The sequence below is a fragment of the Heterodontus francisci genome, chromosome 1 (assembly GCF_036365525.1).
Source record: "Heterodontus francisci isolate sHetFra1 chromosome 1, sHetFra1.hap1, whole genome shotgun sequence".
Taxonomy (NCBI): Eukaryota; Metazoa; Chordata; class Chondrichthyes; order Heterodontiformes; family Heterodontidae; genus Heterodontus; species Heterodontus francisci.
The window spans coordinates 256895512-257039690 of record NC_090371.1 but is presented as its reverse complement, the minus strand read 5'-3'; the positions used below and the strand labels follow the sequence as shown (position 1 = coordinate 257039690).

General features: G+C 43.3%; 2 protein-coding genes across 7 annotated transcripts in view; one reads left to right on the top strand and one right to left on the bottom strand.

Moving 5' to 3' along the window:
• The window catches only part of LOC137358529 (short coiled-coil protein), a 17017-nt gene extending 10048 nt beyond the window's left edge, over nucleotides 1-6969 (top strand). For all 5 annotated transcript variants that reach the window (XM_068024495.1, XM_068024760.1, XM_068024576.1 and 2 more), the window contains 2 exons: nucleotides 5245-5328; nucleotides 6219-6969. In XM_068024495.1, coding sequence (XP_067880596.1) covers nucleotides 5245-5328; nucleotides 6219-6361 — 227 coding nt within the window. In that variant the 3' untranslated portion in view covers nucleotides 6362-6969. The remainder of the gene's footprint in view (nucleotides 1-5244; nucleotides 5329-6218) is intronic.
• A 31847-nt stretch (nucleotides 6970-38816) lies between these two features.
• On the bottom strand, nucleotides 38817-127388 carry LOC137375877 (calnexin-like). Of its 2 annotated transcripts, none has more exons than XM_068043498.1 (15): nucleotides 127005-127388; nucleotides 97893-98049; nucleotides 96835-96908; nucleotides 96633-96691; nucleotides 88180-88321; nucleotides 84436-84517; nucleotides 69550-69742; nucleotides 65313-65502; nucleotides 65011-65124; nucleotides 63966-64122; nucleotides 59231-59446; nucleotides 56611-56730; nucleotides 55278-55407; nucleotides 50420-50529; nucleotides 38817-39996 (listed from the first exon to the last, which is right to left on the bottom strand). In XM_068043498.1, the coding sequence occupies exons 2-15, from the start codon at nucleotides 98034-98036 to the stop codon at nucleotides 39916-39918; spliced, it is 1812 nt and encodes a 603-aa protein (XP_067899599.1). In that variant the 5' UTR covers nucleotides 98037-98049; nucleotides 127005-127388; the 3' UTR covers nucleotides 38817-39915. The 2 variants fall into 2 exon arrangements, with proteins under 2 accessions (XP_067899599.1, XP_067899609.1); XM_068043508.1 differs by having other exon boundaries at nucleotides 127108-127388.
• Between the last annotated feature and the right edge of the window lie 16791 nt (nucleotides 127389-144179).

Genomic DNA, 144179 nt, shown 5'->3' with positions numbered 1-144179 from the left:
TGCCTCCAATTTTGTGTGTGCTCATTTTTGTTCTGTCTGTTGCCTGGCATGTCTTCTGGAAGTCCAAATAAATCCACAGACACTTTTATCTACCACATTAGTTACTTGCTTCTTAAAATTCAGCTAGGTTCATTAGACATGACTTACCCCTTTACAAATCCATACTGACTGTTTCCAGTCAGTTTATGTTTTCCCAAGTGCTCAGTCACTTTAATCCGAATAACAGATTCTAGTAACTTCCTCAAAACAGATGTTAACTAATGGGCCTGTAATTTCCTAGCTCACCTCTCCTGCCCTCCTTAAATTTAATGGAGTGACACTGGCAATTTTCCAATCCAAGGGGGCAATTCCTGAATCAAGTGGGTTTTGGCAAATCATGACTACTACAATGCCTTCACTGACTTTTAATACTCTGGGCTTGAACCATCAGGTGCTGGAGTTTTGTCTATCTTTTAATCTCATTTTCTCCATTACCATTTTAACTTGTATTAAATCTAGTAAGAGGGGGACAGTGATGTTGCTGGACGAGTAATCCAGAGGCTCTGATTAACACCATCCAAGACAAGCAGCCCGCTTGATTAGCACCCCACCTACCACCTTTAAATATTCACTCCCTCCACCACTAAAGCTCATTGACAGCAGTGTGTACCATCTCCAAGATACACTGCAGCAACTCGCCAAGACTCCTTCGAGAGCATCTTCCAAACCCATGACCTCTACCAGCAGCAGATGCATGGAAACCCCACTGCCTGCAACTTTCCCTCTAAGCCATGCACAATTCTGACTTGGAACAATATTGATGTTCCTTCACTATCACTGAGTCGAAATACTGAAATCCCTTCCTAACAGCACAGGTCAGAGGCTGGGAATTCTGCAGCGAGTAACTCAGCTCCTGACTCCCCAAAGCCTTTCCGCCAACTACAAGGCATAACTCAGGAGTGTGATGGAATACTCTCCATTTGCTCACCCTAACTGTGGATGTACCTACACTTCAAGGACTGCAGCAGTTCATGAAGGTGGCTCATCACAACCTTCTCTAGGGCAATTGGGGATGGGCAATAAATGCTGGCTTTGTCAGTGATGCTCACATCCCAAGAACAAACTTAAAAAAAAAAAGTTCCTCCCCTTGATTGATTTTTATTTTTTCTCCTATGTCTAGTATTGTATACTCATCTTCTACCGTGAAAACTGATACCAAGTATTGGCAGTCTGCGATTTCTCTTTTTCCCCCAAGTAGAATATTGGACCTTCTCCTGACATGTACAGTTATTTGTAAATGCTGAATTTTCTGGCAATATTAATGGGACACAGATGATGGCAAGGGTACCAGCATACATTGCAGATCTACTTCCAGTGGAAGCAATCTTGTAATATAAGTGGACTACAAGACTTAGGATCAAGTGAGATTGGAAAGATCCAATGTAGGTTTTTGGCTTTTTTTGTTTGCTGTCTTATTTCTTTTTGGATAGTTATGTAATGTAGATAGAGTCCATAGAACACAATCAGATTGGAAGTAGGAGCATCTAATTCAACAACTTTACGTGGAAACACTAAGAATAGGATATCTGAATTCAGAATCAAACATGTAGAGTACCTATGGAAGAATAATTCCGAATATATATGAATGAGATGTTAAAAGGCATTTAAATGAAAAGTACCTATTCTTTTACTACATCCAGCTGAGCAGGCCAACAACCAATCTGCTATGAGCCCTCTGCTATTGCTGTTTGTGTTACTGTTAAGATGTACATGAGAGAGAGCAGCGCAGAATAATTTGCTGTACTTGTGCTTTTTGTGGGAAAATCTTTCCTCCTCCAACTCTTGGCATTATTGAGAATGGAAGCTTATAGTTGACATGAACATATGTGCTGAGTCCTAATTGCAAACTTTTCACTTGTAGCTTTATAAATTCCTTCATCAGCAAATTAAATACTTAGATATAACGCAGATGTGCTGCAGGCATTGAGCCTTGTGTCAAATAAACGAGGTCAGAGATTGTGGTACACGGCTATAACACTTTTTGGGGGGTTTGAATGATTCCTCCAGCAGTTTAGACAAGCATCTAAACTTTGAGTGTTGCAACCTTCCAATATGCTTCCGAATTTTTATATTAACATTTTTTCATGTTATGACCAGGGCGAAAGGAGGGCACTGTCCCTCCAGTTCCACTGGTCACGACATACATTCAAATTTTTCCCAGTTGCTGATACAGTCAATCATAGACTCTATCTTTATCCCAGAATAAAATACATCAACCAGGTTTCTTAAATAAACAACAAAACTCAGTTTATTATTTTAAAAAAAGTCTTAACCAGTAACGAAGCAAAGCATAAACGCAGATTGAAATATAAAAGTTTCCTTTTTACCTTAACCCCTCTCAAACGCATGCGCGCACACACACACACACACACACACTAACCTAAAAAATAGCGATTTTCTCTATTACAAAAAAAGACAAAAAGAACAGTTTATTCAAATACTTGTTAATTCCTGAAGAAAGAAGTCAGATGTCCTTTGTTTTGGTTTGGTGTCCCAAATACGTGTAAACAGCTGTCGCTGGGATCTTCCCAGAACAGTTCTTGTCTGATAACATTGAAGATCAGTTTGGGCAGGCTTTTCAGGAAAAATGCAACAGTAGGGGTTTCAGGCAGTTTCTTGCACTTGCTTCTCAGAGATGGAGAGCTGGCAGGCTTTTCAAAGAGCTGGAACAGGCTGTGTTGGGGCTTGTCTTTGGCAGTTTGATTCTGTAACTCCTTTTCAAACCATTGTCCATATCCCAACTGTCTGTCTATAGCGAAACCAAAAACATCTCTGGAGTCAAGCCTTTTGGCCCCTATAAATCTTGACCTGTCACTTCTTTGTAAACATCTTTTCCCCAAGTCAAAAAAATTCCTACTGGGTAATTATCTGAAAACAGGTGCCTTCCAGTAACTGTTGTTTACAAGCTCAGTCAAGAAAAACTTGTGTTTTTTTTTAAACCTGAAGTTCTAGCATCTATGGAATCTTTTTTCAGTTTTAAAACACAAATCCTCATAATCAAAAAAAAAAATGGAAGCACTCGTAACAAATATAAAAAGTCATAACGTGACCACTAAAGTTTAGTGTGGGTTCTGTGTGTTGGAGTATATGTAGGAGCTATTGTTGCATTGTGATCTTTTAATGGGGTTCATTGACTCATACAAACTTAGTTATTCATTTTGACTTTAAATGTGGTGAGGAAGTGTTGTGACTTTTAAAGTCATAGCCGGTTGCAGTTTTCTATAAAGGTCAGTGCTTCGGTCTTCCTATTAATAGGACTAATTGATGTCTGAGCTCCTCTTAGTGAATTAGGCTAGGTTTTACCAGCCCCTCAATGCCCTGGGTCGTGGCGGGGTGGCCTGTGAAATACTTGCAGGAGAGGCCCACCTACAACGCTGAGAAGGCGCCGCCGCATATTAATGGCGGCGAGGCCTCAGTGCGGACCCCCCCCCCCTCCACCGCCAAGTGGTAGGGGCCTTCCTTTAAAGGTTATCCACTTTGGTAGGAGGAACAGATATGCAGATTATTTCTTAAAAGGTAAGTGTAGATGTACAAATGGACCTGGGTGTCCTTGTCAATAAGTCAAGTACAGCAAGCAATTAGAAAGGCTAATGTATGTTGGCCTTTATCAGAGGAGCAGTGAAGTTTTGCTTCAATTGTAAAGAACCGTGGTTAGACTGCACTTGGAGTACTGTGCGCAGTTTTGGTCCCCTCATCTTAGGAAGGATATTATTGCCATAGAAGGAGTGTAACGAAGGTTCACCAGACTTAGTCCCACCATCCCGGGAACGTCATATGAAGAGAGATTGGGGAAATTGGGCCTGTATTCTCTAGAGTTGCGAAGAATGAGAGGTGATCTCATTCAAAGCTACAAAATACTTAAAGGGATAGACTGAGTAGATGCAGGTAAGACGTTTCCCATGGTTGAGGAGGCTAGAACCAGGGGACACCATTTCAAAATAAGGGGGAATCCACTTAGGACAGAGATGAGAAATTTCTTTACTCAGAGGGTTGTGAATCTTTGGAATTTTCTACCCCAGAGGGCTGTGGAAGCTCAGTCATTGAGTATGTTTAAAGCAGAGATTGACAGATTTCTAAATAAAAATGACATGGGGGATATGAGGATAGTGTGGGGACAAAGGCATTGAAGTGGGTGATCAGCCATGATCCCATTGAATGGCGGGGCAGGCTCGAAATGCTGAATGGCCTACTCCTATGTTCCTAAAATATTAAAATGCATTAAAATAAATGGTAATGAACTTACCTGGACCGGGTGGCCGTCCCACGGCAATATTCCTGGCGCCGGCCGCAACTCGCGCGCCTTCGGAACTCTGGACAGGGGGAAGGTCGGGATCTGTACAAATGTTTTTTTTGTGGAGGGGGGGGTGGGGGGAATATCCAATTAATCCATAGATTCTTCCTTGGGGATGTGTGTGAGGGGAGTGTGAATGTCATCTGTTTTACTTAAATTTGCGTCATCCTTTCTCTTTAAAAATTTAAATAACCTGTCAGGGCTTGAAGCCCTTTACAAATGGCACCCGCGCTTGCATGTGGTGCTGGGCACCATTGCTGGGGACTCAGCGGCTGCCCCTCTACTTCATAGGGGGCGACTGCTCCACCCCCTCCATTTTTAAATGAGCCCCGCGTGAAATATCGGGGGACTCGGGGACGGCGAATCCGTATGAGGTGCACGCCGCCATCAGATCTACGGCGCACTCGTAAAATTCACCCCAATGTATTAAAATGTCTTGTTTGCAGTGATTGTTGCAATGTGGTGAAGAGAGGCAGAGATAATGTCAATTTTTTTTCAAGCAATGCAGCCCAGTAATTAATGCTCAGTCTCATCCACTTCAGAGCAATGTCATCTATGCCAAGGAATGTATGATACACAAGCCCAAATAAGTAACAATTGTTCGTGTAGTATAATTGAAGTTTTTTTCTCCAAATCTGCCACTGTAGTATTATCTATATTAAGGAATGTAGCTAACAGCTACCATTTACACTTAACTGCCTCTGGGCTTAGCCATTTATAAGACTTGGGACCCTTTCAAAATGAAAGCCTAAATGATGGCTATAGGAAGTAATTAAAAAGGGGAGGGAAAAATGAAGGTAATATTTAATTTTAAACTGGCTTTTACAGTGTTGGACAGTGGTTGTCTTGAGTCCTGTCCTACTTCATGTTTCCAGTCATGTTTTTGATTTATAAAGTCTTTCCATCAATTCTAGTAATTGACCCCGAAAACCAAGTAGAATTGGAAGAGAAGACACGGCTGATTAAACAAGTGTTGGAACTTCAACACACTTTAGAAGGTAAATGAATGTGTTTTAAATGTTGACGTACATACTTTTTATCCCTATAGATAGGTCTACCAACATGCTGTCCTTGGTAGGAATCTTGAGTGTAAAGTTGTGTTCTCTCACCTTGCCGTCTCAGGACTGTGATTTGGCCTCCGTGAGTCTTGGCATTTCTATTGCTCTCTCTTCCTCTAACAATACTTGGAAAAACAACAATAAAGTTGTCTGAAGAGAAGTTGTGGGGTGGGTGGGGTAACAAATGAGATGAATATTTTAACGTCACTTGGCTATCACCAGCTTGTGCGATGAATTCAATGTTTTTAAACAAATATTTTTAACCCTTTGTTTTTACTGCAAAGGAATATCTCCAACACACAGCTTGAGATCTTTAGTCACTTCTGAGGATTTATCAAATGTTGTGTTTATGGGGAAAAAAATTGGCATTCCAAAATAAAGGTAGAAATATTTCTACTTGTACGTCTTGTGATAAAACAGAAGGAACTGTATTTGACATAGCTCCAATGAATGGGCAATTGATATTGCATGTACCCAACTGTTTTACTAAGTTCTTTCAGAGAAAAATGCACCAGATAACCATTGCCATCACCTCAGACCAGGGGAAATTGAAGGCCAAACGAAGAAGAAACTTGCAGGTTTCTGTCTTTGGAAAAAGAACCTTTTGATATTGCTGCTTTCATTTTCTCATTCTTGCCTTTCTCTTCCTTCCCTTCCTAGCTAAAGTGTAAATAATACTGCTATCATTTATAACTAGCATAGTTTAGCTAGGTAGAATTGGCAAAGTTTAAAAATATTGGTTGGTACAATTGAAATGAGGTTCCTTAATTTACTGTATTTTATATTCTGGTGATCAAGTAAGCCTTGGTATTTTTCTTTTGCTTACTCAGAGCTGTCTGCACGTGTGGATGCTGTAAAAGAAGAGAATCTGAAACTAAAGTCTGAAAATCAAGTTCTTGGACAGTACATAGAAAATCTCATGTCCGCCTCTAGTGTTTTCCAGACGACAGACACAAAAAGCAAACGAAAATAAGGGCCAGTTAGATTTGCTTATCAGATTTGGGCTGTACATGCATGCTGTCTTTCTAGGATGTCATGATCTGCTTCTCTCTCTTAGATGTACGACTAATTATACTTGACTGGCCTGGAATAATGGATTTTTAAAAGCTTTTTTTCTTATTACCTCCATGGCCTGACTTCATCTTATACATTTTAGAAAGCATTATTGAACAGAGCTTGTTGCCCCTTGTTAACAGGTTACACTTGGTAATATGTTGTAGCATAATCCTTCAAAGCCAGTAATATAAAAATGGCTTCATGATTATTACAGCACACTTGAGTTTCTTTTTTGAAGTGGGTCATCAAAAAGGGATGCTACGGCTTAAATACTGGTTCTGGGGCTTCAGAACTTTTCGTATGTTGCTGTTACCTCTAGTTTTAACTTGACCTAGGTCCAAGACATAACATTATATTGCACTTTTTTTCTTAATCTAAATTAACACTAGAAAAGTGAATTGTCTTAACTTTGTATATGCTGATCAGTAAATGCCACCCTGTGGCCGCCTTTGTGTATAGTGATATGCTTATAATTCTACATTTTGCTATATGTATTTGCCATAATAAAATGTTAGCTTTTTTTAAGCTACAATGTTAGTGTCTTTTTGAATTCAAACTAAATACTTGACTTTGTTCCCAAGAGGTGGCGTTTAACTAATTTCTTCTGCCCCCCCTGCCACTTTGTCCAACCTCCCTTTCCACCTAGTCACCCCACAACCAAAGAAAAGCACTGAACTATTAAATTTCAGTTGTTTCTGACTGAATTTGAAGTAGATATGTTACACAGCATCATTAAGTTCAAGGAACGCAATAGTTTATTTAAAACTAATCTAGTAGTGTAATTCCACCGCCATGTCAGTGAGTCAGAAGTTGCTCTGTTACGCAGAGTGTGAGAGTCAGTAACAGCATGCACCTCCTCTGAAGGAGTTTGGAAAGATGTTTGTACCAGTTTGCTCCTGATTGGTTTCTGGAAAATCAAATAAAGGGAGATTTTCCACATTGGCACATGCCAGGAACACATGGTGGATGGAAATTGCACATCCCAACTAATATATTTTTTTTTAAATCTATCTGCAGTAAATATATTTGTTCCCTTGTATAAACAAATGTCCCTGTAGTATGGGGAAGCAGTCTTTACTGCCTATCTGATTAGGGTGTAACTTTCATAGCAATGGTCAAGAAATTTGAGTCCCACTTAGAAATTTTATTTGTAGCCAAATTCCATTCACCATGTGTAATATGCTGTAAGCAACCATTTGAGTATAATCTAAAAGTTATCCCTCAAAATTAAAATAAGTAATTTGTTTTTGGTATGCAAAAAACTCATTGCAGTTACTTTCACTGCCTTAAAATGTTTTCCCTGAAGTCTTATTCACAGTAATTTTCCATCTATCTAGCAGGAAGATTGGAGCTAACAAAATAAAAAGTCCTGGTACACACTATCAATAGTGACTTACTGCAAATCTTGAGTTTCTGGAACTTTGTATGCAGGGTTGTACACTGGCAGTTGTAACCTGCTAACCTTAGCGAAAAAGACACTAACAGCAATGCATGAACTAAAGGAAAGTCAGGATAGGAATAGGGGGCCACTAAAGGACACAAGCAGTGATTAGCAAAATGGCAGAAATATTCATATTTTGCTTCTGGATTTACCAGGGAGATGGTTCAAGTGAACATGACATGGGATGATATATCATTTCTAATCTAACTGCTCTTAGTTTATTTAATATTTCTCAATATATTAATTGAACTCTGGCTAAAACCCCTCAACTGGACAGATTGCATTCACCCACCTAAGGAATAGATAGCAGAAGCACTATTGCACATATAATAATTCATTAGAAAAGGTGTAATGCCAGAGGATTGTCATATCTAGTATTGTACTTATATTTAGGAAGGGTGGTCGAACATGTCCAGGGAACTATAGTCAGTTTAACATCAGTGGTAGGAAAGAAAATGGAATTCCAACTAATATTGAAAATAGAAAAACATCTAGAATTTAATAATGAATAGTCAGCACATTTCAAAAGGGAAAGTCTTGCTTGACTAACCTCATTGAGTTCTTTGAGGTAACAGAGTAGATGAGGGTAAAGCGGTAGATGTGTATATCTCTATTTCCAAAAGGCCGCCAATAAGGTACATGTAATAGACTAGTGAATAAAGTCAGAACATGCAGAGTCAGCGGACACTAGCAGAATAGATAGTAGCTGGTTGCAAGACAAAGCAGAGAGTAGGGTAAAGGGTAGCTATTCAGAGTGGCAGAAGGTGGCAAGTGGGGTCCTGCAAGGATCTGTGCGAGGAGCAATATTGTTTGCAATTTATATTAATGATTTAGACTTTGGAATCAAAATAATTTCTAAATTTGCAGATGACATCAAATTTGAGGGATAGTCAATAGCCAGAAGGGCTGCAGCAAATTACAAGAACAATTAATTAAATTGCAGAATGGACATAAACTTGGCAAATTAATTTCAACATAGTTAAGTGCGAGGTAAGAGAAATGTGGTCACGTTACTGGGGCCGGGGGAAGGAATCTAAAGAGGAAGAAAGGGATTGGGAATACAAATACACAATTTTAAAAGTAGTGACACAAGTTAATGAGATCATTAAATAAAGCAAACCAAGCACTAGGATTTATTTCTAGAGAGATAGGATTGAAAAGTAGAAATGATGGTCTGGCCTTTGTTCCCAGTCCAATGTCGGGGGAAGCTGGAGAATCAGAGTGGGAGCAGCTGCCACGGAATCAAATGCTGGGATTGCCAGACCCAATCTTCCTGGGGGCCTATTGATGACCAATTAAGGGCCTCTTCCCACTGCTGGTGGGATTTTACCAGAGGGGGGTGGGGGTGGTCCTTTGCTGTGTGGGGAGGATGCCTTAGATAACGAGGTGCCCTCCCTGTGGGCTTGGTGGCAGGGGGGAAGGTCCCTCTTTCGTGGGCAATTTGTGCCCTCTGAGGACCCCCTGGCAACCTCCCCCCGGGACCTCCGTTCCCACTGGACTGAATGCCAACCCCACCTCACCAGGGTCTTCTGGACCAACCCCGGTGACCGCACCTCGCCCACCTCTGGTCCAGTGTTCCAGTGCTGGGCCTGAGGTCTCTGCAGTACCAGGGGTCACCGCTCCTCTGTGATTGGCTGGCAGCTCTTGGGGGGGCTAGGAACTTGTCACTATTAAGCTTAAAGGGATGGGGATCCTGCTGCCTTAAACTTTGACCCCAAAAATACCGGAGGATCGGTCCAGGGGTCAGAAAAAATGCAGAGGCGGGGGTTCCCCTCACCTTTCCGCCTGCTGCCAGGACTCCCGCCTCCTGCATAAAATTCAGCCCATATATCTTGGTTAGACTACGTTTGGAATACAGTGTACATTTCTGATCACCATACAATGAAATGGATATAGAGGCACTGGCGAGAGTGGGAAAAAAAATTACAAGGATGATGGGCAGAACTTCGCAAGAAAGGATGAACAGGTTGGATCTTTTCTCTCTTGAAAAGAGAAGGCTGAGGAGGTGACACAATTACAGGGCTTTAAAATTATGAAAGGTTTTGATAGTGCTTGTACTGTGAGGAATTGCAAAACTAGAGGTCATCAACATAAGATAGTCACCAAGAAATCAAATGGGAAATTCAGAAGAAACTTCTTTACTGAGAGTGGTGAGAATGTAGAAAACTCTACCACAGGGAGTAATTGAGGCAAATAGTATAGATGCATTTAAGGGAAGCTAGATAAGGGAGAAGGGAATAGAATGTTACACTGTTGATGAGGAAGGATGGGAGAAGGCTTGAGAGGAGAATAAACGCAGACATAGGCTGGAATTTTACAGTGGATGAACGGGAGCCGGACTCCGACGTAAATGTCGGTGACAACCCCGCTTCCGCCCAGCCTGGGGATCCGTCCTGTATTTTATGGATCCCAGGCTTTAATTGGCACGAGGCGGGACTTCGACCCACTTGAGGGAGCTGGCAGCTCTTAATCTCAGCAGCGCCACTGGGAACGGTGGCCACTGCTAGGACTGCAGCCCAGCCAGGCCAAGGATCTGAGAGAGTGGGTAAGTTTGGGTTGCCTCACCAGGGGGATTGGTTGTGCCCTGGTGAGACTAGGGTGGTCGTTTGCGGGGAGGGGGGCGTCTTGGATCCCAGGGGTGGATTGGGAGGTGGGGGCGGCCCTCAATCAGGCACCCTGTACCCGACTGCCATGCCACCAACCCTGGGGCGCGAAAGGCCGGCAGCTATCGCTGGGCAGCCTTTCACATTCCCGGCACACTTGCTTGCCACGGGTAAAATACATGTGGAGGCAGGCAAGGGCCCTTAAGTGGCCACTTAAGGGTCTTGATTGTCCTCGGGCAGGCGGGCCGTTTCCCACCCCCCCTGCACCCCAACCAGACCTTCGTAAACCTGTTCGGAGGCGGAATCGGGGCGGGTAGGCCTCCCGGAGCCTGCCGCTCAATTTTACGCCGCTCCCACACTACCATCCGACCCGCTGGGGCGGCATTAAATTCCAGCTACAGACTAGGCCAAATGGCCTGTTTCTATGCTGTGTACGTTCATGAGACTACAGCTTCTCACATGGGCCTCCAACAGAAAATGTTTGTTACAGGCAGTTCAAAAACCAAATTAGAATTATATGGATAAGTTTAATAATTTTCTTGCACATTTGTACCTTTCAATCTAACTGTAACAAATCAGATTTCCAATATTACGTGCTCAGTGGAGAAACCAAGATGGTGGCCAGAAAGATTTTCGCAAAGTTTGGAAGAAGTTGATCATGGGGGAGGCGGTGGCATAGTGGTATTGTCACTTGACTAGTAACCCAGAGACCTGGGGTATTTCTCAGGGGACATGGGTTTGAATCCCACCACAGCAGTAGGTGGAATTTGAATTCAATTAATAAATCTAGAATTAAAAGTTTGTCTGATGATGAAACCATTGTCGATTGTTGTAAAAACCCATCTGGTTCACCAATGTTCTTTAGGAAAGGAAATCTGCAGTCTTTACCTGGTCTGGCCTACATGTAACTCCAGACCCACAACAATGTGGTTGACTCTTATATGCCCTCTGAAATGGGCTTGCTAGGCCTCAAATGGCCCAACAAGCCACTCAGTTGTTTCTAACCACTAAAAAGTCAATTTAAAAAAATGAAACCGAACGGACCACCCGGCATCGACCTAGGCACCGGAAACGACAATGGCAAGCCCAGCCCTGTCGACCCTGCAAAGTCCTCCTTACTAACATTTGGGGGCTTGTGCCAAAGTTGGGAGAGCTGTCCCAGAGACTAGTCAAGCAACAGCCTGACATAGTCAGACTCACAGAATCATACCTTACAGACAATGTCCCAGACACTACCATCACCATCCCTGGGTAGGTCCTGTCCCACCAACAGGACAGACACAGCAGAGGTGGCACAGTGGTATACAGTCGGGAGGGAGTTGCCTGGTTGTCCTCAACATCGATTCCGGACCCCATGAAGTCTCATGGCATCAGGTCAAACATGGGCAAGGAAACCTCCTGCTGATTACCACCTACCGCCCTCCCTCAGCTAATGAGTCAGTACTCCTCCATGTTGAACACCACTTGGAGGAAGCACTGAGGGTGGCAAGGGTGCAGAATGTACTCTGGGTGGGAGATTTCAATGTCCATCACCAACATTGGCTTCGTAGCACCGCTACTGTCTGAGTTGGCCGAGTCCTAAAGTCCTATCTGCTAGACTGGGTATGTGGCAGGTGGTGAGGGAACCAGCAAGAGGGAAACATACTTGGCCTCGTCCTCACCAATCTACCTGCCGCAGATGCATCTGTCTATGACAGTATTGGTAGGAGTGACCACCGCGCAGTCCTTGTGGAGACGAAGTCCTGCCTTCACATTGAGGATATCCTCCATTGTGTTGTGTGGCACTACCACCGTGCTAAATGGGATCGATTTTGAACAGATCTAGCAATGCAAAACTGGGCATCCATGAGGTGCTGTGGGCCATCAGCAGCTGCAGAATTGTACGCAACCACAATCTGTAACCTCATGGCCCGGCATATTCCCCACTCTACCATTACCATTAAGCCAGGAGAACAACCCTGGTTCAATGAAGAGTGCAGGAAGGCATGCCAGGAGCAGCACCAGGCATACCTCAAAAGGAGGTGTCAACCTGATGAAGCTACAACACAGGACTACTTGCATGCCAAACTGCGTAAGCAGCATGCGATAGACAGAGCTAAGTGTTCCCAAAACCAACAGATCAGATCTAAGCTCTGCAGGCTTGCCACATCCAGCCATGAATGGTGGTGGACAATTAAACAACTAACTGGAGGAGGTGGCTCCACACATATCCCGATCCTCAATGATGGGGGAGTCCAGCACATCAGTGCGAAAGATAACGCTAAAGCATTTGCAACAATCTGCAGCCAGAAGTGCCAAGTTGATGATCTATCTCGGCCTCCTCCTGAAGTCCCCAGCATCACAGATGCCAGACTTCAACCAATTCGATTCACTCCGCGTGATATCAAGAAACGACTGAAGGCACTGGATACTGCAAAGGCTATGGACCCCGACAACATTCTGGCAATAGTACTGAAGACCTGTGCTCCAGAACTTGCCGCACCCCTAGCCAAGCTGTTCCAGTACAGCTACAACACTGGCATCTACCCGGCAATGTGGAAAATCGCCCACATATGTCCTGCACACAAAAAGCAGGAGAAGTCCAAACCGGCCAATTACTGCCCCATGAGTCTACTCTCAATCATCAGTAAAGTGATCGAAGGTATCATCAACAGTGCCATCAAGTGGCACTTGCTTAGCAATACCCTGCTCAGTGACACTCAGTTTGGGTTCCGCCAGGGCCACTCCGCTCCTGACCTCATTATAGCCTTGGTTCAAACATGGACAAAAGAGCTGAACTCAAGAGGTGAGGTGAGAGTGACTGCCCTTGACATCAAGGCAGCATTTGACCGAGTATGGCATCAAAGAGCCCTAGCAAAACTGGAGTCAATGGGAATCAAGGGGAAAACTCTCCGCTGGTTGGAGTCATACCTAGCGCAAAGGAAAATGTTTGTGGTTGTTGGAGGTCAATCATCTGATCTCCAGGACATCACTGCAGGAGTTCCCCAAGGTAGTGTCCTAGGCCCAACCATCTTCAGCTGCTTCATCAATGACCTTACTTCAATCATAAGGTCAGAAGTGGGGATGTTTGCTGATGATTGCACAATGTTCAGCACCATTCGTGACTCCTCAGATACTGAAGCAGTCCGTGTAGAAATGCAACAAGACCTGGACAATATCCAGGCTTGGGCTGATAAGTGGCAAGTAACATTCACACCACACAAGTGCCAGGCAATGACCATCTCCAACAAGAGAGAATCTAACCGTTTCCCCTTGACATTCAATGGCATTACCATCGCTGAATCCCCCACTATCAACATCCTAGGGGCTACCATTGACCAGAAACTGAACTGGAGTAGGCCTATAAATACCGTAGCTACAAGAGCAGGTCAGAGGCTAGGAATCCTGCGGTGAGTAACTCACCTCCTGACTCCCCAAAGTCTGTCCACCATCTACAAGGCACAAGTCAGGAGTGTGATGGAGTACTCTCCACTTGCCTGGATGGGTGCAGCTCCATACTCAAGAAGCTCGACACCATCCAGGACAAAGCAGCCTGCTTGATTGGCACCCCATCCACAACATTCACTCCCTCCACCACCAACGCACAGTGGCAGCAGTGTGTACCATCTACAAGATGCACTGCAGCAATGCATCAAGGCTCCTTCGACAGCACCTTCCAAACCCGCAACCTCTACCAACAAGAAGGACAAGGGCAGCAAATGCATGGGAGGGAACACCACCACCTGCAAGTTCCCCTCCAAGTCACACACCATCTAGACTTGGAACTATATCGCGTTCCTTCTCTGTCGCTGGGTCAAATCCCGGAATTCCCTTCCTAACAGCACTGTGGGTGTACCTACCTCGCATGGACTGCAGCGGTTCAAGAAGGCAGCCCACCACCACTTTCTCAAGGGTAATTAGGGATGGGCAACAAATGCTGGTCCAGTCTGCGATGTCCACCTCCCATGAATGAATACAAAAAAAAGTTTGTCTTCTTTTTGATGTATTAGCAGCTATAGCTGACTACCCATTTTTTGATTATGTAGTTTTTCATTTTCAGAATTTTGTTGTTTTCATTCCTGTTTGCCGTTTTTTGATAGATTTCCGACTTGTTCAATTGTGATTTGTTGCTATTTTATGATTGATGCAATGTGGCAAATTTTCATAGAGACAAGTGTGATATGTGATGTATACTGTTCTTTTACATCTGGGACTTCAGTTCTTTCTTTGGTTTGTAGTCCTGTCTGAGCTGCCGACCTTAAATGAACTGCGATTGAGACATCTAAATTTGACTATTATCAGCTGTTGTCTAAAAGCTCAAAGCTGCACTAAATTGGCAAACTCAATGAATGGCAAGAATTAAGAAATTGAAGATTTAAGCCTTAAATTTCTGCATTGGGTGCAATTAGGAAATTGCGTCCAAAATGCGTTTGATATGCTGCTGCTTTTCCAATTTGAAGTTATGCTTCAAGTTTCTGCCTAAACTCATTTGGGTACTGACAAATGTAAAATTTCCCATGAATTAGCGCGATGCAACACTGCAAGCAGGCGTGATCAATTAGTGACTGGGAGCAGAGCCAATGAAGCCTCAAGATTCTGGGGAGGGGCCATTAAAAGTCACTCAATTTTTCCTTCAGAATGATGCAGAAGATTAAAAGGTAAGAGGGCATTGCTCTCTTTCAACAAAAAATGCCATGTTTTCTGATTTATCTGCTTTTAATATATAAATTTGCAGACCAGTGGTGAGTGATTTAAATCTGTGCATTGCGCACATTGATTTTAATTAACTACATTGATCTGATTGATTTGAAAAAAATTAAATTTATTAATACATCAGTTTTAAGAGCAATGCAAATTGATTTTAAAATACTGCATTCATTTATCTGATTTAGATTAATTTCTAATTAATAATGCATAATTTTTTAAGAGCAGTGAGTGAATAATTTCAATCTGGGTAGTGTGTAAATCGATTTAACGATTTCTGCATTGACTATTAAGTAATTGTAATCACTCCTGAGCAATATGTCAAGCAGTCTGAAAATATTGTGTAATTTTCCCGCCTTGAAGATGACTGACGAAAGATGGCCAAGAGGGCTAATAACTTTGTGCAGGGGGACCTTCAGGCCCTCCTCTGTGATGTTGAGGCAAGGTGAGGGAACCTTTTTGCCTTGTCTGGGGTCCAGCCTTTGGGCACTGGCATGCCTGGAGGGAGGTGGCAGAGACATTGAGTGGATCCACACCATCCTGGGGATCATCCGATCAATGCTGGAGGAAACATAATGACCTGTCAAGGCCAGGGAAGGTAAAGCAACTGGACCAGCAACCTATCGGAGAGGAACTCTCCAATGCTGATATGTGCACAGCAGTAGTTTGCTTGGAATTGCTGGCGCGCGTTGTGATGTTTTGCTTTTGTCTTTGCAAGCTGCTTGTGCGGTGCACCATCGTGGCCATAGTGGATGACAAGGTGGGTTGGGAGAGTCCAACAATCAGTGTGTACGTACCCATTTACCACTCAAAGCTTCTGTACAGGAGAATGGAGAAGTGTTGCCATCCACATCCACACCCATTCACCTCCCTTCCGGCAACATAAACTGTCTAATCATCTGGTTTTCTTCTCACAGCAAGAAGACTGACGGCAGTTCTGCCAGAGGAATCGGAGGGGGATGACTCGAAGGTGGGGGTTGGGGTGCAGGCATTGGAAAGTGAGATGGAGCACCCTGGCGGGAGATGGATGGAGGGAGAGGACCCTGACCTCAGAAGGCAGCTTGTGTCCTATGATGACGGAAAGCGAGGGCTCCTCACCGATGTTCCTTCCTAGGAGTGAACTGTTAACTCCACCCTCAGGCTACCTCCAAGTAGAGACAGAATCAACCAACTGTCCTAACCCTGACACCAGCAGGGACATACATGACCGTGCTCAGAGAGTATTTCTGTGCTGCGATAGCTCCCATTCATAATCAGATTAAATATGTATTTATCAGGCTACAAGCACATTTATGCATTTTTCAAAAGAAACTGGCCTTGATGATTGGTAGGTTAATTACAAATACCAGTGCATGGTATATAAATTAAATATTATTAGTTGAAAACTGTAATTTTAATTCTTAAAATAGTTCTAAATGTTGGTGTACGTTGGATGACCTCAGACATGACACCGGTGAAGTACAACATTTGAGCTCTTGACCTCCGGATAGGGAAGGAGAAATTTGGCCAGGTTTCTGGTTCTGATCACTCTTTTGATCTTTGCAGGCAAGTGTGTTGGTTTGTTTAGTTTAGTTTAGAGATACAGCACTGAAACAGGCCCTTCGGCCCACCGAGTCTGTGCCGACCATCAACCACCCATTTATACTAATCCTACACTAATCCCATATTCCTACCACATCCCCACCTGTCCCTATATTTCCCTACCACCTACCTATACTAGGGGCAATTTATAATGGCCAATTAGCCTATCAACCTGCAAGTCTTTGGCATGTGGGAGGAAACCGGAGCACCCGGAGGAAACCCACGCAGACACAGGGAGAACTTGCAAACTCCACACAGGCAGTACCCAGAATTGAACCCGGGTCGCTGGAGCTGTGAGGCTGCGGTGCTAACCACTGCGCCAGTTAATAAATGGCAAAGCATAGCTATAATTGCCTGGTGTCCTGCATTGTCATGGCTGTCGGGTGCAGTGGCAGAGCTGGGGGATTTCTTCCTTGAAAGGTTAGTTTGTGGAATGCAATTAACGGCCAGAAGATGGCAGTGGAGAAGCTATTCAATTTTGGAGCAGCAGCAGCAACATGCCACACTGAAATTTCTCCCCCTTCTCCCTCTTTTTTACTTCCCCCACCCCAACATTAGCAGGCAGAAATGTCATGGATAACTATCCTTTGTATTTACACATTCCAGACTCGGAATTTCAGAGTCACCGGCAATGGGCAAGCAGAAGTCCTGCTCAGCCCAAGATCGCCACCCCATTTCAAGGATTTTATGGGTATGTCTATCTGTGTCTCTCTCAGCATGACATATTTTGAGTTTAAAAAATGAATTGCTCTATTTTAAAAGTTTAGATAGAAGTTTCTATTGCAATCATTTTCAAAATCACACAAACTTTAAAAAAAATGGACAGATAACTTTTCCACTGAGGAATTTTTTAAAATTTATTTTCTATTTATTCATTGATGGGATGCTGGTGTCAGTGGCATAGCTAGCATTTATTGCACATCCCTAGATACTCTTGAGAATCTAGTTGGTGAGCTGCTGCCTTGAACTGCTGGAGTCCGTGTGGTGAAGGTACTCCCACGGGAGTTCTAGGATTTTGATCCAGTGACAGCGAAGGAATGGCGATATATTTCCAAGTCAAGATGATGTGTGACTTGGAGAGGAACTTGGAGGTGGTGGTTTTCCTATGCACCTGTTGCCCTTGTCCTTCTAGGTGGTAGAGAGCATGAGTTTGGGAAGTGCTGCCAAAGAAGCCTTATCAAATTGCTGCAATGCATTTTTTATAGATGGTACACAGTGCAACCATGGTGTGCTGGTGATTGTGGGCGTGAATTTTTAAGGTGGTGGATGGAGCGCTGATGTAGCTGATTGCTTTGTCTTGGATAACATTGAGCTTCCTGAGTGTTGTTAGAGCTGCACCCATCCAGGCATGTGAAGAGTATTCCATCACATCTTGACTCATGTCTCGAGGGAAATGGTGAGGCTTTGGGGGGTCATGAAGTAAGCCACACGCCATAGATTACCCAGCCTCTGACCTTCTCTTGTAGCTGCAGTATTTATATGGCTAGTACAGTTAAGTTTCTGGTCAATGGTTATCCCCAGATGTTGATGATAGGGGATTAGACAATGGTAATGCCATTGAATGTCAAGAGGAAGTAGTTAGACTCTTCCTTGTTGGAGATGGTCATTGCCTTGTGTGTGGAAAATTTTATTTACCAATTATCAGCCCAAACCTGGATGTTGCCCAGGTCTTGTGGCATGCAGGCACACTGCTTCATTATCTAAGGAAATGCAGATGGAACTGGCCACTGTACGATCATCTGCCAACATCTCCACTTATGATGGTGTTACGACTGACTGCTCTAGTCAAAGCCCCCAATCAAAATATACGATTCTGATTGTGGTGGGAGAAATGCACTGTTAATTCAATCCCGTCACTCCACAGATCGCCTAACATATCGTTCAAAACTTTCCAAATTCAAGAAAGACCCAGGCAAATTGTATCATCTATTAACTCCCAAATGAGGCTAACCAATCCAGGTGTCTTTATATCAACAAATTAACTCTTTAATTAGAAGAACTAAATTCTTAAACACTATGAAGATGTAGCCAACATTTAAAATAGAAAAAATTAGAGTCCTTGCAAATTTACAGTCTAATGTTTTTTTTTAGAGATACAGCACTGAAACGGCCCTTCGGCCCACCGAGTCTGTGCCGACCAACAACCACCCATTTATACCTAACCCTGCAGTAATCCCATATCATCTACCTACACTAGGGGCAATTTACAATGGCCAATTTACTTATCAGCCTGCAAGTCGTTTGCTGTGGGAGGAAACCGGAGCACACAGCGAAAACCCACACGGTCACAGGGAGAACTTGCAAACTCTGCACAGGCAGTACCCAGAATCGAACCTGGGTTCCTGGAACTGTGAGGCTGCAGTGCTAACCACTGCGTCACTGTGCCGCCCTGTGCTATTGAAGCAGTCCATGCAGCAAGCATGGGAACAGGACTTGGCGCAAGTTAAGACACAGGCAGCAGAGTTTTGGATGACCTCAAGTTTATGGAGTGTAGAATTTGGGACACCAGCCAGGAATGCGGTGGAATAGTCAAGTCTAGAGGCAATGAAGGCAATGAGGTTGGAAGCTCATCTTGGGGTCAAATGTGACACTAAGGTTGTGAACAGACTGGCTTAATCTGAGACTGTTGCCAGGGAGAGGGATGGAGTCAGTAGCTAGGAAACGGAATTTGGAGCAGGGCTGAAAACATTGGCTTCTGTCTTCCCAATATTTAACTGGAGGAAATTTCTGCTTATCTAGTACTACCCTGAGGAATTCTTGCAGTGATGTCCTCAGGCTGAGTTGATTGGCCTCCAACAATTTGACAATAGCTGCACCTTTATGCGTAATTAGCATAGTTTATCATATTTGAAGTGAACCTTTATTCTCTCCTTTCACTTTCTTTTTACCCCTCTCTCTTTGCTCATCTCCATTTGTTAAACAAACATTCAATATGGGCTTTAACCTAATGAAACTTTGGAAGAAAAGCTAGAGAGCAAATTTTAAATAAATTGGAAAAGCAGCCAAGAAATTTTTTTTAAAAAAAGATCATAGAATGGTTACAGCACAAAAGGAGGCCATTTGGCCCATTGTGTCTGTGCCAGCTCTCTGCAAGAGCAACTCACCTAGTTCCATTACCTCGTCTTTTCCCTGGAGCCCTGCAAATTTGTTCTCTTCAGGTAATTATACAATTCTTTTTTGAAGGCCTCAATAAAGGTGCTGGATGAGGAAACTGGAAAATGGAACTGAGAACCAGAACAGCTCAGAAGCAACAAATGATGGATAAAGTGTCTCATGAAGCTGTGGAAACAGTGGTTAGAGTAACTCAAAATATCACAGAGATATGCGAACATGGGTGAATCAGAAACTGGAAGGGTGGAATTTAAGCTGTAATCTATGTGGAATGAGTCGGAGCTGGAGACAGTTACTGAGAAGAAGTGTGGCTGTGAAAGCAAGTTTTAGCAAACATATAATCAAATATAAGGGGGGAGACAATTGCAATGAAGGTGAACAGAGTAAAAGACAAAAAAACCCCGTTGAAGAAAACAGCAGTACTTCTTCAAGTGGACATTCCTTGAAGAGAAGTGGCGCTGAATTAACAAAACAAAAAGCAAAATACTGCAGGTGCTGAAAATCTGAAATCAGAACAGAAATTGCTGGAAACACTCAGCAGGTCAGGGAGCATCTATGAAGGGAGAAGGGGAAAGTTGACATTTCAACTCATTGACCTTGTAACCACTTGTAATCTGGACTGGATCTCCATGTCTCATCCACATGTACTCCTTTCTCTGAAGGTAGATGAGGTGAAAATTGATTTGAATTGTAAGCTGCTTTATTCCAAAATAAAGTTAAATGTGTAGAGCAATGGGTACAATTCATATTCATGTAATTATATGATTAGCAGTGGTATATCCACTCTGGTAGGTTACTTTACGTAACTTAAACAGAATAATCTCTTTGCAGCCAGGGCAGAACCTCTAATCCGGCAGCCTCATGTTTTTTTTCAACCTCCTCACAGCTTTAATGAAATTAATTTTTCTTGGTTGCTTTTCCAAATTTATTTGAAGAAAAGCTAGAGGGCAAATTTTAATGTTTCATTTGCTAAGGTTCATTATGAGTGCTTATTTAACAAACAAATATGGACAAAGGGAGAAAGAGAGGAAGGGGCAAAGAGAAAGTGAGAAAAAAGGTTCACTTCAAATATGAGAAATGGTGCTACCTTCACATCAAGTATAAGTGCAGCTACTGTTAGAATTATTTTAACAGTAAAAATTATTTTTTGGAAGCCAATCATCTCAGCCCTAGGATATCGCTGCAGGAGTCTTTTCACTATCTTTTATTGTCTGTGTCACTTTTTAAATGCCTTCTCCTTGTTCAGAGTCCAACTGCCTAAATTAGCAATGTGCGAATGCTTGCTGGAATGTCGAATTATCCATATTATCTCCAGGATGTTGGTTTCAGGTGCTCTATTTGAAACCTAATACACACCCATAATCTCAGCTGTCCTCTGAATTTAAGCCCTTTAAAGCAAGATTCCAATGACAACACCTTTTAAATTAATTCATATCTGGGCCTTTTCAGCATTTAAAAATAAAATGACCAAAAGAATCCTAAAACATATTGAGCCAATCAATGAAGTGTGAAGGTAAAAGAGATGGCAGTAAGTTTGACACTTACAGGAAGTGCCATGGAATGCTTTGCGACATTGATGCTACTCCATAAATACAAATCTTTGCAAGACATGTAATGAGTTATAGATGTGTCATGCAAACCCCCCACCTGCCAAGAATGAGACACATTAATTTTGTCATATGAACATTGATTTGAAAACTGTTGCTGAAGTGAAGAAAGGACTTATTTAAAAAAGAAATCACCAGGCCCTTGGTTGGAAAAATATTTGCATATTAACAGACGATGCTTGTGGAGACAAAGGGGTTACATCTCTTATCCAAGTTAACCCGCAATGGATTTTGAGCACCAGAATTGAAGGCAAGGGAGCTCAAATTTCAGGATGACTGCTGGGATGGCCGAATCCACAAACAGACGTGGTCAGACCAGCTGATCATGTGACTAGCCTGCTTGGCAACCTGTTTTTTCTGAATTATATAAACAGTTTGACCTCAGAGACTGTAGTATGCTCCTGGAAGGCCTCTTCTGTCTGGCTCTCCCTCACTTTCTCGCGGAACTCCAAATCCACTGAAGCCACATGAACCCCAAGGGAGAAAGGTCTCCTACTGCGAACAACGTTTAAGAAGCACACTGGGCACCAACCAAGAGCAAGATCTACCTACAGTCAAGGACTCTATAGTGAGCTCGAAGAGCCGTAACAAAAACCCTCTTCAGAGATTGCCTCAACCTTTTCCACTTCATTTTCTTCTGCTCTTTTCTGTCTCTACCTGCATGTATATATCGCGTATTTAAGCTAGCGTGGGCATGTCATGTATCCGTAGACTTTAACCGAATTAGAGTTTAAGTTTAATTTAAATAAAGTTCAACCTTTTTTCTTTAACCCGAAGAAAACCTGTTTGGCTAGTTTCTTTGCCTTATAATTGGAAGTTAGTGAACAAGGAATTATTAAGGGAGAGCTAAAAGGTGTGTGAAAAAATAAAACCCTGTTATGGTAAGATCAGGTGAAGGCTGAGAGGGAACCCTAGATCCCTTTCTTACCTGGTCATAAAAGATGCGTTAATAACTGTTACATTTTGACCGCTTTCCACAACAGTTATATCATTTATACTAGTTTTGGTAAGCTGTGCTAACATTAACTAATGCTTTCACTTGTGCACTAAGTCTGTGTTGGAGAGTGCATTCACAAACTCAGTTGTGACCAATCAGATCCGTTAACTGCTTAGCAAATAAATCGTTAACATGTTACAGTTTCAAATATCTTTGTACACAGTGCCCTACATAAACAGTTTCTATAGCATGGTTAGTGAAGGTTGATGTGTTTGTACTTAAAATAAATGAAGACTGACATTTTGTAGGTGTAATTTTATACTGGACTTTTGGGAATATTGACTCTTTTTGTGAATACTGCAAGAGAATATCTAACTTTATGATACAACCAGTCCTCAGTGACAAAAAGGGGCAGAAATAAGGAAATATTTTATTTTCCAGCCTAATACAGCTTTATCTATTTACACCTCAAATACTTAATTACAAAATCAACCTTGGTCTTGCCCAGAGTACAATTCATTAAAAAATTCTTGTGCGATTTCCCTGGCTGGATCAGTCTCATTGCAACATTTGCTTGCCGTGGTATTGTTGAATAAATACCTCAAGATAGCCTATGTACTTGATTAAAAGTCTTTTTTATTTAACTAGGAAGCCATCGCACAGATGAGGTTCAGAGGGTTTTACATTTTGTCTTGACCTGGAACAGGAAAAGCAACATTTGCGATATGTTTGGGTCAGAGATGCGGTTATATCATAATGAAAAAGACACTAAAAGTGTTGGAAAGACTTTTGAATGCTGGCAGAAAGCCTAGAGATCCAGGAAACTGAGTCTTAGCTACAAGGAACTCAACGTAAACTAGTGGGATTAGACCTATCATACTGACTCCATCAGGAGCTGACAGAACTACTGCAACTCTTAAGGTTCCATTCCCAAAAGTAGCTGTGTAACCAGCGCAATTGTGAATTTTCCAATGCTAAGTACTACATTCCAGCAATGCAGTCAAGTGGTCTGCAGCCTGGCTGTTGGAAGTAGGTGACAGTATACTGAAGGGACTTACCCTTCATTCTTAGCGTAAGTAGGTGGATGGGACCGTGCGTTAGCTCTGTGTAATACAGCATGGACAAATGAAGATTTATGAATCCCACTCTGCTAGTTTTCATGGTCTGAATTGCGTCAGTTATAGCCCAGGAATAGATAATTAATTTATTCTCGAGTGCAAGAAGATGAGCAATAAGATGCAAAAACTATTGTGGGAAACCTACCTAAGTACCATCATAAACAATTTAACAAATTGTGTCCCTTGTTCACCGGTGTTGAAGTCTTAAATGAGTGCTTTCTCTTGCCTCCTTCAGTAAGATTGGAACATTTGAGTGTCTTTCCTGTCCTCAGGATGTCTCAAAGCAATTTAAAACAAATGAATTAATTTTGAAGTATGGTCACTTCCGCACCACCACCACCCCCCCCCCCCCCCCCACCCCACCCCCACCACCAAAAGGGAAATGTGGCAGCCAATTTGCATAAAGAGAAGTCCCACAAAAAACAATGAAATAATTGTCTGTTTAGTCTGTTCTTTTTTTAAATAGTGATGAAGGTTAGTTGTCGGCCAGGACATCAGAGAACTCCCCAGCTCTTTAAAAAAAACTTAGCGTTATTTAAACATCCACCTGAGCAAGCAGATGGAGCCTTAGTTGAATGCCTTGTCCAAAAGAAGGTACCTCTGATGATGCAACAACAACTTGTGTTTATATTGCACCTTTAACATAGTAAAATGGCCTGAGGCGCTTCACAAGAACATTATTAAACAAACACAGCCATTTAATAAGATATTAGGACAGATGACCAAAAGCTTGGTCAAAAAGGCAGGTTTTAAGGAGCTACTTAAAGGAGGAGAGGTTTAGGGAGGGATTACCTAAGTTTAGGGCTTAGGCAGCTGAAGACATGGCTGCCAATGGTGGAGCGATTAAAGTCGGTGGATGGGCAAGAGGCCAGAATTTAAGGAGCATGGAGATCTTGGAGGATTATACGGCTGGAGGAGATTACAGATTTAGGGAGGGGCAAGACCTTGGAGGGATTTGAAAACCAGGTACAGAATTTTAAAATTAAGGTGTTACTGCCGAGAGCCAATGCAGATCGGTGAGCACAGGGCATATGGGAACTTGGTGCGAGTTAAGATACTGAAAACAGAGTTTTGATTGAGCTTAAGTTTACGAACGGTGGAAGACAGGAGGTTGGTATTATGGACAGGTAGGAAATGGCGTGGCCGGCTTCCACTGGTCACCTCCCAATTGACCACAGGTAATGTTTTGTTTAAATTAATGTTTCAGCCCCTGTGTTTTGGTCAAATTAACAGACAGTGACAGGTATTCTCATGAGTTTAAAACAGAAGATTAAATATTTATTAAACAATAAATCACCCAAAATGTTTGCAACACCACTCATGCATGCATTCACTTTCTCATGCACATTCAAGAAAAGATAGATGAAGGTAAAGGGTAAAAGGTGTTAAGAATTCAAGTTGTAAAGTCTGCTGTTTTCAGGAAAAACCTGTGGGATCCTCTTCGAAGCTAAGTTTTAAAGTTGCAGGCCCATTTGCTGGTCGTCTGCCCCTTGTTGGGTTGCTGAAGTCTCCTGGCAGACAACACTTCAATTTGAAGATGGTGCTGGTGGTATCTTTTAGTTCAAATTTCACAGGTGGTGGAGTGGTTCAAAAGGCACTCTTACTTCTCTGCTGCAGTTGGTTGCCAACTCGTCTCAGCAGGAATTGATCGATCTCTCTCTGCCTTGTGCTGGAATTAAAGATGGCTTTTGATGTTCTCTCTGTGGCTAGAGATCCCAGACTGATGGTCTTGATGATTGATGACCTGACTCCCTTTGTTCCCAAAAAAAGGTTACCTTGAAAGGTAAATTCATAAAGTGTTAGTTTCACCCATGTGACCTTAGGCTTTTGGTTCCCAAGGGGCTATACAATGGCTACTGATCCCTGCCCATTTTGATAAGATGAGGGAACCTCACACCTTATTGTAGTGTCCGTATACTCTCAGCACTACATGAACTGCTATGCCTGTGCTGGGACGAGGGAGCAGTACCCCAGGACATGCGCGATGCCAACATCATCACCCTCTATAAAAACAAAGGTGACCGCGGTGACTGCAACAACTACCGTGGAATCTCCCTGCTCAGCATAGTGGGGAAAGTCTTTGTTCGAGTCGCTCTGAACAGGCTCCAGAAGCTGGCCGAGCGCGTCTACCCTGAGGCACAGTGTGGCTTTCGTGCAGAGAGATCGACAATTGACATGCTGTTCTCCCTCCGTCAGATACAGGAGAAATGCCGTGAACAACAGATGCCCCTCTACATTGCTTTCATTGATCTCACCAAAGCCTTTGACCTCGTCAGCAGACGTGGTCTCTTCAGACTACTAGAAAAGATCGGATGTCCACCAAAGCTACTAAGTATCATCACCTCATTCCATGACAATATGAAAGGCACAATTCAACATGGTGGCTCCTCATCAGAGCCCTTTCCTATCCTGAGTGGTGTGAAACAGGGCTGTGTTCTCGCACCCACACTTTTTGGGATTTTCTTCTCCCTGCTGCTTTCACATGTGTTCAAATCCTCTGAAGAAGGAATTTTCCTCCACACAAGATCAGGGGGCAGGTTGTTCAACCTTGCCCGTCTAAGAGCGAAGTCCAAAGTACGGAAAGTCCTCATCAGAGAACTCCTCTTTGCTGACGATGCTGCTTTAACATCTCACACTGAAGAATGCCTGCAGAGTCTCATCGACAGGTTTGCGTCTGCCTGCAATGAATTTGGCCTAACCATCAGCCTCAAGAAAACGAACATCATGGGGCAGGATGTCAGAAATGCTCCATCCATCAATATTGGCGACCACGCTCTGGAAGTGGTTCAAGAGTTCACCTACCTAGGCTCAACTATCACCAGTAACCTGTCTCTAGATGCAGAAATCAACAAGCGCATGGGTAAGGCTTCCACTGCTATGTCCAGACTGGCCAAGAGAGTGTGGGAAAATGGCGCACTGACACGGAACACAAAAGTCCGAGTGTATCAGGCCTGTGTCCTCAGTACCTTGCTCTACGGCAGCGAGGCCTGGACAACGTATGCCAGCCAAGAGCGACGTCTCAATTCATTCCATCTTCGCTGCCTTCGGAGAATACTTGGCATCAGGTGGCAGGACTATATCTCCAACACAGAAGTCCTTGAAGCGGCCAACACCCCCAGCTTATACACACTACTGAGTCAGCGGCGCTTGAGATGGCTTGGCCATGTGAGCCGCATGGAAGATGGCAGGATCCCCAAAGACACATTGTACAGCGAGCTCGCCACTGGTATCAGACCCACCGGCCGTCCATGTCTCTGCTTTAAAGACGTCTGCAAACGCGACATGAAATCGTGTGACATTGATCACAAGTCGTGGGAGTCAGTTGCCAGCATTCGCCAGAGCTGGCGGGCAGCCATAAAGACAGGGCTAAATTGTGGCGAGTCGAAGAGACTTAGTAGTTGGCAGGAAAAAAGACAGAGGCGCAAGGGGAGAGCCAACTGTGCAACAGCCCCAACAAACAAATTTCTCTGCAGCACCTGTGGAAGAGCCTGTCACTCCAGAATTGGCCTTTATAGCCACTCCAGGCGCTGCTTCACAAACCACTGACCACCTCCAGGCGCGTATCCATTGTCTCTCGAGATAAGGAGGCCCAAAAGAAGAAGCTGGGAGATGGAGCATCTGCTAATGGCTTTGTTGTAGCTCACTTATGGATAGTTCACCTTCATGTATGATGAGCTGTTCGATTTCAATGAGGACAGGATTAATGAGTTTCAGTCCAAACAGACATGGATGTATATTTCAATGCAAGAGAAAGTATGTGTCCTGTGACTTTGTCCTCCATCTTGTTGAAGGCTAGTGTGCCAGCCTTTTTAAATTGTTCTTTTTTTTTAGTATATATAACTCTTTGGTTTATTTTGTATTTCCATTGCTGCACTTCCCAGGAGTGTGACACTGGCCAGAAGAACATTGGAATAATCATGTCTAGAGGTAACAAAGGCATGGATGAGAGTTTCAGCAGCAGGTGAGCTGTGGCAGAGCAGAAACATGCAATGTTACGGAGGTGAAAATATTTAGTTGGAGGAAATTTCTGCTCATCCAGTACTAGAAAAAAAAAATTCAGGACAAAATTAACAGTCACATGGACAAATGCAAGTTAATTAAGGAAAGCCAGCATGGACTTCGTAAGGGAAAATCATGTATAACTAATTTGCTGGAGTTTTTTAAGGAGGTAACAGAGGGTTGATGTAGTGTACACAGACTTTCAAAAGGCGTTTGATACAGTGCCACACAATAGACTTGTGAGCAAACTTGTAGCCCATGGAATAAAAGGGACGGTAGCAACATGGATACGAAATTGGCTGAGTGACAGGAAACAAAGATGGATGTTTTTCAGGCTGGAGGAAGGTTTGTAGTGGAGTTCCCCGGGGATCAGTGTTAGGACCCTTGCTTTTCCTGATATATATTAATGACCTAGACTTTGGTGGAGAGGGGACAATTTCAAAGTTAGCATATGATACGAAACTTGGAAGTGTGGTGAACTGTGAGGAGGATAATGTAGAACTTCAAAAAGGACATAGACAGGTTGGTAGAATGGACAGACAGGTGGCAGATGAACTTCAATGCAGAGAAATGTGAAGTGATTCATTTTGGTAGGAAGAATATTCAGAAACAATATAAAATAAAAGGGTACAATTCTAAACGGGGTGCAGGAGCAGAGGGACATAGGTGTATTTGTGCATAAGTCATTGAAGGTGGCAGGACAGGTTGAGAGAGCGGTTAATAAAGCATACAGTATCCTAGGCTTTATTAATAGGGGCTCAGAGTACAAGAGTAAGGAAGTTATGTTGAACTTGTATAAGACACGAATTCGGCCTCAGCTGGAGTATTGCATCCAGTTCTGGGCGTTGCACTTTAGAAAAGACGTGAGGGCATTGGAGAGAGTACAAAAGAGATTCACGAAGAGTGGTTCCAGGGATGAGGAATTTCAGTTATGAAGATAGATTGGAGAAGTTAGGATTGTTTTCCTTGGAGAAGAGAAGGCGGAGAAGTGATTTGATAGAGGTATTCAAAATCATGAGGGGTCTGGAATGAGTAGTTAGAGAGATTGTTCCCACTCGTGAGAGGATCGAGAATGAGAGGGCACAGATTTAAAGTATTTGGTAAGAGAAGCAAAAGTGACATTAAGAAAAACATTTTCATGCAGCGAGTAGTTAAGGTCTGGAATGCGCTGCCTCAGAAAGCGGCGGAGGTAGGTTAAACTGAAGCATTCAAAAGGGATTTAGACTGTTATATGAAAAGAACGTGCAGGGTTACGGGGAGAAGGCAGGGGAATGGAACAGAGGGAGTTGCTTTTTCCAGAGAGCTAGTGTGGACACGATGGGCCGAGTGGCCTCCTTCTGTGCTGTGGCGATTGTGATTCTAGATGTCTGTCAAACAGCATGACAAAGCAGAGGCAGTGGATGGGTCAAAAGAAATGGCAGTGAAGTAGAGATAGGTGTCATTAGCATACGCGTGGAACCTGATGTCATGTTTTTGGATGTTGTTATCGAAGGGCAGAATGAAGATGAGAAATAGAGAGAGCCAAGGGGACTCCAGAGGTAACTGCAGGAGTGGGAAGTGAAGCAATTGCAGGCAATTATCTGATTAGAACTGCATAGATAGGAATGAAACCAGTGAGGGTAGTCCCACCAATCTGGACAACGAAAGAGGCATTGGTGTGGTCAACTGTGTCAAAGGCTGCAGACAGGTCGAGAAAGATGAGAAGTGATCAGTTTACCGTGGTAAACTGTCGCATTTGTAAATTTGCTGAAGACCTTTACAGGATTGTGGCAGGAGTGGATCAAACATGGTGTTGTGGGAAAGATGGGCAGGGATTTGGGAGGCAACATGTTGAAGGACTTAAGAGGAAAGTGAGGAGATAGGGCAGTATGTGTTGCACTAAAGGGTCAGCCTAGATTATATGCTCACATGCTAGAGTGGGACTTAAAACCATGATCTGTTACTAGACGAGTGCTACCAGTCAGTCAAGGCAGACAGAGCCCAGCACAGAGAATTATGGGTGTAGAATGCCCCATCATTTCATAATGTGAAACATCATTAACCTCCAGCTGAGAAGAATTAATACAATGACCATCTGTAAGACATTCTCTACAGGCTTCATCCACTCTGGGTCTCAACTCATACTGGAGAAATTAATCAGTTTGCTAACTATTAAGTGATAGCTCACAAATTAAACTCATTTTTATATTCACTAGTGTGAATCAGCTCCTGCTCTGTGCAATTATGTTACTATCCATTAGAATAAAAATATATAATTGATTAACTAATACAGAAAGCCTTATAAAATCACATCACTGCACACAGTGAAATTGTGTAATCTTAGCAATTTGTTGCTCTGTTGCACTAAAGGTCTTACAAAAATACCTAATTGGAATGATTTTGTATTACAACACTATACACGATTTAATTATGCAGTTCCCCCACAGCCTTCAGTCATCGCTCTGGAATTCTCTTCCTAAACCCCTCCATCTTGCTCAAAACTGTCCTCTTCAGCAAAACTATCCTCTTCAGCCAGGAGTAACCTTGACTAAGCAGTATTCTGGCCTCCATTGGGAAGCAGTTGAAGTGATGATTTTGTAATACATGAATCCACTTGAATATAGCACCCAATTAAATCTAGTATATTGTAAAGTTATTTTGACCTATATTGTTTAGCAAAATAGTTCTCTTCCTGTGTTATAATACATCTGCTTTTCTAATTAGAAAAAATGGTTCCTAATCTGTTGATATTTTTCCACTTTCAGGACTACTAAAGGTTCCAAGTAAGGAAATGAGTAATATCAGTTATTAAGTAGGGTATTTCTATGTTAATAAAACATGGAGTTTATACCCTTCAGTAATTGTGTAAATATTGCAACAGACTGATCCCTCACAGCATTATTTAGGATTTCCAGTCATTTCCTTTGCTAATAATCTGGTAACCACAAACATTATTGAATATCTCATTTAAATATACTGAGCTGGACTTTTATTATGGAGGTGGGAAACCAGAACTGGGGCAGGGGGTGATGAATTTAAATTTATGAAGGCGGGAAACAAGAAGTGGGTCTGGTTTTGGGTCTGAAACCTGCCTCCTGTGAGAAGTCAATTCAGGTTGCAATTTTCAAATGGGTAAACCCTTAATTGGTGTGGAGATGGGTTTCCTGTCCTTAGAGCAGAGAATCAAAAATGGCAGTGGGTCAGATCAAGTGTGGGACTATGTAGACTTCCACATCAGCAATCACCAAACCTGCTGGCTGTCCTGGGAGATCAGCCTTTTACAGCAGCAGAGGGAAAGTGAGATGTCACAGGGGTGCTGCAGGGCAGGCACTAGGGGCAGAACAGACCCTCATTTCATTGATGCCGACTTGGATCTAATGCTGTGAGTGAGAGGAGGGAGGTCCACTTCCCAGAGGGGGCAGGAGGCCATCTCATCGTGCAGCAGGGACACCTCTCTGTTCAGTGTTATCGCCCTCTTCCTCCCCCTATCCTGCTGAGCTATCTCCTTCCAGGGCCTCACTGACCTAAAGGTCCACACCTCTCTGGAGGGCCATATTATGGAGAGGTCAGCAGACCGCCAGTGACGGAGACTCTTGCAGGAGGGTATTGGAGGATGCCACCCAACCAGTCCTGACATCGGAATTGCATCTGCAGAAGCTTGATGGCCTGCTCAACGGTTGGCCTGCTGAGCAGGTGGCATTGGTTTTATTGTCTCTGTGCCTCTGTCTGGGGCTCCTACAGAGGTGTGAGTAGCCATCTCAAGGGATTTCCCTTGTCCCCTTGGAGACAGACGTGCACTTTGGGGGATGGAGTGAAGATCTGAGGCAGCCTGGAATGGCAGAGGATGAAGGAGTCATGGCAGCTGGCAAGAAAGCAAGCAGAGATGGAGGAAGTTCTTGTTGTCATCGCAGACCAGTTGGACACTGAGGGAGTGGAAGCCCTCCCTGTTGATGAATCTCACTGGCCAGTCACTAGGTGCCTTGATGGCCACACTGGCACATTGAAGTCCAGCACCTGGGAGAATCCAGCAATGGAGGTGAAACCCACTTCCCTCTATCCCTGCACAGGCCCATCTGTGTTAAAGTGGATGTACTCCACCACCCTCCTGAATATGGTATCTGTGACTTGCCTGACAGCATAAGCTGCCAACTGCAAGATGCCACCTCAGGCTGCAGCTAATCCCTGGAAAGACCCAGTTGCATAGAAATTCAGGGCACTGGAGACCTTGACAGCTGCAGGTAGAGGACTGCCATGGGGGCTGAGAGGGCCCAGGCCATTGTGGATCTGACCACAAATGTCTGAGACCATCTGCCCGGATAGCCATAGCCTCCTATGGCACTGGCGCTCTGTCATTTGCAGGTAGCTGACTCTTGGGTAGTTCGCCCTACGTGTAAGGTAGCACCTACTTCCCCTTGTAGCGCCCCCCCCCCCCCACACACCATGCTCCGCTGGCTTCCTGCTATCCAGGGGGTTGCATCTGCTGAAGCTTATCCTGGCTGCTCTGTCAAGTGTCAAAGTAACATGTTCCCATGTGAACTCCCTCAGCTGGGCTTTGTGCATGCATCAGGCCTTACCCTGCCAAAATCAGCTGCCCCAGTGATGCCAGCAGGCTCAAATCCCTCTCCAGGTGCCTACTGCTCATCACTGAGAAAAGCAAGTCATACAGCTCCAGCTACAGCTACTCTGTAGCACTTCTGGAGCAGCTGGGCTTCATTTTGGACCTCTATCATGTTAATCAGTCAGTTATACAGCACAGAAACAGGCCCTTTGGGCCATCGTGTCTGTGCCGGTCATCAAGCACCTATCTATTCTCATCTCATTTTCGAGCGCTTGACCCGTAACCTTGTATGCTATGGCGTTTCAAGTGCTCATCTAAATACTTAAATGTTGTGAGGGTTCCTGCCTCTACCACCCCTTCAGGCAGTGTGTTCCAGATTCCAAGCACCCTCTGGGTGAAAAAAATGTTGTTTTCTCAAATCCCCTCTAAACCTCCTGCCCCTTACTTTAAGTTATTGGTTATTGACAGGTCCGCTAAGGGAAAAAGTTTCTTCCCATCTATGCCCCTCAAATTTGTATACCTCAATCAGGTCCCCCTTCAGCCTTCTCTGCTTTAAGGAAAACAACCCTAACCTATCCAGTCTCTTCATAGCTAAAATGCTCCAGCCCAGGCAACATTCTGGTGAATCTCCTATGCACCCTCTCCAGTGCAATCACATTCCTCCTATCGTATGGCGACCAGAACTGTACACAATACTCCAGCTGTGGCCTAACTAGCGTTTAGTGAAAAGCTCCGTTATAACTTCCCTGCTTATATTGAATGCCTCAGCTAATAAAAGGCAGGTATCTCAAATGCCTTCCTAACCACCTTATCTACCTGCACTGCTGTCTTCAGTGATCTATGGACAAGTACACCAAGGTCCCCTGACCCTCTATTTCCTAGGGTCCTACCATCCATTGTATATTCCCATGCCTTGTTAGTCCTCCTATAATGCATCACCTCTCAGGATTATATTCCATTTGCCACTGCTCTGCCCATCTCACCAGCCCATCTATATTATCCTGTAATCTAAGGCTTTCCCCCTCACTATGTACGACACCAATTTTCATCTGCGAACTTCCTGATCATACCTCCTACATTCACGTCTAAATCATTAATGTACACTGCAAACAGCAAGGGCCCCAGCACCGATCCCTGCAGTACACCACTGGGCAGAGGCTTCCAATCGCAAAAACAGCACTCGATCATCACCCTCTGCCTCCTGCCACTGAGACAATTTTGGATCAAATTTGCCAAATTGCCCTGGCGCCCAGGGGCTCTTACCTTCTTGACCAATCTCCCATGTGGGACCTGATCAAAAGCCTTACTGAGGTCCTTGTAGAATTCGTCAACTGCTTGACATTCATCTACACACCTAGTCACCTCCTCGAAAAATTCAAGTCAAATTGGTTAGACGTGATCTCCCCTGACAAAGCCATGCTGACTATCCTTGATTAATCCCTGCCTCTCCAAGTGGAGATTAATCTTGTCCCTCAGAATTTTTTCCAAAATTTCCCTACCACTGATGTTAGACTCACTGGCCTGTAATTACCTGGATTATCCCTACTACCCTTCTTGAATAATGGTACCACATTCGCTGTCCTCCAGTCCTCTGGCACCTCTCCTGTGGCCAGAGAGGATTTGAAAATTTGTGTCAAAGCCCCTGCAATCTGCTGCCTTGCCTCACAAAGCAACCTGCGATACAACTCAACTGGGCCTGGGATTTATCCACTTTTAAACCCACTAAAACCACTAATACCTGCTCCCTTTCAATGCTAATTTGTTCAAATGTATCACAACCCCCCTCCCTGATCTCTACACCTATGTCATCCTTCTCTACAGTGAACACAGGTGAAAAGTCATCATTTAAAACCTCACCCATGTCCTCCAGCTCCACACACTCATTGCCACTTTGGTCCCTACTCTTTCCCTGGTTAACCTCTTGCCCTTAATATACTTATAAAACACCTTGTGAATTTCCTTTATCTTGCCCGCCAGTGTTTTTTCATGCCCCCTCTTCAATGTCCTAATTACTTCAAGTACTCCTGAGGCCTTCGCTGTTTTCTGCCTTCTGAAATCGGCCATAAGCCTCCTTTTTTCCCCCCCTCATCTAATCTTCTATATCCCTGGACATCCAGGGTACCCTGGAATAAAAACAAGAAATGCTGGAACCACTCAGCAGGTCTGGCAGCATCTGTGGAAAGAGAAGCAGAGTTAACGTTTCGGGTCAGTGACCCTGGACTTGTTGGTCCTACCCTTCACCTTTACGGGAACATGTTGGCCCTGAATTGTCACTATTTCCTTTTTGATTGACTCCCATTGGTCTGACGTAAACCTTCCTACGAGTAGCTGCTCCCAGTCCACTTTGGCCAGATCCAGTTTTATCATATTGAAATTGGCCTTCCCCCAATTCAGTACCTTTACTTCCAGTCCATCTTTGTCCTTTTCCATAACTACCTTAAATCTTAGAGTTATTGTCACTGTCCCCAAAATGCTGCCCCACTGACTTCTACCACTTGTCCAGCTTCATTCCCTAGGATTAGGTCCAGTAACGCCCCTTCTCGTAGGACTTTCTACGTACTGGCTCAAAAAGCTCTCTTGTATGCACTTTGAGAAATTAGTCCTCGAAGCCTTTTGCACTAAGACTATTCCAGTTAATATTGGGGAAGTTGAAATCCCCTATTAATACCCTATTATTTTTCCTTCCAGGGGCCCTCATGTCTCAGTCTTATTCAGGTCTTCTAAACCTGCCGTGGTTCAGACATGGCACTCCCCCTGTGCCCTCCCTTTGAAAATCCTAAACTACTGCGGACAAGCCTGTTAATGAGTTCCACAAAGAGCTCAACAGGCAATTAATTGGAGGCGTGCAGGGTTGCCATTCCCTCTCTTCCGGTGTCCCTTTAAAAATGGCTTAGCATTCCGGAGGTGGCAGGACTCAGTGCCGACCTCAGAGGATGCGATCTTCAAATGGCACTTGCTCCCACACCCAGTGGACTTTAAATATCTGGCCCACTGTTTCTAAACAGGAAGAAAAAAAATCTGACCTTTATTATGAAAACATTTACATTTATTTTTGTTTTAGGAACCTTTTGCTTAAGAGAAAAATATATTTATTTATTAAAAACATTAGTTAAAGCAAACAGAATTATGCTTTTTTTCCCAAAAAAGTTTTAAATGTTTAGAGTCTAGCAAAGTGACCTGGGTCTTCCTCTTAACAACTTTGATAGCCACCTGGGAGCAAGATTGTAACCCACCTCCAGCCACAGATGGTACGTGGTTTGGGAACATGAATGAAGAAATTGGGAATCATACTTCATAAATGCTTTTAAATAAAATTTGGTTGCGATAACTGGCTGAAAGTTACTGCTTTTTCCTCCATCTGTTAGCCAGCAATTCAGTCAGCTGATGTGCATTAATCAACATTGGTTACAGCAGACCAAGATTTTCCTTCCATGTTAGTAACTTAATGGATAAATTTAATCACATTGTGAAATATGTAATCTTTGAATAGTAACCTTTTCCTTTCTTTTATTGGTACATTGTCCTGACTATCCATTCAGGCTTTGTTATTTTCGTAAGTTCTTAAGTTTCTTATAGGTAGGTTTCCCAGCTACTTTCCCTACCTTTCTACTTCAAAAGTAAAACAGCAGCAAATCAAAAGAGAGTGAATTATAGTAAGTGTTAAAATAGGAAGTGTACACAGACAAGACTTATATAATAGAGATTCCTCCAACGATAATGGTTTATGGACAACATTTTTTTTTATTCGCAATGATCGGTAGAAGGGCTATGCTTTACAAAGTTCGGATTCTTTGAATTTCTTAATCTCCTTTTGTGGTATGTGGAAATTAACAATATATGAGAGAATTACGAGATTTGAATATATTTTCTAGTGTGAACCAATGTAAATCACCCTTCCTTCTTCCAAAGCCCTCTATAAAATTCAATTCATTCAAAGAAATTAAACAAGGAGATTTTAAAAAGATGCAGCAAGAATACAAAACACAATTTAGTAATGCACATCAAGGCCAAACATAAAAAGGGACTAGGACACTAGTTTGTAAAGGATATTATTCTAAAAAGAGTTCTATTGATAAGGCAAGGACTCGAGCTTTCTTCTGAACTCAGTTATCTCTCACCTAACAGAATACTTAAACCGTACCACTAGAATTTAGTGTAGTGCATGCTTGCAAACAGAACTGTCTTCTGATTTTTGCACCATCCATGACTTATTAATCTAAATAGTATCATGTGTTTTTTTTTTAAAAGCATCACTCCAGGTAACTACATTACAAATGTTTTACAAGATAAACCTTCCATCAATCTACACAAGGAATTACATATAATGCTGGATGTCAGGTAAGCAAATCAGAGATAAAAAGAATTCCAATATTCATGTAGGAACGTGTGGTGAACCAAAAAACATGCTATGCTTACATCAGTTAAAATTGATCTAGTCCTCTAATTTGCTCACGCAACCAAGACTATTGAAAATTTAAAAAAAAACTTGTCACGAGAAATTATGGTTTCAAACTACAGCTACATCAGCATTTGTTCAAAACGTTCTGAACTTGTGTACAGCAACACCATGTAAATATCCTAGAGACGGACATCAAGTTAAAGGAAAGGCCTTACAGGTGATAGCTCTTTCCCACGACTGTGACCTATGATACAAATACATGCAAACTTGAGGGATACCATTGCCAGTCTCGCAAATACTATGTCGATTATTCAGGCCAGTGTTAATATCTTGAACATCTCCCTGTGTCACAATGTGCTTAGGTATCTTATAACTCATTTACTTCAGTAGTAGTCGTCTCAAGGAGCAACTCATGAAAGCATGCCAGTGTCAGCAGAGACAAAGACTCGTTTGCTGGGGGGGAGGGGGAAAGAGAAAGGGAGTGAAGGAGGGAGTATTTGTTTTTAATACACCTGAACACTATACAGTCAACTGTAAGTCTCAACCTCACCCACCGACTAATTGTAAGCTACTTCCATTTTGAATCTGACTGAATAGACTGAGCTTCCAGTCCAATATGGTTTTTGCCTTGTACATTCACTTATCAGAAACAAGAATCATGGGTAACTAGAAGTTCTGTAATATAGTGTAATTTCATATCCAAGTACAACTTGAAACCTTCTGCCCTCGTAAGAAACCAACAGGAATAGAAAACATCTTCACCTCTAAAGTTGGATTACCTTCACAAGCACCTCCTTCAGTTATGATATTCAGTTGAGACAGTTAAAGGGTGCAGCAGCACCAACACAGAGCACCATAGTAGTTGATGTAGTTTTGATTATGCAACTTAGATATTGAGGTGTTGTCTATAATAGTTTTCCCCATACAGGAAACAGGATGTGCTGATGGTACTTTATTGGATACTCTCCAATGGATGACCCATTTTTCAGTTTAGGTAGAAAAAGGTTCATAACAAGTGGTTTATCTTCTATATTATTAGACATGGAGACATGCCCATTTTAAAGATTATATGGAATCAAAAATGTTGCTGTTTGGTCTACAAAACTATATGGCTTGTGTGGATCAGTCAGATCCTCATTGATCCAAGCTAGTCACCTGACATTACACAGCAAACCAGGTTAAACAAAAATTATCTCCCTCCCTCCACCACCCCAAGATGTCAGTAATGATTCCAAACAGGCCAGCATCACAAAGGTTTTCCTCGCAAAACTTTTCTTCCACCTTTGGCCTTCAGTTCCCACACAACCACCTCCCCCTTTCCAGCTTCAGGCATCATCCTGAAACCTCCTACCCAATATAACTGTGGGAGTACCGTCACCACTTGGCAAGCCTTCATCTTGAACCATGACAGTCCAATATATTCTCAAGGATAACTAACTAGGGACAGGCAATAAATGCCAGCTTTGCTAGTGACAGCCATATCCGGAGAATGATTTCTTAAAAAAAAAGACCCACTGTATTCCATCCCTCAAGTTTGTGTCTTGATCACTGCAGCTTCAGACCCCCACCTGTATGTGGGGCAGTGGGTTCCAGCCACGACTAATGGACAGGGCCATGAGTAAATATCCATTGTGACAACAGAAATACCATTCAAGGAGGGTTCACAAACATAGCTACTGGCACCCAATTCTTTCTTTAAAGGCACAAACCCCTAGTTTCACTTACACACAAGGTAGAGTGAGGAAAGAAAAATAAAATCAGAAACGAACAAATAGAGACAATAGTGGTAAAATGCGGGGTGCAAAATGGCTGGTAGTAGATCTACTGCCCATTACACACCCTGCCTTATCCGCTACCATCTATTTTGTGCCCTCAATGATTATGAATTTTACCACGAGAGGAAGTGTGCAACAGCAATTGAGTGAGAGAGAACTGGTAAACAAATCCAAGAAAGACACTGAAGGAATTAGGAAGTGGTCCAGAAACAAGCAATTGATATTGAAAAAGCATTGAAACAAAACTTTATATCACTGCAAGGAGGACTTCTACTGCTAATAAAATTGACTCATCAAAAGTTTACTGGAGGAAATAAATCTTAAAGGAATCAAATGCAAAGTTTAGATAGGCATTAACTAGTCAGGTGCGTAAAGGGGAATTGTAACAGGGCATTAAGGAATGGATGCAGCAAGAAAAACAAAAACACAGGATTAGAAGTGCAAGAAAAACTTGCAAGTTGGATTTCAGATGACTGAATTTCTGCCTCGGCTCCTTATTACATAATGCCAGATTCACAAAACACAAGTCAGCCATTCCACTTAGGTGAGGATTTAATACTTAATTAACACAGAAACTTCCATTATATTAAATATTTATTCAAAGAGCAATTGTACATTTTGCAAACATCAGTGTAAACAGGGATTATGCTAACCCAGTGTAACATTAAAACTATAAAACTCCAGAAAATTCAGTACATTCCACACCATTCATCTCCTGAATTGCAGCCAATTGGTTTGTAAAATCATTCATCTCTACATTCATAATAATGAAACTGAGATAGATGATGATTTAGGAATGTCACTGCACTGTATTACAAATTATTTACCAAACACACGCACGCGCACACAAAAACATCCCAGCAGGGAAGAGAGAATTTCTCACAGAATAATTGATAATATGGAGTGCAGATCATAGAAGACGTTTTACGTTGGTGGTAACCTTAAAATGCAATACAGCTATTTGTACTACATTGGAGAGGGGGAAAAAAAGCACACTGCCCTTGTGTGTACCTGAACAATATATAATATACAAAGAAATTCAGTGCATCTTTTTGTTTTGCTACAATACAATCCGATAGAGACCTATTTAGGGACGAAAGCATTGGCAGCAATGAAAAAAACTGGGAGTAGTGCATTGGAATTATCTTCAGTATTGTGTTTTGTCATACTAATTTACCCTCCCCCACCCATACTGGGGCTGGAAACTTGAACTGAATATCAAATATCAGTCATAAAACATGCCAATGCTTCTCCCCTTTCAATACAAATATCACCATATAATTGTAATTAGCTTTCATTTTATAATATTTGTACTTTTACCCTGGTTAACACTTCTTTCACAAAAGTTACCAAATACTTGCTACAAATTTCCTTGCAATAGTAGAATATGCCTTCACAACTGGTCATTTGGTATTTGGACACATTCTGATACTCCTAAAGTTAAAAACCAATAACATCCTCAAAGCAATTTTTTTCTTGCCAGGAAGACGAAGAGGTTTGTAAATGAAGCAGGGAAGAGAAGAGTAGTACAGAGGCTAAGATTAGATAGGTACTTGGAATAGAGGTCGATTTATTACCCTCAGCCACGAACTGAGTAATCTGCATGCTGTCAGGAAGTACAGAGGGTGGAACCCCCGTCTGGAAAATGAGAATGCCTCCATTCAATAGCTATTAAGGCAGTTACTCCTTTCTCACTTTTTTCTTACGGATCAGTTTTGTGGGACAGTCACCTGAGCCAGCACCTTCATCAGCTTCTTTCATCTGAAAAATAAAAAGCAGAACGTACAAAAGGTGCAAGTGGTTTTTTTGGTGGAGATGCCATCACCTAATATTATGCACTTGCTCTTGGTTCAAAATATAGCAGTACTGGCAATAAAATCAGTACTGTACCCCCAAGTGTTTAAAAAAACCCCACAATGTACATTTCTATATCTACATTGATTAAGTATGTGTCCTGGCTTTCAAAATTAAAAAAAGACAGGGGATGGGATTAGGTAATGTTACATATTAGGGATTAGGTGATGTTACATATTAATCACTTAATTATTACACAATTTTCTCCCTTCACTAATCCTCCTTCGAGCCACGTGCTATTGCAGCTAGCTTACTTCCAAGTGCAGCCATCATGCTGGATTTCAAACTGTCCCATTTTGTTTGTGGACAGAGATCAGATGTACTGTTAAATTTCCATTTTTCTTTCCAACCTTCTTATCCTAGAATATTTCTCATTTTAAGATTACTCTCATGGATGAATCCCAACTCAACAAACCTTTGAGAGAATTTTATCCTTGCCTTAAGATCAAAGTATGCTTTCAGCAATGCCCACGGGCAGTGGACAGCAAACTCCTTCTGTTAATTGTGTTTAGCTACTGCACCTATTTTATGTCTTCATAACCAATAATGCATCAAGGCATTCCTGGTTTCAAATTTAATATATCAAAAGGAATGATTTAAAAAAGATGAAGCCAAGCTGGTAATATAAATTATATAGGGATCAGAAGTCATTCAACTGGAGCAGTAATTACATCACAGACCAAATCAAAAGTCACTAATAACATTTATAGCTTCCTACCCACCCTCACTAAACATTATTCTTTGAATATTTCAGGCAAGTAGACTGGAAAATTTGGGCACTAAGGCTGACTCTTTTGTAAGGCACTGCTGGAACATCATTCAAAATTTCACTGGCCCACCCGCCCGAGGCCAATCAAGACCCTTAAGTGGCTACTTAAGGGCCCTCGCCCGTCTCCCTGGGTATTTTTCCCGTGGTAAGCGGGTGTGCTGGGGATGTGAAAGGCCGCCCAGCAATAGCTGCCGTCCTTTCTGCGCCCCGGGGTTGGGGGGTGGGCGGGAGCATGGCAGTCGGGCACAACGTGCTTGATTGAGGGCTGCCCCTGCCTCCCAAGACTCCCCCCAAAGGGGCACTCCAGCCTCACCAGGGAAGAACTGATCCCCCTGGTGAGGAATGCTCCTACTTACCTTCCCTCCTGGATCCATTGCGTCAGCTTGGCTGCAGTCCCAGCAGTGGCCACTGCTCCCAGTGGCACTGCTGGGACTAAGAGCTGCCGGCCCACAGCTCACTGAGGCGGGACCTCCTCCCTCAAGTGGGTGGAAGTCCCGCCTCGGGACAATTAAAGCCTGGGGATCTGTAAAATACGAGACGGATCCCCAGGCTAGGCGCAAGTGAGTTCACCGCCGACTTTCACGTCGGAGTCCGGCTCCCGTCCATCTACCGCAAAATTCTGGCCATGGTTGAGGGAAGGGCAGGGCTGGCAGCTCAATATTCCAGGATATAGAATCTTCAGGCGTGACAGGTGAGGGGGGGTAAAAGAGGAGGTGGCATTGCACTGTTCATCAAGGAGTCAATAACTGCAGTAAGGAGGGATGATATCTTAGAAGGTTCCTTAAATGAGGCCATATGGGTAGAACTTAAAAACAAAAAGGGGACAATCACTTGGCTGGGAGGCCAACTACAGGCCTCCAAAAAAACAAGTCAGGGAGAGATAGAGGACCAGATATGTAGGCAAACCTCAGGTGTAAAAATAGGGTAACAATAGCAGGGGATTTCAACTTCCCTAATATCAACTGGGATAGTCTTAGTGCAAATAGCTTAAAGGGGGCAGAATTCATAAAATGCATACCGAAGAGCCTTTTGAGCCAGCACGTAGAAAGTCCTACAAGAAGGGGCAGTACTGGACCTAATCCTAGGGAATGAAGCCGGACAAGTGGTAGAAGTGTCAGTGGGGCAGCATTTTGGGAATAGTGAGCATAGCTCTATGATATATAGAGTTCTATAGACATAGCTCTTGGGGTGAAAGGGATCTAAAGGATATGGGGGGGGAAAAGCAGGAACAGGTTACTGAGTTGGATGATCAGCCGTGATCATAATGAATGGCGGAGCAGGCTTGAAGGGCTGAATGGCCTACTCCTGCTCCTATTTTCTATGTTTCTAACTTATGGAAAAGGACAAAGATGGACCGGAAATAAAAAAGATACTGAATTGGGGAGGGGCGGGGGGGAAAAGGCCGATTTCAATATGATAAAACAGGATCTGGCCAAAGGGAGCAGCTAAATGTAGGAAAGTCTACATTAGACCAGTGGGAGTCATTCAAAAAAGGAAATAGAGTGTGTTCAGGGCCAACATGTTCCCGTAAAAGGTGAAGGGTAGGACCAACAAGTCCAGGGAACCCTGGATGTCAAGGGATATAGAGGATTAGATGAGGGAAAAAAAAAAAAAGAGGCTTATGGCAGATTCAGAGGGCAGAAAACACTGGAGGCACTAGTGGAGTATGGGGGCGGGGGGGGTACTTAAATTAGGAGAGCGAAGAGGGGACATGAAAAGACACTGGCGGACAAGACAAAAGTAAAATCCCAAGGCGTTTTATAAGTATATTAAGGTCAAGAGGATAACCAGGGAAAGAGCAGGGCCCATTAGGGACCAAAAAGTGGTAATGTGCGTGGGGAGCTGGAGGACATAGGTGAGGTTTTAAATGATTACTTTTCATCGGTGTTCACTATGAAGGACGATGTAGGTGCAGAGATCAGGGAGGGGGATGGTGATATACCTGAACATATTAGCATTGAAAGGGAGGAAGTATTAGCTGTTTTAGCAGGCTTAAAAGTGGATAAATCCCCAGGCCCAGATGAGATGTATTCCAGGCTGTTATGTGAGGCAAGGGAGGAGATAGCAGGGGCTTTGACACAAATTTTCAAATCCTCTCTGGCCACAAGAAAGGTATCAGAGGACTGGAGGACAGCAATTGTGGTACCATTATTCAAAAAAGGATAGCAGGGATAAACCAGGTAATTACAGGCCGATGAGTCTAACATCAGTGGTAGGGAAACTATTGGAAAAAATTCTGAGGGACAGGATTAATCAGGGATAGTCAACATGGCTTTGTCAGGGGGAGATACTTCTTCTTTGGCCTCCTTATCTCGAGAGACAATGGGTAAGCGCCTGGAGGTAGTCAGTGCTGTGTGGAGCAGCGCCTGGAGTGGCTATAAAGGCCAATTCTAGAGTGACAAGCTCTTCGACAAGTGCTGCAGAAAAATTTGTTTGTTGGGGCTGTTACACAGTTGGCTCTCCCCTTGCACTTCTGTCTTTTTTTCTGCCAACTGCTAAGTCTCTTCGACTCGCCACACTTTAGCCCCGCCTTTATGGCTGCCCGCCAGCTCTGGCGAACGCTGGCAACTGACTCCCACGACTTGTGATCAATGTCACAGGACTTCATGTCGAGTTTGCAGACGTCTTTAAAGCAGAGACATGGACGGCCGGTGGGTCTGATACCAGTGGCGAGCTCGCTGTACAATGTGTCTTTGGGGATCCTGCCATCTTCCATGCGGCTCACATGGCCAAGCCATCTCAAGCGCCGCTGACTCAGTAGTGTGCATAAGCTGGGGATGTTGGCCGCCTCGAGGACTTCTGTGTTGGAGATACGGTCCTGCCACCTGATGCCAAGGATTCTCCGGAGGCAGCAAAGATGGAATGAATTGAAATGTCGCTCTTGGCTGACATACGTTGTCCAGGCCTCGCTGCCATAGAGCAAGGTACTGAGTACATAGGCTTGATACACTTGGACTTTTGTGTTCCGTGTCAGTGCGCCATTTTCCTACACTCTCTTGGCCAGTCTGGACATAGCAGTGGAAGCCTTTCCCATGCGCTTGTTGATTTCTGCATCTAGAGACAGGTTACTGGTGATAGTTGAGCCTAGGTAGGTGAACTCTTGAACCACTTCCAGAGCGTGGTCGCCAATATTGATGGATGGAGCATTTCGGACGTCCTGTCCCATGATGTTCATTTTCTTGAGGCTGATGGTTGGGCCAAATTCATTGCAGGCAGCTACAAACCTGTCATGAGACTCTGCAGGCACTCTTCAGTGTGAGATGTTAAAGCAGCATCGTCAGCAAAGAGGAGTTCCCTGATGAGGACTTTGCGTACTTTGGACTTCGCTCTTAGACGGGCAAGGTTGAACAACCGGCCCCCTGATCTTGTGCGGAGGAAAATTCCTTCTTAAGACTTGAACGCATGCGAGAGCAGCAGGGAGATAGCGCCTAACTAATTTGATTGAATTTTTTGAGGCGGTGACTAGATGTGTAGATGAGGGTAAAGCAGTTGATATCGACTACGTGGACTTCAGAAAGGCTTTTGATCAGGTCCAGCATGGGAGATTGGTTAAGAAGGCAAGAGCCCATGGGATCCAGGGCAATTTGGCAAATTGGATCCATAATTGGCTTCGTGGCAGGAGGCAGAGGGTGATGGTCAAGGATTGTTTTTGAGAGTGAAAGTCTGTGACCAGTGGTGTACTGGGACCCTTGCTGTTTGTAGTGTACATTAATGATTTAGATGTGAATATAGAAGGTATGATCAGGAAGTTCGCAGATGACACGAAAATTGGTGTTGTAAATAGTGAGGGGGAAAGCCTTAGATGACAGGATGATATAGATGGGCCGGTAAGATGGGTGGAGCAGTGGCAAATGGAATTTAATCCTGAGAAGTGCGAGGTGATGCATTTTGGGAGGACTAACAAGAGAAGGGAATATACAATGGATGGTAGGACCCTAGGAAGTACAAAGGGTCAGAGGGACCTTGGTGTACTTGTCCATAGATCACTGAAGGCAGCAGCACAGGTAGACAACGTGGTTGTCTTTATTAGCCGAGGCATAGAATACAAGAGCAGGGAGGTTATGATGGCGCTATATAAAACGCTAGTTAGGCCACAGCTGGAGTACTGTGTACAGTTCTGGGCACCACACTATAGGAAGGATTTGATGGCACTGGAGAGGGTGCAGAGCAGATTCACCAGGATGTTGCCTGGGCTGGAGCATTTCAGCTATGAAGATACACTGGAAAGGCTTAGGTTGTTTTCCTTAGAACAGAGAAGGCTGAGTGGGGGGGGGGGGGGGGGGGAGACATGATTGAGGTATACAAAATTATGAGGGGCATTGATAGGAAGAAACGTTTTCCCTTAACAGAGGGGTCAATAACCAGGGGGCATAGATTTAAAGTCAGGGGCAGGAGATTTAGAGGAGTTTTGAGGAAAACCTTCGTCACCCAGAGGGTGGTTGGAATCTGGAACGCACTGCCTGAAGGGTTGGTAGAGGCAGGAACCCTCAACATTTAAGAAGTATTTAGATAAGTACTTGAAACGCCACAGCATACAAGGTTAAGGGCCAAGTGCTGGAAAATAGGATTAGAATAGTTAGGTGCTTGTTGGCCTGCACAGACACGATGGGCCAAAGGGCCTGTTTCTGTGCTGTATAACTATTACTCGAATAAAGTCTAGGATACTGTATGCTTTAGTAACTGCTCTCAAAATGTCCTGCCAACTTCAAATGATTTATGCACATTTGCACCCAGGTCCCTCTGCTCCTGCACCCCTTTTAGAATTGTACCCTTTATTTTATATTGCCACTCCATGTTCTCCCTACCAAAATGAATCACTTCACATTTCTCTGCATTGAACTTCATCTACCACCTATCCACCCATTCTACCAACTTGTACAGGCCCTTTGGAAGTTCTACACCATTATCCTCACAATGCTTTCAAGATTCATAGCATCCGCAAATTTTGCCCTGTGCACCAAGATCTAGGTCATTAATATATTTCAGGAAAGGCAAGGGTCCCAACACTGACCCCTGGGGAACTCCACTACAAAACTTCCTCCAGCCTGAAAAACATCCATTAACCACTACTCTTTCTTTCCTGTCATTCAGCCAATTCCACATCCATGTTGCTACCAATCATTTTATTACAGGAATTAGAACTTTGCTCACAAGTCTGTTGTGTGGCACTGTATAAATTGTCTTTTGAAAGTTCATATACATCACAACAGAATTAACCTCATCAACCCTCTCTGTTACCTCTTCAAAAACTCCAGCAAGTTAGTCAAGCATGACGTTCCCTTAAGAAATCTATGCTGGCTTTAATTAACCCACATTTGTCAATGTGACTATTAATTTTGTCCCCAATTATTCTTCCTAGAAATTACCCCTTTACTGAAGTTAAACTGACTGGCCTGTAGTTGCTGGACTTACCTTTACATCATTTTTTGAACAAGAGGTGTAACGTTTACAATTCTCCAGTCCTCAGTCTAAGGAAGACTGAAAAATTATGGCCGGTGCCTCCGCAATTTCCACCCTCAGTATCCTTTGATGCATTTAATCCGATCCTGGTGCCTTATCCACTTTAAGTACATACAGCCTATATAATACGTTCTTCTTATCAATTTTAAACCCTTCTAGTGTCTGAATTACTTCCTCTTTCACCATTACCAAGGACGAAGATGCAACCCAGGCAAAGACAGATGGAAAGTATTCATTTAATACCTCAGCTATGCCCTCTCCCTCCATACTTAAATCCCCTTTATGGTCTACCACCCTTTTACCATTTATACATCTATAGAAAACTTTGGTATTCCCTTTAATGTTAGCTGCCAGTCTCTTTTCACGCTCTCTCTTTGCTTCTCTTATTTGCTTTTTCACTTACCCTCTCGACCTTCTATATTCAGCCTGGTTCTCAATAGTATTTTTCTACCCAGCATGTCAGAAGCACACTTTTTCTTCTTTATCTTAATCTCTACCTCGGTCATCCAGGGAGCTCTGGATTTGTTTACCCTACCTTTCCCCTTCGAGGGAACATATCTTGACTGTGCCCAAATTATCTCTTCTTTGAATGTAGCCCATTGTTCAGCTACCGTTTTTCCTACCAACCTTTGACTCCAATTTATCTGCCCCCAGCTCTGTTCTTAACTTAGGATAGATGCAGGAAGGATGTTCCCGGTGGTGGGGGAGTCCAGAACCAGGGGTCATAGTCTAAGGGTACGGGGTAAATCTTTCAGGACTGAGATGAGGAGAAATTTCTTCATCCAGAGAGTGGTGAGCCTGTGGAATTCGCTACCACAGAAAGCAGTTGAGACCAAAACATTGTATGTTTTCAAGAAGGAGTTAGATATAGCTCTTGGGTCTAAAGGGATCAAAGGGTATGGGGTGAAAGCAGGAACAGGCTACTGAGTTGGATGATCAACCATGATCATAATGAATGGCGGAGCAGGCTCGAAGGGCCGAATGGCCTACTCCTGCTCCTATTTTCTATGTTTCGAAGAAGAAATGGAAAGCGTAGGCAAGGATAATGCTTAGTTCTTAACCCACTGAAGTTGGCTTCCTCCCAGTTGATTATTCTTACTCTGGAATATTCTTTGTCCTTTTCCATAGTCAGCCAAAACCTTACGATATAATGATCACTGTCCCCCAAGTGATCTCTGACTGATACTTGGCCCACCTCATTCCCAAGAACTAGGTTTAGCAGTGCCTCCTTTCGTGTTAGACTAGAAACATACTGCTGTAGAATATTTTCCTGAACACACTCTAGGAACTCTTGCTCCTGACTGCCCTTTAAACTACTACTATCCCAGTTTATGTTTGGATAATAATTTTCACACCTCTTAACTTCCTTGCAAATTTGTTCCTCCATGTCCTTCCCACTAGCTGGTGGCCTATAGACAACACTGAGCAATGTAACTGCATCTTGTGTTCTTTAGCTCCAGCCAAATTGATTCGGTCCTCGACCCCTCTGGGACATCTTTTTTCTCCAGCACTGCAATGCTTTCCTTTTCCCTTTCCTATCCTTCCTGAACACCTTGTATCCAGGAATATTCAAAATCCAGTCCTGCCTTTCTTTGAGCCAGGTCTCTGTTACAGCCACACCACTATATTTCCACATGTCAATCTGCACCTATAATTCACATAAACCCTGATTTAGACTTTATTACTTTCTCCCTTACTCTGACCCTACCCAATAACTTACCATTCTCTACTCTAGTGCTATCTATCTCTCCCAGCACTAGCAAATCACCATGCAAGGAAATTTGTCTTAGCTATGTTCAGATGCAACCCATCTGGCCTGTACATGTCCCACCTTCTTCAGAACTGGCCCGTGTCCCAAAAATCTAAGGCCCCCCCCTCCTGCATCATCTTTCCAGCCACAGATTCATCTGCACTGTTCTATTTCTATATTCACTTGTGTGGGGTACAGGGAGTAATCCGGATATTACTACTTTTGGAGGTTCTGCTTACTAATCTCTTACCTAGCTCAGTAAACTCTTTCTGCAGGACCACATCCTTCTTCCTACCTATGTCACTGGTACCAATGTGGACCACGATTGTTGTCTGTTCACCCTCACCCCTCGGAGTGCTTTGCAGCCGTTCAGAGACATCCTTGACCATGGCACCAGGGAGGCAACATATCATCCTGGATTCACATCTGCGGTCACAGAAACGCCTGTCTGTTCACCTGACTATCGAATCTCTCATCACGATTGCTCTTCCAGTCTTCCTTGTACCCGATTGTACAGCTGAGCCACCCGTGGTGTATGGCCTTGGCTATGGCTGCACTCCCCAGATGAGCAATAATTTTCCTCAGTATTCAGAACTGAATACAGAGAGGGAGACACATTCAGTGGTCTCCTGCACTACCTGCCTGTTTCTTCTCGACTTCTCACCCAGTCCCTCTGCCTGCATACTCTTGAGCTGTGGGGTGACCACATCTATAAACATGCTACTCATGAAGCTCTCATCCTCACGGATACGCTGCAGTAATGCCAGCTGCTCAACTTCTGCAACCTGCAGCTTAAGCCAATGCAACTGACGACACTTCCTGCACATATGGTTATCCAGGACTTGAGAAGCGTCCTAAAGTTGCCACATAGCTTGGGATGTGCACTGCTGAGGTTGGAGCAGCCCTGCCATTTCTCGATTAGATAGTAACCTTGGTACTACAACTAAATGCTGCTTCTATAAATATTAATAAACCCTACCAACAGTAATAACCTTACTACTGCTAATACTAAACTTTACCAATACTAATCTACCTTACCATGATTAATATACGCTACCAATACTAAAACGCTAATAGTAATAACTTCACCAATAGTAATAAACCTCATCATGGGACAGGACGTCAGAAATGCCCATATCTATCAATATCGGCGATGACACTCTGGAAGTGGTTCAAGAGTTCACCTACCTAGGCTCAACTATCACCAATAACCTGTCTCTCGATGCAGAATTAAATAAGCGCATGGGAAAGGGGCGCACTGACACGGAACACAAAAGTCCAAGTGTATCAAGCCTGTGTCCTCAGTACCTTGCTCTACGGCAGCGATGCCTGGACAACGTACGTCAGCCAAGAGCGACGTCTCAATTCATTCCATTTTTGCTGCCTCCGGAGAATCCTTGGCATCAGGTGGCAGGACCGTATCTCCAACACAGAAGTCCTCGAGGCGGCCAACATTCCCAGCACATACACCCTACTAAGCCAGCGGCGCCCGAGATGGCTTGGCCATGTGAGCCGCATGGAAGATGGCAGGATCCCCAAAGACACACTGTACAGCAAGCTCGTCACTGGTACCAGACCCACCGGCTGTCCATGGCTCTGCTTTAAAGACGTCTGCAAACTCGACATGAAGTCCTGTGACATTGATCACAAGTCGCGGGAGTCAATTGCCAGCGATCGCCAGAGCTGGCGGGCAGCCATAAAGGCGGGGCTAAAGTGTGGCGAGTCGAAGAGACTTAGCAGTTGGCAGGAAAAAAGACAGAAGCGCAAGGAGAGCCAACTATGTAACAGCCCAGACAACCAATCTTATCTGCAGCACCTGTGGAAGAGTCTGTCACTCTAGAATTGGCCTTTATAGTCACTCCAGGCGCTGCTCCACAAACCACTGACCACCTCCAGGCGCTTACCCATTGTCTCTCGAGACAAGGAGGCCAAAGAGAGAGAGTAATAAACCTTAATCAAAAATAATTTAAAAAAGGTACCATACATTGAAATGAATCGGCTACGCACAAACAAAAAATTAGAGCAGACATTGCTCACAAGCCAAGCCACATGTTTTACAACCAACACTTGATTCAGTATACTGCAATAGTTAATCCTTTCTTTTATTTGCACAGAATTTATAATTGACCCAGAAAGTTGGTATTGTTTCACATATCTTGAGACTATGGTTTTCCCAAAATCCTGACATTCATCCTGAATATACAGTGTGCTACAGAGGCAGATATAAATAAAATAGTTTTAAAGCTAGCCTGATCAGATTCAAAAAAGGCAAACTTTTATATTGTTATTTGCTCTTCAGAGCATTGTGCACTTATCAAAAAACAGCATTTCATTTGAACAAAAATCCTCACCTCATCCTCTGAAGCAGATTTTGATTTATTGGCCTCTTCCTCCTCCTCCTCTTCATCTTCTTGACTGCCTTCTCCAATGTTTTCATCATCTCCACTTCCTTTCTCATCCTCTACACAAAAGTTTAAAAACAGGTACGTTAAAAGCCAGTAGGATACAAAACACATGAAAAAGGCTGATGGAATGCTGACTTTTATCTCAAGAGGGTCTGTGAGTTCAATAGACTCTTGGTCAGACCCCATCTGGAGTGTTGCATTCAGTTTTGAGTTCCGCACCTCAGAAGAAAAAAACCTGGCCTGGTATTGCAGATTTACCAGAATGAAACCGAGGTTTAGAAGGTTAAACTAGGAGGATAAGTTGCATAAACTTGGTTTGTTCTTGAGTATAGGAGATTGAGAAGTGATCGGATCGAAGGGTTTAAAAAAGGTTCAAAGGATTCGATAGGGTTGGTAGAGAAATTAATTCCTCATGTGGAGGAATCAAGAACAAGAGAACATTAATTTTAAGATTAAAGCCAGGCCATTCAAAAGTGAAATCAGGAAACATCTTTTGACACAAAGGATAATAGAAATGTGGAACTGCCTCCTTTAAAAGGTTGGGGAGTTTAAGACTATTGAAGCTTGTTAGGTAAGCATATTATGGAATATGAAGCATAGGTGGGAGAATGCAGTTGAGATGCCATGATCAGCCACGATCTATTTGAAATGGCGAAGCAGGCCCAAGGGACTGAATGGGTTAATCCTGTAGCTAAGTCACAAACTATAAATGAATACTCACAAAAAAAACAAGCTTCACAAAAGAAATGTGCGACTGTTGAAACATATCCTCCAAAAAAAACATTTTTCACATCCACATCTACTTCCTCAGCGACTGTCTCCAGCTCTGACTTATTCCATGTGGATTCCAACTGAAGTTCCATCCTTCACATTTTGAAGCCACCCAGGATTACAGTTATCTGGGACATACAACGTTCTTCAAACTGCTGTTCTCACCACATCCCGAGATCCACACTCAATGCCATGCGCCACCACATGTACGCACTTGACCTCTCTCTCCAGCAGCACCGACTCATCCTATCTCAAAGCTGTCCTGCTCTGCAGTTTTATTTCATCCTTCGTCTTATCTGACACTTAAAAAAAAAACTTTTCCTCTTCCTTTTAGGTGCTAAAAATGCAAGCTCAAACAACTCATGGGTACCATCGCCTCTCCAGATCTTTCTTCCCCTTCACTTCACTCCGACTCCATCCCTTCCTCTAATTTCACCCCTTGCTGTGCATTCACAATACCCTCTGACACCGAACGATGTGTACTTAGCAAAGACTCAGCTTTATCCCCTTACGCCCCCACCTCAATTTCACGCTCAGCACGACATTGAATTCTGCCGTCGCCTTCACCTCCGGGCTGACTTCTTTGGCCAAGAGTCCTCACCACCGACTAGCAGACCCATTTGCCCACCTCCAATGTTCTCCCTCCACCTGAACCTCTCCCTCTGGCCTCTTTCCCACTCTTGATCTTTTAATTGAGAATTGTCGGCGTGACATCGGCCGTCTTAATTTCTCTGCTCCCCTCACTTGTGGCCCTCTGAACTTGCTGCACTCCCTTCTCAGGACTAATCCTGACATTGTGATCAAACCTGATGACAAGTGTGCTGTTGGGTACCAACCTCTACCTTGCAGGGGCTGAGTACCAATTCTCACTTCTTCCCATCTCCCCTTGGACCATGACCCCACCATTGAACATCAAGCCACTGTCTCCAGGGCTGTCACTGACATCTCCTCTGGTGCTCTTCCCTCTATAGCTTCCCACCTCAGTCCTGCCACCTTGAACAGCCCGCTTCTACCTCCTTGCCAAAATCCACAAACAGGACTCTTGTCGACCCATTGTTTCAGCCTGTTCCTGCCCCACTGAACTTATTTCTTCCTAATCTTGACTATTTTTTTTCCTCCCCTTGTCCAGTCTCTTCCCACCTACATCTGTGACTCTTCTGACACTCTACGTCATTTCACCAATTTCCAGTTTCCTGGCTCTAACCGCCACCTCTTCGCTACGGTCTTCCAATCTCTCCACACCGCCATACCCCACCAGGATGGTCTGAGGGCTCTCCGCTTCTTCCTTGAACAGAGGCCCAACCAGTACTCATCCACCACCACCCTCTACCTGGCTGAACATCTGGTTTCTCCATCTCAACTGTTCTGATGTTGCGACCTTCCACAACAGCACTTCTGATATGTCTTCCTTTTTCATCAACTGAGGATTTCCCCCCCACTGTAGTTGAGAGAGCTCTCGACCGTGTTTGACCCATTTCGCACACTTCTGCTCTCACCCCTTTCCCTTCTTCCCATAACTGCGATAGGGTGAACCCTATCTTCACTTTCCACCCCACCAGCCTCCACATCCAAAGGATCATCCTCCATAAGTTCCATCATCTCCAGGATGATGCCATCACCAAACACATCTTCGCCTCCCAGCATTCCAAAGGGACCATTTCCTCTGTAGCACCCTAGTCCACTCCTCCATCACCCCGACACCTCGTCCCTTTCCCATATACCTCCCGTGATTGTAACACCTGCCCTTTTACCTCCTTTTTCCTCACCAAGGCCCCAAACACTCCTTCCAGGTGAAGCAGCGATTTACTTGTACTTCTTTCAATTTAGTATACTATATTTGCTGCTCCCACCATTGTCTCCTCTACATTGCAGAGACCAAAGACTGATTGGGATAACTGCTTTGTGGAACACCTCCGCTCAGTCCACAAGCATGACCCCGAGCTACTGGTTGCTTGCCACTTTACTTCACCACCTTGCTCTCATGGCCACATTTGTCCTCAGCCTGCTGCGGCGTTCCAGTGAAGCTCAATGCAAGCTCGAGGAACAGCACCTCATCTTCTGATAAGACACTTTACAGCCTTCTGGAGTCGGAGTTCAACAATTTCAGACCATGATCCCCATTTTCATTGTTTTTTTAAAAAAACAATGTGCCAATCTCAAACTTGTTTTTCACGTTTTTGCTTTTGGACGTAGCCGTTGATTATTCTACCATTAACTTCGTCTCTGGACAAATGCTCTGTCTTTTACTACTAATATCACTCCCTTTACTTTTTGTACCATGGTATCTTTCTCATTTAAATCTCTCCTGTCCTCCACCCTATCATGGACCTTCCTTGTTTTCTCCCCCACCACCACCCCCCCTTTCCCTTGCTCAAGGCCTATTACATTTCTAACTTTTGCCAGTTCTGATGAAAGGCCATCGACCCAATATGTCCACTCTGTGTCTTTCTCTCACCCTCTTTCCATAGATGCTGCCAGACCTGCTGAGTATTTCCAGCACTGTTGTTTTTAATTTCAGATTTCCAGCATCCGCAGTATTTTGCTTTTCTTTTAGATGGCCAGGATTGTTTTACAATACCTCCAGGGGCAATGGAGGCAGATCAAGCTGACAAATTCAAAAAAGGAATCGGATAGTTTTAGAATTTTGCAACTAGACAGATGGTTCCTTCTAGTTCTGCATTGTCCCATGTTCTTGATTACAAATTGTGAAAACAAATCATGAATATATCATCCAAATCAAAAGTACTATAGCACCAAACTACCAACTTTTTTGTAAGTTTATTTATTATGTAAAACAGAAAATGCTGGAAATACCTAGGTCAGGCACCATCTGTGGAGAGAGAAACAAAGTTAACATTTCAGGTTAATGACCTTTCATCAGTTCTTCTTAGCATTTTCTATTTTTGTTTCCCTGATTTCCAGCATCCGAGTATTTTGCTTTTGTATTAGCTATTTTTTGCTTATTTTATGTTACTTTGTCTCCTTTTGTTTTTCCATTCCTTTCTTATTAGTGAGCTTTCATACTGAAGGTTTCCTCTAGTTCGTGTCAATAATTCACATCATAGGAAGAAAAAGTGTTGGTATGTCTGTTATTAAAAAGGCAAGTAACAGAAAAAAGGCTCACATATGGGCAGATTTCTAAATTTGAGTCACAAAATTTGCAAAGCACATCAAAAATAGGTGATACTGTCCATAATGTACATGCTGAAGGAGGGGTTTAGGGATAGAATTCCCGAGCATAGGACCTCGATGGCTGAAAGTGCAGCCACCAATGGTGGGGCAAAGGGAACATGGGATGCATGAGTCCAGTCAGAGGAATGCAGAGATTTTTTTGTTGGGGTGGGGGTGGTTCTTGGAGGAAATTACAGAGATCGGGAGGGGTGAAGCCATGGAAGGGTTTCAAGAATGATAAGAACTGTACATTTGAAGTGCTTTATAAAAAGGTAGCTCAGTGACCAAAGAGGTGATGGACGAGTAGAACTTGGTGTGGGTTCAGATACAGGCAGCAGAGTTTTACATGAGCTAAAGTTTAAAGGGTGCAGGTTTGAAGGATGGCTATGACAACATTGGAATATTTGACACAAGTTCAGTAGCAGTTAGGTTGAGGCAAAGGTGGAAAAAGGTAATGTTACTGAGCTGGTCTTTGCGATAGAAGGGATTATCAGAAGGTCAGCTCCAATAGGAAGCAAAAGATACAAACAGGATAATGAAGTTGCGAGCAGCCTTTTTTAAAACCAAAGACAACACCCATGGAGGTGTATAGAATCGATGGCATGAAACAAAGATAATGACTTCAGTGTTCCCAATCTTTAACTGGAGGAAACTGCAGCTCATACAAGAATGTATTTTTGCAAATCCCAACTAACAGAGACAGTGGAGAGGCAGAAATGGTATGTTATTACTGTACATATGGAAGCTGATATTGAAAGTTCCACTGTAATGTCAAATCTACATGACGTTTCCATTGGGAATCCTATGGGAAACTATTTCCCTTCATACAACATAAAAAGAAATCAAGATGCTGTTCCTCTACCTTTTGCAAGATTACATTCTTTCTTCTCATCCATCACTTCCTCCTGCTCTTCCTCCTCCTGATCTTGTTCTTCTCTAACATCAGGCTGCATAGCATCAGTCTTCTTGTATTCAGCTGCATTGTCGGGTTTCTTTAAAAAAAAAGTTGTATAATTTATGCTACAGTTTGGTATTTCTTCCATTAAGATTAAACATAAAAATCCATGTATTTCTTGATAAATCCAGGTCAGAGTCATGTTTAAAATTTTTCCTCTTCTACCTCTACCCCTATTCTCTCTCTCCCTCCCCTCCCACTTTAGGGTCGCCAACTCTGGTTGGATACATTCCAGGAGGTTTCATCACAAGATCTCTTTCCCCCAACCACCCTGTCTTATCAAACAGCATTTTTGCCCATTGCCAACATTTACATAACTAATAAAGACGCGTTCAAAGAAAACAAAACAATTCATTTTATTGCCCCTTTGACTCCAGGACAATCCTGGAGGTTTGGCAGCCCTCCTGCCTTTGTATAATCTAACCTAATCAAAAATTTCCTCTGGGCCAAATAAGGAAAATAAAAAAATCCTGAAACCTGGTAGCATTCTTCCTCCTCTAGTTTTCTCTCCACTTCTATAGACTGTTTCCTTGCAAATAAATTATAGTTTCACACATAGGCACATTCTAGTATTTGCCCAAGTGAACACTGGCAAGTGGCAGTAGACCAGGGTTGTCCAACATATGGCCCGTGGATGCAAACTGCACCCGGGGCCGTTCCTCATCTTCCCCAGGGGTTCGTGACTGGACAGGAGAAATTTCTCTGTCTACTTCTTGCAGACCGGCTTTTTTTTTGGGGGGGGGGGTGGGGGAAAGAGATCAAGTAAGTAAGTCAATAAATGAGTCTTTTCATTTAAAGCTTTTTCACAAAAATGTACATCTGTTGCCGTTTTGATTAATAGCAAGATAAATTTTAATGCCTTTATCTTTCCAAAATTCTCTCACTGGCCCCCCTATGTAAGACAAAATTGTAATGTGGCCCCCCCACACGAAAAGGTTGGACAACCCTGTGGTAGACAATGTGACCATGGGGCTATTGCAACAGATGCTTATCCAGAAAGCCCTGCTGGAAATATGAATAAAATTGGCAGAGGGAATCCTATCCTATTTTTCTTCCATAAACCCAAAGGGGAGGGTTGCTGAGACCAACTATAGTACCGCACCCAGGACGAATCCAGCTAAATTAGCATTATCCAGAGATCAAACATGGGACCTTCCTGATCGGTGAAGCTTAATTAATCACTGCCTGAAATCTGACAAGTTACCAGAGCCACTGCAAAAGCTTTCAAGCATTTTCTTACCTTGCTTGGCCAGCAGAACAGCACAATTAGCCCTAAAGGTAAAACAGCTGTCAGGATGTAAATAATCCAGAGCCAAGGACGCTCTTCTGCAGCTGTTGTCAATTGACCCAACACACCAGGCTGAAAAGAAAAAAAAAATGAACCTCCTCAAATCAGATTGAACCAACTTCAGTATTTCAACCAGACATGGAGGATTTATTTTGTTCTGGAAATGCCAGAATCACTTTGAATAAACTACACACAGGGTTAATACCTCCATGCAAATATGTGGTACGGATTGGCTTGGTTGCAGTGATGCTGTCAGGTCAATTAAGTTTTGGTTTAACCTAGCTTTTAAAAACAGATGTGGAAATGTTCATTAAAATAACTCACTTCTGAAATGTATGGTGGAGAAAGAAATAGAAGTAAAAAAAAAAGTTAGATTAGGCAGGGGAAAAAGTAAAATTAAAAAGAGAAAATGGGAAACATATCCTAAACAGTTTAGTTAGAATGCAAGTGTTTCTTCTTAGTGTTATAGTTTTTATAGTAATGAAACTACCCCTGATGAGTAATTTTTAACACTGGGATTTTGTTTGTGTTTATACAATGTGACACAAATAGATAAACCAGTCAGCTCAGAGACAGGACTCCCCCAGATCCATCAGCAATCTGAGTGTTAAAAATGCTTGTCATTTGTGGTTTTAAAAGAAAACAAAAATTGAAATAAATATCTTACAAGCATGAGGAAATGGTGGGAATCCATGAAAAGCAGTCAACAGCTCATAAATGAATAAATAAGAATATTGTAATCACTTAGACTCCAAAAATAAAATATTTAAATGTTACAATTTATATTTTGGCATCATTCTGCGGCACCACATCATTTTGTACTAGTCAATGATCAATTCTATGTTTAAAATATAGTCAAACTGTGAAGAACCGCTTAAGCTCAACTTTAAGTAAGCGAGAAGATAGATTAACAATGTGCTTTACTATCCAGAAACATCTACTTGTAGCTGAAAAGTGCACTGAAACAATCAGGGAAACAAAGACATACAAATCACAATTCATGACTGGTATTTGCATTATGGAAAGAAACAAAATATACAGTGTGAAGTTTTTTTTTTTTTAAATGTAAAGCAAACTTTTTCCTCCTACTTATCAAAATCTGACCCTTCAAAAACAAATGCAAAATACTGCAGATGCTGGAAATCTGACAGAAAAACAGAAAATGCTGGAAGTACTCAGCAGCATCTGTGGGGACAGAAAAGGAGTTTCAGGTCAATTACCTTTCACTGGAAAGTCAACAATTTTTCTCCCAGATACCGAATGCATGTAAAAGAATTTACCACAATTTTCAGGAGAGGTGACAATCTACTCATGTTAATCAGATTTATCAGAAAGTACTTACTCCATCTGCAAGTTTCAAAGTGTTTTGGGAGCTTTGGCTAGGATTTTTCTGTATTTTCTGCTAACCATCAGCAAATAGGAGCTGGTACACATTTACAAGGAGAATCACAGCTCCCATGTAAGGCACAAAAGTTGCCCAAAAATTAAATAATTACTGCTTCAGGCTAATTTTAGGCTTTACTGCCTAATTGCTTATGAAAATCTAGTTCAAAGTGCTTACTACCTGTCTGCAATTTTACAGGGTCAGATCATTTGAATACTTATTCATAGATACTTGCTTAACTGTAGCTTTGTGTAGGGAGCTAGTCTAATGGGAAGTATGCAAAATTTGGCCAGCACCTCAAATTTAAAAGGGATGGGCACAATGAAACAAATGGGTACAAATATTATTTCAGCCTATGTTAAAGCTTCAAAGTGAATTTTAAAAGATTGGTCAGCTTTTGCCAAGGATCAGGTTGGGATGGGAAAGAAATGTCAGTCAAACCTAATGTGAAAGCTCAAAGTGGATTTTTTTTTAGGGAAAAAGTATTGAGCATGATAGCACCCAACACCCATTTGATTTTTAGCAAAATAGAATTGTAGCTGTATGAAGCCAATGTGAGGAGGATTGCCCTGTTTGGTAATTTAGGATACTCAACCCAAAAGATAGGTGTGTACAATCCTGGCAGCACAAGGTCACAAAGTTCAATGCTGTGCATGTTACCTGCAGAAAATGAATATACGGAGGAATCTGGCAAGGAAAGACAACCACAAACAGTACCAAGTATTGGTCAGATAGTACAAGTTTGGATGCCACAAAGTGTTGCCCAACCTGTTGTAAATTTACAGCTGGCCCGTACTGAGTCCATGGAATCTCACTGCATCTCATATCCATACAATACAATCCACGATACAATGTGCAATTGAAAGCATTTGTCACACACATCTAAGGATAATCACACCTCAAGCAGTTGCATCACGACCTGTACCATCCAGGTTGACCTCTATCACCTCATTCTGTCAACTGATACATCTGATCATAAAATAGTTTTTTTTCTACACTAATGCATTCATGTTCTATCTAGCCTTGTCAGCATTAGTCAGTACCCTTTCTCCTGAAATGGAGAATGAAATCTGTGACACAGGTAGTTTGGAAAGCTGCAGTTTTACAAAGAATGGGAAGGGTAAGCAAAAAGTTAATTACTTTATGATAAATGCACCTCTCAATAACCCAATTTAACATATTTCATACCTCATTTGCAGTAGCCACCATCTTCTTTAGCCTCCAACCATCAACTGCCCATTGGTCAGACACTTCTTTCTCAGTACAGATGATAAAGTTATCAAACAAGATGTCTGAAGTCATGGACCACAGTTCCAGACCAATAGCAATGATCGGCGTCATCTTGTATGGTTGCAAGTCCTCAAAATAATTAGGATTTTGGATTTTCCTTGGATTCCATACACCCTGAATACAAGAAAAAAAAAAGGCTATCCAAGCTGTTCTTTCTCCTAGTTCCACATTTAACTTAGTTGTTATAATTCTGCCTCCCTTCATCTTATTCCTCAGAATAGTGAAAATTATTTCTGCAGATGTTGAGAAGGAAAAGGAAGGAAGGGCAATCCAGTTTGTCTTCTACACATGTCAGATCTGATTTCACACCTAAAAGGTAGGGTACTATTTAAAGCAGAGTTTCAACTGGGAAACTCAGTTATTACTTCCCTCTTTGTTCATGCTATTTACATCCTTGCAATATGTAATAATGGCTTTGGCTTCTTCCCAAACCACTAATACATCCTTCTCATCTTCAAACCATATTTGTCCAAATTCCTTTCACAAATTGCCTCCCAGGAATGAAACATTGGCCTCAATCTTGACAGGGGCACGGGATGGTGAAGAAAGGGTGAGAGAGGCTGGTGAGCAGCGCATGGAGACAGGTAGGAGGCGTGGAGGTCCTGCTGTCTCTTCTAAATAAAACCTGGTCAGTGGGTAGGAATACAAGTTTGACTGCAGTTGGGGAACCGTGGCAACGGTCCCCAGCAGTCAGTAGGTGAAGGGGTTCAAGGGCAATCACAGTAGGATCAGGGAGGCCCAAAGACTCCAAGGGCCCTGGGAGGAAAATTCCTAAACAAGGAGTTCAAAAGAGAAGGACGTTTTTCAGGTGTTGTCCTCTTTTTTAAAATCTGCCGTCATCCCTCCTCTCCTCAAAAACCAACACTTCACGCCATCATCCCTGCAAACTACCATCCCAACCTCCCTTTCCTCTCCAAAAGTCCTAAAATGTGTGGTTGCTGCCCAAATCCATTCCCATCTTTCCTGGAACTCCACGTTTACATCCCACAAGATAGATGCACTGCCACAGTACCAAAACAGCTCTTAAAGTCACAAATGACATCCTATGTGACTTGCGACAACAGTAAACTTTCCCTCTTCAGCCTCCTTGACCTGTCTGGAGCCTTTGACACCGTTGACCAATCTTCCAACGCCGCTCCACTGTCGTCCAGCTGGGTGGGAGTGTTCTCATTTGGTTTCATTCCTATGTATCTAATCGTAGCCAGAGAATCATTTGCAATGGCTCCTTTTCCCGTTCCCGCACCATTATCTTTGATGTCCCCCAAGGATGCATCTTTGGCCTATTTCCCATCTACATGCTATCCCTCAGTGACATCACCTGAAAGCACATAATCTTCAAATACGTTGATGACACTCAGTTCAAACTCACCACCACCACCTCTTTCGACTCCTCCACTGCTGCTAAACTATCAGACTACTTATCTGACATCCAGTACAGGATGAGTAGAAACTTCCTCCAGTTAAATACTGGGAAGACTGAAGCCATCATTTTTGGTCCCCACTCCAAATTCCATTCCAATAGCTACCCTCTCCCTGGCGACAGTAAGATTAATCCAGTCTGTTTGCAACTTTGGAGTCACATTTGACCCAAAGATGAGCTTACGACCTCATTCCTGCCAGCACTAAGACTGCCTATTTCCAACTAAGTAAAAATCACCTGACTTTGCTGGTCTCAGCTCATCTACTGCTGAAGCCTTCATTACTTCTACACTTGTCTGTTCCAACACAGTCCTGGCTGGTCTCCTACATTCTACCCTCCATAAACTTAGTCATTCAAAACTCTGCTGCCTGTGTTATGACACGACCACTCAGGACAAAGCCCCCAATCAAAATATAGGATTCTGATTGCAGTGGGAGCAATGCACTGTCAATTCAGTCCCGCCACCCCACAGGTTGCATAACATATCTTTAAGCTTTCCAAATCAGAGAAAGCCACAGCTGAATGGAACCAGTCTAATAACCTCTGAATGAGGCGAACCAAACCAGGTATCTTCAGATATTAACAAATTAACTATTAGAAAAAAACTACAATCTTAAACACGAAGATAAACCAATATCTAAAGACCTTATAACTTATTTAAAAATTTAACTCCCACATTCGCAAACATATACCCAAACTATCGGAAGTTTGGTGTTTAATCAGCTGACTGAAAAAAAAAAAAAATAGAATAAAGTTTTTGCAGATTTATGTTGCTGTCGAAATGGAATCTTCCCAATGCAGAAATGGTCTAAGGTTGCATGAAGTCTTCGCAGTTGTCTGACGGGGAAAAATAAGGGTTCTTCAACAGAAGGGGATTCAGCAGTCTAGTTCAGCAGTTGAAGTGATGCTCTTCTTTCCAGCAATGAACACAGATCAACAAATAGTTAAAAAAAAAATAATCTGGCTTGACTTTTCAGAATTCTGAGAAATAATAAATAGGGTTTAAAATAGACTGAGGGGAGAGCTCTCCTGTTTCTTTCACTTGCCAGAACAGTCTGTTAACTGCATGTCTCTGCAAAGCCAGCTTCAGAGGCAAAATCGATACATCTGAAGTCCTGTCCTCCTTCTCTGTATGGTAGCTGCCGGGTAACCAAAATGCAATTTGGCTCACAGTCCCTGGAGTTTATTGCCTTAAAGCAATACTGGTCTCTTACAGCCTTAAAAGGCATACCGCATATTTCCCAGAAAAAAAACCAACAGGATCATGACACCTGTGTTTTAACTTGCATCAAGGTCCCGTTCACCATCATCCCTGTGCTCGCGCTCCCGGTCAAGCAATATCTTGATTTTAAAATTCTCAGCCTTGTTTTCAAATCCTTCCATGGCCTCACCCCTCCCTATCTCTAATCTCCTCCACCCCCACAATCCTCAGATAAATGTGCTCCGCTCATTTTGACTTCTTGATCATCTCGGATTTTAAATCGCTCTATCGTTGATGGCTGCCTTCACCTGCCTAGGCCCGAAGCTCTGGAATAACCTCCCTACGCCTCTCCACCTCATTTTCCTCTTTTAAGACACTCCTTAAAACTCTTTGACCAAGCTTTTGGTCATCTGACCCAATATATCCTTATGGGTCTCGTGTTATTTTGTTTTATAATACTCCTGCTCAGTGCTTTGGGACATTTTATTACATTAAAAGGTGCTATATTTATACAAGTTGTTGTTGCCATGTCGTTTTAAAACAAACCACGACTTCTTCTGGCCAGTGGCCTCCTTCCACTGCGCACACGCTGCTGGGCAGCAGAAAATGGGGTAGTCCTTCTGTATGGCCGTTAATGTTACTTTGCAGTGTTAATGAAACCCTTCAGTAGGCCCCTGCTGCTTTCAGCAGGAGCCTAATTAGGGGCTTGAATTGCCACCTTCAACATTGTAGTGTCTTGGAACTTGGTGGGTAGAAAGCAGGATTTCAAATTTCAAGATTTTATTCCCTTGCATAACCCTTTTCTATCCATGGATGGGGACGGGGCTGCAGTAAAATAGAGACCATCAAGTCTCTACGACCAAAAACACTGAATTTTGAAATTACAGCTATCCATCAACTGCTCACTAGAGCATAGTGTAGGTAAAAGACCAGATATGCTGTGCAGAGGATTCTCTCCAGCATTTGGAAAAAAAGTTGTTAATGTAAAATGTTCAGGGTCTCAGTATTTACCTTATAACATTAAAAGAAAAACAAACACACCTGGGAGAACTAACAGCCTTTCTGAACCTTTGGTTTTAAAACCTGGTTTCCCAACTGACTAGACTATACTCTATCAGTGCAAAACTCTAATTATGTGAAATGGCCTGCTAGAGGTCATCTCATTTTTTGATTTTGAGAGCACTAAAGTCAAATTTCTGGTCTGACTCCCAAAAGGCTGATCTATTTTGCACCAAATCTGTCTTGCATTTACACAAAAGTGGTTGTACAACTACAGCCTTAGGATATAGGGTTATGGTGCATTATACATAAATGGGTGTATTTTGGCAGAAGAACCACAAAAACCCTGTAAACAGAAATTCACTCCATAAAGTCAACAGATGGCTGTTCAACAATATGGATTAATGTTAGGCAACATGAAAAATAAGTCTAACCCAGCACTGCTCCGTAGGAGGCTGTGAAAATAGGAAACAATGTATGAACCTGCATACCAGGGAGCTTAGAAATCATTGGAAGGGCCATTTGGCCCATCATCTCAAAGCTAGTGCTAGCTTTTGCATTGGAGCTATATACATGGAATTAGAGTAAGTGAGTAAGAGATGTATTTGAAAAGGAACACAAAATAAAGAGTAGACAAACTGAAATATTTTCTGTATTCTTTTACATTATTCCTTTGCAAATATTTACCCTATTTCTTTTTATATGTTAAGAGTCTTTGCCATGATTGTCAGTGGAGGTAAAGCATTCCATAGCAATGAGCCTGGATATAGAATAAAAAAGGATCACATAATAGGATACAACCATCCCACTAGCCACCCTAGTGCACATATTCAACATCCTAATTCATCACTACCTCAGTTCCCATTTTCTTCACTTCCTCCATGCCATTCTGTCCATATAAATGAATGCCTCCTACTATTTCATTTTCCCATGTACATTATGAACTTTAATACTCAGGTTGCATGGTTAGAAATACTTGCTGTACTGTCAACCAAAAAACTTCCTTTGAGTACCTGGTAGTTGGGATTGTCAATCATAGGTGGCTTCCATTTTCCTTTGTAGCTAGGATTGTTCATCATAGGTGGTTCCCAAACTCCACACCCAGGTGCAGTTTCACACTTTGGATTAGGAATCTGGGGAGCTTCCCATTCACCATCCATTTCTTCATCCCTGCAAAAAAAAAAGTCTTTCATGAAAGCGTTACTTATATACATAATACTGTAGTTCCATATTATATTGCCAACTTCAAAAATAACAGGACTGAAGAAAAACTTACAGGTCTATACATCAAAAAAAATCATATACAGAAACTTACCTACCAGGGACTGCATTGTTTGGATGCTACTTTCCTGTCATTTCCTTCTCATCAAATACAGGATCATCCTACACTACAGTATTAGCTTTAACATATTTCTTAAATCCTGAAGACTGCAGAAAATTAGTTCATTAATGAATTCTCCTGAAAAAAAACAACTACTTTTTTCCTAGATGTTACTATACAGTGGCAGTCAGCAAACAATTCTGCTGCAATATAAATGAGTATTGTTTCTAATGCCAGAAAACCTGTTTCAAGTTCATAGCAATGGTATCAGCAGAAAACGACTGGATAGGATATTTGCCCAAAGGCAGACAGGGCCTCATGTACTTCTGATCCTATCACTTGCATTTTATTCATCGAGTCAGCTGACCATATTTAATTGGCACCCATCTATGCAGCCTGCATATTTTTTCATTGGCTATATATTATGTTTAAAAGAAAGATTTCTTCTACATTTTTCATGGCAGATACTCTCAATTACATTTAAGTAAATTGTATACAAGATAAAAAAAATAATTCATTTCACATTTTCACAAGCATATCTAAATTCACTACATTAGTAAATAAACTAGTTATTTTCACCAACAGAACATGGAAGTGGAAGGGCCCCAACTTTGTTCAAAGGGAGAACCAAAAGAAAAAAGTACCTGAACTTTGGGGAAAAAAAATACAGCAATCCATTTGTACAGGGTTTACATTCTAGGCGTTCATACTAACAAATCTATTTTAAAAAAAATTACCAGTCTTCTGGTTTCTCCGCACTGGGGTCAGGGATATACTCTGCTTCATCATTAAGCCAGCCCTCTGGTTTAACAGCATCTGGATCAATTATCTTTGCTGGAGCATCTTCATCCCTGAAAGAAGATCCTTTATTTTGTAGTTGTAACGGCAAAAGTATTCAAAATTATGTAATATATAAATACAAGTCTGCATTGATAAAATGCAGATAGTTTGAGACACCACACATTCCAAACTAAAAATATCAAAATAATCAATCATTTAATGAAAGCATTACAGAAATTCCACTCAAGATGGTACTCACCAATCTTCAGGCTTCTGTGCATCAGGGTCAGGGATCTTAGGCTTTTCATCCCAGTCTTCAGGCTTACTGTCATTAGGGTCATCTATTTCTTTAGGTGGATTAATAGGTGGAGTCATATCCTCCAGCAAATTCCCTTTACTAACAACAGTTTGGTCTATCAGCATCTCAAAGCTATTATCTGGATTCAGCACTGACAGAAAATAAAAAGGCTGTTTAATTCAAGAGTTGGTACCCTAGACACATTTCAACAACAATCATGCAATGCTCCAAGCACATTCTTCTTCATACCTGCAGTCAACAGCTGGAATTTTTCATTGGGCGGGAGGCCCTGCCACTGGCTGAAAAGTCGGTGGCTAGCCCGCCTCCGCCAGGCCTGGGAAGCCAGGCTGGGATTTTTTTGCTCCGCAGGCCCTTAATTGGTCTTCGGTGGGCCTTCCACCACCTTGAGGCAGGAAGTTCCGCATAATGGAACTGCTGGCCAATCAGTGGGCTGGCAGCTCTTAATCCCAGCAATGCCACTGGGAGTGGTGGCCACTGCTGGGACTACACCCAGCCATTGCAAGCAAGGTGAAGGACAGCCCCAAAAGACAGGTAAGTTTTTAGGGCCTCGCTGGGGGCAGTCTGCCGGGCCCCGGTGAGCCGAGGCCGGGGGGTTGGGTTAGGGAGGCAGGGGGAGTGTTGTGCGTTGGGAGCTTCGGAGCAGCCCTCCATGGGGCACAGAGTCCCCAATTAGGAAGGCCCCCCCACCCCCAGCCTGCAAGAAGGCCACCTGGTTTTACCAGGCAGGTTCTTGAGGCTTTTGCCATCCGGCCACTGGGGGTAAAATACCTGCAGCGGTGGGAGCAGGCCCTCAAGTGCCAGTTAAATCGGCCACTTAAGGGCCTTGATTAGCCTGGGTGGACAGGCCCTTTGTCGCCACTGCTGCCCCACATAAAATTGCAGCGGGGGCAGGAGGGGATTGGGAATGGACCCCCCTCCCCCCACCGTTCCTTTGGGAGCTGTAAAATTCCGGCCGATATTTCAGAATCAAAAGTAAATAAAAAGCTTGGGGAAACATTACACAAGGGACATAACTTAATGCATTATTTTTGATATTTTGTGATGGAGACAACGAAGTAAAATACTCAAAGCAATGACATTTTTGAAAATGTGTGCATGTTTCACTGCCAATGCTCAACTCTTGACCTGGCCACAGAGACATGCACAAAACAATTATCTTCAATTTGTCCTTTCTTCTCCTAGGCAGGAGGTAGCTCCACACCACGTCAACTGCTCAGATCAGAAGCTCATTGAGCATAATTAGTATGCATAATGTAATTGAGCAAACCACATTTATGGTTGGGATATTTGGAGACACATTAAATGAATTTAGGTTGCCAGAATGTATATCGAAAAGCTAACTATGATTCGGATTCTAAATTGGCCTGCAAAACACACATTTCATTTTTTGTTTTGAAATTATGCACATGCAGAGCATGCTGCACGTCACTGGAATATGGTCTGCACAGGAAGCATCAGAAGGTGCAACATCAAAGTACAATTTCTGAAAAATCATCCAACATGTGACATTCAGTGCATGTTGTATCTTTCAAGCTAAATTTCAACTAGAGTACTGTGATGTTTCATAATGGACAAAGATTTAATCAGTATGGCATGCATAATGAATGGATCATGATTCTGTCATTTTTGCCCCCCCATTCTTTCATAAGAGCGCGCCACTGGCAAGGCCAGCATTCGTTGCCCACCTTGAATTGCCCTTGAGAAGGGTGGTGAGCTGGCTTCTTGAACATGTAGAACATGAGCAAATCCTCCCTCAAAGTGTCTGCTGTGTCTTTGTCATCAAATGCTTTTGCTTTTGATACATTTACAACATAATACATATTGAAAGATACACAACTACAAATGCCAAAAAAAAAAAAAGGAGGTTTTGCTTCAGCAAATTATTCTAACAAAATGTGAAATTTCAGCAATTCGTATAAGGGAGGTCAGCTATTCAATTTCCTGGATGATTGTTTAGTCAATTGATACAGTTGAGAACCAGGCTCAATATAGAAGGTTCAGAGGGGAATTGAAAAAACAAATAAAGAGAAGCAAACAGAGAACATGAGGAGAGAGAGTTGCGGCTAACATAAAAAGGAATTTAAAAGTCTTCTACAGGCACATAAATAGTAAAAAGAGAGGTTAAAGGAAGAGTGGGGCAGATTAGGGACCTAAAAGGGGATTTACGCATGGAGGCAGAAGGCATGACTGAGGTACTAAATGAGTACTTTGCATCGGTCTTTACCAAGGAAAGGAGATGCTGTCCAAGTCATGGTGAAAGAGGAGGTAGTTGACACACTGGATGGGCTAAAAATTGACAAAGAGGAGGTACTAGACAGGCTGGCTGTACTTATAGTTGATAAGTCACCAGGACCAGATGAGATGCATCCAAGGATACTTAGGGAAATAAGGGTGGAAACTGCAGGAGGCACTGGCCATAATCTTCCAATCCTCCTTAGACACTGGGGTGATGCCAGAGGACTGTTAATTGCAAATAGTAGACTCTTGTGCAAAAAAAAAAGGGTGCAAGAAAAAGCCCTACAACTACAGGCCAGTTTGACCTTGGTGGTGGGAAAGCTTTTAGAAATGATAATTCAGGGCAAAATTAAGAGTCACCTGGACAAATGTGGATTAATTAAGGAAAGGCAGCAGAGATTTGTTAAGGGCAAATAGTGTTTAACAAACTTGCTTGAGTTTATTTGATCAGGAAACAGGGTTAACAAGGGTAATACAGTTGATGTGGTGTACATGGACTTCCAAAAGGCATTTGGTAAAGTATCACCAGTGGGCTTGTCAGTAAAGTTAGAGCCCATGGAATTAACGGGACAGTAGCAGCACGAATATGAAATTGGACGAGTGACAGGAAGGGGAGTGTAGTTGTGGACAGTTGTTTTTCAGACTGGAGAAAGGTATATAGTGGAGTTCCCAGGGGTTGGTGTTGGGAACCCTGCTTCTCTTTATTAATACGAATGACCAAGACTTAGGTGTACAGGGCAAAATTTCAAAATTTGCAGATGACAAAACTTGGAAGTATTGTGAAGAGGGTAGTGATAAGACTTTAAGACACAGACAGGCTGGTGGAATGGGCAGACAAGTGGCAGATGAAATTAATGCAGAAAAGTGTGAAGTGATTCATTTTTGGTAGGAAAAATGAGGAGGCACTATAAATTAAAGGGTACAATTCTAAAGGGGGTGCAGGAGCAGAGGGACCTGGGGGTATATGTGCACAAATCAGTGAAGGTTGCAGGGCAGGTTGAGAAAGCAGTTAATAAAGCATATGGGATACTGGGCTTTATAAATAGGGTTAGAGTACAGAAACAAGCAAGTTATTATAAACATGCATAAAACACTGGTTCGACCTCAACTGGAGTAGTGCGTCCAGTTCTGGGCATCACACTTTCGGAAGGATGTTAAGGCATTAGAGGGTGCAGAAAAGATTCATGAGAATGGTTCCAGAGATGAAAAACTTCAGTTTTGTGGATAGCTGGGTCAGTTCTCCTTGGAGAAAAGATTAAGAGGAGATTTGATAGAGGTGTTCAAAATCATGAAGTGTCTGGACACAGTAGATAGGGAGAAACTGTTCCCGTTGGTTGAAGGATCCAGAATCACAGGACACTGATTTAAGGTGATTAAAAAAAAAAGGTTTTTCCTCAAAGAAAACACAGTAAGTGGTTAGGATCTGGAATGCACTGCCTAAGAGCGTGGGTGGAGGCAGATTCAATTGAGGCCTTCAAAAGAGAACGGGATAGTTATCTGAAGAGAAAAAAAATTGTAAGGCTACCAGAGAAAAGGCAGGGGAGTAGGACTAGGGCAATTGCTCTTGCAGAGAGCTGCATGGACAAGATGGGGCGAATGGCCTCCTGTAATGAAACCTTTATGAAATGCATTTAGCACATGTAAATTTGGGAAGGGATCTACAATCATAGCAAAAAGTATAATACAAATGACTTTATGAATACAATAAAACAACTGATGGTCTGCAACACCTCATTTATGTATCACAGGGCAATAAAGTCTATTAGTTAAATAGTTTCATTCACTTTTCTTTCCCCAAACTTCTTGTCTGGATGAATGCCACCCTGTCTATTCAATTTCAATTTTGATCTAATTTTTGAATATAAACAGGTAAAATAGGGGAAAAATGATTATGGAGGAAATGCTTAGATAATCAGTGCAAGTCAGCAAAACCGTATAATACCTAGAGTATACAAATGTGTGATCTTGTCTGTGTAGAACTTCTTTAGATCTACATCAGGGCGTTTAGCATGTTTTTCCTCATACTCTCCAGTTATAGGGTTCTTGTGTCGGAAAATGAAGTGCAGTTTGTAGTCTTCACCACATTTGTCTGGCCCAAACATGATTGAGTAAGGAGTTTTGTCAAAGAATTCTTCCTGGAGAAAAAGAAAGAAGGGCTGATATATGTTGTAACAGTGGCTGTTAATATTGCAACCCTATCTCCATCCTAGCTTAGGGCATCAACTGGATCAGGAATGACCCATATTAACAGACCCCTGCCTCTCATTACTCCTAGTCACACTCAGAAAATATTAGTTCAGTATTGGTTTCCAATGGCCTTTTGTAAAATCAGAACAACTAGGCACCCAATGTTAAAAGACTTGAGAAAGATCATGCAGCAACTATTCCTTTAAATTGTGAAGTAATAAACATTAACATTTTCATCAACAACTTCATTATTGTTGCTACTTTACAGATTGATCAAACTAGTATCTTATGAAACTAATTGGTTGTTTTTTTCCACAGCTGGCAAATATTGTTATACATAGAATACATATTACTAGAATATAAAATTTAGAACCAAATGTTGTAAATACCTTGTTCAAAGACCGAAACAAAATAATTCACTGGGAGTACAATAATGAATGATTTACTGCAGAAATAGTGGTCAAAGTTTTACATGTTAGAAAGGATACTTTTATACCAAGCACAAAAGTATCAGTACGGCTAGTTCCAAATGACAGGGGGAAAAAGAAGAATAATGGACAACCGCAGAAAGCCTAGATTAGAGAGTAGTGTAACCAGATCCTATAATAAAACAGACACAATTTTGCAAAATTGCAAAGAGAACATGTACAATTGATTTATGGTAGTTTGCGTAGAACATCATAAGAAATAGGAGCAGGCGTAAACCACACAGCCAGTCAAGCCTGCTCCACCATTCAATATGATAATGGCTGATCTTCAGCTTCAACTTCACTTTACTTGAGACGGACCAAAAATCTCTCTCAACGTTAAATATATTCAATGATGGAACATCCACAACCCTCTGGGGTAGAGAATTCAAAAGATTCACAACCCTTTGAGTGAAGGAATTTCTTCTCATCTCAGTCCTAAATGATCATCCCCTTATCCTGAGACCGTCCCCCCAATTTATAGATTTCTCAGCCAAAGGAAACAACCTCTCAGTGTCTATCAAGCCCCTTTAGAATCTTGTATGTTTCAATAAGGGCAACCCTCATTTTTCTAAACTCTAAAGAATATAGGCCCAATTTACTCAGCCTATTACAGGACAACTATTTTATCCCAGGTACTAATCTAGTGAACCTTCACTGTAATGCCTCCAATGAAAGTATATCCTTCCTTAAATATAGAGACCAAAATTGCACACAGTATTCCATGTGTGGTCTCACCAAAGCCATGTACAATTGTAGCAAGGCTTCTTTATTCTTGTACTCTAATCTCCTTGGAATAAAGGCCAACATGCTATTTACCTTCCAAATTGCTTGCTGTACCTGCATGCTAACTTTGCATTCCTTGTACAAGTACACTCAAGTCCCTCTGAAAATCAACATTTACAAGTTTCACGCCTTTTAAAAATATTCTGCTTTTCTATTCTTATGACCAAAGTGAATAACCTCACGTTATACTCCATATGCACCTTGCTGCCCGCTCACAACTTGTCTATATCTCTTTGCAGCCTGTGTCCTCCTCACAGCTTACATTCCCATCTAGCTTTATATAGTCAGTAAACTTAGATACATTACTCTGTCTCTTCATCTAAATCATTCATATCGACTATAAATAGCCAAGACCCCAGCACTGATGTTTGCAGCACTCCACTAGTCACAGCTTACCAACTCGAAAATGCCCCATATATACCAGTTTGCTTCTTGTCTGTTAACCAATCCACTAACCATGCTAATATATTACCCCCAGCTCCATGAGCCGTTATCTTGTGCATTAACCTTTTGTGTGGCACGTTATCAAATGCCTTTTGGTAATCCAAATACACTATATCTACTGGTTCCCCTTTATCTACCCTACTAGTTACACCCTCAAAAAACTCAAATCTGTCAGACAGGATTTCCCTTTTGTAAAACCATGTTGACTTTGTCTGATCATACTAATGATTTTTCTAAGTGCATTAAGACTTCTTTAATAATAGATTCCAGCACTTTTGACAACTGATGTCAGGCTAACTGGCCTGTAGTTCTTGTTTTTGTCCCTCCCTCTTTTCTTGAATAGTGGTGTCACATTTGTTTGTATGCATACTGGCCGGCAATTTGTGGTGAGGAAGACAGGTCATATGAATTGCAAATTGTCTCAAATTGCTCAATGATTTGAATCACTCTGCCGTTAGCTTTGCAAAAACAGCATCTGACCCTTAAATTCTCAATGAGTTTTATGCAATTGCTGCATTTGCACAATATTTCTCCTGAAACCCATCCCAGTAAGACAGGTCTTATAATTAATAAGTTTTACTATTGATATAGTTGTTAATGACTACCATTCAACCTTGGCATAGAAAGTAAACAATTAAAAGTATGCAGTCTCATTCTTTCAGGTAGTGAATTACTCTTGGAAATTTTTAAAAAGGTGTCAAATTTTACATTTTTTCTTACTTTTCTTTTGTCCCTTTTTCTCTCTTAATCCAATCTTTCTTTCCTTCTCAATTTCTTTCTACACTTGATTTGATATTGAATTCACCCACTCTAATTCACCCTCCTTCTCTATGCTTTCTGTGTTTACTTCTCAATCCTCAAATCTCATTGGTTAAGGAGATACAGGGATGAATTATACATGCCCACTGCCGAGACAAACTATCAGTGGACCGCACATTATGGAGCTGCTGTGATATTAAACACAGCAGCTCATTTAAATGGCTGGGGCGGACTGTTCCCTCTGATGTGGAGGGGGCAGGCGGTCTGTCCCCGGCAATGGCGTTAAGTGTCACTGCGCAGGCGCCTTTTTTTTTTAAAAAAGGGCTTCAAGCCCTACATTGCAATTTATAATATTTATTGCAGTAACACCAAGCCAGAGAGTAAAATTACCTGATGAAAGCTCATCAACCTGCAACATTGGCCAGAATTTACCTTTTAACATTTAAAGGGACATTAATTTTTTTTAAAAAATTAAATAACGTGATTGTGACCTCTTCCCGTAACCCCCCCCCCCCCCCAAAACACTTACATGGTGCACCTAACCCCTCCCCCACCAAGTTCATAAACCTTAAACTTTATCCCTTCCCACCATTCCCTAGACCAATTAGATTAGATTAGACTAGACACCACTCCCCTTCCTCCCATACAGAAAAACTTACCTGCTCCCCCCTCTCCACCAGTGCCCCGCTTGGGTCTCCGGGTGGAGATCCGAAGGCACAGGAATGCTGAACACTGGTACCAATATTGGAGCAGGACGGATGGTGGGAGCAAGTAAGTAATTAATTCATCGATTTGCATTTTAAAAATAATTTGCAGATTTTGCTCCCATCGCCGAGCAGCACGGGCGGGGGGGGGGGCGGTCGAGGGAGAGGGTGCCACGAGACTTTGCCGCCAATATCGAGCTGGGCCTTCCCTGGCATCGAGGCCCATGGTGGGCCGCTCTCGAAGGCACCTGCTGGCACCCCCACCCCGCTCCAACTCCGAACATCGGAGAGAAGGTGGGGTGGGGTGCTGTAAAATCCAGCCCATACTGCTGGTTCCATTGTTCACCAAGGTCCCAGATGCTCTGGCCTTCACTGTTACCTGCAGTTATCAGCTCATAGTTCCAGCAACTCAACAACAAAGTTGAGCTGAAGGGTGCATGAAAATATCCACCCAAACCAGATACCTGTTTCAGCAAATTCCAGCCCAATGTCCTAATAATTTGATACTGAACAACTGCAAATAGCCAAGATGAGAACACAATGTAACTAGATCCTATGATAATGTAAATGCACTCCTCAGGCATGATATAGACCAGAAAGGCACAAGGTTTTAGATCAGTAAAAACTGATAATAGCACTTTTGTCAGAATTTCAAGATATGATATATTAACAGTATAGCAATTAAGCCAGGAAGAGGAAAAGAAAAAAAAAAGTAGACTGAATGGTAATTCAATTAAGCTTTTCAAAACGGAATAGCAACACCATTCCAGGTAATAAAATTACCTGATGAAAATTCATAGACCGGAAACATTGGCCAGATTTTTACTGGTCGGGTGGATAATCAGATGTTGGCAGGAGAGGGGGTGCAATATCTGTGTTGACAGCACGCACAGATGGGTGCCAGGGCCTCCTCAGTGATTTTACGAGGAAGAGCCAATTAAAAAAGGTGAGGGAGCTGGCCAATTAAAAGGTGCCAGGCAGGTCAGTGCCAGCAGCTTGCTGTTGTGCCTTTTTAAAAAAAAAAAAAGAGCCTATGAACAGTGTTACGACCAAGAGTGTACTGATTATTCTAGTTCCACTTCTCCACAGGTCACTACATATATTTAAATTTTTTCCCACTTACCTCAAGGTCAATCATCGACTCTATTGTTATCACAGAATAAAACACACCAACCAGGTTTCTTTATTAAACAACAAAATTATCAGTTTGTTATAAAACAAGTCTTAACTAGTAATGAAGAAAAGCATAAACACAGATCAAAATATAAAAGTTCACACATGCGCACACACATTAACCAAAGAGTTCTTTTAAAAGAAAAGAATATTTTGGCCAAATACATGCTAATTCTTGAAGAATAAATATGAAAAATGTCAGATGTCAGTTTTTGGTTTGGCGTCCCAAATGTGTGTAGACGGCTGTCAGAGATCTTCCGAGAACAGTTCTGGTCAGGCGATGTTGAAGATCAGTTTGGGCAGGCTTTCCAGGTAAAATGCATAACAGGGGATTCAGCCAGTTTCGAACACGCGCTTCTCAAGAAATGGAAAACTAGCAGGCTTTTTCAAAAGAGCTGGAACAGACTGAGCTGGGTTTTGTTCCCTTGGCAAGTTTTTGCCAACCGTCTTTTCAAACCATCGTCTATATCCCAACTCACTGTCCAAAGCAAAACAAAAAAAAAAAAATCACCAGAGTCAAGCTTCCTGACCCCTCTAAATCTCGAGTCACTTTTTTTGCAAACATCGTTCAAGTCAAAAACAACCCCTGCTGGATAATTATCTGAAAACAGGTGACTTCCAGTAACTGTTTACAATCCAGACCCCTCAGTGGCCCTTGTAAAAAAAAAAAGTCCATGGACTCCTTTTCAGTTGAGACACAAATCGTCAAAATTTAACAAAAAAATGGAGGCACTCTTAACAGCAGCATTCAGGTAGGCTACAGACATAGGCTCGAAAGGAAGGGGTTTATATCAGAGGCAGCAGAGGAATGGTTTCATCATGAGGAAAGATTGTTCTACGATTCAGTGATGCCTCTCTGGAGATGAGGCGCACCTGCAGGCAGCAAGATAAAGGAAAAATAAAAAAAAAGACGACATCAGTCCTGTTCCCAGCAGATGGAAGGAGGAGGCGGCCTGCAAGCCTAATGACTAAGGCATGTTTGGAGATGGCAGAGATAGACAGCCAAGAGGTAGTTGCAAGAACCAGTGCAGGAAGAGATTTAGTGACCTGCTGCGGTCTGGAAAGGCGAGCAGCATTTAGAATTGCAAAGCCCAGCAGGAATGAATAAAGGTGCTCATGGAAGGAGAGGTCAGAGGGATACAACCATGCATGGGGCAACACCAGGCACCAATGTCCACATCGAGACACCCAGTTCACGTGCACCCGAACCCCATGGTGTGATGTGTGAATGTTGCATTTAGATGGCTGAATAGTTGCCACAACATGCCATCCCAGTGGCTTGATGCCACACGTTTACAGTGCCCGAGTGACCAGCACAGACATACCATGAGCCAGGAGTGACACTGTTTGCAGGAGCAGCACACTCATAATGCCAGGGAGCAGCAACGCATGGGGAGGTGCAGTGCCATTCATTGACATGATGACACCAATGGAGGAGGCGGCCATGGCCACTGGATGAGTCACGGCAGGGCAGCCTGTGGCTGAGGACGAGACAGGTGTGAAAGCAATGGAGAGCGAGTGAAGCAATGGTTGTGGCCATCATTCCCTAGACCATGTGTGAGCTGTGGCACCTGTGTGGGTCTTTAATGTCATAAAGCTCCTGATCCAGGGAGGCAGTATGGGTTGGTTGAAAGAGCAGCTATTTCACTTATGTCATGTCTCCAGCAGGTAAGAGGAAGAGACAGGGGCTCCTGACATGCTGGAAAGCTCAGAGGATATATCACCATCTCAGGATACAGCAGCATTTCACTCCACCACAGATGCACTCCCGTCACTGGACTTTGTTACGTGTGTGGAATGGGTGGCACAATTTGGTGAGCATTGCACAGATGAACAGGAGGGCATAATGGAGGCAGTGACAGCTGCAGCCACTTCCCTTGAGGAGTGAGGAGAGGCCCAGCAATGCTTAGCTTCATGCAGATGGCAAGCCTCAGTTGTCATCAGCAAAGCAGATGATGCTTCATCAGCAGTGTGAAATTTATGAACATCTGTCAGAGCTTCCAAAGGCAGTGCAGTCCCATGTGCAAATGGAGGAGTCCATCTATGCCACGAATGGTGCCATTGTTCTGGCATGTGAGCAGATGGTATTCTCCATTGAGAGAAAGGCAACCCTCATGGAGAGGCACATGGAGCATAGCACTGAGTGGATACAGGGGGTACATAGAGACCTCCATTACTCAGTTTTATCCATGGGACCTACAGAGCGATGGGTGGGTGAGATGGGCCAGCCACGCATGTTCCCATTGCCAGGAGGTAACACACTGCAGACAACCATGGGACTGCATATGGGGCCTGAAAGGGCTGAGGAGGGACAGGCTGAAGGCAATGGGGGCTCCTCTCAAGGTGCTTTGATTGAAGATGGATCCTTGGCTCCTTTGATGGTGACACAAACACTGTATGCTGGTCTGATAACTGAGGCAACCCCTGCACAGATACAGACAGTCTTGAATGTGCTGGGCCCCAGTAGGGCTCAGGCATCCAGAGGATGTAAGCCATGGCCATCTCATACACTGGAGCAAGGCAGCATAGGCTGCCCCCACGTCAACTCCAGGCACAGCACCCTGTGGGAGCAACTGTAAGCGAACGCTTAAATGCGTGGACTAGCACTTTGGTTTTCACTGGGTGATAATTATTTGTTGGAAAAGACCTCAATATACAATGTATATAAAAACTCATGTATTTATTTGTGTGTACCAGTTGATAGTGGCCAGATGTGCAATCAAATATATGGACGTGCTGTAAAAGGTGATCACCTGTGTTGAAAGAAGGCCTTGGCATATAGGGCTGATGAGTGGAGATAGATGGTCAGGGCCTCATGTGAAAGACCAGTCAGGCCACCTCTGAGAAAACTTCTTGGTTCAGTGGCCCCTTGCATTTGACCTGGTGAAGTATTTGCTGATCAGAGAGTTGAGAGTCTCCCTACCATGCGTGCGACTGCCTGGTGAGCCATCTTCATCGTGTCACAACCGCGGTGGGAGCAAACATACTGTCAATTCAGTCCTGTCACTCCACTGGTCACAGTATATTATCCAAAGTTTTCCACCCAACTGGAAAATAGCCAAATAAAACACTCTAGTAACCCCCGGAATAAAACAAACCAAACCAGGTATCTTTAGACAACAAATTAACTATTAAAACTAAATCTTAAACACTATTAAGATAAACCTATGTCTAAATACCTTATAACTTCTTATTTTAATCTAATTCCCCCATTCACACACATACTCAAAAATATCAGTAGTTAACCAGTTTTAAAAGTCGTGTTTTTAAAAATTAGCTGCTTAAGAATAAAGTCTTTGTGGGTTACGTTCCTGATGGATGAGGTATTCTAATGTAGAAATAGTCAAAGGCCACTCGAAGTCTTCACATAGATTGGAGTCCATTCTTAATAGGTATTCAACTCTTCGGCTGCAGTAAGCATCAACAGTTCCTTCAGCAATACAAACGGTTTCTTGAAAAAGGGCTTTTCTTCTTTAGGCAATTAACTTGGCCCAAAGTTCCCTGTAGAATTTTTGCTGAGAGAAAATAGACAGATTTCTTCTCTTCAGTAGCATGCCTCGTTGGAGGGTCTCTCAAAACTAACTGGTTCAGACCAATTTCACACAGGCTAATCGGATCATATCATGTGACGTCTCTCTCTCCTGCTGTCGCCTAGGGTAACAGGTGCAGCTTCTGGCAAACTGTGCCTTAGAAATTCCAGAACTTTGTCTTAAAGGCACACACTTTTTAATCTGAGGAGGAAAATAATACAAGTCTATGACAATCAGCTGGCAGAAGTGGAGGTGCCTCATGCTCATCCTCCTCGAGAATGTTGCTCACTGTCTTTTCTGGCTCTGGCCCTACTCCCTTCTGGAGTGCCAGGATGTGCAGTGTGTGGCAGACAATGATGATGCGGGATACCCTCAAGGGTTCGTATTGCAGGGCCCCCCCCAGATCTTGAGGCATCTAAACCTCAACTTCAGAAGGCCAATGGCCTGCTTGGTAGTGGCCCTTGTAGTCATACGGCAGAGATTGTATGTGTCCTTTGCCGGTGTTGGGGTTGCGCACAGGGGTTAGAAGCAATGCCTTAAAAGCGGATACCCCTTGTCCCCCAGTATCCAGTCATGAAGGCATATGGGTGGTCTGAACAGCTGAGGCAACTGGGACTCTAAAGGACGTAGGAGTCATGGACACTTTCCAGAAACCTCGCACACACCTGCCTGATCCGCTTATGGTGGTCGCAGACGACTTGAACATTGAGGGACTGGAATCCCTTCCTGTTCACAAAGACACCTGGCTGCTCTGAGGGAGCCTTGATTACCACGAGTACAGTCAATGACTCCCTAAATTTGGCGAAATCCAGTCATGGCTCCGAAGCCAACTGTCCTCTCAGCTTTACTGGCGTGCTCAGTTGTGCACTTGATATAGTGGCCAGCCCGACGGTAAATGGCATCAGTGACATCTTTCTGCAGTAATAGGCCAGTGACAGAGATGCCACATAGATCTCCAGACCATCCCTGGAATGAACCACAGGCAAAAAAGTTGAGTGCCAACATCATCTTCAATGCTACAGGTATTGGATGCCTGCCATTTCCCATGGCACCAACTCCTGCTCCAGCATACCGCACAGCTCTGCCACTACCTGCCTGGAGAGATGCAGTCTTTGCAGACAGCAGTGCTCAGAAATCTCCATGAAACCAAGCCTCTGATGGTACACCCTTTCAGCTGGGTAACACCTTCTGCAACGAGGAGGAAGCCCTCTCGCACCCATGTGCCTTCCTAGTGTGCATCCAATGGATTCCTCAACCCGTTAAGACTCCCCTGGCTGCTGCATAGTCATTCCATATGGTTGTATCCCCGTCTTCGTGCCACATTCCTCCTCGCTATAGGAGTCAAACTCTGAAAACATTGACCCCATAGCCAAATGAAGTCTCCACTATGATGAGCCTCTTAAGAACCTTGTCCTTCCTCTGGTGCCTAGTGTGGATCTGTTCCACTAACAGCACTTCACTTTGGCCCTACCCTCTGCAGTGCCTCCAAACTTAAAACTGCGTTGCTTCTTCAAGACACAGTTTATCATAAAACTTCAAACTATGGCTGCCAGTTCTCTCCACCACTCAACTGCCATGCAGATCTCACCTCCTTTGAGGCGGCGAAACTCAGCCTCTGTGCATCTTGTGTGCTGTTCAGAAAAACAGAAAAAATGGTAGGCAAATACCTGTCAACTGGCTGTTTAACACTAATTACCTGCCACTGATGTGTCTGTGACTAATCCGTCCTGCCACCCGTATCTTGTAAAATTGGTCAGTGGTGGATCATCGGGGTGCCAGCCAGAAGTGGGCTTACACCATTTTACCGGCCTGTCTCCATTCCCACCACCACAGGGTCAGCAAAATTCTGCCGTTAACTCTTTCTTTCTCCATAGTTGCTGAGCATTGCCAGCATTTTCTGTTTTTATTAGAGCAAAATTACCCAAATTGTAGAACCTTCATGTTTTGAACAGCTGTATATACACTGCAGTAAAAGTAAACACATATTAAAAGAAAACCCTACTTTAAAAGGCACTGCACCTATCATGGCATCATGAGTTTCCCTTCCTAAAGCATATCAGTCTTGCCTAGTTTTAGTCATAGTCTTTAGATTTCAAACTCCTAATTCAAAACGCAGTATGGTAAACAACACACACACACACACAATCTTGTGAAAGGGATAGAGTAGGAGCAGTGTACCAATAGAGAAGTACCAGTTATACAAAGAATAGAATTTTTAAATTTTCAAATGCTATTAAGGTAGGCATTCACTTTCATCTTCAGTCTCAGGTGGACGCAAAAGATTCCAGGGCACAATTTTGAGGAGCGGAACAGTCTCCCTAGTGTCCTGGTGAATATTTATCTTTCAACCAACACCACTAAAACAGATTATCTGGCCATGATCACATTGCTGTTCTGGGGCCTTGCTGTGCTGTAAATTGGCTACAGTGATTACACTTCAAGGAGTTCTTGTTTGGTTACAAAGCACTGCAGTATTTTGTGAAAGGAGCTAGATAAATGCAAGTCTGATTTTCTTTTACATTTACTTCTAATTACAATTTAGCACAGAAAAAAGGAAGGCACCAATATTCAATACAGATGTTCCAAAAAGCAAGCTATAATTAGGTGAGAGATTGAAAAGATAGTTTGGTGAAAATATGATTACTGTTCCAAGGAGAAACTTTACAGCAAACTCTACATAGGGATAGGTAAAGCAAGTTTGAAGGAAAATATTTCCCAAATTAGTTTCCTCATTACTAAATAGTAGCAGTACTAAACACAATGTGCTCCCCATTTGGCAACTTCCAATTTAGAAAGTGGAACCATAAAAGGCATTTGCGATAAAATACAAACAACTTTCTGATGTGCAAATTGGCAAGTACTATCAGTTCAGGGAACTAAGGCACATTTATAACGATCAGTGAAAGACATGTTCATCTTTCAAAGGAAAAAGTTATCAGGTAGGCAGACAAGAAAAACTTGTTTATATAACACCTTTCACGAACTCAAGACAACTCAAAGCACTTGAGAGCCAATAAAGAATTTTTGAAGTGTCACTGATGTAGGTAAACGTGGCAGCCAATTTGCAAACAAAAGCTCCACAAAAGCAATAATTGTGTGTTGCAGGGATAAATGTTGGCAATATACCAAATGAACTCCCCTGCTTACCCCCCCAAAATAGTGCTATGGCAATCCACCTTGTGAGTTTCCAATTGAAATATATTGCAACAGGTTCATTCCATACAGAATCACAGTAGTGTAGCACAGAAGGAGGCCAGTCAGCCTATCAAGTCTGCACCAGCTCTATCAAAGAGCAATCCAGTGAATCCCACACCCTGGTTCTTTCCCCAAAAATTGGTACAATTATTTTTTCACCTTCAAGTATTTATCCAATTCCCTTTTGAAAGCTATGAATGGAACTACTTCCACCACTCTATCAAGCAGTGCATTCCATCTCAACCACTCTCTGCATAAAAACAGTTTTTCCATCATGTCACCTCTGGTTCTCTTCTCAACTACCTTACATCTATTGTCTCTGGTTAACCCTGGGGAAAACCACTGTACGTCTCCCTCCTGTTCAAAAGGGCGGCGCAGTGGTTAGCACCGCAGCCTCACAGCTCCAGCGACCCGGGTTCAATTCTGGGTACTGCCTGTGTGGAGTTTGCAAGTTCTCCCTGTGTCTGCGTGGGTTTCCTCCTGGTGCTCCGGTTTCCTCCCACATACCAAAGACTTGCAGGGTGATAGGCTAATTGGCCATTATAAATTGCCCCGAGTATAGGTAGGTGGTAGGGAAATATAGGGACAGGTGGGGATGTGGTAGGAATATGGAATTCGGGTAGGATTAGTATAATAGGGTGGTTGATGGTTGGCACAAACTCGGTGGGCCGAAGGGCCTGTTTCAGTGCCGTATCTCTAAACTAAACTAAATTGTTACATTCGAAAAGACAGCAAGCCATTCACCACAACGGTTTTCTATATCTTAGCTAATTTTGTATCCATGTTGCTCCTGCCCTTTTTATCCCATGTGGTTCAATTTTGAATATAAGCCTATTATGTGGTACTTTATCAAATGCCTTTTGAAAGTCCATATGCACATCAACTGCACTGCCCTCATTCACCTTCTGTTACCTCTTCAAAAAAAAAATCAAGTTAATCAAGCACAATTTTCCCTTAAATTTGTGCTGGCTCTTGTATTATTCCATTCTCATCCAAATGGCTGCTAATTTTCTCCTGTATTATTGTTTCTAAAAACTTTCCCACCACTGACATTAAACTGACTTGTCTGTATTTTCCAAGCTTATCCTCCTTTCCTTGTCCAGTTCTAGTCACACTTCAGGAAGGCTGCAAGGGTCCTTGAGCAGGTGTAGAGGAGATTTACCAGAATAGTTTCAGCGTTGGAAAAGCTGGGTTTGTTCTCTTTAGAACAAAAAGGAGTTTGAGGGAAGATTTAATAGAAGTGTACAAGATTATGACAGGCTTGGATAAGTTAGACAAGGAAAAACTGCTCCCAATAACAAATGGTACAAGGACTAGGGGACACAGATTAAAAGTTTTGGGCAAAAGATGCAGGGGGAAAATATAAGGAAGCACTTTAAAAAAAAACACAGCAGGTGGTAATGTTTTGGAACTCACTGCCCATAAGGGTGGTGAAAGTAGAGACGATCAATGATTTCAAGAGGAAGGTGGATGGCCAGTTGAGAGAAATAGACTTGCAGGGCCAAGGGGATCGAGTTGGGGAGTGGGTCGGACTGCATTAGTCCGTGCACCCGATGAGCCAAATAGTCTCCTTCTGTGCCGTAACTGACTGTGATTCTGAGGGTGTAACATTTGCAATCCTCCAGTCCTTTGGCACCACCCATGTATCCAAGGATGATTGGGAGATTGTGGCCAGGATCTCCACAATTTCCACCCTCACTTCCTCCAGCAACCTAGGAAGCATTTCATTCAGATCAAGTGACTTATCCAGTTTAAGTCCTAGTGAAAACAGTTTCATTTCTAACTTAGTTGCACCTCCTTTTTTTAAAAAAAAAAAATCTCATCCTAACTTCTTTGTTGACCATAGCTTTGGTCAAGTCCTTTTCCTGGTAAACACTGATGCAAAGTATTCATTTAGTACCTCAACCACGCCTTCTATCGATCAACAGATCTCCATTTTGTTCCCTAATCAACCCTACCACTCTTGACAACCTTTTTACTGTTAACATTCCTATAGAAGACCTTTGGGTTCCCTTTACTGTTAGCCACCAATCTATTCTTGCACTGGCTCTTTGCCCCTCATTTCATTTTTCAGTTCTCCTTTGTACTTTTTATATCCAGCCTGATTCACCCTTGTATCATCAAGCTGACATCTGTCATACACTCCCTTGTTTGGCTTCAATTCCAGCCAATAACCAGAAAAGATCCATGACTAAACTGCACAGTCCAGATTATGACTGCAGAATACTATTGCACTGTGTCTACAGCTTCATTATCCACTTCAACCAATAATCAATCTGCCGGTCAGTGCAAAGGTCAACACCAAGGCAAGGAATGCAACACAGTACAGTATCAGCACCAGCAGTTCAGAGTTGAACAGGATCTGACAAAATACAGATATATCACTGATGAGGTGAAATTTGGAATAATGTATGTATTCTATCTTGAAATAACAATATCAATGTTGAAGAGGGGCTCAGAAAGAATGGAGACAACTCTGGAATTAAGATTAAGTAATGAGATTGATGCCACCTTCCAATCATTTTTCCATAGCTACCTGCACGAGATAGGACCACTACAACTTTTTTCATTAACGGTCTTCTGTAACTGTAGGGCAGCACAGTGGTTAGCACCGCAGCCTCACAGCTCCAGGGACTCGGGTTCAATTCTGGGTACTGCCTGTGCGGAGTTTGCAAGTTCTCCCTGTGACCGCGTGGGTTTTCGCTGGGTGCTCCGGTTTCCTCCCACAGCCAAAGACTTGCAGGTAAATTGGCCGTTGTAAATTGCCCCTAGTATAGGTAGGTGGTAGGGAATATGGGATTGCTGTAGGGTTAGTATAAATGGGTGGTTGTTGGTCGGCACAGACTCAGTGGGCCGAAGGGCCTGTTTCAGTGCTGTATCTCTAAATAAAATAAAATAGCCATCCAAGGGCTCCACAAGATTTCACATAGGGTATCAGTTGTGCATGTCCTTTCTGTACATCTTAGTACATAATTTGATTGGGCACTATTGTGAAAATGCAAGATGTTATACAGTCTACATGCACTGCCTGTAACAGAATAAGCAAGGACAGGACAGCAGGTTTCCTTTCCAAAAAAAAAAAGGGCATTGGTGAACCAGTTAAGTTTTTACGACAATCTGACAAGCTTCACGGCTACTTTACTGATATTTATTTACTCCTTATTCCAGATTTATTTATTTTAAATAGAATTCAGATTCTCAAACTGTAATGGTGGAATCTGAACTCGTGTTTTCTGGATTACTAGCCCAGTATAATCACTACACTACTGTACCCTTTACTCTTGTGTTAACGTCAGCCCCAAAACTGTAGGGAAAATGGTTGCTGAGCTGAGGAAAGATGAAAAATTGAAGGATAAGCTAGGGTTCCTGCTGGTCAGCATTAACCAGCGACCCAGCTGAAAATTGCATACTGATGTCCGGAGAGGAGAGGAGACGATTAGAGTCAGCTGTGATGCTTCCTATCAGTCACTATTATAGTACGCACAGGACTTCTAGGTGACAACAGAACTCTATTTTGGCATGAGACACCACCGATACAATGCAACAAAAAAAAAAAAGCCTCAGATTTTGATTAAATTCTTACCAGCTTTAGGTCCTCAGTATGTGAAAGCAATTTTAAGTATGCACCACCGCAGTCAATGCCATTTTGGAAGTTCACTTCATACCTGAAAAACAAGTACACAGGACAATTGTATATAGTCAGCCATCTCCTTCTGACACTTCGTCAGGGAACAGTTCAAGGCAGTTGCTAAACTAGAAAACTCTTACTCTAACTCTCCATTTCATGGTTTTGGCAAGTGTGCATTTGTTAATTTTGTTGCAAAGTAAGTATATCCAAAACTACAAGTCAGTAAGTTAAGAATGCGAGACTAAAGCATTCTTGACCTTTTCCTCAATTCTGTTCCTGTTAGTCAGGCCCTGACCTATTCCTATTACATTCTACTTGTCAATTCCTGTTTTACTACTGCTGGTGCTCTTCACTTTCCAGTTCTAAGCATCAACAGCTTCTGCCACTATCAACCCAGACCACCTAACCGTTCCTCCACCTGCCCACTGTCAGTTACGCTCTGTGAACATCCCAACACTAAGAGCACTGATTCAACTTAAACCACTTAGGAGTAGCGCTTGATGAGCAAACAGCACCAGGGGCATAGGAACCACCCCACCTGCCAATTCTGTGCATGCACTGTAATTTTTAGAAAGATAAAATTGTAAACATGACCAATGCATGGCACTTCTCTTCTGCCAAACTTCCCACTATACTTAATTTACATATATTACTATAAAAGATTACGACAAAGCTATTATTGTACTAGGGAATTTGATTTTTCAGCATGCAACATGAAATTCTTTAAAAATAAAAGCAAACTCAGACATTTTTTTTTAAAAAACTGCAGACAATCTAAATCTGCTTTTATGCTGTCCTGAGATGGGCACTTGCACTGCCAATTCCTGACTTTGGATTAAAACAAGAAATGCTGGAACCACTCAGCAGGTCTGGCAGCATCTGTGAAAAGAGAAGCAGAGTTAACGTTTTGGGTCAGTGACCCTTCTTCAGAACTGACAAATATTAGAAAAGTCACAGGTTATAAGCAAGTGAGGTGGGGGTGGGGCAAGAGGTAACAAAGGAGGTCTAGATTGGACTAGGCCCCACCATCGAACATCAAGCCACCGTCCAAAGGGCTGTCACTGACCTCATCTCCTCTGGAGATCTTCCCTCTACAGCTTCCAACCTCATAGTCCCACAACCCCGGACAGCCCGCTTCTACCTCCTTCCCAAAATCCACAAAACGGGACTGTCCCGGCAGACCCATTGTTTCAGCCTGTTCCTGCCCCACTGAACTTATTTCTTCCTATCTAGACTCTATCTTTTCTCCGCTGGTCCAGTCTCTTCCCACCTACATCCGTGACTCTTCTGATGCCCTACGTCATTTTGACAATTTCCAGTTTCCTGGTCCCAACCGCCTCCTCTTCACTATGGACGTCCAATCGCTCTACACCTCCATCCCCCACCAGGATGGTTTGAGGGCTCTCCGCTTCTTCCTGCAACAGAGGCCCAACCAGTCCCCATTCACCACCACCCTCCTCCACCTGGCTGAACTTGTTCTCACATTGAACAACTTCTCCTTCAACTCCACGCACTTCCTTCAAGTAAAAGGTGTCGCTATGGGTACCCGCATGGGTCCTAGTTATGCCTGTCTTTTTGTGGGATACGTCGAGCATTCTTTGTTCCAGTCCTACTCAGGCCCCCTCCCCCCAACTCTTTTTCCGGTACATTGATGACTGTATTGGTGCCGTTTCCTGCTCCCGCCCCGAACTGGAAAACTTCAACTTTGCTTCCAATTTCCATCCTTTTCTCACCTTTACATGGTCCATCTCTGATACTTCCCTTCCTCGACTTCTCTGTCTCCATCTCTGGGGATAGGTTGTCTACTAATATCCATTATAAGCCCACCGACTCCCACAGCTACCTCGACTACACTTCTTCACACCCTACCTCCTGTAAGGACTCTATTCCATTCTCCCAGTTTCTCCATCTCCGACACATCTGCTCTGATGATGCTACCTTCCATGACGGTGCTTCTGATATGACCTCCTTTTTCCTCAACCGAGGATTTCCCCCCACTGTGGTTGACAGGGCCCTCAACCGTGCCCGGCCCATTCCCCGCACCTCTACCCTCACCCCTTCCCCTCCCAGAACCTTGACAGGGTTCCCCTCGTCCTCACTTTTCACCCCATCAGCCTCCATATCCAAAGGATCATCCTCCGCCACCTCCAGCGTGATGCCACTACCAGTCGCATCTTCCCCTCCCTTCCCCTGTCAGCATTCCGAAGGGATCGTTCCCTCCGCGACACCCTGGTCCACTCCTCCATTACCCCTACCACCTCGTCCCCGTCCCATGGCACCTTCCCCTGCAATCGCAGGAGGTGTAATACCTGCCCATTTACCTCCTCTCTCCTCACTATCCCAGGCCCCAAACACTCCTTTCAGGTGAAGCAGCAATTTACTTGTACTTCTTTCAATGTAGTATACTGTATTCGCTGCTCACAGTGTGGTCTCCTCTACAATGGGGAGACCAAGCGCAGACTGGGTGACCGCTTTGCGGAACATCTCCGCTCAGTCCGCAAGCAGGACCCTGAGCTTCCGGTTGCTTGCCATTTCAACAATCCCCCCTGCTCTCATGCTCACATCTCTGTCCTGGGATTGTTGCAGCGTTCCAGTGAACATCAACGCAAGCTCGAGGAACAGCATCTCATCTACTGATTAGACACACTACAGCCTGCCGGACTGAACATGGAGTTCAATAATTTCAGAGCATGACAGCCCCCCATTGAGTTATTTTTTTCTTCCTTTTTTTTTTACATTCTTTTTTACAATCTTTTTTTGCATTTATTTCATTTCATCTTAGTTTGTTCAGTTTGCTTACCCACTGTTTTTTTTTTTCAGGTTTACACTTGCTGCTGTTCAATATTCAATGTATTTACACCTAATCTGTACTAATGCTTTGTCTTTCAACACACCAGTAACATATTGTTTGCCTTTGCTCCGTGACCTTTTGGTCAGCTATGTGGCCTGGTCCAATCTAGACCTCCTTTGTTATCTCTTGCCCCACCCCCACCTCACTTGCTTAAAACCTGTGACTTTTCTAATATTTGTCAGTTCCGAAGAAGGGTCACTGACCCGAAACGTTAACTCTGCTTCTCTTTTCACAGTTGCTGCCAGACCTGCTGAGTGGTTCCAGCATTTCTTGTTTTATTTCAGATTTCCAGCATCCGCAGTATTTTGCTTTTATCCTGACTTTGGATCTTGAGCCACCCATCAGCAGCTCCAATGTTGGATCACCCTATCTTAGCAAACTATTTAAATGAGTTTTCAAGTTAACATTGGGGTTTCTGACACGTGTGCATTAGGAACTGGAAGCTCAAATACCCCTCTCAGGCCAATGCAAAAACAGCTTTTGTGTCACGTGCACACAAATACCAAAATTATGCACAGTCCCCTTCCATACCACTCAATCATTCTTTTATCAGGTGAGCATATGAAATTGATTGAGTGAACATATGAACTATCATATGGAGACCCACTTTCTTTTTCTTACCCAAATCTATAGGTTTACAATTTTGCATAATTGAATATTTTTCAATTTTGGTCAGATGTAAAGTAGCAAAACTGAGCCTTAAAAATATTTTTACAGTTTCAGTTCATGGTTCTTTTGCAATATGTACAAATGAAAATCAAATATAGCTCAGACGTATAATAATACATGGGTAACTTTATAAATTAGATGGTAATACCAACTCAAAAGATGACTAAATAGGTACTTACTGGATAATTAAAGGTTCACCTTTGAACAGAAACGGTTTTTTCAGCAGAGCTGAAATTGCATGGTGCTTTGCTTTGGACTTCAGCACCAAACCTTTGTCACCAGGTACTGTGTTTTCCATCAACTCCTCTACTGCCCATTTTCCTACAAAAGGAAAGAACAAATTGAATTTATTGACAGGACGGACTGACACAAATTAACTAAAATGTACTTCATATTTAACAATCTGCTTTGAATTTAGCACTATAGTATTCTGATTCTGTGATGGGTTGGCTTGGCCATGTGAGCCGCATGGAAGATGGCAGGATCCCCAAAGACACATTGTACAGCGAGCTCACCACTGGTATCAGACCCACCGGCCGTCCATGTCTCCGCTTTAAAGATGTCTGCAAACGCGACATGAAGTCCTGTGACACTGATCACAAGTCGTGGGAGTCAGTTGCCAGCGTTTGCCAGAGCTGGCGGGCAGCCATAAAGGCGGGGCTAAAGTGTGGCGAGTCGAAGAGACTTAGCAGTTGGCAGGAAAAAAGACAAAAGCGCAAGGGGAGAGCCAACTGTGTAACAGCCCCGACAAACAAATATTTCTGCAGCACCTGTGGAAGAGCCTGTCACTCTAGAATTGGCCTTTATAGCCACTCCAGGCACTGCTCCACACACCACTGACCACGTCCAGGCGCTTACCCATTGTCTCTCGAGATAAGGAGGCCAAAGAAGCTTTACTTTAAACAGTGTCCTGCTAAACATGGAGGTAAGTAAATAGGACATGTATTTAACATTTGTTGGTTCAAGTTACATGATGTGAAATCTCTCTATTTAAGGGTGAATTAATAAAACAAAGCGATTCTTGACAACGCTGGCTGCCACTGATGTAGTCAGGCTGCGCCGCGGTGTGCACGTGCGCAGACGGTCTCCTGCTCTCTGCGCATGCGCTGCGTTCCGGCTTGCCAGGACTGGTTAGCGCATGTGCCGATGATGGCATCGCGCTACATGTGCATCTGCGGGCAACGCGCAAGGTTGGCCTCTGCGCATGCGCTTTATGCAACGCTAACGGGTATTCACGCATGCGTCAACCTTCGGCGCGAGTTTCTGAAAGTGGAAGGAGGAGAGGTTTCGTCGGGCATTTTATTGCAATTATTTAGTTGTTTTGAAGATTTCAGTCTGCTTCATTTTTATCAGAAAGAGGAGATTGCTCCAAGGTAAGTTGTTCTGAAAACATTTCCATTGTCTGGGGCACTGCATGTGCTCCAGTCCACTGCACTGCACTAAAATCCCTTCCATTGCCTGGGGTTGTGTGCAGGCAGTACATGTGCTCCAGCCCATGTTGTAAGTTGCTCTGTTCCTGCACCCATCAGAGCAGTGCACATGGACACACAGCCACATGTTTCCCCATCCACCCTTGAAACAACCCTGCAGAGCCTGGAGAGACTCCGCAATTGCCAGCTGTTGCCTGTCAAGCACATGGGGAACATTCAGCAAGAAGAGACTGAGCACTAAAAGAAACAAGCATGCAGTGTCCAGTGGTAGCACAAATGTGAATGCTCTTGCTGTGTACACAACAGGTGAGGTGGGAGTGCAGCCACACCGTTCTCCACCCTCAATGTTGCTTTAAGGCAAAGGTAGATAAGAGTGAAAGGAATGGAAGGTGATGCTGATAGTGGTAGGCAGGATTAAATGGGAGTGGATGGGAAGGCGCAGGAGTAGCATAACCACTAGCAGGGAACAGCTGGCCTGCTTTATGTTCATAGTCCAAAAGAAATGTGCTTCTTTTTCCAGCACCCTCACATCATTCATATTTTCTCTGAGAGCAGCATTGAACCATCACGAGATTGGGGCAGTAACATCATTCTGACTCCTACAGCTGAGGTGGGTACTAAGTAATTCATTGGCGGTGTTATCAGTATATGCCTTTTCTGCAGAACATAAAGCATGCTCAACAGTAATTTCATTGGGGGGTGGTGGGGGAGCTCTGACACTGATGTTCTTTCCTCATTTCTTTTCACGTAAAACATGCCGTCGAGAAAACAATCCTGGAGACTTAAGGTCAGCATTCAAGCAACCAAGGCAACTGGGTCATGATGCGGAGCTTGTCACGATTTGGAAAGGAACCTTGCATTTATGGATGAAGTGGGAGCGCACATTGGGATGTGTTTGGGGAACATTCACCAAGAATAGACTGAGCTCAGACTCTTGTGACTTTGCCTTCTTCACATGGACAATACAGTAGTGGAATAGAGAGCCACACGTTCATTCACCACAAGGCTCTCCAAGAACAATCTCTTTAGTTCTGCATAGCAGAGACTCGGCCTGTCTGTCTCACGGGAATGCTGGTGACAACACTCATGTATCCATGCACAGCAGTACCTCGAGTGTTTAATGCACTTAATAAAATTTCTCAATAATTAAACCTGGAATTGTTGAGGTTTTTGATGTTATTTTCCCAACTTTGCAACTGCACTTCAGATATTCAACTGTGGGGGGGGCAGAGGGTTGAGGTGGGGGGGGCAGAGGTAGAGAGGGGGTGGAGGGGTATAGTGGGAGAGTTAAATTCAGAAGTTCCCGAGGAGGGGGATGCAAAAGGCAGGGACCAGACAGCTGCAATGCCTTAAGTACAGTTGAGAAGTAAGGGAGAAAGCAGCTGGATGGGGGATCTGCAGCTAGAGGGAATGGCTGGATGGAGGGGGCCGGAAGCGAGAGGCTGGAGAGAGCCGCGCGGAGCGAGCGGCCAAAGACCTTGATGTCGTCAGGTGCGGGGACTGGCCGGTGCGTCTTTTGCCGTTGCAAGCTTATGGCGCATGCGTAGTAAAACGCACTCCTCCTCCCTCCCCCGCGCTGTCTCCGGCCGCTCCGCTTCCCTCAGTCACCGGCCCATTCACTTCGCTCCGCTCCTACCAGGCCCACTCCCCTCCTCTCCCCTCCCCCGGCCCGCTCGTTCCTTCTCTCACTTCGCCATTGTGTGCTGAGATGTGTTTGTTAGGTTGCCTCAGTGTGATATTTTGAGCAGCGCCATCTTTAGCCCTGGCAGCTGCCTAAAGTCGCAGTCTGTGACGTTTTAGTGGCACATGCAGCATTTGCGCATGTGCCAAAGCAGCGCCACCTAGCGGTAGCATTGTCAGCAAATGCAGCCTTAATAAAATGCAAATTCATGAATGTGAGGACTCAGACAACTAAGTTCTTAATCTCAGGTGCAAACTTGTAGGGAAGTGCAAACCACAGGAAAGCTGCAGCTCTACTGGCAGGTGACCTGCTCCAAGTTCCTTGCTGTAGCCACTCTCTGTACAGGCCAGGAAAACAGCTAAGAAATCAGAATGTATGTCAATTTCCATCTTTTCCTCTGTTCTATGCACTCAATGGGACACAGCCAAGACCAAGCACCTAGCTAAGAACAGAAACAGGAGTAAGCCTTAGGGCCCCTCAAACCTGTTCTATCATTCAATAAGATAATGGCTGATCTTTGACTTCAACTCTACTTTCCCATCTGATCCCTATAATCCCTTAGAGTCCAAAAATATAAATATCTCAGCTTGAATATACTCAACGACTGAACTTATACAGCCCAGTGGGGGTTGAAATTTCCAAAGAATGAAGAAATTTCTCATCTCAGCCCTAAATGGCTGACCACACCCCCTAGGTCTAGACACTTCATTAGAAGAAACAGTCTTTTAGCATCTACCCTGTCAAGCCCTTTCATAATCTTACACGCTTCAATACTCTGGAGTGTAGGCCCATTCTACTGAATCACTCCTCATTGATTCCTGGAATGAGAGGGCTGTCCAATCTATAAAACTTCATTGCACATCTCTAAAGTACATCCTTCCTTAGGTATGGAGATCAAAATGATGCACAATAATTCAAGTGTGGTCGTGTCAGCTGTGGCTCAGTTGGTAGTGCTCTTGCCTCGGAGTTGCAAGGTTCTGGGTTCAAGTCCCACTCCAGGGACTAAGCACAAAAATCAAGGCACTCTCAGTGCTGCAGTGTCGGAGGTGTCACCTTTCAGATAAGATGTTAAGCCAAGGCCCCATCTGCCTGTTTCAGGTGAATGTAAAATATCCTATGGCACTATTTCAAAGCAGAGTATGGGAGTTCTCCCTAGTGTCCTGGCCAATATTTATCCCTCAATCAACATCACAAAAAACAAATTATCTGGTCATTATCACATTGCTGTTTGAGAGAGTTTGCTGTGTGCAAATTGGCTGCCGCATTTCCTGCATTGCAACAGTGACTATACTTCAAAAGTACTTCAATAGTTGTAAAGCACTTTGAGATGTCTAATTGTCATGAAAGGTGCTATATAAATGCAAGTTAGTCTGTTTTTCGCCAAAGCCTGGTAGAGTTGCAGCAATACTTTCTTACTCTTACACTGTAACCCCCTTACGCTAAAAGGCCAACATTTTCTTTCCTACCTGCTTGCTGTACCTACATATTAACTATTGTGTTTAAGAACACCTAACCTCCTCTGAACAGTTAATAGTTTCTTACCATTAAAAAGTTTTTCTATTCTTCCTACCAAAGTGAATAACCTCACATTTCCCACAGATTATATCCATCTGCCATCTTCTTGTCCACTCACTTAATCCAAATCCTTGCAGACATAAATTCATATATTGTCACTGTTAAATCAGAGATTACAAATGTTCTGTGACTTGAGCTAACTTACATACTGTATTTGTATTAAAAGTTCCGCTTGGCTCAGCAGGACACAATTTAAACTAAAGCTAGTAGTAGAGACTATAAATCACAAATGCAGAATAATGTAGTGTTATGCTTTTCCTAAAATAAATAAAAGCTATTTTCCCCAAAGATTCACATACAGGAAGAATCAAAAAATACATTAAGGCCAGGTTTAACTGAAATAGACCTCACTTTTCAAGAGCTGAAATTAATTACTGTGAAATGTTCATCAATATACACATAACTCTCTGAACTAACAGTGTACTTCACACAAAGGCCAAGTTTTATTCTTTTAGAAATATATTACTGACTGCTCTTCCAGATACTCAAAACCACCATTATTAGACATGGATGATCAAAACAAAAACTAGCTTTGCAATTTTTAAGATTTCATTTTAATAGCAATCTTTATTTGTACTATGAATAGAACACTTAATGAGTTAAAAGCAGATGAAATATGAAAACAGTTCATAATAACTGAAGTATGTGCAGGCCCATTGAGCCTGTTCCACCATTCAATATTATAGCTAAACCTTTACATTACCACTTTCGCACCTTATTACCTTATTCGTTGATTTTCTTAGTGCCCAAAAATTTATTGATCGCAATGTTGAATATACACATCAACTGAGTATCTACAGCCCCCTGGAGTGGAAAATTTCAGATTCACAACCCTCAGCGTAAAGACAGTTTTACTCATTTCAGCCTTAACTGGCCAACCCCTTATCCCAAGACGATGATCCTACATTCTAGACTCTCCAATTAGGTAAAACAGCTTTTCAGAAACTACCTTGTCAAGCCCACTAAGAATTTTTATAAGTTCCATTGAAAAAACAGAGCAGTGTACAGTTTGTGGAACAAACTAACCCTCCAGGCTAAACAAAGAAAAGTTATTTATGCAACAAAGATTGTTGCCTGGTCATGAGATCAGACCAGACGTTTTAAGATTAGATAGATAGATAGAAAATACTCATGTACAGAGCCACGTACTAGAGTACACCTTGAGTACTGCACAGCAGAAAGTGTATTTTTATTTGGAAGTTATTTTTTTTTTTTATAAATGGTATCCACAGGCCATGGGAAGGCCAAGTGACATTTTCCCAAATCTCTCCCAATAGTGCTCTTAAGCCAGCCAGTAGTTGTTGCCCTTTTATCAGTCTGATGAAGGGTCACTGCCCTGAAACATTAACTCTGCTTCTCTCTCCACAGATGCTGCCAGACCTGCTGAGTATTTCTAGCATTTCTTGTTTTTAATTTCATATTTCCAGCATCTGCAGTATTTTGCTTTATTTACAGTAGTTGTTGTCCACTGATACATGACAAAACTTTTTTCCTTCCTTTCCCCTGGTCTCAATTTCTTCTCGGGAATTGAGAGAACAAACCCATCGCCAGAACTGAAGGTTGAGGCAGTGGCCCCCGCCCACTGTCTGAAACGTTGGGGGAACAGCCTGCCTCCGCCAGGCCTGGAAGCCACACTGCTATTTTGCGTGGCCGAGGCCCTTAATTGGCTTCGGTCAGGACTGCTGCCCCTCTGAGGCAAGAAATCCTGCCTCCGAGAGCTTCAGTCCTAATAGTGCCAGGGAGCAGTGGCCACTGCTGGGACTGCTCCAGCAAGATGAGGAATAATGGACATTGCTCTTCAAAGAGGTAAGTGGGAGGAGTCGGGGCCTTGCTGGGGACAATTGACATTTATAATCACACCTTTCACCAGACATCCCAAGGTGATTTACAGCTCATGAAGTACTTTTGAAATGTAGTCACTGTTGTAAATGTAGGAAATGCAGCAGCCAATTTGTGCACAGCAAACTCCCACAAACAGCAATGCGATAATGACAGAAAAATTTGTTTTCATGATTATGATTGAGGGATAAATATTGGCTAGGGCACAAAGGAGAATGCCCCTGCTCTTCTCGGAAAATGTTGCCATGGGATCTTTTACATCTACCCGAGCGGGCAGACGGAGCCTCGGTTTAAGATCTCATCCTCAGTACTGCACTTGACGGTCAGCCTCGATTTTTGTGCTCAAGCCCTGGAGTGGGACTTCAACCCAGAACCTTGGTGACTCAAGTGAGAATGCTACCAAAATCAGCCACGGCTGACATACAGTACCGCAAGGATCTGTTTTGGGGCCACTGCTGTTTGTCATTTTTATAAATGACCTGGAAGAGGGTGTAGAAGGGTGGATTAGTAAATTTGCGGATGACACTAAGGTCGGTGGAGTTGTGGATAGTGCCGAAGGATGTTGTAGGTTACAGAGGGACATAGATAGGCTGCAGAGCTGGGCTGAGAGATGGCAAATGGAGTTTAATGCGGAAAAGTGTGAGGTGATTCACTTTGGAAGGAGTAACAGGAATGCAGAGTACTGGGCTAATGGCAAGATTCTTGGTAGTGTAGATGAACAGAGAGATCTTGGTGTCCAGGTACATAAATCCCTGAAAGTTGCTACCCAGGTTAATAGGGCTGTTAAGAAGGCATATGGTGTGTTAGCTTTTATTAGTAGGGGGATCGAGTTTCGGAGCCACGAGGTCATGCTGCAGCTGTACAAAACTCTGGCGAGACCGCACCTGGAGTATTGCGTGCAGTTCTGGTCACCGCATTATAGGAAGGATGTGGAAGCTTTGGAAAGGGTGCAGAGGAGATTTACTTGGATGTTGCCTGGTATGGAGGGAAGGTCTTACGAGGAAAGGCTGAGGGACTTGAGGTTGTTTTCGTTAGAGAGAAGGAGGAGGAGAGGAGACTTAATAGAGACATATAAGATAATCAGAGGGTTAGATAGGGTGGATAGTGAGAGTCTTTTTCCTCGGATGGTGATGGCAAACACGAGGGGACATAGCTTTAAGTTGAGGGGTGATAGATATAGGACAGATGTTAGAGGTAGTTTCTTTACTCAGAGAGTAGTAGGGGCGTGGAACGCCCTGCCTGCAACAGTAGTAGACTCGCCAACTTTAAGGGCATTTAAGTGGTCATTGGACAGACATATGGATGAAAATGGAATAGTGTAGGTCAGATGGTTTCACAGGTCGGCGCAACATCGAGAGCCGAAGGGCCTGTACTGCGCTGTGATGTTCTAAAAGTACGCAGTGCCAACACATTTCATTATCAATTTCAAATGCAAACTTTTTTCCCCCCAAAAGTATACTTAGTTCATAAAATTTGCAAAAAATAAAATTACAAAAAGCAGTTCAAATTTGACATTTTGGAAGGTACAATAGAGATCAGATTCTTTCGATACAGAACATAAGGTGCCTCACAACTCTTGCATTGTGGTAAATGCAATTTACTGATTCCAGCATCACAAATCCTTCCGAAGCTCCATGGGTACCTCTCGTGCAACCATTTTAGGTGACATGGAACACCACAAGGGAAACCCTTTACATCATTCACACACATTAATGGCACCAAATTAAATTTAGACTTTTGTACTGTATTGCACAATAACTTCAGTTACAATACAGTGACCATTGCTCCAACTGATCTGATGGAAGTTGGGCTTAATTAAATTAGAAAGTTTTCAAGACTCCACCTTGATTATACCCTTACAACTTAAGGAAAATTCAGCTCAATACTTTTAGCTTGGCTCCCAATTTTGGAAGAGACCATGTAATGCAAGACTTGGTCCTCATTATTCCAACAGTTACAACAATTAGTAAACAATTTTTAAAGCCACAGGACACAAACAAACACTCACTATTACACATCCATCCACTTTCAGAACTTAGCTGCTTCTGCAGCACTGAACAGTGACATTATATTAATTGTCAAAAAAAGTAGTCAAAATTATTCTTACCATCATATTTTGCAATATCTTCGTCTGCATCATCTTTCTTGGTTTTGGACAAAACCCATCTTTAAATGAGACAAAAAAGACAAGTGAAAGGTCATTTATACCAAGATGATTTTTATCTAAATGCCATAAGAAATGCTAAAAATAAAAGGCCTTAATGAGTTGCATCTTTCTCAACAACCGTGGAGCAAAAAAGACTTCTTACCCATCCAAATTTCCACGATCAAATGCATCAGCAAAATATACCTCTTCACTGGGCACTGGTGTCTTGTATGTCACCTGCAAGTTTAGGTCAATTTAATAGCTTGTATACAATAAATAAAAACTTTAGAGACAGAAGATTTTCTTTATATTAGAAATGTGCTTTCCTTAAAGTTTAAGTTTGGCCTTGACACTTTCCAACCATATTACAATGCAGAAAGTAATAGTTATTTTAAATAAGACTACCTTGATGAAAATAAACACATTTTTAATTTGCCAGAAAATTGACAAAGCTGGATCTGGATTATCCACTCAATGCCTGAATCGCAAACTGTTCATCCGAGACACAGCTGCTGATTCACAGTGACATACAAATGTTAAAAGAAAATTCAGACATATGATTTGAATAGGTGGCAAAGGATTCAAACAGATTTTTAACCTTTTGGAACCATGACTGGAACCCAGTCCAGACAGATGGGATGGAAAGGAAAATTCTTCTTTCTGCCAGCTGAAAAAAAATCCCATACGAGTTTGCCAGCATTAATTTGGGTCCAGTAGACTCACCTCCACACTAAATGTACTAGTGCATGGAGATAATTAAAGGCATGAGAAATGGAAACTTCACAGTAGGGGATGTTACTCTTGGTCTAGACTTGAGGCTTACTGCTGGACCATTCTGCATTTTGCCATGCTGTGCCCAATTTGCTCAAACGTTGAATGCATGCCCAAAAGAGAAATATTTCCATTCCTCTGCACAGTCATCCATCCTTATGGAGGGGCACAAGAATGAATATACAAATTGTATAATTAGTCAAAGATTCTGTTAACCCAATATTCTTGGACTGGATATCTCAATTTTCATCCTAGTTGGCTGGATATCAGGAAGGGCAGAGATTTTGAATTCAAAACAGGGCTTCATTTTAATTACTGCAACTCTACACAAAATCTATTCTTCATTCTCCTCTCCCTTAAACACAAGTAGCATTAAAACAGGCCCTTATTTTTCTCACTGAAGCATCCCACATGTCACCTTTGCTAAATGTATTCAAAGTAAACCTTCACCTGAACTGTAGATTTGGTATCCTTAGCTTGACTGTCAATGTTGGTTTCTTCCATCTCCAAGACTTCATCGTCATTATTCTCAGCCCAGACTACTGCTACTATGAGTAAAAACCCAAGAAAAAACTGCTCCCATCTCAGCCTCATTCCGATTTCTCACCTGTGTGGAAGATACAGAACTAATAACAATCACGTACATGTATTTTTCTTTCAAGAATTGCACTAACTTTGTTCCCTCCTCTCCAGTTCCTTTTTAGCATCCTCCTGTAAGTGCCCTCAGGCATGTGTGAGGAACAGAGCAGGCTATTCAAGTATAAAGGGAGAGTGGGGAAAAAAAATTAGAACTGATTCAGTCCTCATCCAATTTCCATTCACATGTCAAGCAATGGGGTCACTACAGCATAACAGATTTTGCATTCCCTAGCACAGGCGAACTGAAGTCAATTGCAGGGCAGTTACTACTGCCTCAGTTGAGATTAGACAACCCAGGATTGAATCTGGGACCTTCTTGGGCAGTCTGTATGGCTCAGGCACTCATCAATTTATAATTTGAATCAAGCACGTAAAATGGAGTTAATGAACTATTGTACCAATGCTGAAATGGAACAAGTTCCAAAAGAAAATATGTAGCCTTCATTCATAATGAAAGACCAAGCAAAAAATTCATTCAAGAGAGTAATAACTCACACCAGACCACATACCAAGCACACAGCTAATGCTATTTGGAACTCATCTATTAAGGCAACCAGTTTACATCGCAACAGAAGTCAATTATAGCACAAGATAAAAGATTAGTTGCAATTCCTTTCTTACTTTAATACTCAATATTCTGTAGTAGTATGAGATGCCAATGTACCATTCGAAGAACAGTGGTACATTAACTCCTTTCAGTGTTTCCCCTTCGTCTCTCCCTTCCCAAAGATATAATGGAAAGCCCAACATTTCGTACAATTTTCTTTAAAGGTGTTTCATAAGTGCAAGTTTTCAAACAGAAAAATATTTCAAGCATCTCACAAGACAAGCATGAATTGGATAAGAGAGCAAAGAAAGAAAATGATTAAACACCTGCCTATAACTACCATCAGCAACTACCAACACCACACCAGTGATTCGTCAAGTGGGGAGATCCAACTTCAGAAACACCACTGGTGAATGTCCCGAAGAGCAGTCAGAAACTTTCTGCAAATGTGTGTATATATCTCTGAAGAATAGCATGAGCCATCAGGTGCATTCCTGACTATCTTTCATCGGAACTAGTAAATATTACAAATGTAATAGGTTTTAAGCAAATAAAGTGGGGGTGGGGCAAGAGATAACAGAAGAGGTGTTGACAGGACAAGGTCACAGAGAATAACTGACCAGAAGGTCATGGAATAAAGGCAAATCGTATGTTAATGGTGTGGTGAAAGTGTTAGCGCAGAGAGGGTGTTAATTGACAGAAAAATGAACAGCCCTGGCCCAAAGTACAAAATGAAAAAAACAATGGGTAGGCACAGTAGAAACAAACCGAAATAAAAAAAATTGAAAAGGGGGGTGGGGGACTGTCATGCTCGGAAATTATTGAACTCAATGTTCAGTCTGGCAGGCTGTAGAGTGCCTAATCAGTAAATGAGATGCTGTTCCTCTGAGCACTACAGCAATCCCAGGGCAGAGATGTGAGCATGAGAGTAGGGGAGTGTGCTGAAATGACAAGCAACCGGAAGCTCAGGGTCATGCCTTCGGACTGAGCACAGGTGTTCCACAAAGCGGTCACTCAATCTGTGTTTGGTCTCCCCAATGTACAGGGGACCACATTGTGAGCAGCAAATACAGTATACTAAATTGAAAGTACAAGTAAATTGCTGTTTCAGCTGAAACGAGTGTTTGGGGCCTTGGATAGTGAGAAGAGGTAAATGGGCAGGTATTACAGCTCCTGCGACTGCATGGGAAGGTGCTGTGGGAAGGGGACGAGGTGGTGGGGGTAATGGAGGAGTGGACCAGGGTGTCACGGAGGGAACGATCCCTTTGGAATGCTGACAGGGAAGGGGAGGGGAAGATGCATTTGGTAGTGGCATCATGCTGGACGTGGCAGAAAATGATCCTTTGGGCGTGGAGGCTGGTGGGGTGGAAAGTGAGGACAAGGGGAAACCCTGTCGCAGTTCTGAGAAGGGAGGAGGGTAGAGGTGCAGGAAATGGGCCGGATACGATTGAGAGGGCCCTGTCACCCACAGTGGGGAGGGGAATCCTCAGTTGAGGAAAAAGGATGTTTGTGCTTTGGGCCAGGGCTGTTCATTTTCTGTCAATTAACACCCTCTTTGCACCAACGCTTTGTCTTTCACCACACAACTAACATACCGTTTGCCTTTGCTCCATGACTTTCTGGTCAGTTATTCTCTGTGACCTTGTCCTATCTACACCTTCTCCTTTGTTATCTCTTGCCCCAGCCCTGCTTTATTTGCATAAAACCTATTCCATTTCTAATATTTGCCAGTTCTGATGAATGGTCACTGGCCTGAAACGTTAACTTTGCTCCTCTCTCCACAGATGCTGTCAGACCTGCTGAGTATTTCCAGCATTTCTTGTTTTTAATCTCAGATTTCCAGCATCTGCAGTATTTCGCTTTTATTTTATTCCTGACTATAGAATAAAGAACAAAGAAAATTACAGCACAAGAACAGGCCCTTCGGCCCTCCAAGCCTGCGCCAATCCAGATCCTCTATCTAAACATGTCGCCTATTTTCTAAGGTCTGTATCTCTTTGCTTCATGCCCATTCATGTATCTGTCTAGATACATCTTAAAAGACGCCATCGTGCCCGCGTCTACCACCTCCGCTGGCAACACGTTCCAGGCACCCACCACCCTCTGCGTAAACAACTTTCCACGCATATCCCCCCTAAACTTTTCCCCTCTCACTTTGAACTCGTGACCCCTAGTAATTGAATCCCCCACTCTGGGAAAAAGCTTCTTGCTATCCACCCTGTCTATACCTCTCATGATTTTGTACACCTCAATCAGGTCCCCCCTCAACCTCCATCTTTCTAATGAAAGTAATCCTAATCTATTCAACCTCTCTTCATAGCTAGCGCCCTCCATACCAGGCAACATCCTGGTGAACCTCCTCTGCACCCTCTCCAAAGCATCTACATCCTTTTGATAATGTGGCGACCAGAACTGCACGTAGTATTCCAAATGTGGCCGAACCAAAGTCTTATACAACTGTAACATGACCTGCCAACCCTTGTACTCAATACCCCGTCCGATGAAGGAAAGCATGCCGTATGCCTTCTTGACCACTCTATTGACCTGCGTTGCCACCTTCAGGGAACAATGGACCTGAACACCCAAATCTCTCTGTACATCAATTTTCCCCAGGACTTTTCCATTTACTGTATAGTTCACTCTTGAATTGGATCTTCCAAAATGCATCACCTCGCATTTGCCCTGATTGAACTCCATCTGCCATTTCTCTGCCCAACTCTCCAATCTATCTATATTCTGCTGTATTCTCTGACAGTCCCCTTCACTATCTGCTACTCCACCAATCTTAGTGTCATCTGCAAACTTGCTAATCAGACCACCAATACTTTCCTCCAAATCATTTATGTACATCACAAACAATGGTCCCAGCACGGATCCCTGTGGAACACCACTGGTCACACGTCTCCATTTTGAGAAACTCCCTTCCACTGCTACTCTGTCTCCTGTTGCCCAGCCAGTTCTTTATCCATCTAGCTAGTACACCCTGGACTCCATGCGACTTCACTTTCTCCATCAGCCTACCATGGCGAACCTCATCAAATGCCTTACTGAAGTCCATGTATATGACATCTACAGCCCTTCCCTCATCAGTCAACTTTGTCACTTCCTCAAAGAATTCTATTAAGTTGGTAAGACATGACCTTCCCTGCACAAAACCATGTTACCTATCACTGATAAGCCCATTTTCTTCCAAATGGGAATAGATCCTATCCCTCAGTATCTTCTCCAGCAGCTTCCCTACCACTGACGTCAGACTCCGGTCTATAATTACCTGGATTATCCCTGCTACCCTTCTTAAACAAGGGGACAACATTAGCAATTCTCCAGTCCTCCGGGACCTCACCCGTGTTTAAGGATGCTGCAAAGATATCTGTTAAGGCCCCAGCTATTTCCTCTCTCGCTTCCATCAGTAACCTGGGATAGATCCCATCCGGACCTGGGGGATTTGTTCACCTTAATGCCTTTTAGAATACCGAACACTTCCTCCCTCCTTATGCCGACTTGTCCTAGAGTAATCAAACATCTGTCCCTAACCTCAACATCAGTCATGTCCCTCTCCTCGGTGAATACCGATGCAAAGTACTCGTTTAGAATCTCACCCATTTTCTCTGACTCCACGCATAACTTTCCTCCTTTGTCCTCGAGTGGGCCAATCCTTTCTCTAGTTATCCTCTCACTCCTTATACATGAATAAAGGCTTTGGGATTTTCCTTAATCCTGTTTGCTAAAGATATTTCATGACCCCTTTTAGCCCTCTTAATTCCTCGATTCAGGTTGGTCCTACATTTCCGATATTCTTTCAAAGCTTCGTCTTTCTTCAGCCTCCTAGACCTTATGTATGCTTCCTTTTTCCTCTTAGCTAGTCTCACAATTTCACCTGTCATCCATGGTTCCCTAATCTTGCCATTTTTATCCCTCATTTTCACAGGAACAGGTCTCTCCTGCACGCTAATCAACCTCTCTTTAAAAGCCTCCCACATATCAAATGTGGATTTATCTTCAAACAGCTGCTCCCAATCTACATTCCCCAGCTCCTGCCAAATTTTGGTATAGTTGGCCTTCCCCCAATTTAGCACTCTTCCTTTAGGACCACTCTCGTCTTTGTCCATGAGTATTCTAAAAAACTTACAGAATTGTGATCACTATTCCCAAAGTAGTTCCCTACTGAAACTTCAACCACCTGGCCGGGCTCATTCCCCAACACCAGGTCCAGTATGGCCCCTTCCCGAGTTGGACTATTTACATACTGCTCTAGAAAACCCTCCTGGATGCTCCTTACAAATTCTGCTCCATCTATACCTCTAACATTAAGTGAATCCCAGTCAATGTTGGGAAAATTAAAATCTCCCATCACCACCACCACCCTGTTGCTCCTACATCTTTCCATAATCTGTTTACATATTTGTACCTCTATCTCACGCTCGCTGTTGGGAGGCCTGTAGTACAGCCCCAACATTGTTACCACACCCTTCCTATTTCTGAGTTCTGCCCATATTGCCTAACTGCTCGAGTCCTCCATAGTGCCCTCCTTCAGCACAGCTGTGATATCCTCTTTGACCAGTAATGCAACTCCTCCACCCCTTTTACCTCCCTCTCTATCACGCCTGAAGCATCGATATCCTGGGATATTTAGTTGTCAATCATGCCCTTCCCTCAACCAAGTCTCAGTAATAGCAATATCATCATACTCCCAGGTACTAATCCAAGCCCTAAGTTCATCTGCCTTACCTACTACACTTCTTGCATTAAAACAAATGCACCTCAGACCAGTCCCTTTGCGTTCATCATCTGCTCCCTGCCTACTCTTTCCCTTAGTCACGCTGACTTCATTATCTAGTTCCTTACAGGCTTTAGTTACTACCTCCTTACTGTCCACTGACCTCCTCATTTGGTTCCCATCCCCCTGCCACATTGGTTTAAACCCTCCCCAACAGCGTTAGCAAAAGCACCCCCAAGGACATTGGTTCCAGTCCGGCCCAGGTGTAGACCGTCCAATTTGTAATAGTCCCACCTCCCCCAGAACTGGTCCCAATGTCCCAAAAATCTGAACCCCTCCCTCCTGCACCATCTCTCAAGCTATGTATTCATCCTGACTATTCTTTCATTTCTACACAGTGGCACAGTGGTTAGCACCGCAGCCTCACAGCTCCAGCGACCCGGGTTCAATTCTGGGTACTGCCTGTGTGGAGTTTGCAAGTTCTCCCTGTGTCTGTGTGGGTTTTCTCCGGGTGCTCCGGTTTCCTCCCACAAGCCAAAAGACTTGCAGGTTGGTAGGTAAATTGGCCATTATAAATTGACCCTAGTATAGGTAGGTGGTAGGGAAATATAGGGACAGGTGGGGATGTGGTAGGAATATGGGACTAGTGTAGGATTAGTATAAATGGGTGGTTGATGGTCGGCACAGACTCGGTGGGCCGAAGGGCCTGTTTCAGTGCTGTATCTCTAAACTAAACTACACTACTCTGACTATCACGTGGCACTGGTAGCAATCCTGAGATTACTACCTTTGAGGTCCTACTTTTTAAAACTTGGCTCCTAACTCCCTAAATTCTGCTTGTAGGACCTCATCCCGTTTTTTACCTATATCATTGGTGCCTATGTGCACAACGACAACTGGCTGTTCACCCTCCCCTTTCAGAATGTTCTGCAGCCGATCTGAGACATCCCTGACCCGTGCACCTGGGAGGCAACATACCATTCGGGAGTCTCGTTTTTGACCACAGAACCGCCTATCTACTCCCCTTACAATCGAATCCCCTATGACTATAGCCCTTCCACTCTTTTTCCCGCCCTTCCGAACAGCAGAGCCAGCCACAGTGCCATGAACCTGGCTACTGCTGCCTTCCCCTGGTGAGCCATCTCCCTCAACAGTATCCAAAACGGTATACCTGTTTTGGAGGGAAATGACCACAGGGGACACCTGCGCTGCCTTCCTGCTCTTTCTCTGCCTTTTGGTCACCCATTCCCTTTCTCCCTCAGCAATCCTAATCTGCGGTGTGACCAATTCGCTAAACGTGCTATCCACGACCTCCTCAGCATCGCGGATGCTCCAAAGTGAGTCCATCCGCAGCTCCAGAGCCGTCACGCGGTCTAACAAGAGCTGCAGCTGGACACGCTTCCAGCACGTGAAGGAGTCAGGGACATCTACCTACCTACTATATATCAAGTCCCTGAGCTCCCACATTGAGCAAGAGGAGCATAACACGGGTTTGAGATCTCCTGCCATTTTTAATCTTAAGCTTAGATAAATGAAAAAGGAACGAAAAGTTTTTACCAATCACAAGAAAAAAAAAACAAATAGAAAATGCCTTACCTTATCTGCACACCACAGAGTCCTTTTTTTTTTGGTTAGAGGGCGGCGGCGGGTGGGAGACACTACAGGTGTAGTGTCTCAGGTTCAGCCGCTGCCCAAATATACAGGACTTACTTACCCAGCTGCCACCTCGCTCTCCCTGTCGCCGCTGGAAAATGACTATCTTCATTTACTGAGTGTCACTGTAGTTAGGATGGGAACATTGCTCTCAAATTTAATGGCGAGTTGTGCTGTTTACTATGTCACTCAAGAGAAGTAGAGGAGTTCCTGGTACCTACCTACTATATATCAAGTGCGAGTTCATACCCATGCCCTGGGGGGTTAGACCAGTCACAGAAAGTTTGGCAGTAAGAATTTCTGTGGGAGTTCTCCTGATTATCTGCTGATTTTCCAAATTTGGGGGGGGGGGGGGGAGCGGAGGGGTGGGTGAGGAGAAGTATTTCCACAGAAATTACAGGCACTGTAAATCTTTCCAGTAAGCGTCAGATAACCCTGTAACCAAATGTCTTAACGGAGGGTTCCAGCAGGACAAGCGACACGAAGCTCACTACTGCTTTGTACAGGTGCTTGGTTTTAGTTAAACTCCAGCAGTAAAATCCCTTTGTGGATCCACAAATAAAAATTTTACAGAATCAAATTTGAAGTTTTTCTTCAAATTAGGTAAGTGGGCTCTGTTCCCATGACGACGACTCATTTATATAGCACCTTTAACATGAAAAACATCCCAAAAGGTGCTTCACAAATATGTAATTATGCAAGTAATAGGAGCAGGAGGAGGCCATTCAGCCCTCGAGCCCACACCGCCATTCAATGAGATCATGGCTGATCTTCTACTTCAACACCATCTTCCTGCACTATTCCCGTAACCCTTGATGTTTTTAATATGCAGAAATTTAACGATCTCAGTCTTGAACATAGTCAATGATTGAGCCTCCATTCTGGCACACAGAATTCCAAAGATTCACCACCCTCTGAGGGATGAAATTCCTCCTCATCTCAGTCCTAAATGGGCTGCCCCTTATTCTGAGACTGTATTCTAGACTCCCCAGCCAGGGAAAATATCCCTCCTGCAACTACCCTGTCGAACCATGTAGGAATTTTGTATGTTTGAATGAGATCAACTCTCACTCTTCAAAATTCCAGAGAATAAAAAGGCCCAATCTATTTAATCTCTCCTCATAGAACAATCTCTCCACCCCAGGAATTAGTTTGGTGAACTTTTGCTGCACCCCCTCTATGGCAAGTCTAGCTTTCCTTAGGTAAGGAGACCAAATCGGCACACAATACTCCAAGTCTCACCAAAGCTCTGTATAAAATTTTAGTAAGACATCTTACCCCTATACTCAAATCCCGTTGCAATAAAGGCCATATACCATTTGCCTGCTTAATTGCTTGTTGCACCTGCATGTTAGCTTTCAGTGACTTATGAACAAGGACACCCAAGTCCCTATGAAATTCAACGCTTCCCAACCTCTCACCATTTAAGAAATACACTGTATTTCTGTTTTTCCTATCAAAGTGGATAACCACATTTCTCCACATTGTATTCTATTTGCCAAAATTTTCCCCCCCACTCGCTTTGCCTCTCCAAATCCCCTTGAAGTGTCTTTGCATCCTCCTCACAACTCACTTACACCTAGTTTTGAGTTATCTGCAAAGTTGAAAATATTACCATAGAACCATAGAAAAATTACAGCACAGGAGGCCATTCAGCCCATTGTGTCCTTGCCAGCCGAAAAAAAACTAGATGCCCAATCTTACCCCACCTTCCAGCACTTGGTCCATAGCCTTGCCAGTTACAGCACTTCAGGTGCATGTCCAGGTACCTTTTAAAAGAATTGAGTTTCTGCTGCCACCACCCTTCCTGGCAGCGAATTCCAGACACCCACCACCCTCTGGGTGAAAAAGTTTTTTCTCATGTCCCCTCTAATCCTTCTACCAATCACCTTAACTCTGTGCCCCCTGATAATTGACCTCTCTGCGAGGGGAAACAGGTCCTTCCTGTCTATTCTATGTAGGCCCTCATAAATTTTGTACACCTCAATTAAGTCAAACTTCTCTGCTCGAAGGAAAACAACCATAGCCTATTCAATCTTTCCTCATAGCTGTAACTTTCAAGCTCTAGCAACATTCTTGTAAATCTCCTCTGTACTCTCAGCACAGCAACTATGTCCTTCCTGTAATGTGGTGACCAAAACTGCACACAATACTCCAGCTGTGGCCTAACCAGCGTTCTATACAGTTCCAGCATTACATCCCTGCTTTTGTACTCTATACTTTGGCCAATAAACGAAAGCATTCCATATGCCTTCTTCACCACTATCTATCTGTCCAACCACCTTCAGGGACCTGTGGACATGCACTCCAAGGTCTCTCACTTCTTCTACCCCTCTCAATATCCTCCCATTTATTGTACATTCCCTCGCTTTATTTGCCCTCCCCAAATGCATTACCTCACATTTCTCCGGATTGAATTCCATTTGTCACTTTTCCGCTCACTGAACCAAACCATTGATATCATTCTGGAGTCTACAGCTATCCTCTTCACAATCAACTACATGGCCACTTTTTGTGTCATCAGCAAATTTCCCAATTATGCCTCCCACATTTAAGTGGGAATCATTAATATATACAACAATGACCTAACACTGAGCCCTGTGGAATGCCACTGGAAACAGCTTCCCATTCGCAAAAACACAAAAGTCAACTATTACCCTGTGTTTTCAGTCAGAGCATTTTGGATCCAACCTGCCACATTCCCCTGTATCCCATGGGCTTTCATTTTACTGACCTGTCTGCCATGTGGGACCTTGTCAAATGCCTTACTAAAATCCATGTAGACCACATCCACTGCACTACCCTCATCAATCCTCCTTGTTACTTCCTCAAAAAACTCAATCAACTTAGTAAGACATGACCTTCCCCTAACAAATCCATGCTGACTATCCCTGATTAATCCGTGCCTTTCTAAGTGGCAGTTTATCCTGTCCCTCAGAATTGATTCTAATAACTTAGCCACCACTGAGGTCAGACTGACCGGCCTATAATTATTTGGGCTATCCCTTGCACCCTTTTTAAACAATGGTACAATGTCAGAGACCTCCAATCGTCTGGTACCTCACCTGCATCCAGTGAGGATTTGAAGATGATCCTCAGAGCATCTGCTATTTCCTCCCTAGCTTCCTTTAATAAGCTGGGATGCAATCCATCCAGCCCTGGTGATTTACCCACTTTCAAGTATGTGAGACCCTCTCACACTTCCTCCCTCATTATGCTCATCCTATTTAATATTTCACACTCCTCTTCTTTAACTACAATGTCTGCATCAATCCTCTCCTTTGTGAAGGCAGAGACAAAAACCTCATTAAGAACCCTGCCCACATCTTCTGCATCCATGCATAAGTTCCCTTGTACATCTGATAGGCCCTACCCTTTCCTTAGTTATCCTCTTGCTCTTAATGTACTAATAAAACATCTTTGGGTTTTCCTTGATTTTCCCTGCCAATAATTTTTCATGTCCTCTTTTGACTTCACCCTTGCACTTTCTATATTCCTCTAGGCTTTCTAAAGTATTTAGTTTTTTTGTGATCGTCATAAGCTTTTTTTTTCTACTTTAACTTACCCTGTAAGCTAAAGCCTGGCTCGGGTATAAAATTAAAAACCAACCCGGGCCAGAAGGTTGGAAGAAAGTTCGGGTAGGGGAAAGAAAAATGGCAATTTTATTCAATATCGGGCAATGAAATGACCATTGTGGTGGTGGGGGAGGGGGGGGGGGGGCGTTGAGGCAGGGCCTCCAAATCATTTTTGTTAATAAAGCATTCTGTGCCTTTAAAAATAAAAAGATTCCTTCTAAGGGCTTAGAGCCCTTTAAAAATGGCGCTGGACACCGTTGCCGAGGACACAGCCCCCGTGCATAATATCGCAGGGACTCAGGTACGGTGCATCCACGCAAGATGCACGCCAGAGTGCGCTGCCATGAACTGTGGAGCACTCAAAATTCAGCCCTTTGTTTTCTGCCAGCTCTCAATCTATGAGAGTATATTACCCCCAATTTTGGTTACTAACCTTGTGTGGGACCTTATCAAAAGCTTTCTGAAAATCTAAATATTCCACATCCACTGGTTCCCCCTTATCTATTCTGCCAGTTACAGCCTCAAAAAACTCCAACAGGTTTGTCAAAAATGATTTCCATTTCATAAGTCCATGTTGACTCTGCCCAATCTTATTATTTTCTAAGTGTCCTGTTTTCATATCCTTTACTATAGATTCGAGCATTTTCCTTACGTCTAATGTTAGGCTAACATGTCTGTAGTTCCCTGTTTTCTCTCTCCCTCCTTTCTTAAATAGTAGGGTTACAATTGCTACCTTCCCATCTGCAGAAACCATTCCAGAACCTACAGAATTTTAAAAGATGACCACCAATGCATCTACTATCTCTACAGCCACCTCTTTCAATGATGTAGATCAAGTCCAGGGGATTGATCTACTTTAAGTCCCATTAATTTATTTTATTTAGAGATACAACACTGAAACAGGCCCTTCAGCCCACCGAGTCTGTGCCGACCAACAACCACCCATTTATACTAATCCTACATTAACCCCATATTTCCTACCATTCTCCTACCACCTACCTACACTAGGGGAAATTTACAATGGCCAATTTACCTACCACCCTGCAAGTCTTTGGCTGTGGGAGGAAACCGGAGCACCCGGCGGAAACCCACGCAGTCACAGGAAGAACTTGCAAACTCCACACAGGCAGTACCCAGAACTGAACCCGGGTCGCTGGAGCTGTGAGGCTGCAGTGCCACTGTGCCGCCCATTTCTCTAGTACTTTTTTTAAAATACAAATATCTTGCAGCTCCTCATTTACACTAGTCCCTTGATTCTCCATTATTTCTGGGAGGTTTTTAGTATTTTCCTCTGTGAAGACTGACAAGTATTTGTTTAGTTTCTCTGCTATTTCCTTATTCCCCTTTAAAAGATTCTCTAGACTTCATTTGTAATGGACCCACATTTGTTTTTGCTAATCTTTTCCTTTTAACACCCTCATAGAAGCTTTTACAGTCTGTTATGCTCTCACTAGTTTATTCTGATATTCTACTTTCCCTTTCTTAATTTTTTTGCCTCTAGTCCTCCTTTGCAGAATTCTGAAATGCTCCCAAACCTCAGGCTTACCATTATTTTTGGCAACTTTATACGCCTGTTCCTTTGATCCAATATAATCCTTGATTTCTTTCATTAGCCATGGTTGGTATACTTTCCTTGCTCCATTAAAGGAATGTATTTTTGTTGTAAACTATGTATTAATTCTTTAAATATTAGCCATTGCCTGTCTACAGTCATACCTTTTAACTTAGTTTCCCAATCCACCATAGCCGATTTGCCAGTCATACCTTCATAGTTTCCTTTGCTTAGATTTAAAGACCCTAGTTCCTGATTGAACTACATCACTTTCAAACTTAATGTAAATTTTTACATTATGGTCACTCTTTCCTACAGGGTCCTTTACAACAAGATTAATTAGTCCTTTTCCATTGCACAATACTAGATTTAAAACAGCCTGCTCCCTAGTTGGTTCTTCAACGTACTGCTCTCGAAAACTATCTCACATACATTCCAAGAATTCATCTTCCACAATGTTCGTACTAATAAAGGTTTACCCAGTCTATATGTAGATTGGAATCCCCCATGATTACGGTCTTACCCTTGTTACATGCAACTTTAACTTCCTGATATATACTGTGATTTACACTACCACTGCTGTTTGGTCACCAATCAACAACTCCCAATGTTTTCTATCCTTTGCCATTTTAATTCCACCCAAACTAATTCTACGTCTTGATCCTTAGAACTAAGGTCATCTCTCACTACAGTACTAAAGCCCTCTTTAATTGAGAGCGACCCCGCCACCTTTTCCCAGCTTCCTGTCCTTCCTGAATGTCACGTACCCTTGGATATTCAGGTACCATCTTTGGTTTCCTTGTAGCCACGTCTCTGAAATGGTTATTAGGTCATACATATGAATTACTCTTTAACTGACAATTCATTTGTTTTATTACAGATGCGGCAGGCATTCAGATACAGAGCTCTTAATTCAGATTTTTTTTTTATAATAAGAACTGTTTTTGTAAACTCTGGCCCTATCTGCTGGCACACCCTTAAGTTTGCAATGGCTGTCCCTTCCTACCATACTTTGGTTATCATTACCTTTATTGCTACCTTGATCTATTCCCTCGTCATTTCCCTTTACTCAATCTTCCCCTACATGATCCCTTCCCCCTCTCCATTTAATTTGATTTGAAGTCCTCTCTACTTCCCTAGTTATACGACTTGCTAGAACACTGGTTCTTGCACGGTTCAGGTGAAATCCATTCCAACGGTACAGCTCCCACTTTCCCCAGTATTGGTGCCAGTGCCCCACGATCCAGAACTCACTTCTCCCACACCAGTCATATAGCCACTTATTCATCTCTCTCCTCTTATTTACCCTATGCTAATTTGCATGTGACTCAGGTAATAATTCAGAGTTCATTACCTTTGAGGTAATGCTTTCTAAATTAAGTGCCTAGCTCTTCATACTCCCTGTGCAGAACCTCTTGAGTCTTACCTATGTCGTTGATACCTACATGGACCATGGCAATGGGATCCTCCTCTCCCACTAAGTTCCTCCAACCTGGAGCAGGTATCACAAACCCTGGCAACACAGCCTTCTGATTTCTTGCTCTCAGCTGTGGAAAAAGTGTCTATCCCCCTGACTATACTGTCCCTTACCACCACTACATTCCTTTCAACTTCCACATCCCCACTTGAATGGCTTCTTGTACCATGGTGCCATGGTCAACCTGCTCATCCACACTACAGCTCTCGCTCTTGTTGCTCAAATGCAAGGGCCAAGGCTTCTCCACTTCCACCTTCATGAGCCCCTTACCTGCCTCCACTCACAGTCACACTTCATGTCCCTCACCAAATCAGACGATCCTATCCCCAAGAGGTGTGAATGCCTTCTGGAACAAAGCATCCAGGTAAATTTCCCCCTCCCTGATGCAACACAATGTCTGCAGCTCGGTCTCCAGCTCATTAACTCTGAGCAGAAGCTCCTCATGCTGCAGACACTTACTACAGAATCTAGGAGTTCCCACATGTGGCAGCTGCAATATCACCTGTCCTGCCATCTTTATTGTGTTAATTATGTTTTTTTTTTAAAAATTAATAGTTCCCCTCTTCACACTCTACTCAGGCAGCACTCTGTGTAAACTTCCCTGCTCGTACTCAATATTTCTATTTATGAAGGCTAAAGATCACATAGGTTTTGCTAACTACTACCTCAATATGTCCTGCCACCTTCAAAAGACCTATGCACATGAATCCCCAGGTCCCTTTGTACTCTTTAGAACAGTGCCATTTAGTCTTTAATATTTTTTCATGGGATGTGGGCGTTGCTGGCAAGGCCAGCATTTATTGCCCACCCCCAATTGCCCTCGAGAAGGTGATGAGCCGCCTTCTTGATCTGTTGCAGCATAGGTACACCAACAGTGCAATTAAGGAGTTCCAGAATTCTGACCCAGCGACAACGAAGGAACGGTGATATAGTTCCAAATCAGGATGTGAGGCTTGGAGGGGAACCTGCAGGTGGTGGTGTTCCCATGCATTTGCTGCCCTTGTCCTTCCAAGTAGTAGAGGTCACAGGTTTGGAAGGTGCTGTCGAAGGAGCCTTGGTGAGTTGCTGCAGTGCATCTTGTAGATGGTACACATTGCTGCCACTGTGCTTCAGTGATGGAGGGAATGTTGAAGGTGGTGGATGGGGTGTCAAATGGGCTGCTTTGTCCTGGATAGTGTCGAGCTTCTGGAGTGTTGTTGGAGCTGCATTCATCCAGGCAAGTGGAGAGTATTCCATCACACTCCTGACTTGTGCCTTGTAGATAGCAGACAGGCTTTGGGGAGTTAAATGTGATACTTGCCTCAGAATACCCAGCCTCTGACCTGCTCTTGTAGTCAAAAGTACTTATATGGCTGGTCCAGTTCAGTTTCTGGGCAATGGTAACCCTCAAGATGTTGATAGTGGAGGATTCTGCAATGGTAATGCCATTGAATGTCAAGGGGAGATGGTTAGATTCTCTCTTGTTTGAGATGGTCATTGCTTGGCACTTGTGTGGTGCGAATATAACTTGCCACTTATCAGTCCAAGCCTGGATGTTGTCCAGGTCTTGTTTCATCTGGGCATTGACTGCTTCAGTATTTGAGGAGTCACAAATGGGGCTGAACATTTGCGCAATGAGCGAACATCCCCACTTTTGACCTTATGATCTGGGCAGGGGGGGGGGGGGGGGGGGGTGAAAAAGAGAAAGAATGTTATTGATGAAGCAGCTGAAGATGGTTGGGCCTAGGACACTATCTTGGAGGAACTCCTGCAGTCATGTCCTGGGATTGAGATGACTGACCAACAACCACAGCCATCTTCCTTTGTGCTAGGTATGACTCCAACCAGCGGAGAATTTTCCCCAATCCCCATTGACTCCAGTTTTGCTAGAGCTCCTTGTTGCCACACTTGGTCAAACACTGCCTTGATAACAAGGGCAGTCATTCTCACCTCGTGGTAGTCTGTGTTGCCTCTCCCTGTCTCTTCCGCCAAAATGCATCACTTCACAATTCTCTATTGAATTCCACGTGCAACTTGTCTGCCCATTCTTCTAGCTTATCTATATACTGTTGCAGTTGATTTGCTGATACCAATTTTGAAATTTTACTCTGTATTCCAATATCCAAGTCATTTATATGCGACAGCAAAAACAAAAAGTGGTCCTAGCACTGATCCTTAGGGAACATCAGTGTCTACCATCCTCCAGTCTGAATTATTATTTTTTTTTTTTTAAAAACCAGGACTCGCTGTTTTCAGTCCTGAAGCCAATACTTTTTTTTTTAAATCCAAGCTAACACCAGGTTCCAATTCCACAAGCCACAAATTTGTTAACCAGCCTTTTATATGGAACTTTGTCAAATACCTTATTAAAATCCAGTAGACAACATCCATTGCATTCCCTTTATCAACCTTCTCTGTTAACATCAAAAAATTCAATGAGGTTAGTCAAGCACAATCTGCCTTTTACAAATCTGTGCTGGCTCTCCTTAATTAATTCAAACCTCTCCAAATGCTTGTTGATTTTACCTGGATTCTTGTTCCTAAAACCTTACCCAGCACAGATGTTAAACTGACTGGTGGGTAGTTACTAGGAATGCCCTTATACCCTTTCTTAAACAACAGTGTCATATTTGCCACTCTCCAATCCTCTGGCACCTTCCCATGTATCTAGGGAAGATTGGAAGATAATGTCAAGTCCTTCCGCTATCTGCACCTCCACTTCCTTTTAGCGGGTTGGGATGCAAGCCATCCGGACCAGGCGACTTATCCATTCTAAGCACTGCCATCCTTTCCAGTGCATCCTGCAGATCAATTTTCATCTCATTCATTACCTCAATCATCTCCGCTTCTCTTGATACTTCATCAGCATCCTCTTCCTTAATAAGCACCAATACAAAAGTACTCACTATGTATTGTAGCCTTGCCCTGCACCTCCAAGCATACATCACCACCTTCGTTCCTAACAGGACTGAACCTGCCTCTTACAATTTACATGCTGGTAGAAGATTTGTGTTCCCTTTTATATTAATTGCCATTCCATTCTCATATTCTATCGTTGCCAGTCTTATTTTCCTCTTCACTTCTCTCAACTTATTGTATTTGGTCTGGTTCTCACACGCATCATACACCCTCTTTTTTCGTTTCTTCATGTTCTGTATCGTCATCATCCAAGGAGCCCTGGTTTTGGTTCCCCTACTTTTCTCCCTTGTTGGAATGTACTGCGCCTATACTTAAAACATCTCCTCCTTAAAGATCACCCATTGTTCCATTACAGTTTTTCCTGACAAAGTTTGGTTCCATTTTACCCTGGCTAGATTCCCTCTCATCCCATTGTTCGCCCTCTTTCAATTTCTAAGTTCTACTTTAGATTGTTCCTTGTTCGTCTCCATTACTAATCTAAACTTCATGATATGATCACGCTTACCCAAATGTTCCCCAACAGACACTTAGTCCACTTGCCCACCTCATTCCCCAGCAATGCTTCTTTCCTAGTTGGACCAAGGATATACTGGTCAAGGACATTCTCCTGAATATAATTCAGAAATTCCTACCCCTCCTTACCCTCTACTCTAACATTTGGGTAAAGAACAGTACAGCACAGGAACAGGCCATTTGGCCCTCCAAGCCAGCGCCGATCTTGCTGCCTATCTAAAGTAAAACCATCTGCACTTCCAGGGACCGTATCCCTCTATTCCCATCCTATTCATGTATTTGTCAAGATGCCCCTTAAACGTAGTTATTGTACCTGCTTCCACCACCTCCCCCAGCAGCAAGTTCCAGGCACTCACCACCCATTGTGTAAAGAACTTGCCTCGCACATCCCCCCCTAAACTTTGCCCCTCGCACCTTAAACCTATGTCCCCTAGTAACTGACTCTTCCACCCTGGGAAAAAGCTTCTGACTATCCACTCTGTCCATGCCGCTCATAACTTTGTAAACCTAAAGTCCTCCAATATCACCACTCTATCATTCTTGCACATCTGTGCTTTCCCTGCAGATTTGCGCTTCTATCTCACTATTTGGAGGCCTATTTTGGACCCCCAGTTGTGTGATCATACCTTCCTTGCTTCTCAACTCTAACCAAATGGATCTGTCTTTGCCCCCTCAAGGACCTCCTCTCTTTCCAACACTACATCACCCCACCTCCCTTTTCTTTTCTAAACACTTTGTAACCTTGACTATTAAGAGCCCAGTCTTCATTTTTAAGCCATGTTTCCATTATTGCTACTACATCATATTCCTGCACAGCGATTTGCATTTGTAGCTCACCAACCTTGTTGACTATGCTTTGAGAGTTTACACACATGCATTCTAATCCTGTCTTTATATTCCACATAGTACGCCCCTAGGACGGATGCACACGCACGCACACACTTAAACACAATTGACTAATTGACACCCAACACCTGTTCACCCTATTATCTTGAAAAACCAGGTATTTATCATCCATTAACAGAACTTCAGACCCTAACAGATTCCCCCTTTTTTCTTTAAATACATATAAGAAACAAAACAAAATAATGATAAAATCATGCAAGATACATTTTTCTGTATTAACTTTCAACAGCACCAGCCATTAACATGCTGTATATTCCCTTTTCAAAAAACTTTAAAGAAAAAGTGATCTTCTAAAAAATGTCCACATTTTCCTAATTTGTCATAACACAAGATGGCCCTCTTCAAGGACATCCAACAATTTTTTCGAACAAGCACCTCTTCATAAAACAATCCAACAACTGATGACTTGCATCGACCCATTATATTTTGGAAATTTCTTTTCTTTCCAAGATTTCTTTTGTACTCAAGATCAATCCTCAACTTCTTGCCCGTGGCACTTTTTGTCAAATGGACATTCTCCCACAGAGAATGGTTATCTATGTAGCATTCTATAGGAAAACTTTTCTCTGATTGCCCCTTACAGAAAAAAGTTCCTTTAAAAATACTTGATAAATACATATGCATATCTATCATTTCTATTAGTGCAAGTGTCTCAGCAGCTAAGGTGCTTTTAACTATCCTCTTTATATTTTCTTCGAGTCCCAGGCTAACGGACAACATTTATCATTTCTTCCCACCAAAAATATAATGAACCCTGCTGCGCTCTAATAATGATCGGGAAGATTAGCATGTGAGGGGTCACTAAAAATTACGAAATTCATTTCTTCTGGGTCACCCAATGCTGGAAACTTGTGTACATTTGTCTAAACTCAATCTCTTCAATGTCTTATTTGCTTTCAGCACTTCCCCAACAGTAGCATGTTTCAGCATGGTGCTCAATTCTAACACATCATAGAAAGTATCTCGCCTAGTTTGTGTGCACAACCAGTTCAACTGTCCGATTAAGCCCCTTAACTGGTTTATTTCTTCCTTGGTTGCAGAGTCTTTTTGTGAGGATCTGGCCCAATTTATTGGGATCCTATTGACATTCTCTGGGTAAGACTGTTGATTTAGGTTTACTCCCCACTTAGTCAGCCTAATATTCAACCCTATATATTTAAAAGTTCCGGAAGCCTGACTTCCAATTTTAAATTACTGCAGAACTTTATCTACCACAAATTTCTCAAATGCCTCAGGTCCTCCCCACAGAAAATTGTCCACATACATCAAGAAAATGCCTGCTAGTTTTTCTTCAGAGTACCAATAAAACATTGCCAGACTCACTTTTAGTTGAATACAACCAGCTTTCAGTAGGATGGACTTAACTGAAACACTTGTTTAGCTTCCATAAGTTCCCCTCTATATCCCCAGCTGCTTTTGGTGGCTTTAAAAAAAACTTTTGAAATTTCTCCCCTTGCAGAAATGCTGCTTTGATGTCAATGGACTTACATATTCATGAGTGTGTGGCCAAAAGGGTGAGGAAAATCCTTAAACTGGCTTTTCTTGCTGCTGAGTCCACTCTAACTTGCTGGTTGCCTAGACTTTCCTCAAATCCCCGAGCTACAAGACTGGCCTTCACTTTATACGCACCATCGAGAAGTAATTTCTCTGAACAGATCCATCTATGGGACAATGCTGGTTGTCCTCTACCTGGCACCTCCGTGTATACGCCAAACTCTCTCCAACTGTCAAGCTCTTTTTGCTTGGCATCCTTTATCAACTTACCATCTAACTTGTTCGAAGCTACTAGAGCTACTAGGGCTCCTACTTCTTGTGGCGCCCTTCGCCTGCTCCCTGTCCTTGCTCTTGTGAAACTACGTCCCCTTCTAGGAGTTCCTATCCCTTTCTGTGCTAGGACTACTACTGCCAGACTTCCTTTCACGTTCATGACCTTTTCCTTGGACTGTGATCATTTTCAGGCCCACTGTCTGGACATACACCATGTTTTCTGGCCTTCCACATTTTCACTTCCTCTGCCAATCTATAGGTCTGATATCTTGTCCCTTGTCTTGCACATTCAACCAATGTTTGTATTTTCCTGTGGTCTTTCCTGCCCTTCCCATGGTGGCTTTGCTCCATTCGCTAGCCCCTTCTGGCATTTGTCACTCTAGTCCCAACTTTCGGTAATTGACTTTTGGGATAAATGGCCTAATCTGGATCTTCATCAGTTGGTCCACTCTCAGTCAGACCATTATCTGCCACAATCTGTTGCTCGCAAAGGTCCAATATGTGCATGTGAAGTACATGGTGCATCATCACTGCCCATCATTTGTTCAGATTCTGTCAATTTATAATCAATGCCAATAAGCCACGAGGAATGTACGCCAACAGTTTGGTTGCCACGTTGCAAAAAAAAAAAAGAAAAGAAAAATCACTGTTTTGCCATCAGTGCCTATAACTTTTCCTGGGCCTCTCTATTCTTTCTGCCCTTCTCTTTTGTAATTCACCACATCACCGGTATCAAAATTCTTTTCTGATGAACTGAACCGATGCCTCAGCTCTTCTGATTTTGTCTGAAACCTCTGTCTTAATAAATGCTCTTCTCCCTGCATGCATGGCATTCAAATGTTCTGCAAAAATTGAACTAATTGTAGTCCCCTCTAGAGCCGGGGGTTGATCCCACATTACCGAAGGTATTTTCGGATTCCTGCCACAAGCCAATTGATTAGGGCTGTAGCCCCCAACCATTTGAAGTGTTTTTCGCTTGTACTGCCCATGCCAGAGCAGTAGTCAATTTACAATTTGGTTGGTCGGCTAAAATTTTTCAAAGCATTTCATTAATCACTATGATTTCTGTCATAAATCCCATTACTAAAAAAAGGACTTTTTGCTGCAGTGTGCATTGCTACAGTATTCATATTTTCACACATACTTGTGAACTAATCATTGGCAAATTCTCCTCCCAGCTCCGCTCCTATCCACCTTTCCATGATCTTGTCCACTATTAAATTTTTGTTTTTACTATAAATCACCATCAACAGACTGAATCTAGTCGCTACTTCTATAAAGTGTAGAAGAAAAATGTTTTTGTCTTTATCCCATATGTTCAAGTCCATTGCCAATTTTGAGACTCACTATGGGTCGTGATGGTGTTCTCCTGTATTTTTTTTTTTTTTAAAAAGATATCACATTTTCCACTGATATCTTTGATAAGTTTAGTGTAGTCATCTATCACCCCTGCATCTTTTAACAGAATCTTCAACCCATGACAAGATGGATGTGCAAACTGTAGTTTTGAAATAATTAGCCTTTTCTCCGTTAAATCCCTACCCCCGGATGCCATTAATACTTCTTTAACATCCTGCTTAGAGATGTTGGGTCTCGCTGAAGGAATACAATAATATCCCAACTGTGTAAACTGCAAAGCTACAGATTTCGCAAAGACAATCGCCTCATCATGCTCCATATCCAATTTCATCAAAGTCATTTTTGTAGACAGTTTACTTAACAACAAAGGTATATCACTGGATACTATATCCATACTAATAAAATGGTCTACCCCTGCTATTTTACATGGAATTACCATTCTTTTTAGTGACTTCAACGTGCTGTCATTCCCAAACCTGAAACAAGTAGAACTGTCATAATCTTTGACCTTATTTCAGTCTTCCTTACTTAAAGAATCTATGCAACACCTTAACCAGTCCACTGCACATACTATGGACGTATGCCCACTGACTAGTACAGCGCATTTGAATGAATCTGCGACTAGGACATGCATTACCGGACTGAAGCTTCTCGCGACTAGCACAACTGCTTCGGATTGATCAGTAGTGTCATCCGAACCTTCCGCATCATGTGTCATCTCAAAAACCCTGTTATTCCTCTTTGGACAATGCAATGCATAGCGATACTTTGAGTCACATCAGAGACATCGGTTAACCCCTTGGTTATTTCTGCGGTTCATCCTTCTGCCATAATTACCCAATTCCTGCTGTCTGTTACAGCTGCCACAAGGGTCTCCATCCTCATTCATTTTGTGTGCATTTCTCCTTTTGTACTGATGTTTGGGCCCCATACTTGAACGGCCTTGAAACGCTGCTAGCATTGAATCCTCCACCTTCAGCGGTAACACCGAAGAGCCGATCTGCGCCATGAAAGCAGCCAGAAAGGAACATTTTCCCAAAATGTTTAGAGCGTCAGACATCTGATCAAAAGTGTATCTTTTTTTTTTGAACCGAACTCCGATTAACACCAAGAGCCTATCCATGTTCGATATCCTAACACAATCCAACAATTTGAAGGCAAATACTGATCTAGGAATTTCCAAACAGAATCGCTGCAACCTTGCATATAGTCGGTTAAACTCCCTAATATATTCTTCTATGGAAGAACCATCCATTTATCTAAATTTATCAAAGTCCAACCACGCCTCAAAGGCACTCAATAAGTCACTTTCATATAAATTTATCTTTAAATTTCAAGAGATTGTCCAAATCTTCCTCATTGTCCAAATGATGAGCCTCCAGCTCCGAGAGCACTTTGCCCCTGATCTTGCTTCTGGTGAGAAGTGAAAGTGCAAGGGCTATTCCTTGCTTCCTTTTTGGTAAAGACATAACCCATGTCCATATATCAACTTCATTCTTCCATTGATCGCAAAGTTCAGCGTCACAAAACAGTGGTGGAAAAATCATACCCGACATCTTACACTGGGTTTCTGGTCAACTTTCTTCAAAACAAAACTAAATACAGCCGGCTCAAAAAAAAACTCCAATTCTAATCTCATTTACTGATTAGGCACGCTACAGCCTGCCGGACAGTGAGTTCAATAATTTCAGAGCATGACGGGCCCCCCATTTTACTTTTATCTTTAGTTTTTTTTATTTTATTTTTTGTGTTTATTTTATTTTAGTTTGTTCCTACTGTGCCTACCCACTTTTTTTCATGTTTGTGCTTGTGGCTGTTCAGTTTTCAGTCCATTAACACTCTATCCGTACTAATGCTTGGTCTTTCAGCACACCATTAACATACTGTTTGCCTTTGCTCCATGACCTTCTGGTCAGCTATTCTGTGATCTTGTCCTATTTACACCTTCTCCTTTGTTATCTCTTACCCCAACCCCACTTTACTTGCTTAAAATCATTTACATTTCTTATATCTGCCAGTTCTGAAGAAGGGTCACTAACCTGAAACATTAACTCTGCCCACAGATGCTGCCAGACCTGAGTTTTTCCAGCACTTTCTGTTTTTATTTCAGATTTCCAGCATCCGCAGTATTTTGCTTTTATTATCCAATTCTAATTTCCTGTCTGAAAACAAATCTTAGTCTCCAATCTTCACTTTCAGGCAACCATTCTCTGCTACCAATGTTAGCGAAACTTCCAAGCTGGTTTGTGAAGAAGACACTGAGACTAGGACGCTTTGGTAGAGATTTACTTCTGCTCTCCAAACAACACCAACAGGCAGTGCTGGCTGGCTCCTCCCCATTATCTTGAACTACTAGGTATTTATCATTCATTAACGGAACTTCAGACCCCAACAACCTGTCCCCTTTTGAATAGGTGCCTCCTGCCCCAGAACCGGTCCCAATACCCCAAGAATCTGAAACCCTCCCTCCTACACCATGCTACACATTGATCCTCCATATCTTCCTATTTTTAATTCTCACTAGCATGGTGCACTGGGAGTAATTGAGAGAGTACTACCTTGGAGGTCCAACTTTTTAAGTTTCCTCTCTAGCTCCTGAAAATCTGACCATAGGGCCTCAATAACTGCTCTCTTTATGTCATTGATACAGTGTTCCACAACTTCTGGCTCACTCCCTTCCCCCTGTAGGATATTCTGCACCCTCTCCGTGATGTCCTTTACCCTGGCACTAGGGAGGCAACACATCATGCAGGACTCACTTTGATGGTTACAGAAATGTCTGTTTGTCCTCCTAACTATGGAATGTCCTTTAATGACTATTTCTACTCTGTTCCCTCCCTTGCAGTCCCTTGCCCATTGATGCCATGGTCTGGAATGTATTCCTTCAAGGCATCTCCAATGCTGAATACCAGTTTGAGAGTGGCACACACCCCAAAGACTCCCGCACTTTCTGCCTCTTCTGGGTGGCTACCCATCTACTATCCTGAACTCTTACTGCCTGTGGAGTGACCACTTCCAGGAATGCATGATCCACAAAACTCCATTCTCCCTAAAAAATAAAACTATTTAGCATAAGAAAAAAAAAGTTTTAATTCACATTGCACATAAAACAGCAATGAAATAAATGACCAGATAATCTGTTTAAGTGATGTTGATTGAGGACTAAATATTAGCCAGGACACCAGGAGAACTCCCTTTCTCTACTTCTTGAATATGACACAGCATCCTTTATGATTAGATTAGATTAGATTAGAGATACAGCACTGAAACAGGCCCTTCGGCCCACCGAGTCTGTGCCGAACATCAACCACCCATTTATACTAATCCTACACTAATCCCATATTCCTACCAAACATCCCCACCTGTCCCTATATTTCCCTACAACCTACCTATACTAGTGACAATTTATAATGGCCAATTTACCCATCAACCTGCAAGTCTTTTGGCTTGTGGGAGGAAACCGGAGAACCCGGAAAAAACCCACGCAGACACAGGGAGAACTTGCAAACTCCACACAGGCAGTACCCGGAATCGAACCCGGGTTCCTGGAGCTGTGAGGCTGCGGTGCTAACCACTGCGCCACCCCGGTGTCCATCGGTTTAATGCCTCATCCAAAAGACAGTATTTCTGACAATATAACAGTCCCTAAGTACAGCACTGAAGTGTTAGCTTTGTGCGCTCAAATCTCTGGAATGTAGTTTGAGCCCACAATCTTCTGACTCCGATGAGTGTGCTACCACTGACATGTGAATGGAACAAAAGAGAGCAGCCCCTCTCAGCTGGGCAACAGAAGAGAGAGGCATTGGAGGAAGATGCGTGTGGCTGATCTCAGACAGAAGAGAGGTCAAAAAGGGATAGTGTACCATGATCACATTACAGGATGTCATTTGTGACTTTAAGACCGTTTCACTGATGAAGCTGTTGTAGAAACCTGACTGGTGTTTCAAACAAAGTTACAAGAAAAATGGGCACAGATTTGAGGGGCAACAAGTTCATTGATGGGGAGAGCATGTAGACTGTATCTGGCAAATAGACATTCTACTGGGGTAATTTCTCAGCAGCTTGGTTTGGTGAAAACATGGTATTGGATTCCAGTCCATGTCTGTCGAGAATTCAACCTGTCTGGCCAAAAACAAGACTAGGAGATCACAATTCATAGTTTTAACAAAAATGTTTCAATTAACATTGCACATAAACAGGTTCTCCAATTTTATTAGTAGATTAGAAGATTAGATTAGAACATTACAGCGCAGTACAGGCCCTTCGGCCCTCGATGTTGCACCGACCTGTGAAACCATCTGACCTACACTATTCCATTTTCATCCATATGTCTATCCAATGACCACTTAAATGCCCTTAAAGTTGGCGAGTCTACTACTGTTGCAGGCAGGGCGTTCCACGCCCCTACTACGCTGAGTAAAGAAACTACCTCTAACATCTGTCCTATATCTATCACCCCTCAACTTAAAGCTATGTCCCCTCGTGTTTGCCATCACCATCCGAGGAAAAAGACTCTCACTATCCACCCTATCTAACCCTCTGATTATCTTATATGTCTCTATTAAGTCGCCTCTCCTCCTCCTTCTCTCTAACGAAAACAACCTCAAGTCCCTCAGCCTTTCCTCGTAAGACCTTCCCTCCATACCAGGCAACATCCTAGTAAATCTCCTCGGCACCCTTTCCAAAGCTTCCACATCCTTCCTATAATGCGGTGACCAGAACTGTACGCAATACTCCAGGTGCGGTCTCACCAGAGTTTTGTACAGCTGCAGCATGACCTCGTGGCTCCGAAACTCGATCCCCCTACTAATAAAAACTAACACACCATATGCCTTCTTAACAGCCCTATTAACCTGGGTAGCAACTTTCAGGGATTTATGTACCTGGACACCAAGATCTCTCTGTTCATCTACACTACCAAGAATCTTGCCATTAGCCCAGTACTCTGCATTCCTGTTACTCCTTCCAAAGTGAATCACCTCACACTTTTCCGCATTAAACTCCATTTGCCATCTCTCAGCCCAGCTCTGCAGCCTATCTACGTCCCTCTGTACCCTACAACATCCTTTGGCACTATCCACAACTCCACTGACCTTAGCGTCATCCGCAAATTTACTAACCCACCCTTCTACACCCTCTTCCAGGTCATTTATAAAAATGACAAACAGCAGTGGCCCCAAAACAGATCCTTGCGGTACACCACTAGTAACTAAACTCCAGGATGAACATTTGCCATCAACCACCACCCTCTGTCTTCTTTCAGCTAGCCAATTTCTGATCCAAAGCTCTAAATCACCTTCAACCCCATACTTCCGTATTTTCTGCAATAGCCTACCGTGGGGAACCTTATCAAACGCCTTACTGAAATCCATATACACCACATCCACTGCTTTACCCTCATCCACCTGTTTGGTCACCTTCTCAAAAAACTCAATAAGGTTTGTGAGGCACGACCTACCCTTCACAAAACCGTGCTGACTATCGCTAATGAACTTATTCTTTTCAAGATGATTATAAATCCTGTCTCATAACCTTTTCCAACATTTTACCCACAACCGAAGTAAGGCTCACAGGTCTATAATTACCAGGGCTGTCTCTACTCCCCTTCTTGAACAAGGGGACAACATTTGCTATCCTCCAGTCTTCCGGCACTATTCCTGTCGACAATGACGACATAAAGATCAAGGACAAAGGCTCTGCAATCTCCTCCCTGGCTTCCCAGAGAATCTTAGGATAAATCCCATCTGGCCCAGGGGACTTATCTATTTTCACACTTTCCAAAATTGCTAACACCTCCTCCTTGTGAACCTCAATCCCATCTAGCCTAGTAGTCTGAATCTCAGTATTCTCCTCGACAACATTTTCTTTCTCTACTGTAAATACTGACGAAAAATATTCATTTAACACTTCCCCTATCTCCTTTGATTCCACACACAACTTCCCACTACTATCCTTGATTGGCCCTAATCTAACTCTAGCCATTCTTTTATTCCTGATATACCTATAGAAAGCCTTAGGGTTTTCCTTGATCCTATCCGCCAATGACTTCTCGTGTCCTCTCCTTGCTCTTCTTAGCTCTCCCTTTAGATCCTTCCTGGCTAGCTTGTAACTCTCAAGCGCCCTAACTGAGCCTTCACGTCTCATCCTAACATAAGCCTTCTTCTTCCTTTTGACAAGCGCTTCAACTTCTTTAGTAAACCACAGCTCCCTCGCTCGACAACTTCCTCCCTGCCTGACAGGTACATAGTTATCAAGGACACGCAGTAGCTGCTCCTTGAATAAGCTCCGCATTTCGATTGTGCCCATTCCCTGCAGTTTCCTTCCCCCATCCTACGCATCCTAAATCTTGCCTAATCGCATCATAATTTCCTTTCCCCCAGCTATAATTCTTGCCCTGCGGTATATACCTGTCCCTGCCCATCGCTAAGGTAAACCTAACCGAATTGTGATTACTATCACCAAAGTGCTCACCTACATCTAAATCTAACACCTGGCCGGGTTCATTACCCAGTACCAAATCCAATGTGGCATCGCCCCTGGTTGGCCTGTCTACATACTGTGTCAGAAAACCCTCCTGCACACACTGGACAAAAACTGACCCATCTAAAGTACTCGAACTATAGTATTTCCAGTCAATATTTGGAAAGTTAAAGTCCCCCATAACAACTACCCTGTTACTCTCGCCCCTGTCGAGAATCATCTTCGCTATCCTTTCCTCTACATCTCTGGAACTATTCGGAGGTCTATAGAAGACTCCCAACTTTACAAGAACCCAATCAGTAGATTAAAATACTTCATACCTGAACAAATTATATTTCTAAGTTACAAAGGAAAACACCATTGCAAGTACAATGCTTTCATATCATCCACACCTAGTTGGATTGTTGATTACACTAACTAGAACAGTTGTTGCTGTTGAAACTTTCAAAGTTGACAGTTAAGGTGATCAATGTTGGCTAGAGATCACAGTGCCACAAACACAAAAACAGTGGATGCTGAAATTCTTAAGCATAAACAGAAAATGCTGGAATTACTGAGCAGCTCAGGCAGCGTCTATGGAGAGAGAAACAATGTGGTCACTGACCGGAACTGTTAGCTCTGTCTCTTTCTCCATTGATGCTGCCTGACCTGAGTATTTCCAGCATTTTCAGTTTACAGATCACAGTACCAATTGGCTAAGCTAAGTATATAGTGCAAACAACTAAAGTAAACACCTTAACCAAATGTCTTACATTACTATATTAGATTGGAAATGTTAATATAGGCAATTCAATGGGTACAATCATTATAAGTTGCAGACAAATGATAAACCATTAACTATTTCACTTGGATGTAATCACCAACAGGACTGAACTACAAAATCTGACCAATTCTATTGCAGACAGTAAAGTCATCTTAATTACAAACCAGGTTTAATGTGTATTTACTGGTATTTTTGTTTTAATTTACACAGCCACTATGGACTGTGAAATGAAATCCAGCATTAACAGGCCTAAGGCCTTTGACAACAGTCCACTGAAGATATGTTAAAAATGAGCCTCTGGATGTTTTACCTTAAATGAAACATTTACTAACATTAACATCCATTACCTTCTCCCTACTTACACTTGCTTCATTGAAAAAAAAAAATCTTATAATTGCAGAGAAATGCCCCTGCAATAAATGTTTAAACTCCAGTCAGTGGCTGCATTAAAAAATGTATACATCACTAACAATTATCTGTATTACTTACAACAACAAAAACCTCATCATCGTTCAATAAGGAAAAGCGATCCTAAACATGAAGGTTTTTTTGTGCAGACTGTACCTTGTACAGTCCGCTCCTGTAATGAATGGAGATGCAGTAACTGCGGATCTGCTGCAGAAAATATTCAGCAAGACCATTTATCCCCAAGATTACAAGTGGTCACCTCTGCTCCAGGCTTTTTTTTTTAAATTTCCCCTCCCCGCTTTACTTACACGGTTTGTCAGCGAACTGCGTCTCTGCGAGCTCGTCGCCGTCTTACACCGGCTACCTAATTCCTTCTCCCCCTTCACTTTCCCCGTTATCTCGCTTGCTCACATTTATAACCGCCAGACCTCTCTGCGCACGCGCCGTACCGACGCAAGGGCAGTGAGAGGCGCCGCCTTGAAGCGTGCTCCGGCCGTCAGGATTCAAACCGCCAACGAGGGAGCGGACGCACTGTGGACGGAGCTCGAAATCGGCAGCCGAACCTGGAGCTCGAACTGCCGCCTGCACAAAGGGAGAGGAAGGGGCTGGGACGAGAGCTGGAGCTCGAGGCGATAGGCAGAGCGAGACCGACCCCGTGGCCGAGCGCGGGCGGTCAGAACCGTTGGGAGGCTCGGCGCAGGCGCGGAGCGCGGCTGGGGTAGAACGGCTGTAAATAAAGCCTGCGGTTCAATACGTGAAGGAGGGAGTTGAGCAACAGAAAAGACTGAGGAGATACGGGAAATGGTAGGTTGAATAATGAAGGTTTGACTAGGAAGATGAGAGCGGGGTAAACGGGGCGAGGGTACATCAACTGGGAGAGAAGCTGGGTAAATAATAGGGTATATAATGGCAAGCGAGGGGACACAGGAGTGGACAGGGGATGTGGTATAAAGGACGAGGCAGTATCTAATCGGGTATGGACAGGTGAGGATGGTACATAAGGAGAAAGCAAGGAGGGATGTAAGTAATGGGGAGAGGAATTGGCTAAGTTACAGCAGGACATAATGCAGTGGGCAAGGGAGGAGGGTACATAACAGGGAGTGACAGTGGAGGAGAGCACGTAAGGACATCAAAAATAAGTGCAGGCCAGTCGGCTCTTCGAACCTGCTCTGCCATTTGTAAGATCATGACTGATCCTCTATTTTAATTCCACTTTCCCGCACTATCCCTCTATTCCTGATTCCCTGACCATTTAAAAATCTATTGATCTTTGTCTTAAATATACTCAAGGACTGAGCATCCACAGCCTTCTGCAGTAGAGAATTCCAAAGATTTGAAACACATTGGTCCTCACCTTCGTCCTAAATGGGTGACTCCTTATTCTGAGATTGGGGAAACATCCTCCCAGCATCTACCCTGTCAAGCCCTTTAAGAATTGCACATGTTTCAATGAGATCACCTCTCATTCTTTGAAATTCTCAGGTATGCAGGCCTATTCAGACAATCCCCTCATCCTAGGAATCAGGCTAATGAACCTTCATTGCATCACCTCCAAGCAGACCAAAACTGAACACTGGTGTGGTCTCGCCAAAGCTCTGTACAACTGCATCAAGACTTCCTTACTCTTGTACTCCAACTCCACTGCAATGAAGGCCAACATACCTGTTATGACTGGCGGGAGCAATGAACTGTCAATTCGGTCCCAGTACTCCACAGGTCGCAGCATATTATTAAAGTGTTCCTACCTAACTGGAAAACAGCCAAATTAAACACTTTATTAACCCCCAGAATAAAATACACCAAACCAGGTATCTTTAGACAACAGCAAATTAACTATTTATCAATAAACTAAATCTTAAACACAATTAAGATGAATTTAAGACCTTTGTCATGCAGACCCCCCCCCCACCTGCCAAGAATGAGGCACATTAATTTTGTCAAATGAACATTGATTTGAAAATTGTTGCTGAAATGAAGAAAGGACTTGTTTAAAAAAGAAATCACCAGGCCATTGGCTGGAAAGACATTTGCATATTAACAGACAGTACTTGTGGAGACAAAGGGGTTACTTCCCTTCTCCAGTTTAACCCACAATGGACTTTGAGCACTAGACATTGAAGGTGAGGGAGCTCAAATTTCAGGATGACTGCTGGGATGGCCAAATCCACAAACAGATGTGGTCAGACCAGCTGGTCATGTGATTAGCCTGCTTGGCAACCTGTTTTTTCTGAATTGTACAAAGAGTTTTGAACAGAGAGACTGTAGCATGCTCCTGGACTGAAGAAGACCTCTCCTGTCTGTCTCTCCCTCTCTTTGTCACAGAACTCCAAATCCACTGAAGATGCATGAACCCCCAGAGAGAAAGGTCTCCTACAGCGAACAAGCTTTAAGAATAATACTGGGCCCAAATGAAGAGCAAGATCTACCTTCAATCAAGAACTCTTCAGTGAGCTTGAAGAACCATAACAAAAACCCTCTTCAGAGATTTCCTCAAACTTAGACACTATTATTTTCTGCTCTTTTCTGTCTCTATCTGCATGTGTGTATCATGTATGCATGCTAGCGTGGGCGCGTCGTGTATCAGTAGGCATTAACCGAATTAGAGTTTAAGTTTAATAAATTTCAGCCTTCTTTAAACCTAAGAAAATGTATTTGTGCTGGTTTCTTTGCCTTACAATTGGAAAGCAGTGAACAAGGATTCACCAAGGGGGAGCTAAAAACACTGTGTGTTTAAAATTAAACCTTGTTACGGTAAGACCAGCTGAAGGCCGAGAGGAAACCCTAGACCCCATTCTCACCTGGTCGTAACAAAAATTTGGGTGCTAGCGTCCAGAAGTGACCCACAGACAAATGAGAGAAATTGGAGCTGGGTAGCCAAATTGTTCCCAATCAAAAAAGAACAAAATTTCAATGTGTGTGCTTGACTACTAAAATGTCTGCGACTGAAGCTAGTAGCTCCCCAAGCCAAAGTGAAGTAACTTGGGATAAGTTAAAACCACTGTGTTACGACCAACCCCTCCAGTCAAAGCCCCCAATTAAAATATACGATTCTGATTGTGGGAGAAACAATCCCGTCCCTCCACAGATCACCTAACATATCTTAAACTTTCCAAATTAAAGACCCAGCCAAATAGTACCATCTATTAACCCCCAAAGAACAGTACAGCACAGGAACAGGCCATTCGGCCCTCCAAGCCTGCGCCGACCTTGATGCCTGCCTAAACTAACACCTTCTGCACTTCTGGGGCCCATATTCCTCTATTCCCTTCCTATTCATGTATTTGTCAAGATGTCTCTTAAACGTCGCTATCGTATCTGCTTCCACCACCTCCCCTGGCAGCAGGTTCCAGGCACTCAGCACCCTCTGTGTAAAAAAACTTGCCTCGCACATCCCCTCTAAACTTTGCCCCTCGCACCTTAAACCTATGTCCCCTAGTAACTGACTCTTCCACCCTGGGAAAAAGCTTCTGACTATCCACTTTGTCCATGCCGCTCATAACTTTGTAAACCTCTATCATGTTGCCCCTCCACCTCCATCGTTCCAGTGAAAACAATCCGAGTTTTTCCAACCTCTCCTCATAGCTAATGCCCTCCAGACCAGGCAACATCCTGGTAAACCTCCTCTGTACCCTCTCCAAAGCCTCCACGTCCTTCTGGTAGTGTGGCGACCAGAATTGCACGCGATATTCTAAGTGTGGCCTAACTAAGGTTCTGTACAGCTGCAACATGACTTGCCAATTTTTATACTCTATGCCCCGACCGATGAAGGCAAGCATGCCGTATGCCTTCTTGACTACCTTATCCACCTGCGTTGCCACTTTCAGTGACCTGTGGACCTGTACGCCCTGTCAATACTCCTAAGGGTTCTGCCATTTACTGTATACCTCCCATCTGCATTAGACCTTCCAAAATGCATTACCTCACATTTGTCCGGATTAAACTCCATCTGCCATTTCTCCACCCAAGTCTCCAACCGATCTATATCCTGCTGTATCCTCTGACAATCCTCATCATTATCCGCAATTCCACCAACCTTTGTGTCGTCCGCAAACTTACTAATCAGAGCAGCTACATTTTCCTCCAAATCATTTATATATACTACAAACAGCACTGATCCCTGCGAAATACCACTAGTCACATCCCTCCATTCAGAAAAACACCCATCCACTGATACCCTCTGTCTTCTATGACCGAGCCAGTTCTGTATCCATCTTGCCAGCTCAATTCTGATCCCGTGTGACTTCACCTTTTGTACCAGTCTGCCATGCGGGTCCTTGTCAAAGACTTTACTAAAGTCCATATATATAACATCCACTGCCTATCCTTCATCAATCATCTTTGTCACTTCCTCAAAAAACTCAATCAAATTAGTAAGACACAACCTCCCCTTCACAAAACCATGCTGTCTCTCGCTAATAAGTTCATTTGTTTCCAAATGGGAGTAAATCCTGTCCTGAATAATCCTCTCTAATAGTTTCCCTACCACTGACGTAAGGCTCACCGGCCTATAATTTCCTGGATTATCCTTGCCACCCTTCTTAAACAAAGGCACAACATTGGCTATTCTCCAGTCCTCTGGGACCTCACCTGTAGCCAATGATGCAGCAAAGATTTCTGTCAAGGCCCCAGCAATTTCTTCCCTTGCCTCCCTCAGTATTCTGGGGTAGATCCCATCAGGCCCTGGGGACTTATCTACCTTAATGCTTTGCAAGACACCCAACACCACCTCCTTTTTGATAATGAGATGACTGAGACTATCTGCACTCCCTTCCTTAGGCTCATCATCCACCAAGTCCTTCTCTTTGGAGAATACTGATGCAAAGTACTCATTTAGCACCTCGCCCATTTCCTCTGGCTCCACACATAGATTCCCATCTCTCGTTGAGTGGGCCAACCCTTTCCCTGGTAACCCTCTTGCTCTTTATATACGTATAAAAAGCCTTGGGATTTTCCTTAATCCTGTTTTCATGACCCCTTTTAGCCCTCCTAACTCCTTGCTTAAGTTCCTTCCTACAGTCTTTATATTCCTCAAATGCTTCATCTGTTCCTAGCCTTCCAGCCCTTACAAATGCTTCCTTTTTCTTTTTGACTAGGCTCACAATATCCTGTGTTATCCAAGCTTCCAAAACTTGCCAAACATGTCTTTCTTCCTCACAGGAACATGCTGGTCCTGGATTCTAATCAGTTGACATTTGAAAGACACCCACATGTCAGATGTTGATTTACCTTCAAACAGCCGCCCCCAATCTAAATTCTTCAGTTCCTGCCTAATATTGTTATAATTAGCCTTCCCCCAATTTAGCACCTTCACCCGAGGACTACTCTTATCCTTATCCACAAGTACCTTAAAACTTATGGAATTATGGTCACTGCTCCCGAAATGCTCCCCCACTGAAACTTCGACCACCTGGCCGGGCTCATTCCCCAATACCAGGTCCAGAATGGCCTCATCCCTAGTTGGACTATCTACATACTGTTTCAAGAAGCCCTCCTGGATGCTCCTCACAAATTCTGCCCCATCCAAGCCCCTAGCACTAAGTGAGTCCCAGTCAATATAGGGGAAGTTAAAATCACCCACCACCACAACCCTGTTACCTTTACATCTTTCCAAAATCTGTCTACATATCTGCTCCTCTACCTCCCGCTGGCTGTTGGGAGGCCTGTAGTAAACCCCCAACATCATGACTGCACCCTTCCTATTCCTGAGCTCCACCCATATTGCCTCGCTGCATAACCCCTCTGAGGTGTCCTCCCGCAGTACAGCTGTGATATTCTCCTTAACCAGTAATGCAACTCCCCCACCCCCTTTATATCCCTCTCTATCCCGCCTGAAGCTTCTAAAGCCTGGAACATTTAGCTGCCAATCCTGCCCTTCTCTCAACCAAGTCTCTGTAATAGCAACAACATCATATTTCCAAGTACTAATCCAAGCTCTAAGTTCATCTGCCTTACCTGTTATACTTCTCGCATTGAAACAAATGCACTTCAGACCACCAGTCCCGCTGTGCTCAGCAACATCTCCCTGCCTGCTCTTCCTCTTTGTCCTACTGGCCTTATTTACTATGTCCTCCTCATTTATTTCACTAGCTGTCCTACTGCTCTGGTTCCCACCCCCCTGCCACACTAGTTTAAACCCTCCCGAATGAGGCTAACCAAGCAAGGTGTCTTTAAATCAACAAATTAACTGTTTAATTAGAAAAACTAAATTCTTAAACACTACGAAGATATAAACACCATTTAAAATGGAAAAATTTAGAGTCCTTGCAAATTTACACTTCCCGATGAACAATCCTATGATTAAAGTCCACGCGCAATCTTCCAGGGTCCGATGAGGAAAACAGTCCAACACCCTAAGTTTCAAACTTCTCTTTCTTCCAACGATGACCACAGTAGATCAACAACTGGCAACCACTTTCAATAGAATCAATCTGGCTTTAGAATTTTTTGAGGGATAAAAGATTGTCACAGTCTAACTTCCCTTCCTTCAGTTTAAATTATCAGGGATCTCTGTTTTGGCTTGACTTCTTAGAATTTTGAGAGAGAATAATAAATAAACAGACTAAATTCTCTTCCTTCAGTTTAAATGGGCTGAGAGCGCTTTCATATGCTAACACACAGCTATCTGCCTGTGTCTCCTGTTAGAACGGGCTGTTTGCACTATAAGCCAGTTCAAAATTAAATTGTAATAAATGTATCTCTCGATGCTCAATCCGAGTGGCTGTATCCAAGGCAATGAGAATGCACCCCTTTGACTCAGTCTTTAGAGCATGCTGCCTTAAAGCAGTATGGCTCTTTTTCCAGCCTTAAAGAGACAATGCATTCTTCCCGGAAAAAAACACTACAGGATCATAACAACTGTCTATGGAGGAGGTGAGGAAAATGGCTGAACAGTGTGGGATCACTGTACCTGGCAAGGCTAGGAAGCCTGAACTCCTAAGACTAGTGGCTAACATTTTCCCTTGAATTTGAAGAAGCAGAAACAGGGTCAGAAGCAGACTCTGACAGGGTATTGTTAGCAAAGATACAATTGGAACAAAGGAAACTTGAATTAGAAGACAGGTAAAGTGAAAGGGAGAGCCTTACAGAAGGAATGTGAAGAAAAAGAAAGACAGGAGAAGGAACAGGAGAGAGAAAGAATATTCGAAAGGAATGCGAAGAGAGAGAGCTGAAGCGGCTTGAGTTAACTAGAGGACAACAGAGTAACCCCAGTGAAAGCATGGCAAATGTGGAGAAGCGTAACTCAGGGTTGGTGCAAAATTGTTAAAACTAGCTCAACTAATTCCAAAATTCAATGAGGAAGATGTAAAAGATTTTTTTGTGTCCTTTGAGAAATTGGCAAGGCAGCTAAAATGGCCAGCTGAGACCTGGCCTCTTTTATTACAAAGCAAGCTAACCGGAAAAGCCCATGAGGTTTATTCCCTGTTGCCAGATGAGAGTTCATCAAATTATGAACTGACAAAAAATGCTATCCTCAGGGCATATGAATTAGTACCCAAAGTCTATCGCCAGAAGTTTAGAACCCTCAGAAGCAAGCTAATCAAACTTATCTGCAGTTTGAAAGAAGTAAGCAGCTTGCTTTAGACCAGTGGCTGAGGGCTCTTAAAGTACAGTTCAGCTATGAGAGTCTCAGAGAAGTAATTCTGTTAGAGGAATTTAAGCACTCTCTCCCAATCTCCATAACGACCCATGTAGAGGAGCAGTGGGTCCAGAAAGCCCGGCAAGTGGCCAATGAGTTTGCTATAATTTATAAGTCGGTTTCCCAGGGGAGAACCTTTCCTAATCACCCCTGCAAACCCGAAAAGGACAAAGGGTGGGAAGGTGATAGGAGCCCAAGCAGCCCTGGGAGAGAAAGAAAAGCAGGAGACACAGGGGTGCCTCCTCTAGCCAAAAAGGAAGCTGCTGTGAGCAAGAGTGAGACCTGGAGACCTGTGTGCTTCCGTTGTAATAAAGCAAGGCATTTAAAAGCTGACTGCTGGAAACTAAAAGGAAAACCTGTAGGGTTAATCAGGGCACATCTGCTAGTGAAGAAGGGACCCTGATGGAAAGCACAGCAGAGTGAGCTGTAGCTTTAACTGCAGTAAGAGTGCAACCCAGGATGTTTATGACTTCAAGTGCAGGAAAAGTTAATAGGATTCCTGAAGGCCATCAGGGTTTTGTGTTTGGAGGGAAAGTAACCCCATACCCGTCGAGTGGGGCAATCAAACCCATAGTAATTCTCAGTGACACACGGGCCACTAGATCCCTTTTACTGGGAAAAGGCCTGACCTTTCCCCCAGAGAGTGCAGTGAACACCCGAATGGTGGTGAATGGGTATTGGAGGGCAGTGTATGCCTGTACCTGTACACCGGGTGCACCTGGAGTGCGACCTAGTTTCGGGACCGGTGACCATAGGGATTGTCCCTAGTTTGCCTGTGGACGGGGTTGACCTGCTCCTGGGTAATGATCTGGCAGGGGTGAAGATGGTAGCGCCCCCCCAGTAGTGAAAGACCGCAGGAGGTCAGGGAGACGGTCCCCTGCAGTTTCCCTGAATGTGTAATGAATCAGGCCATGATCAAACCAGCTCACCCAGAGGAGACTGCATTGGCACTGCAGCAAGATGACCATGAGGTCATCTTTTTTTGGAAGTTAGAAGACCCTGGGAGTGAATTAAATAAACTTTCCCTGGCTTGAGGCTCAGCAAGCCGACCCAGTGTTGCGAGAGTTAGCACAGGCTTCCCAGTCTGAAAGTGATGCAGAGGGAGTCCCTGATTGCTACTATTTAAAGAATGAGGTACTGATGAGGAAATGGAGTTCTCACAGACCTGAGAGCAAGGAGTGGACAGTAGTTCACCAGTTAGTGGTGCCACAGAGGTACCGGAGAAAATAGTAAGGGCCCATGAGACTACAGTGGCTGTACATGCCTGTATACGAAAGACCAAAGCCTGCATAAGACAGCAGTTTGACTGGCCAAAAAGCCATAAAGATGTGGTGGAGTACTGCAGGAGTTACCACATGTGCTAAGTTGAGGGGAAACCCCAACCTACAGTGAAACCTGCACCCCTAAGTCCAGTACCGCTGTCAGGAGGACCCTCCAGCAGAGGGCTGGTGAATTGTAAGGGATCCCTGCCGAGAACAAAAGGGGACAGGCAGGCATAAGGCTGGCAAAAAGTTAAAAAGGGAAGGGGAAAAGCGACCAAGAGAGCAGGTTAAAGGAAGTCCGGGAGGAATCCTGGATGAAAACCCCTACTGTCCGGTTAGCCAAACCCGAAAAATTTGAAATGTTAGACCCCACATCCTCCTATGTAAATGCAGACACAAGAAGCACCCCACCAGAGTTGCTAACAGGAGTTACAGGAACCTGCAGAGGCAAAGAAATACCACTAGGGAGCATAGAAACCATGACGGTCATGCCTCACCTAGTCAAAGTGTCACGGGAGTGCAGTAGAGTCTGTCCAAATACCTGCAGGCAGGAGTGTCCCAGAGGAGAAAGGGGCAATTAGCAAAGCATTCCCCCCCATCCCCCGAAGTCAAAAGCCTTTGCATGACTCAGCAAAGCACTAAGAGAGAGTTCAGGATAGACCCACCCACTACTGACTCTCCTGAGCAATTTTAATAAGTTTTAGGATATGTGAATGAATGTGAGAAATGCATGTTTTTTTCTGTATCATATTTTCTCTCGACCCTTTTAATCAAATGCACTTTTCTCAAATCGCATTTCATTCCGCTGGGTGTGGAGGTGTCATGCAGACACCACCCCCCCCCCCCCACCCCCCCACTCACGAAGAATGAGGCACATTAATTTTGTCAAATTAACTTTGATTTGAAAACTGTTGCTGAAGTTAAGAAAGGACTTGTTTAAAAAAGAAATCAGCAGGCCCTTGGCTGGAAAGACATTAGCATATTAACAGGCAGTGCTTGTGGAGACAAAGGGGTTACTTCCCTTATCCAATTTAACCCACAATGGACTTTGAGCACCAGATATTGAAGGTGAGGAGCTCAAATTTCAGGATGACTGCTGGGATGGCCGAATCCCAAACAGATGTGGTCAGACCAGCTGGTCATGTGACTAGCCTGCTTGGCAACCTGTTTTTTTCTGAATTGTACAAAGAGTTTTGAACAGAGAGACTACAGTATGCTCCTGGACTAAAGAAGGCCTCTCCTGTCTGTCTCTGCCTCTCTTTCTCACGGAACTCCAAATCCACTGAAGACACATGAACTCCAAGAGGGAAAGGTCTCCTATAGCGAACAAGGTTTAAGAATAATACTGGGCCCCAATGAAAAGCAAGATCTACCTACAGTGAGCTCAAACAACCATAACAAAAACCCTCTTCAGGGAGGGTCTCAAACTTATACACTTTATTATTTTCTACTCTTTTCTGTCTCTATCTGCATGTGTGTATCGGGTATGCATGCTAGTGTGGGCGCGTCGTGTATCCGTAGGCGTTAACTGAACTAGAGTTTAAGTTTAATAAATTTCAACCTTTCTTCTTTAAACCTAAGAAAACCTGTTTGTGCTGGTTTATTTGCTTTATAATTGGAAAGCAGTGAACAAGGGGGAGCTAAAAACACTGTGTGTTTAAAATTAAACCCTGTTACGGTAAGACCAGGTGAAGGCTGAGAGGGAACCCTAGACCCCCTATCTCACCTGGTCGTAACACCTTTTAACTTCTTATTTATCCTAATCCCCCCATGCACACACATACATTCAAAAAAAAACAACGGTTAACTGGTTTTAAACAAAATATTGTTTCTTAAGAATAAAAATAAGTAGGTAGGTTATAAGTGCTGATAAGTTACGTTCCCGGTTGATGAGGTATCCCAGAGTAGAATAATCAGATGCCACTCGAAGTCTCCAGGCGAATTCAACAAAAGTTTTTAATAGATAGGCATTCAAAGTATTTCAACCGCAGCAGGCATCACACAGTTCTTTCACTGAGTAGCACAGCAATAGGTCTACTTATGTTTTAAAATCAGCAGTCTTTTGGTAAAAAGTTTACTGAGAATTCCAGCAAACACAAACAGGCAATAGAGAGTGTTACTTTTGTAGCAGAGACTTAGAGTATCGAAGTAAATGAAATGTACTATCTCCAACAATGAAAAGGTTCTTTCCAGGTGTTTTTTCTTCTCCTTAGGCAAACACAGTCTGAGCTCAATGTAGATTTTCTCTGCTGAGGTATAGACAACTTCTATTCAGTGTACAGCACGCTTCGTTTGTTTCCAGTTCAAACCAGTTACAGTCAGTCTTTACCTACAGTTAAAAGTTACAGTACACATTGTGACCTCCTCTCTCTCCTCCTGTGGCCTAAGAAACAGGTGCAGCTGGCGCACAGAATATAAAAGCTTCTCAGTCTTAAAGGTACACTCTTTTAAGACAGTCTTAAAGGCACACTGTTTTAAACAGAGGAGAAAAAAAACAGTTCCAAGACAATACCACTTAACTTCCTAATTGCTTCTTGTACTTACATGTTAACTTTTTGTGTTTTGTGTCTAAGGATAGCCAAGGGGCTGGCACTATAGTGTTAATGTTGCTGGACGAGTAATCTAAAGATAATAAAAAGAAAAAGTGCTGGAAATGCTCAGCAAGTCTGGCAGCATCTGTTGAGAGAGAAGCAAAGTTAACATTTCAGGTCTGTCACCTTTCATCAGAACTGGCAAAGGTTAGAAAATAATTAGGTTTTAAGCAATTGAAGCGGAGGAGGGTGGTGGAGAGAACAAAGGGGAAGGTGTTTGATAGGGCACAGGGAGATTAAATAACAAAGCTGTCCTGGGACAAAGGCAAAGAGTGTATTAATGCTTGTGGTGAAAGACAAAGCATTAGTCCAGATAGAGCATTAATAGCAGAATAATGAGCAGCTCTGACTACATGAAAAGCAGGCACCGGGTTATTAAAAAATAAAATATTAAAAAAGGCCAGTCATGCTCTGAAGTTATTGAAGTCAGTGTTCGGTCCGCAAGGCTGTAGAATGCCTAATCAAAAGATCAGGTGCTGCTCCTCGAACTTGCGTTGATGTTCACTAGAACACTGGAGCAGGCCAAAGATAGAAATGTTGGCGTGAGAGCAGTGGGGAGAGTTGAAATGGCAAGCAACCAGAAGCTTGGGGTCATGCTTTCGGACAGAGCGGAGGTGTTCCACAAAGCAGTCACCCAATCTGCGTTTGGTCTCCCCAATGTAGAGGAGACCACATTGTAAGCAGCGAATTATTCTTCTTCTTTGACCTCCTTGTCTTGAGAGATGATGGGTAAGCGCCTAGAGTGGCTATAAAGGCCAATTCTAGAGTGACAGACTGTTCCACAGGCCCTGCAGATAAAATTGGTTGTCGGGGCTATTACACAGTTGGCTCTCTCCTTGCACTGCTGTCGTTTTTCCTGCCAACTGCTAAGTCTCTTCGACTCGCCCCGCCTTTATGGCTGTCCGCCAGCTCTGGCGATCACTGGCAACTGACTCCCACGACTTGTGATCAATGTCACAGAACTTCATGTTGCATTTGCAGACGTCTTTAAAGCGGAGCCATGGACAGCCGGTGGGTCTGATACCAGTGACGAGCTCGCTGTACAATGCGTCCTTGGGGATCCTGCCATCTTCCATGTGGCTCACGTGGTCAAGCCATCTCAAGCGCCGCTGGCTCAGTAGGGTGTATATGCTGGGGATGTTGGCTGCCTCGAGGACTTCTGCGTTGGAGATACGGTCCTGCCACCTGATGCCAAGGATTCTCTGGAGGCAGTGGAGATGGAATGAGGTGAGATGTCGCTCTTGGCTGACATACGTTGTCCAGGCCTCACTGCCATAGAGCAGGGTACTGAGGACACAGGCTTGTAACACTCGGACCTTTGTGTTCCGTGACAGTGCGCCATTTTCCCACACCCTCGTGGCCAGTCTGGACATAGCAGCGGATGCCTTTCCCATGCGCTTGTTGATTTCTGCATCGAGAGGCAGGTTACTGGTGATAGTTGAGCCTAGGTAGGTGAACTCTTGAACCACTTCCAGAGCGTGGTCGCCAATATTGATGGATGGAGCATTTCTGACGTTCTGTCCCATGATGTTCATTTTCTTGAGGCTGATGGTTAGTCCAAATTCGTTGCAGGCAGCCGCAATCCTGTCGATGAGTCTCTGCAGACATTCTTCTGTGTGGGATGTTAATGTAGCATCGTCAGTAAAGAGCAGTTCCCTGATGAGGACTTTCCGTACTTTGGTCTTCGCTCTAAGACGGGCAAGGTTGAACAACCTGCCATCTGATCTTGTGTGGAGCAAAATTCCTTCTTCTGAAGATTTGAACGCATGTGAGAGCAGCAGTGAGAAGAAGATCCCAAACAGCGAATACAGTATACTAAATTGAAAGAAGTACAAGTAAATCGCTGCTTCACCTGAAAGGAGTATTTGGGGCCTTGGATAGTGAGGAGAGAGGAGGTAAAAGGGCAGGTATTACACCTTCTGCGATTGCATGGGAAGGTGCCATGGGAAGGGGTCGAGCTGTCGGGGTTAATGGAGGAGTGGACCAGGGTGTCGTGGAGGGGACGTTCTCCTCGGAATGCTGACAGGGGAGGGGAGGGCAAAATGCATTTGGTGGTGGCATCACGCTGGAGGTGGCGGAAATGGCGGAGGATGATCCTTTGGATGTGGAGGCTGATGGGGTGGAAAGTGAGGACAAGGGGTTCTGGGAGGGAGGGGAAGGGGTGAGGGCAGAGGTGTGGGAAATGGGCTGGACACGATTGAGGGCCGTGTCAACTACAGTGGGGGGAGACCTCAGTTGAGGAAAAAGGAAGACGTCAGAAGCAAAGTTGATAAAGTTTTCCAGTTCGGGGCGGGAGCAGGAAATGGCACCAATACAGTCATCAATGTACCAGAAAAAGAGTTGGGCAGGGGGCCTGAGTAGGATTGGAACAAGGAATGTTCGACATATCCCACAAAAAGACAGGCATAACTAGGACCCATGCGGGTACCCATAGCAACACCTTTTACTTGAAGGAAGTGAATGGAGTTGAAGGAGAAGTTGTTAAATGCGAGAATAAGTTCAGCCAGGCGGAGGAGGGTGGTGGTGGATGGGGACTCGTTGGGCCTCTGTTCAAGGAAGAAGCGGAGAGCCCTAAAACTGTCCTGTTGGGGATGGAGGTGTAGACAGATTGGACGTCCATAGTGAAGAGGAGGCGGATTGGGCCAGGAAACTGGAAATTATCAAAATGACGTAGGGCGTCAGAAGAGTCAGCGATGTAGGTGGGAAGAGACCGGAGCAGCAGAGAAAGGATAGCATCAAGATAGGAAGAAATAAGTTTAGTGGGGCAGGAACAGGCTGAAACGATGTGTTTGCCAGGACAGTCCTGTTGGTGGATTTTAGGAAGGAGTTAGAAGCAACAGCTCTGAAGATGCAACCTTCCACAACAGAGCTTCTGACATGTCTTCCTTTTTCCTCAACCGAGGATTCCCACCCATTGTGGTTGGCAGGGCCTTCAACTCTGTCCATCCCATTTCCCGCACTTCTTCCCTCACCCCTTCCCCTCCCTCCCAGAACTCCGACAGGGTTCCCCTTGTCCTCACTTTCCGCCCCACTAGCCTCCACATCCAGAGGATCATCCTCCGCCATTTCTGCCACCTCCAGTGTGATGCCACCACCAAACGCATCTTCCGCTCCCCTATTAATGCCCTTCGGGGGAGGAAATCTCCTGTCCTTACTTGGTCTAGCCTACACAAGACTCCAGACCTACAGCAAGGTGGTTGACTCTTAACTGCCCTCTGGAATGGCCTAACAAGAAACTCTGTTGTATGAGCAATGGGCGGCACCGTAGCCTCACAGCTCCAGGGACCTGGGTTCAATTCTGGGTACTGCCTGTGCGGAGTTTGCAAGTTCTCCCTGTGACCGTGTGGGTTTTCACCGGGTGCTCCGGTTTCCTCTCACCGCTAAAGACTTGAAGGTGATAGGTAAATTGGCTGTTGTAAATTGCCCCTAGTGTAGGTAGGTGGTAGGGAATATGGGATTACTGTAGGGTTAGTATAAATGAGTGGTTGTTGGTCGGCACAGACTCGGTGGGCCGAAGGGCCTGTTTCAGTGCTGTATCTCTAAATAAAATAAAATAAATGCTGGCCTTTTCAGTGTTGCTCACTTCCCAAGAATGAATTTAAAAATCCCTCTGTGCACCACCATTTAATTCTCACCATTTAAAAAAATTCTGTTTCACCAAATGCAATACCCTTACATTTCCCACATTAAATTCCATTGGTCACCTTCTTGCCCATTCATTTTAAATATTCCTTTGCAGACTCCTTGTGTCCTCCTTGCACGTTACTTTCCCACCTAGCTTTGTATCATCAACAAACCTGGATACATTATATTCAGTCACTTCATCTCAGTCATTCATATAGATTATAAATACTTGAGGCCCGAACACTGATCCTCGAAGCATCCCACTGGTAACAGCTTGCCAAACTGAAAGTGACGTGTTTATTCCTGCTGTCTGTTTTCTGTCGTTTAACCAATCGTTGACCTACTACTAATATATTATCCCCAACCCTATGAACCCTTGTGTAAGAACCTCTTATGTGCCACCTTATCGAATTTTGAAAATATATTACATCCACTGGTTCCCTTTTATCTACCCTGTTAGTTAAATCCTCAAAAAAATTATAGATTTGTTGAACATAATCTCCCTTTCATAAACCCATGTTGACTCTGCCTGATCATACTCTAATTTCCTAAATGCCCTGTTACCACCTCTTTGATAATGGATTACAGCATTTTCCCAATGAATGATGCTATGCTAATTGGTTATGGCTCCCTAATTTCTCTCTTGATCCTTTCTTGAATAATGGTGTTATACTTGCTACCTTCCAGTCCACTGTGACTGTTCCTGAATCCAGGGAATTTTTGAAGATCACAATCAATACATCCACTGGGCTGAATTTTGTTGAGCTCCTGACATCAGGCTTCATCGCTGGAGGGCGGCGCGGATAGAGGGACTGGAAGATCGCAGCAACAGTGGCCCGCCACGGAGCCCTATGCCAGGATTGCCAGGCCTAATCTTCCCAGCTGAGACGAGGCTCCGTGGCACCCCTGCCGCTCAGCAATGGGACCAAACTTAAAATATTTAAATAAACCTCATGAATACATTTACCTACACTTCCCTGCGATCTTACCGGTTGCCTGGGATCTTCCGTGTGATGGGCGGCACTCATGCACCTTCACTTTCCTCTGGCGCCACTGAGGTAGAGAAAGGGTAATTTAGGATTTTTAGTATAGTCCAGGGATGGGGTGGGGGTGGAAATTGGGTTAGTTCTGCATTTCTAGTGTGTGTATGGGGGGGTGGGGGGGATGGGGTGACCTCTGCTCTTTGTGCGGTTGTGGCGGGGAGAGAGATCAAATCTTCAATGTAAGTATTTTGGGGAGGGGGGAACGGGGCTGCCATTTATTTTCATTGTATTGGGGGTGGTAACAGGTCAGAAATTTATTTACAGTGTAGTGTGGGGGGGGAGGTACGGGGTTCAACTCTGTAGTTTCTGTGCAGGTCTGGCAGATCTTTAAAAATGGCGCCAGTGCCTGTGCAGAGACAGCTGATGCGTTCACGGCATCGCTGAGGCTGCCCCAGCCACGTGATTGGGGGCTGCCATTTTTTTCACCCACCGCCGCTCCCAGTGGCAGGAGAATAAAATTCAGCCCACTATCTCTGCAGCAACCTCTTTTGGAACTCTAGGATGCAGGGCATCTGGTTTAGGGGATTTGTTTGCTTTTAGTCCCATTAATTTCTCCAGTACCTTTTCTTAATTACTTTAAGTTCCTCACTCTCATACGATCTTTGATTCCCTAATATTTCTGATTTTTTTTGTGTTTTCTACTGTGAATACAGATGCAAAATATTTGTTTAACATTTCTGCCATTTCCTTATTCCCTACTATGGTTTTTCTGTCTCAACCTCAAAGGGCTTACCTCTTCCTTTTTTCATACTCATAATAGCTCTTACAATCTGTTTTTATATTGCTTGCTAGTTTACTCTCATATTCTGTTTTCTGCCTCTTTAACATTTTTTTAGTCATCCTTTGCTGGTTTCTAAACTCTCCCAATCTTCAAGTTTGCTACTCTTCTTGGCAACATTTTAAGTCTCTTCTTTTAATCTAATAGCACCCTTAACATTTTTAGTTAGTCACGGTTGGATCATTTTCCTGTGGTGTTTTTAAATAAAAATTCACTGAGAATTACAAGATATTTATTTTAACATTCGCCATTGCTTTTCTACCGTCATACCTTTTAACCTGATTTCCCAATCTACCTTCCCCAACTTGCCCCCATACCAATGTAATTGGTTTTATTTAAGTTTAAAACTTCAGTTTTGGACTTAAATGTGTTACTCTATAACATGATGTGAAATTCTATCATATTATGATCGCTCTTTCCGAGATGATCACTTACTATGAGATTACTAATTAACTCTGTCTCAAGACACAAGACTTGATCTGAAATAGCCAGTGCCCTGGTTAGTTTCACAACATATTGTTCCAGTAAACTGTCTCAAATGCATTCCAC

What these genes read in the sequence shown, in the direction of transcription:
- LOC137375877 (XM_068043498.1), bottom strand. Translation starts at nt 98,036, where the DNA reads ATGAGGCTGAGATGGGAGCAGTTTTTTCTTGGGTTTTTACTCATAGTA. An exon ending in GATCGTGGAAATTTGGATGG is followed by an intron (nt 96,692 to 96,834) that starts GTAAGAAGTCTT and finishes TCTCATTTAAAG; the next exon opens with ATGGGTTTTGTCCAAAACCA. An exon ending in CACACATTTGTATACTCTAG is followed by an intron (nt 65,503 to 69,549) that starts GTATTATACGGT and finishes ATTTTCTGTCAG; the next exon opens with TGCTGAATCCAGATAATAGC.